Here is a 113,929-nt window from a genome sequence, read left to right on the forward strand (position 1 = left end):
TAACATCTAATATCTTATGATTGCTGGAGCATTGCTGATGTAAGGAGTGGTTTATACTTCTTGTATCAGCGCTAATTTCTATCAGCAAAAATAAATTGCCATATGAATCATTTGCTCGTCTAACTTAATAAAAAGTTAAAAACAAAAAGGATCGAACGACCTTCATAGAAATAAAAAGTTTAGATAAAATCACAATTCAGGAATTATTCATGCTATTTTCATTTCAAGCTTGAACATCTTTTTCGATTTTTTTTATTATAAAAGTTTCGACATCTCTTTGTATTGATTTTTACATTTGAACGAAATTGAGAAAGTTTTTTATTGTAGCAAATATTACTTTTTATTATGTTTATGAAATTATAAAATGTTATTAATAAGTAATTCTATATTGTATGTCTGTCTGTTCCCTGAAGATGAATAAAATAAAACTTGACACACTTTCTAGGAATATGTACACCAAACAAAGAAAACGAAACCCTTGTACATCCCATATCTCTCGTGTCTGTTTATCAGCTTGGAACTCTTTGACTACGGGACGACAGCAAATACTTACAATTTTGATTTATTAACTTCTAGTTTCCGCCTGCGGCTTGATCCACATGCAGTGAGGCAGGTCTACTCTGTGTCCTTTTCTATACCCCTGACAATGTGTATACAAAATTTTATGATGATAAAGTGAGTAGTTAAGCCGTGAAAGCGTAACAAAAAAACAAACTCATTTTTGCATTATATTAATTGATATGGTTATCCTTATTTATTATTACGCAAAAAGTGGAGTGTTTTAAATTTAACGTGTGTAATCGTGTGTATATCTGTGGCATTATAGCTCCTAAACGAATAAACCAATTTTGAATTAATATTTTTGTTTGAAAAGTCGCTTGCCGAGAGTGTTCTTAGTTGTAATTCATGAAAGTCTATTTAACTGTTTATAGATCGTCAGCTCTTTTTAGTTGTTGAAGGGATATGAGCAACTATTACCCTCAATGACTTGAATAATACTATATTAGGTACAAAAACTATCAACATGTTAATAAAATATTGAATAAACTGTTCGGTCTGTATTTAATATTTTATCGTGATAAATTATCACTCACCTCTTAATTATTTAAACAATTAGTTTAATGTAGACAGTTTATTTTTAAATTAGTGAACCGTAAAACCCCTATTTTAAGTATAATTACGAACTACTAATCTGCGTTGGTACTTATAATATTATACTTACTGAAGCAAAGTCAAAATACTATGTCATTAGAGATTTTTATTTCTTTATAAAACAGTTGGTTTTGCGTTTTGATAAGATACACTAGCTTACGCTTTTCATACAAGTAAATTTAATGAGTAGATAAATTATACAAAAGCGGTCGTAACGTAGACATTTAATTTCCGTCGTAAAAGTTAGTTGAATAATGCGACCTCCTTTGAATAAATAACTTCATTTGTGTCTAACTTTCGTGTGATCGTATCTTTGAATCCTGATTAACTTTAGCCCGCGCCCTAACTTACATGAACTTTGTGTAACTTATTCATTTAAAATGTTGTCAAAAGAATTATAATTAATTACAAAAAAACATGTCAATTGTTATTTTTTTTATATTAAATACTGACTATACTTATAATCGTTGTTTGGAGACTGTCTAGTTTAACATTCATTTCACTCTTTCTATCATTATGATTTGACATTCGAAAGAAGAAGAAACAGCATTGTTCACCCGCTAAATAACGTTTATAAGGCCGTTAATGTTTCCCTTTTTTAAATATATTTTTTGTTAAAGTATAAGTATGTTTACTCCCGTTGTTTATATTAGTGAAAACTTTGTTAACATATGTACGTGTTTATTTATTTTCTTGCTTATTGTTTTTGAGTTAAATGAAATGATGTAAATTTTTCCGAATGAAGCGGCATAAAAAAAAAGTTTTTCAAGCCATTTACATTGGTAACTTAGCAGAAAATTCCAGTAATTCAGTCGCCTCAAAATATTGTAGTTCAGACAACGTAGGCTAATTATGAACGTTAGGCTTATTATGAAACAATTTTTTACAGACTATTAATTATTAACGCTTTTTAATCTTACAAATGTCACAAAGCATGTGCTAGTTATTATCTGCGAAATAAACTAAGTAGGTTTTATATAAATGTATATTGGAGTATAAACAAACTTCAGGGCATCTTATTATCACACCTCGTCACCGAGAAACGTGACTTGGTAAAGAGTACCGTGTAATGAAAATATAAGGTTTTAATAACGTTCATTCGTTACTGTCGCGTGTCTAAAAATATAAGAAAAATTACAATTTTTATTATAAATATATTTACTTAAATATTTATATGAATCATATTATCTTTTATAACAACAATCAATTATTATATTTAATATTTATAACAAAAACGGAAGAAGACGGAAATATGGCTTAGATGAAAGCTGAAGCTCGGAGGTGTAAATTTTGAACAATTTGAACCTCTCCAAGTAACGGTGCAACAGTCAGATCAAAAACTATTGGAATGTTCATTAAAGGGACAAAGAATTTAAATGCGAAAAATGAAAAATACTTGTAGAGTATATAAAAAAAATTGTGTTGTTGTTACACATTGTAATAATTTAAACAAGGTAGCAAGTCGTTTGGAAGAATGGCTAATATGTAAAATATATTTCAATAAAATCTTTTATAGTGTCACCACACCTTAAATGTTTGACTATGAATATGAATAATGCACTTATACACTTTTTATCAATTAATAAACTGTTTTTATGTAAGAGCCGGTCCAGAGGCTCACCTGATGGAAAGTGACTACCACCATGGACCCATCGACTACTGCAACGCCGTAGAGTTTGCAGATGCATTGCTGACCTTTAAACTTTTGAATTAATATCTTTTTCAATTTACAATTTGTTTAACTTTATACTATATTTTAAAAAAATTTAGTCGTCAAAAATCTTAATTCTTCCTTACCTTCAAACTCGGAAAGGGTCTAAAACATAAATCAGAATAAATTTTCGGAACTGAGAAATTAAATTTAAGTAATTTTTAATTTTCACAACATCTGATGTTCTGAATTTGTAAAAGCTAATTATAACTTTTGTATTTAATGTTTTGATTTAAAGGATTTGCAATTGTTTTGTTATATTTAATTTAAAAAGTAAATTTAATTTTTATTTTAAAAAGGTTAAAATATAAGTGCATATTTCTATGTGTACATAATAAGTATAATGTAAGTGGGATATATTGTTTTAATACAATGACAGTTGATAGTAAAAATAAAGAAGCAAATATATTATCATGTATATTTCATGATCACGCTGTTATTAATCCTAATATTATACAGCTGAAGAGTTTGTATAGCATAAGTACAGGATAGCATTACGATTTAAAAAATAATTTTAATACAATTACAGTATCTCAATTATATAAAGGAACAAATACGGGACAAACAGAAATATTCATTTTGTACAAAGTATCAGTTCACCCTTATTATTTTTGAACCCGTTTTAATAACTGTTTTTTATTAGAATGGCAAGGTTCCATCTTGTGGGTGGTACCAATTTAATTTGAAGAAAAACATTCTCTAGGTATGGAATAAAGGTACAATTATTTCTCTGTGTATGTTACTCGATATCTAGCCAATTGTGAACAGGTGTCAATTCTACTAACAAATTGTCACTTTATCGCAATCGAATCTTAACTTAATCGTTGTTATTCAACCGTTTTCCTGTTCTACTAACACAACGGTCTAATTGCGTTTCGGTCGAAGTTTTATCGGAATATAATCAGGAACGTATTGACTTCTTTCAACTGCAGTTCATTTCTGTGAGTAATATAATCTCGATTTTAAATCGATTTTATACGATAAGTTTATCGTTACCATTTTAAAGTAGTAGAATTGGTCCCTAGTTTTAATGATTATTTTTTATATTGCTCAAAAAATTTCACCGATTGTAAATTTATTTTAAGGAATCATATTTAATTAATAGTTTAAATTATCAGAAAAAAATACACCCTTAACTTGAAAACTAGGAGGTCACAATGTACATGTACACATCGACACGTTTTTACTAAACCGTATATGTCAATGTATAAATTTCTCGAGCATCGATAATTAAATCTTACCACAGCGAGAAAAAGTAAGGTAGGTGAGGTTGTAAAGGGTCTAATTAATTAAGCAATAAATTATTCTGGCTGTAATAATCAAATCAAAGATGGAAATTTATATAAGTATAAATTGAGATTAAACTTTGAATATGCATGACAAAAGACTCTTCAGTTGAACATTAATAATTATCATAAACGAATCGCTAACTTTTGATTAACATAAAAGTTTCCGATACCGACAGTCTAACTTCTATCTACCGGCTTAATCCAAAGGCTCAGCTCAGGTGTTAAACGGAACATTAATTTTGTAAATTAATTCGAATAATTGTTAATAATAAACAGATAAATTTCAATAAAGTAGTAAAAAGACGTATATTTTCGGCAGCTTCTTTTTCTTTTATTTGTATTAAGTTTTCTAAGGAAAAGATTCACATTAAAAAAAGTTGGATTTTACTATTTAAAAAACACGATAAAGACTAACTACAAAAGCTTATAACAGACAAAAACACAACAAAAGAAAAGAATCATAAAACAATATAAACAACATGAAGAAGTAAAAATGAGCTTCAATCAATCAATCAATCAACAGCCAATCGTTGTCCACTGCTGAACATAGGCCTCTCCCAAGGTGCGCCAAAGCTCCCTGTCCTCCGCCTTCCGCATCCAGTTGGTGCCCGCCACCTTCTTAAGGTCGTCGGTCCACCTGGCTGGAGGGCGCCCTACGCTGCGCTTGTCGATTCGCGGTCTCCACTCTAGGACTCGTCTGCTCCAACGGCCATCGGTCCTACGACATACGTGACCAGCCCACTGCCACTTCAGCCTGCTAATTTTGCAAGCTATGTCGGTGACTCCGGTTCTTTTCCGGATAATCTCATTTCTGATCTTATCCTTCAAAGATACTCCGAGCATAGCTCGCTCCATAGCACGCTGAGCGACTTTGAATTTGTGGACTAGTCCCGCAGTTAGTGTCCACGTTTCGGCACCGTATGTCATGGCAGGTAAGACGCATTGGTTGAAGACTTTCGTCTTCAAACATTGCGGTATAGACGACTTGAGGACTTGACGAAGGTTGCCAAATGCTGCCCATCCCAAGCGAATTCTTCGATCGGCTTCCTTCTCGAAGTTGTTCCTACCGATTTGTATAATCTGTCCTAGGTAGGTATATTCACTAACAACTTCGAGAGGTTTCCCCTCGACGTATATCGGTCCCGGCACGACATGCCTATTGAACATGACCTTGGTCTTGTCCAAGTTCATGCCGAGACCGACACACCGGGAAGACTCGCCTAGGCTACGCAGCATTTCGGTGAGTTGTTCCAGCGACTCTGCTATGATGACGATATCGTCGGCAAATCGAAGGTGTGAGATGTACTCGCCGTTTACATTGACTCCATACCTAGTCCAATCCAGCGTTTTGAAAACGTCTTCCAACGCGTTGGTGAACAGTTTCGGGGATACTGTCCCCCTGTCTCACCCCTCTGCGCAATTGGATCGCCTTCGTCTTACAGTCCTGGATGTGGACAGTCATTGTAGCGGCGTTGTACAGACATCTCAGTACCTCGATATATCTCCAATCGATATGACATCTCTGCAATGAGTCGAGCACTGCCCAGGTTTCGATGGAGTCGAAGGCTTTCTCGTAGTCCACAAATGCCATACACAGCGGCTGATTGTACTCTTCGGTCTTCTGCACAATCTGCCGAACAGTATGGATGTGGTCCACGGTGCTGTAGCCTGATCGAAAGCCGGCTTGCTCTGGGGGCTGGAACTCGTCAAGTCGTCTGGCGAGACGGTTCGTGACGACTCTTGAGAACAGCTTATACACGTGACTCAGGAGGGAGATTGGTCTGTAGTTTTTCAAGAGGGTTTTATCACCTTTCTTGAAAAACAGTACAACCTCACTCCCGCTCCACGTTTCCGGGGTCTTGCCATGTTGGATGACGGAATTAAAGAGGCTTGCTAGCTCTTTCAGGACCGGAGTCCCGCCTGCCTTAAGCAACTCTGTTGTGATTCCGTCATCTCCCGAAGATTTGTTGTTTTTAAGCTGTTCTAGAGCCGCCCTAATCTCTCCTTGGTCAACGACCGGGAGCTCCTCGGAGTAATGGCGCATAAGAGGGGCGCGCTGGTCATCAATACTGATTCCCATGGGTTTATCCGATCTTGAAGAGAACAACTGCCCATAAAACCTCTCTACTTCTCCGATAATCTCAGGCCTAGAGGTAACGACCCCACCATTTTCAGTTTTAAGTTTTGTCAGACGCGGCCTCCCAAACTTGCGAGCGAACACTTTCGATCCCCGATTTTGCTCAATCGCAGCCTTGATGGCACGGGTATTGGAGCGTCGAAGATCGCGTCGCGTCAGCGTTTTTATTGTTCGGTTTAAGGCCTTATCTGACAAAAACGATGGTAGTTCTCGTCGTTTTCTCATGAGCTCGAGTGTCTCAGCAGAGAGTTTTGGTGCGTTGTCTCTTCTCTGTGGCGGAAAACACTTGCGGGATGTGTTTTGCAGTATTTTGACCAGCGTGTCGGTTCTCTCATCAATGCTGCTTATGGTTTCCAACGCGGTGAATTGATTTTGAAGTTCCATTTGGAACTTTTCGGAGCCTTGAGCAGCTTGGAGCATGGTAGGTCGGAGAGTAGACCTCATCATTCTCGATCTTTCGGCTTTTAAGTTGATATTTAGAGTGCCTCGAACCAAGCGGTGATCACTTCCGGTATTAAACCTGTTGATCACTGAAACATCTCTAAATATGTGCCTTTTATTCGAGATGATAAAGTCTATCTCGTTCCTTGTCACGTTATCGGGGCTTCGCCAGGTCCACCTCCTCTGAGGCTTCTTTTGAAAGAAAGAATTCATCAAAAAAAAGCCCCTGCGCTTCGAGAAAGTTTACCAGCATTTGCCCCCTGTGATTTCTGCAGCCCAAGCCGTAAGGTCCGACTTTCGATTCACCGCTATCTTGTACTCCCACTTTAGCATTAAAGTCTCCCATAACAACATTGTAGTGGGCCCTCGAGGTGTCGTTGAGGGCCTTTGCGATGTCCTCGTACATCGCTTCGACCACATCATCAGAGTATGTCGAAGTTGGCGCATATACCTGTACAACCTTCAGGGAGTACCTGTCGGAAAGTTTTAGGACAAGGTACGCTACCCGGTTCGACACACTACTGATTTCCACAATGCTGCTAATGAGATCCTTTTTGACTAGAAAACCGACACCACCCTGGGAGAGGTTATCACCTTCGCGGAAGTAGAGTAAGTTACCGGACTCTAGAGTTATCGTGTCCTCCCCCTGTCTTCGGACTTCAGATAACCCCAGTATATGCCAGTTTATATGACTTAACTCTACTTCTAATTCGGCGAGGTGATGGTCCAGCCTCATCGAGCGTCCATTATACGTTGCCATTTTCAGTCGTTTTATACGGTAGCCTGCCGTGAACCGGTGATTCTTAGCACCCCCTGCCCTGCCGATACCGCGACCGCTACCTTGGTCGGGCCTAGCGGGCTTGCCGGTAACTGGGGGCCTTTTTTGGGCGCATCTGCCATTTAGGGAGGTGGTTTACCCATACTCGCCGCGCTGGGCAGGCGTGTTGGCGAGCGCAGTAGGGGGTAAGATGTTTATGGGAGGGGGGACGCTGCTGCCCATCCCCCCTTTTCCCCGTCCCTCAGTCGCCTCTTACGACACCCACGGGATGAGATTGGGGGAGTACTATTCTAAGCCGGTACTCCACGGAATGAGCTTATTCAACTTTATTAAAAATATATAGTTAATATATAATATTGATTGGTTACGTCAATATACCTTCTGTTATTTATTTAAATCAGTTATTGATGAGTGAGCTGAATACGAAAAGACAATATATGAGTCAAGTAAGTTAGTCATTAAAATAATACCCTCTTCATTTTGCAATGGTTGCGTCAAAAGACCTTCTGTTGTTTTATTTTAACAATTATCGATCAGTCACATATTCTACTTGCTTTCTAAAAAAAGATAGTCTGTCGTTATATCTCTAAAATTTCACTCTGTAACGGCACTCTACTAAATTGCTAGGATACAAAATAAATCCAAACTGTACTAATTCCACAACAATGTCTAATGACAATATTTTGATTTTCGTTCAAAGCTGAAAATATCTTTGAAGAAAATAATTCATTTCCTGAAATAACTTCAATAACTCCGAATGAAGGGTTTAAAGAGATAACTTGAATATTATTTAAGGCAGTTAAAGTTACTTCAAAACAAAACTTTACTTCTTCGACAATGGTTGCTTTAAATTTCGTGCTTAAGGAAATAATACAATTATTATATTTATTCTAAAATACATTTTAAGTGAAACGTTACATACATTCGTATATATTTTATGTTTTAGAAAATAGGAAGCCTAATGCGGTGGCGTTGAATACTCTCCTACGTAAAAATATTATACTAATATAATTCATAAACACAGATTAAATACGTACGAGTGCATTTATATTTATATTTTTATATTTTTTTAAATTATTTAAGAAATTTCGATTTGGATCGGATTTTATTAAATGGTACAGAAAATTTCAGCAATTACATATGATGTTCATGAAGCATTTAAGTAAACAAATTTAACGGCACGCCGATGTAACGACCACTTAAAAGTTTACAGCGGTTTAAATGCGCTTAAAAAAGTCGTTTAAACTTTTACAATGAAAACAAATGGAAGTGTCGTTTAAAGAGTTGCACATTATTTTAATTTTAGAGAAAAAATGGTGGTGTCTCACCCGACCCTCAACACTAAATTAATATTAACTAACGTACACCGCTGTATCACATATTTTTGGATGGAAATCACATTTCTTTGAAATAAATACAGTTACAAGTAATAGGTCCCTGAAATAAATATTTTTGTTAACTAATCTAAATAAATACTAATCAAAAATATGGTAAGAGGAAGAGATTCGTTTAACATATTTTTAAATGCTTTTTTTAATTAAATATTCAACATTTTTCTCGCATGAATGTCCATTCCAATAAGCCATCGAATTATGCAAATACGTTTAATTTAAAAATTACATAAAAGTTCCCAAGTAATTTAAACTTAGGCACTCGTGCTCAGGTGTTGCAAACATCGAATCAGGACATTTTAGACAAATATTCTTCAACTCCTTTTAATTACACAGCGCACTCTTACCATCTAGACAAAATTTTGACGAAATATTTAAAAAATAAATATTGCAGCCGCTATTTCTTTATGGCTATGTCCTATTTGCTACTTATATAGCAAATAGGACATATGTTAAAAAGTGATTACTTTTATGTATAGACTATGTTAGTCTCAGAAGTGTACACTATTCCTAACATTGTGTCAACATGCGTAAATATAGACCTTGTGTAAAATATTTACGTTTATAGTTTAGATGAGTGAGTACAGCTAATTAAAGAGCGAGATCGAAGTTTCGGCATCGCATTGATCTATGTTCTATGATTTATAATCATTGCATTATAGCTTCGGCAAAAAGTCGAAAGTTTAGCCGAAATGGTAGGTTTGTATGTATAAGCGCTGAAAACGAACGAACTAATGTCGTTCCTGTTTTCGAAACGGTAAAACAAAATCCGCTAACACTACGAAGAGTACCTATCGACATTGTCCAGAGTACACCACAATAAAACCTTCGATACTTTTAGATTAGTTCTTTTAGTTTAGTTATATATCTGCAAAAATATTGAATATTTTTATGCTGACACGACTGCTGACATAATCACGAAAAATCAAAACAAACAATAAATACTTAAGGAGTAATAATAATAGTACTAGTAGTATTAGTCGTACAATAAGTTATTATAAGTTAAAAACAATTAAACTTCACTTCTCTTTTTGACGACGACAAAACTAACTATACTTAAATCTCTATATATAATTGATTACTTAATATACAAAATAAAAACGAAAAATATAATCTCTAACTAACCTTAAGGACCTACATTTTCATGTTTGTAAAGTTTTATTTTATAAATAGGACTTCACCATTTCCGTTACGTAAAATTCGCTCATAAATATAGCAACTCAATTGCTCCTAAAACGTTTACTTCGTAATCCTGCGTCCGGAAACGTCCCTAGCGAAAACAAATGAAAGTTCTATGTAAGACCAGAAGCTACGAATATCTATCTGGAATATTTGTGTATTTATAAATGACATAAAGCCGAGATGGCTTATTGGTTAGAATGCGTGAATCTTAACCGACGATCGTGGGTTAAAACCCGGGCAAGCACCACTGAATTTTCATGTGCTTAATTTGTGATTATAATTCATCTCGTGCTTGACGGTGAAGGAAAATATCGTGTGGAAACCTACATGTGTCTAATTTCTTTGAAATTATGCATGTGAATTCTACCAACCCGCATTGGAGCAGCGTGTGCGTTATTCCACAATAAGCTTCAAACCTTCTCCTCAAAAGGGAGAGGAGGCCTCAGCCCAGCAGTAGGACATTCACAGGCTGTTACTGTCATAAATGACTCGCCTACATGTACAATGTAGATATTAATTAAATAAGACAAGTTAAGTTAAGTTGTAACATTATAAAGTTTAGTACAAACTAATTTATATATTAAGCTTAAAGTATTAACTATATTTATTTAGTATAATAGTATATGTTACTTAATATTAATTTCAATAATTCTGTTATTAATCCTTTTTTTAAATATTTAAATAGGATTTAGTGTAAATTTAAACTGTTTAAAGTAATTCCAAGGATTAATATATAAATATTACTGGAAGAAACCAAGTAATATTAAACTCAATCTCGACCTCGGAGTTCTAATCCGGTTTTAATAATAACTATTTCATGTTACAACCTACGGATGCGTTTATATGATTATGGTTCATTTTATAGAGATGTAACCAAGGAGCAGCTTTCATCGAGACAATTGAGTGAAAATGAAAAGGTATGTAAGAAATCATAATTATTTGTAACGTTCAAAAGATAAAACGTAATCAAATTATTTATATTATATAGAGAAACATTTGAAATCATAATTATTTTTATAAATGCAAAAGTGAGTTTGTTTTACGCTCTAACGTTTTAACTACTCAACTTATCATCATGAAATTTTGCTTAAATGTTTTCAGGGGTACAAAAAACGACATACCTAATACTAGGGTACCTAATACTTGCCCCCTCTCCTCACACGAAGTTGAATCCGCAGGCGCAAGCTTTATCAATACAAAAGTTATTACAAACACTTTAAAACTGATAGTTAAATTCATTTCATGCTGCCTTAGAAATCGTCTTAAAAATGATGTACGCTATACTTGCTAATTACAAAAATAATTAAAATCTAATAAATGTAGGTATTCTCGAAGAAGTTGTACAAATAGGCAACTAATATTAAAGGAATATTAACTAAGTTTTTAATATAGTTAAATTAGTTTGTCCAAGTTCGCTACATGAGTCTCCGGAGGTCACGGCGCGTGTCTCGAAGTCGAGATCCAATTAAAGTTAGTTCTCGTGCCAGCGAAGCATTATCGATAAGTGTCAATATGGTCCAGTAATGAGAAGTCTTCATTTTAAATATTGTACGTACAGTATTAGCTATGGCACTTTAAAAAGACATGACTCTAAAATGACTTAAATAATAAAAATAAGTCGATTTTAGAAGTTTCAACATATTGTGATGTCCTCAGGGATTTAATCTGTGTTTTAAGATATTCTACCGTCAGAAAACAATACTTACCATTGTTGTGAACCAGAGCAAATACAGGCACGAAGGACGTAATATCTTATTTCTTAAGGTTGGTGGCGCGTTGATGTAAGGGATGGTTTATATTTCTTAATGTGCCAATTTCTATGGGCTGTGGTGACCCTATACAATTAAGTTGATAATTATCCCTTAAAAAAAATGTCCCTTACGTCAAATATATTTAAAAACCAAAGCTTGGTATAAATTGCAAACAAATTTCATTCAACGCGAAATTACATTAAGTATGTAATTTAAAATAGTTCAGGTTTTATTAATATTTATCGAGCATTTTTTGTTTATAATATACAAACTGCTGCAATGGTCTATTTTTAGCATATTTTTATTTTTGAATTGCATTATATTTATTAACTTAAAAACATTTTATTTTAATGGTTGTATTACGTCGGTCTAGTGTCTACTTAGCTCATAAGTGTTCATACCGAGTCATCCCAATAAGATAAAAATATCGCCATCGTTATATATTACAATTATTATATACTGTTATCTTTTTACCAAACCTATGTTAAGTTTCCTTATTTATTTGGTTATCGTGATTTATAATATATCTAACAACTCACTTTGAAGCGAAATACGTAAATGTATGTAATATGTATTTTTAACGCTGACCCAGATCTCCGTTGTCACCTTAAAGAAAACATTGCGGCCCGTTTGTTAAAGAAACTATGTTAATGTACTTATATGATATTTGTCTAATGCTAAAACCGTATATGATTTTAATAATCTGTCTTGTTGAATGAAATGACACACTATGCTACACGAGAAAATAACAGAATGTAGCTACGCGTTTTAATATGAAAATGACGTAATACAAAATCCTTTCTAAATGCGCATTTATTTACATTACAAAACAATTGTTTTCCCAATTTCAAGTTTCTATTCCGTATAATTTAAGTTTTAAATTTAAATTAAGCGATTTAATTATGAACCAGAATATTGAAAATGTGTTTAGATTTTATACAAAGTATTTCGTGACTAAATGACTGTGACTAATTCCTTTAAGGAACCTATATACAAGCTTATATATAATGCGTAGGAACATGTTAAGTAACAATATGTTTTATAAACGTTTAGCTATTTACATTAATTAACAGCGTTTTCTAGTTATTTTGACTAGTAGTGTTACTTAGTTAACTACCGACAAATTAATTGTTGTTAATAATAATTCAAATCTTCAACAACAAAGATACACAACACAAAATATACTATACACTTGTAAAAACGTTTATTATATAATATTTTAAGTATAATATAGCTTTAACCGAAATAAATCTACTGAAATTTTAATTTTCGCACGGCGACATAATATTAAACTGTCGCATAAAGGTGTTAAACGGGGTACGTTTATTTTGTCGGGTGCTCCCATTAACTTGCGGTGAGTAAATCCTATTGTCCATTGAATAAATGAAGCCAATAATCAGAAAAATGTTATAACCTATGTCTGTTTAATCAAAAAGTAGTTGAAGATTAAAAGTATTTCACTAGAAAGTAATATATATCATAGTAACAACAACGTAAGCGCTGGCGCAGCGCTATGTTGGAAGGATGACTGAGAATTTTGTTTCTACATATATTAAAATTCAGGTACAACCACAGAATCGTTTTAATAAGGGATCCGATGACATAATACGTTTTATTTGTTACAATAAATTATAAAGCGGTGTTTCCATTCCGTAGCCTATCACTTAGAAGAGTATAATTGTTGTGCTTTAATGTATTTTTATAGCATACTAGTTTTCGCCCGCGGCTTGGCTCATGTGTAAGAAAGGGACAGATGTGACTTTTCCTTTTCTGTACCCTGACATTGTAGTAAATTACCATTTGCTTCTTTAATTTTAAATAATACTTAATAATTTAGTAATTGATATATAACTAAATGTTCATATATATGTTTGTTATTAATAGACTTCGATAGTAACTTACATATATTTTTGTTTTTATGGAAAAAGTTTTTATTGTAATATAATACCTGTGTTACAACGGTAACAGTGGACAATTGTAATTTGAAATATAACAAATACACAATACATAATTTTATTATATATGTAATAATACACCCGGATTCGGGATGGGAATCAAACCCCGGCAACCACGGAGCGAAATGCCTTTTTATAGTATCCATTTTTATGTAATTCGCAACTAAGTGGCACTGCAGAAGTCAACTTATATATGTTGAACCGATTGCCGTCATGATTGATATACGTAAGCAGGACAACGTTAGTCGAATTAATGTACCAGTAATATAATATACTAATGTTCGCCTACGAAATTCTCTGGACCATAATAACTTCTATCAACCGCAGTTGAGAACTCAATTCATTACTCACTCAATTGTTGATTACCGACTTAAGTGGCATACTATTTTGATGCGTGTATTCGTAGAATATTATACGAGTAATTATAATGGTCAACGTCGCATATCACTTTTTGACATTTTACGGCCGATTTCTGCGGTAAGTTTCGAGTTTGTTCTTACAAAATCGCCTTACTGCTCTAAACGCTAAGATGAACAATAGTAAATAACTATCTTGCTTCCAATAATATTATTTTTGGTGACATTAAAGCTCTTCAAAATAGCTACTAAAAATAAAAGAAATAGATTGACAAACAGTGGTGAAAACGTAATGAACTCTTTGTTTTGTCTTCACCTATTTAAAATGTACAAATATTTAATTTCAGAATGTAAGGAAGTATAATGAAAATGAGATCGCTTGTTATTTTAATTTATAAGGACATATGTCTTTGTATTGAAAGCCTCAGAACAAGAATATTGCTTTAATAAAGAAGAGATCAAACGTTTCTCACACTTTATGGCACCTGAAAAGGTAAAATAACAATAACAATGTCGGCCTATTGTCTCATCTTATTTTTGGATTTTTTTCTTACGTGTGTGAATAAATTTTGTCTTTTACGAGTACAACCGACAGGAGTGGTTCCGCTGTAGCAATTTGCTCGTATTATGAAAATTCTCTTCACGCTTAAATGCTTACGTCTTGAATTTTGATGTACTCACTGTTGGATTGACAAAAAAAATGAAATGTTTTTTGCTAATTTGAAATATAAATGTATCGAGGGACGATACTATCCCAGCGTGTTGCAATTACTGGACTATAAAATGAAATGTATTTTTAACGCTTTTTAAAGTAAGCTATTGTTAGATATACTTATTTATGCACTTCACATGTTTAACAATTACATATTTTTATATTGTATTTGATTTAATAAAAATATAAGCGGTTTCAGAACGTCATTGGTATTGTTTGGTAAAAAAAGATAAAAAATAGTTTTCCCGCGCATATATAAAAAAGAGGCACTGAACGATTGTCATCGAATTAACAATATATGATATTCGTTTTAATTAAATTTAAAATATCTCGTAAGTTATTATATTAAAGATTGAAATTAACAAATAATAATATAAATAATAATAAAAATTTAGTACTTCTACTAGTGTATTTATTAATATTATAATTTTGATTACTTTTTATGTTTAACAGTTTTATTTGATGTGAAACACTTATTGTACGACAAACGGTACGACGCTCTTTCGCTGTCATGTCAGTCCACTTTCTTCTTCCACCGCCGCTCTGTATTCCCTTGTTTGTATGAGACGCGTATTTACTTCGTTGCTAATTAAAATTATAATAATAATAGTAAGAATATATTTCTTTTATTAACGAAACCCTATTTTTGTTTAATTATTTGATAATTATCGATTACTTTGTTTACCAAGTAATTTCGATGTTTTACATCTTCCACATTTTTTATTACTAATGTCACACTCACGGTATTTAATCACATTGTTTATGATACATAGTATTATAACTGTCAACTAAGAATGTTAATGGCCATTCAGTGAATAAAAAAAAAGAAGAATGACAGGACGCTTGATGAAAAAAAAGGAAGAGAGACTTTTTCAGCGGATCTTGAAAGGACGAGGCATTGGACAAAACCGACACTATATTCAAAACGAAAAACTATATATTCTATTCTGCACGTGGATGAGAAGAAGGGAGTTGCCAATTGCGATAGCTCGTTCGAGTAATATTAAACGTTTTAAGTACTTATTAATATGTTTATTTTGGTGATATTTCATTATTTACTTAGTCACTACGTAAATTAATTATTACGTAATGGAAGAAAGGAATTAATAGTTTACTCCTATTCATCAATTTAATTTAAATACATATTGTTAAGGCCCATTACTAGATATAATGGGTTAGTTGAAGTTAATAAGTGAGAACGTTAATTTATACTAAATTTGTTTTATTATTTTGTGGTTAAATACTTTGAAAAGGCTTGATAAATTTATTTTATGTGTAAAGAAAGAAAATAAAATTAATTTGTACCAATTAATATACTCGTTTAATTAATAAACCTTCCATATTCCTAATGCATGTTTAACAATAGATAGATATACAAGTAGAAGAGTTTACTATGACATATACGGCCTTATTTTAATTCTCGCATTCTGTCGTTATTGATTTGACATTTGAAAGGAGAAGACACGGCGTTGTTTAACTAATTACCCACTTAACAACGTTTTTAATTAATGCCGTTAATCTACAGTACTTTATTAAATTATGATATTTCATCTTTAAATTACTTTATTGATAGCGTATTTAGTTCGTAAATATCTTTGTAAATAACACGAGACTAATACTAATAAAACTAAAGCATATGCATGAAGGTTTCATTAAGGCATCATCACGTCGGGAGATGGAATCCTAACTATGCGAGCGAGGTTAAATACAGCGGCAGGTCGACTTATTAAGCCTACCTCCCATTACCGTGTTTATGTTTGAATCGTTACGTTTTACGATTTTACGCTCTTACTTTACAGCTTTGAATCTCTTGTGTATTTTCAAATTACCTCGCTCAATATTAAAATTTATTGCATTATGTATTAGAAACATAGTTGGTTGTAGTTCAATATTATAACGCATTAATCTTGTCTGGATTCGTTTGAGCATTTACAACTACTAGTTCCGTTGTCGAGCTCACTAGTTCATGTCTCATAAAGTAAATAAACAAATGGGCTGAATATAGAGATGTAAAATGTAAAATATGTACAGGAATATACGGCTATAGGGTCGCAAAGATAAAAACACTTTCATTTTTTAACCAGAACTCTTACCAACTTCAAATATACATAAAACTTTAACGTTCTCGTATTCTTTTCGTATATCCCTCTCGGGACTTACTATTTGTGACACCCCAAAATAACAAATGTATATGGTACGTAAAAATAATTTACATTTTTGAGTGAAACAGCGCGATCAAAACTTGTGGAATCCTTGGTTTTATTTCAGTTGAACTACTGTGACGTCCTTTATGGCCCCTGCCTTTATAATAAGACTGAAAGGAAAATACAGAGGATACAAAATTAAAATAAAAACAGTTTCCTTTTTTAACCAGAACTCCTACGAACTTCAAATATACATAAAACTTTAACGTTCTTGTATTCTATTCGTATATCCCTCTCGGGAGTTACTATTTGTGACACCCCAAAATAACAAATGTCTATGGTATGTAAAAATAACCCTGATATAAAATCTGACATCTAAAAACAAAAAACTTTTTTCATATCTTTGGCAGTTATTTTTAATAATACATTTTTATATGTATCGTAAAAGTAATTTAGAAGTCAATTCAAACGCGGATGCGTTATATTGACACGATCCTGTAGCCTCTCTCCATTCCAGTGGTTTTAGTGGGTATGAATTCCACAAAACCCGGTCTCATCCCCAAATGCCCGGATGCCACTCTGAAGATTTCAACAGCGATAAAAAAAATTTGGGTTGGGATGCATACATACACTAAGTTTTTGTTTGCTTGATAATAAAATAAAAACAGAAGTCCAAGACGTTTGACGTAAAACCGTTGACGTTTTTTATGATATCTTTGAGAATATAAAAACCAACCACGCCTTGTTTCAACGATTTACGCCGATATTCGTGGTTTTAGGTTATATAATTTCCATCTTTTGCAAAAGTATTTGAATTCAAAAAGTTAAAACAATTACGTATATCTAATTTTCAGTTTTTATGTTAACATAATAAACGAGTATGTCTGATACTGGTATGTGTTTATAAGCTATTATATTGTAATTTACAGTAAATTTCATTATTTTAACGATTCTGTATCCTTGAATTTGTCGGTATTTTTTAATTTAATCAATACATAGCAAATTATGTCAATGTCAGTAAAATTATGGAAGTAATTTCACGACTGTGTTAATTTGATTTTTTTCACGACTGTGTTGTTTTGATTTTTGTCACACATGTTTTGTTTTAATTTTGAATATGAATGTTATAGAAATGAAATTTTTAACTTGGATATGCATACGGATATAAGAATAATATTTTACCAGTTTCAGATACAATTACGGATATTAAATTATTATATTTCGGATTATCGGATTTTTTCGGAAAGTTTAAGATACGGATAATAGATTATTTAAGTGTTTGACTTTACTTGTAAGTTATTATTATTTGGTATCACAATCACAGAAAAAAACAAATAATCTTCAAAATTATAAATATAGCTTCTCCCTTTAAGTAAATAATACTCTGTGCAATTTAAAATAAAATTATAATAAACATTATTTTTATCGAATCCGGTTACGGTTTCGGATAAATTTATATGTCGAACATCCGACAGTTTCGTCAATGGTCTACGTCTCTGATTTGTAATTACTTAAATACTTCATATATATTTTATTATAGAATACGTTACTATAAAATGAAATTATTTAATATCTTGATGATTTAGATCTAGATGTTCAATGGGATTAAGGTTATATTATCATCACTGAGTTTCACGTGAATAATTGATGTTTATATTTCATCTCGTTTTTTGCGATGAAGGAACATCTTGAAACCTTCATGTGTCAGATAAAATTCTGTCACCTATCATGTGTAGATAATAAGCTCCACACTATCTTCTAAAGAGTTGTAATTTTATTATATAGGAAGTATTAATATTTTTTGTTTCCAGTGCAATGTTTTTTTTTTTGTAATAAATGAAAGTGTACAAATCATCTAATTCGTGAATCGTCTCCTTGAAACAAATTTCAACAAAATTATTATTTTATTATAAAATAAATATTATCGTGGAATAGTTCAATGCTTTAGTATTACGTGACCCTCGTCATAACGACATTTAAGTTTTCGTTGCGAAAAAAAAAGTCTATGAAAAATGTGGGAATATTCTTTAGTAGTTTCAGCAATATTATCGTTTTATTGGATGTTTTATTAAACTTTGAATATACGTAAAGTAAAGCGTATAAGTGGGTAGTAATGAAAAAAACGTAAAGGTATATTAAGTATCAGTTTTAGTTAGATACCATTAAAATATAATAATAGATACACATAATAAAATAAAAGTTTTACATAAACACACAGAAAAACATTTAATATTTTAAGAAATAATGAAATATATTACGTTTTCTCGATTAAGCAATCGTTAAATTAATACATAGCATTTTTGTATGACTTAACCGAGGATTGCGGGGTCAAACAGAGACAAGCACCACTTTTTCATATTGTGCTTAATTTGTGTTTACAATTCACTTCATGCCCGACGGTAAAGGAAAATATCGCGAGAACAACTGCATGTATCGGGTGAGCCAGTCACATGTCACACTTCTAGTATATAAGAAGAGGAGGCTTTAGCCCAGCAGTGGGACACTCACAGACTTAAGCTTTTGTTTTATTCTTTATCAGTTGTGATGCGAAAAGACATATTCCAGTATATCCAATTTGCTAGAGTAGTAAAACATGCGATCTCTTTTCGCACGAATCAACGTTTTATTCCATCGCTTCCGAACATTTCACTACGTACCATATCTTATATCCTTTGAGATAAAAGAAAGTGTAAGTCTATGTACCAAAATCGTCAATAATTTATATTTAATGTCTACTCACTATTTAGATACATCAAAATCAAGCTAAAACATTAAAAATTATTAAGATACCTACACATTTTTTACCAAAACAATCGGAATTCACTTAAATATAATATTTTTTACTGATTAAGAATTTAATTTAGCTAAGCCGAAAAGTTTAAACTTTAATATTAGTTGCAAAAATGAAACCCTGTTAAACCGTAAATAGAGGCACCCAAATAATATAATTGTCTCAATTTACACCCCAATTTACGTACCGTACGTACAGGGATATATCCCTTAACCGTTCCTTAAGTAAGTTTTATGTTAGTTAAAGTACCAGGTCATGAGAAACAAGGTTTAATTAATCCAGCTAGACCCTAATAAGTTTAAAGAGATTCTCACCCTTTCCATTAGAGTTTGATCCTTTGTTATAGTTGTACATAAAAATCCTGTTATATACTTTTTTAATATATATATATATATTTAAATTATATACTTTTGTTTTTTTATATTATTAAATTATGAATTGTGAGTATTTTAATAAATATTACGCTTGTTTTTGACGAATACAATGCATAGGCACTGCTATACTGAGCATGGACACTCTAAACGTGTGATTATTTAAGACTTCATGTTTAGTTATTGATCAGTTAGCCTGAAAGATGAGGTTGTTGTTTGAAAAATAATTAACTTTATTTTTTTTTTCTTATTAAATAGATAAGAACGAAGGCATATAAACTACGGAAATTATGCTAAAAATAGTTTAACGCGAAATCGCCTCGATTTTATTTTCACCTATGTTGACATTTCTTATTATTTTATAAAATACACAAAATATTAACATAAAATTATGACCTCTCACTTTATTTTGAAATTAATAACATTCTTAATGAAAATTAATGCTTCATCAAATACTTTTCTATTTTTTTATATTAAAGCGACATTAATTAAATACATTTAAGCATTGAAGTATACATTACAAATGTTATTTAAATTTAATATCAGGTAGCGTAAATATCTTAGAGTGATAAGATTAAAAGTTATTTTGGTTTGAGGTGTGTCAGCGTTAAACGCGTCTGGGATTATTGAGAGCTTTAATTAAAACGGCTTGCGGTCTTGCCTTTGTACCTAACAATTTTAATATGCGGGAGGAGTGGGAAATATTATCCTGACACCGTCGTGTTAATGAGAGCACCCAATCTTATGACCGGGTTCACACCTTTGAACAAATTAGAACTTTTTTTTAGTTAGTTCGAGACTGTGGAAGTTTTTATATGTATATATAAACGATTTTTATCTTAATGTACTTCTCGAACAATACCATTCGTTCTGAGATCTGTTATTATGTTATTATTATGTCAGTTATGTTTACATATTGATTATTCTAAATATTGACGGAGAAGGCTCCTGTAGAAGGCACAAGAAAGGGATTTTATCTAGGTAATCTATCAAGTTATTCATGTTCTCCATCAAAATACTTTAACTAAACTTTACTCAAAGAAATTGTTAAACTTTTGAATAATGTGCATACTTTACTTAAACTTAAATCTTCGTGAAGTTCTTAGGAGACTTTAATATGGTTTCAATTTAACGGTATAATCAAATATTCTATGAGTTTTATAAAAATAATAACAATCTGCAAATAATCGGCAGAATTTTATGCTTAAGTTGGCTAATACGGTATATATAAATTTTACCTAATACAATTTAGTAAAATAAATAATATTAATTGTAATATTATTAAAATAGACATTCATGCTACTACACTAAACATTTTACATATAAAAACATATAATTAACAAATAAAATGTAAAATTTTATAAAACAATGAATTTCACCAGGCGTCTTGGTTATGCCACGGTAGCATGCGAAAGCGATCCCGTGGCGCTCCTCGTTAAGACGGAAAGGGTACCGCTGGTTTTTAGTGGGTATCCCGATGTTCGGGGCGCACTCGGCGCCTTGGAAACCGGCGAGTCCCACATACCCCCCCACTGTTCCCGTGGCGGAAACGTAAATCGTTTTTCCAGCGTTAAAAAAAAAGGCGTCTTGGTTATACAAACTACAATAATGTTTTATATCACTTAACATAAATTAATTCTCAAAAGTAGCTAAACGTTGTCAAGTAATAGTTATTTCATTTAAAATATTCTGCGTTGGCTATTTGAACTAACACTTTATTAGCATTTTGCATTTTACACCGGTAATCGCCGCTGGCAGTGTTGTACTACAGATAATGAAAATCTTCAAGACTTTTAAGTTAAGAAGTACAGTTAATATAATATGCGACAGTTTAAATATAATAAATAATATCTGGATAATAATACCTGGACTCAAAATTAGTTATAACTTTTTTTGTGAAAAAATTAAAATCATAAGTACATAATTTAAACAAAATCATTAGAGCCCATTACCAAATATATATATATCAAGAATTGCACATTTTTTATTATAAAAAAAGATTAATGTTTTTTTATTCCCTTCTCACGGTGGAAGTGATATAATCACTGGTATTGATTTTTTTTTTGTAATAAACCAAAGTTTTAGTGTTCGATATTATGCCACTAGCTACACTTATGTATAAGTATCCAGTAACACGTATAAAAATTAAATTGTATATACATACCTACTTAGATAAGCGACAAGTACCTATGTGAGCTTATCCCATAACGAATCTATCAATAATAACATTAAATTTTGTATGTCTAAATCTATTTCTCCTCCAGCTGTTGTTCGTAAAGCGTCTGTAAAAAGAGGATTCGACAAAAGCCCCAAGGGGTCAGAGTCGAACGTACGACTCTCCAATTGCAAGAGGCTCTGTATACATATGATCTATTGAAGCTTTAAATTAAGTGAAATTGGATTAATTAAATTTTTTCCCTTCATTTGATTCTGGGTCCATCATCTTTATGATATGATTGGATCATTCGTTTAGACTTAAAAGGTTATGAACTAAATTGAATTTGGAGATTTATCACCAGTTATTAAATAACTTGTTTCCTTTTAATACCGCTAATATTTAAATAACGTTAAGACCCATGATTTAATCTTCTCAATCACTTTTGTAAGCAGATTAATATTAAATTGAATTTTATCAAATAACGTTTTAACGCTAACCGTGAAAATTTGAGGTTACAAAATAAACGATATTTTTTCTGAAATGTCTGCTCGTTGTTAAGTAAATATTAATCTAAGACTACTAAAAGGAATTAAAATAATTATAAGCTGCGAATGAGTCATTTTTTCCAACTTTTCGGTATATCTTTAACTTCAATCTTGTAGGATTTGTCACATTTGAATAGCTTTAAATTTTGTATCTATTTTATAAATACTACGGGCACTCCGGTTTAAAATACCTCAACATTAGAAATCGTCTTTTTGTATATCTATGATCGCTATTGTAGATCATATATAATTAGATTATATAAAGAATTACCAATTTCATAGAATATTATTTACTCTTTTATTTTCCGTAACTGTTAATTTATCTAAAACAATATGATGTTATGAAGTATGGCAAGAATGGCGTAGGGCGTGTACTACGATTACCGTTGAGCGATAGTTGGACTAGCAGGAAAAATCCTTTAAGATTATTGTGATTGATTATTAAGATTACTTACATTATATATAGATGTACTTACATTATACTAGTTCAAGGATTTGTTTTCAAAAAATATTAGTTTCTATGCGCAATAAATCAAGGACTAACAAACTACATGTAGGTAGGTAGGTACATTTACATTATTAATCAATTACTAAAAGTTTTTTTTTAAATAATTGTAATTATTTTTAGAACGCTATATCGTTAGCTAGCTGTTATCGGCGCGCTTTTTAAAATAATATTTTTTTAGTAAAATTGTATTTATAGTTAAAAAAAAAAATTATCCCAGTAGTTGACTTCTAGACCAAGTATCATAGGCGTACATTTAATCTTTGGATCAATTTATAATAATAGTTATTTATTTTCAAAAGTTCGATCTATTCTCAGAGAAATGTATTAACAATTATAGTAACAATTTGAAATCAAAATGTTTCTAGTCAAAGTTTAAAATACGTCAATTCCATAGCGGGAGTGTGAGAAATCTCATAGGCCTTGATCCTAATGAAAATCTATTTATTTGGGTTTACTATCAAGATAGCGTTGAGTTGCTTTATAATTTATGATTCAGCTTATCCTTGGAGAATTTTACAACATTGTATCGAAACACTTCGAGTCTAAAATGAGTTAATTCCATTGAGAGAGCGTCGCAAATCTCATTCAGGTAGCTCCTATCTTTATACATAGATGTTTCATCAGATCACCCTGGGGAGATTTCCGTTTGTAGGATTACGGAATAAACGCTTTAGAAGTCACTTAGTTTCTATATTTACGAGCATCTTTAAGGTCTCGGATGGTCTCAGTTTGTTCATAATTTAAGATACAATATTAAATACGCATGGGAGGATATGACTTTCTTCATATAAAAGTTTGCAGTCGCTGTAATAGTTTTGGCAGCGCTCGCCAAGAGAGCGTGTAGCGTCTGCCTAGTATTCTTCAATTACGTTGAAGATGTGATTACACAAGTAAATATATAATATGTATTAATGTATTAATGGTACAAGTATATTTTTGCATCATTAATTAAACTTTATATTTTTATAATATCAGCTTTGTATAGGTATGTACTACAAGCAAATAAAATATTTATGTAGCTCAAATAGACATTGATTTTGTAAGAAGTGAAGGCATTCCTTATCAGTTAATATGCTATCAACTATGGGATTTAAGAATAACTTAACAGCTGTGCCACAAGAGATAGACAAAAATAAAAAAACAAAATTACGAGTAATATCTACAATACAATCAAGTCTATAGTACTGTTGAAGATTATATTACAGATTATAAAAGGAAACTTAAATTAAAAATCTAAAAGTATATACACCTATTCATTGTGACCATTAAAAGGAGCTCGAACAATACCTCTCCTGTAAGTTGGTAAGAAGGTAGGTACCCTGTGGTTCGAAAAGATAAACCATATATATATTATAGAATAGGAAGGCGGACGAGCATGGGGACTAAGATGTTATGTCCATTGTTATTCCAGGCAGAATAACACTGGCTCACTCACTCTTCAAACGGGAACACAACAATACCAAGTTCTGCTGTTTTGCGGTAGAATATCTGATGAGTGGGTGGTACGTACCCAGACGAGCTTGCACAAAACTCTACCACCAGTATTATTATTGTATGTATAAAGTCAAAACGTAATTTTTTAACAAGAGATTGTTCGATACAGTCAGTAAGTTTAAAAAAACAACTCATATTCAAATTTACGGTATTTATTACAAGTGACAATCTTGCCGCATCTTTTTTTTGTTATTATTGAATGTTACAATAATTGTAATTACCTCATAAATATTTATACCACTAATTATTAATAACACATTTCGTACATACATATTTCTAACAATTAATACGCATAATAATATGAACGTATATAATGATTCAAATGGTATTATTTAATTATTCATTTGGCACATAAATTAACTATTTACAGCCAGTAAAAGCAATACATTATTATTCAAAAATAAAGCTAGAATAGAATATTTCACAATGCGAACACAGGCAGAGTAAGTAGTCAGAACTATTTTTTTTTTTATATATATATTCGCCGGGAGGGCAAATGACTCTACTCCACCTGATGGTAAGTGGTAGTAGAGTCCAAACGCGACGACGGCCAGTACAGACGGGAAAAACGTTCTGCACTAGCCGCCTTCGCCTTGCCGGCCCGCAAGATGCCTCTTCACGCCTCGTTTGAAGGAACCCGGGTTGTAAGAGGAGGGGAACACGTGAGCTGGTAAGGAATTCCATTTTTTGGAAGTGCGACAAAGAAAGGAGTTGCCAAATTTCTTTGTTCGCGATGGAATTGATGTCACAGTTAGGCGGTGACATCGAGAACTAGCTCGCGTGGACTTAAGAAGGAAGGGGGAAGCAGGAATTAGAGAGAATAATTCCTCAGAGCACTCGCCGTGATACAGTCGATAGAAAGCGCTCAGTGCTGCTATCTCACGACGCAATTGTAAAGGTTCAAGGGTGTTTGTGACCTTTACGTCGCCAATAATGCGTACGGCACGTCGCTGCAACCGGTCCAAGGCCTCAAGTAGGTACTTAGCGGAGCCATCCCAAAGGTGCGAGCAATATTCCACGCAAAACCGTACCTGTGTTGTCCCTTGGACTAAGGTCGCAGCGAACGTCAATCCCCAGCATGGCGATTTTGCTTTGCATCACCAGCGGAGTACCACAGAGGGAGGGAAGAGGGGAAAATGTTGACTTTTTCGCCGTGAGAGCGCATACCTGTGTTGTGTTTACCTAGAGGGCTAGGTATTATATTATACTATATAGGTACTATATTATACTGTATTGGTAAGTTGATTAAAAAAATAAATAAATGGGTTAGTAATTCAGAATAACAAAAATTAAACTAAACCCTACTATTAAGTATGAGAAATTAACTGTTATTTTTTATTTGTTTCTTATGGGATAATAATTAATTATCCATTTACGATTGCTAAAGTAATGAGCTCTTAATAAAAAACTACCAAGTTTCGTGCCGTTTCGTTTAAGTAGAATCTACATTCTGAACCCGTACAGATGATTGCTTTCCATTTACTATTTTATAATAACGGTTAAGTCCAAAAATGCTTGTAAGTCTAATTAAATAAAGAAAGTTTGGGTGCGATGCTATTTTGTCCTTTATTTATGATTAACTTCATCATTAAATTAACATCACATTTGAAGGTGTATAAGTACTGGTAGGTTCCAACATGTGCAGATTTTCTTACGATAAAATTTACTAACGTATGTAACGGAACGTAATGTAAAATATTATTCAATGACGATAATACCAAACATCACAAGGTAAAAGGCAAATGAATTATATAATTGAAAATTATTGGTATTTTTAAAAAAAATAGTGTTTCCGTATCTACATCGAATATTAAATTGACTTAGAATTCATGATTTGTTTCAAAGCTATAGAACAACGCATAATTTAGACGAACAGTGATCATGCTCGAAAGAAAAATTTTCTCTCAAGAGAAATTTAGACAAGGCATAATTATTTCAGACGATAAATTTAGAGCACTCTGTTACACTCGTAAATTAGAGAAAGGATTTATGAAGCATTTTGTTAGCCATCAAATAAGTAAGAGCTTGAATTGTTGACTTTGCAAAATCTACTTATATTTTTTTTTTTATAGAATAGGAAGGCGGACGAGCATATGGGCCACCTGATGGTAAGTGGTCACCAAACGCCCTTAGACATTGGCATTGTAAGAAATGTTAACCATCGCTTACATCACCAATGCGCCACCAACCTTGGGAACTAAGATGTTATGTCCCTTGTGCCTGTAATTACACTGGCTCACTCACCCTTCAAACCGGAACACAACAATACCAAATACTGCTGTTTTGCGGTAGAATATCTGATGAGTGGGATATCCAGATAAAAATACTTCTAATAATCACTTTCATGCATGATACACTTTTATCCATTTTTATCTCTAGACATATCCTCAATTAGTGTTGCACATGGCAATTGTCACACAAAACATCCATCTTCATTGGCCCTTCTTTTGCCTTCTGGATAGCTATATCCAGTGTCTATTTTCGTTATATCTAGGTATCTATCACTGGTGTTATGCTCTTAGATATTTATATTGTATTTCGTATTTTATTAATTCTCGACATCTAGACTATCTCCAATTCAAATATATATAATACAACATAATTCCACTAAACATAAATGTCAATATAATTGTTTAAAATACTTATAATATATTTATGAAAATCACATACTTAAATCCAAACTATTAAATAAATAATTATCTATATATACTTCTATAAAAATAAAACGACCACCATTTACAGTCAATAAAACAATGGAAATTAAAAAACACATATTTTTTTTTATTTATTGATTCTTAAGACAACATATTCAGTTTGTTCTGGAAGCAATTAATACCAATTTCCTTAAACCCAGTACCCAAAAACTTCAATTACCTGTTTAAAAATATTAAGAAGATGCCATTTCGTAGCTATATATAATGAAGCTAGAACCAGAGACAATAAAATGAGTTGGTACAAGGACCAAGGTAATTTTTTCAAAATTTCTATGGTAAAACGAAAGATGCAATCGAGGACAGTTTAAATTTTAAGAATGTTTATAAAAAATAATTTTAAAAAGAACAATAAGTTATGTTGCTTTATTTCTGAGACGTATGTTTTAATTTCTGTTTTTTTTTCTCTTTTCTGGCGTGAATAAATTTGATTATGTTTTAACTTCAAGTAATGTTATAAAATGTTCGTATCCAGAGCATTTAAATAAATTTATAAAATAATTTTGACAGCTGTCAGCTGACATTTTAAATTTCAAAGCAATAGCATGTGGATATCTTTGTAAAACCAAAATATATTAAATAAAACGTAAGGAACGCTTTTCATCAAAAATTAAATTTTATTAAGCTATTCGTTGCAAAGACTATAAACTTCCTAAAAAAGAAGTAGTTATATAGCATTATGAAAATATCAGAGGTGAGTGCGAGATTTGATTCATAATATTATAATTATATTTTTAAATATTGTTTTAAAAATATCATTAATATTTTAGCTTCCTGGTGATGAAGATTCGGGGTTGACCTGTCGCACTTACGTTTTTCAAAATGAAAGTCATACACTAGGAAATGCTTTGAAATGTATCATAAACAAGTAGTAAGTTATTTTCAAATACTAAAATGTTATCAAGTATTTAATATCCAACTTATATTTGAATCTTATATTTAGTTATATAATAATTTTATTAAATAAGATAAATATATATTTTACACTATTTAACAAAAATGTCTTCTTTTGTCATATAAAAACTTAATTTTCTTGCCTGATTTAACACAAACAAAGTTGCCACCTTTTCATATGTAATATGTGTATATTCTACTGAGAAGAATTAGCAAAAATAATTATTAATATTAAATAACTCATGTTGTTAGATCTGCTTGCCGAAGCCGAGATGGCCCTGTGGTAAGAACGCGTGAATCTTAACCGATGATCGTGGGTTCAAACCCGGGCAAGCACCACTGAAATTTCATGTGCTTAATTTGTGATTATAATTCATCTCGTGCTTTACAGTGAAGGAAAACATCGTGAGGAAACCTGCATGTGTCTAATTTCACTGAAATTCTGCCACATGTGAATTCTACCAACCCGCATTGGGACAGCGTGGTGGAATAAGCTCCAAACCTTCTCCTCAAAAAGAGGAGAGGAGGCCTTTAGCCCAGCAGTGGGACATTCACAGGCTGTTACGGTTAGATCTGCTTAATCAAATAGTATGTTATACCTGTTTCAGTGAAGATGTCCAGTTTTGCGGATACACAGTCCCTCATCCAGCTGAATCTAAAATGCATTTCCGAATACAAACCCATGAAACCCCTACTCTTGATGTACTGAAACGAGGTCTTAAAGATTTACAAAAAGTATGTGATCACACAATAGATTTGTTTGAAAAAGAAGTAAAAGACTTTAATAAAGCTTAATTGGATTTTTATTTAAACTAGCTAATTGGGTAGATAAGAAGAGATATGTATTTTAGATAGGAGTCGCATTCATTGTGAGCATCTATGTCCGGGAAGGAGTAACTGTAACAAATTTCAAATCAATTGGATGGGTAGCTTAAGTGATCTTGTGATGAGTTGTATTTCTCATTCATATATACAGGGTTAAAGGGTTATATGTCACGATACTTTTAAAGGGTTATAGTTCAGGACAATAGCTATCAAATGACCCCCAAAATGATTATGCAAAAGTGTATCGTTTTCGAGTTATTAATTTTTTAATATTTTTTTTATTTAAAGGATGTTTAAGATTCTAAAATTCAATAAAAAAAAAATCAACGTATTTTCCCTATTTTTTTTTTGTATTTCTTGCTAGGGTACATCCTAGTTAATAATAACCAGTTATAAAACAAAAACAATCTTCAAGTATTTTTAAATTACAGATCCAAAACTGTACAACTTTTCGATTTTTAATTTTGATTCTTTAAGTTACTCGCAATTTTTTTGTAAAAATCACTATGGCTCTTATCTTGCGGATCATTTTAAAAACATCTGCGTTTCCTTAGCTATCCATCGGTACATAAAAAGTACAGTAACAATCATAAACTCAGGAGAAAATTAGATAACAAAGAGACCAGGTAGGAAATTCTAAGAAATGCTATTGTTAAGAAATTAAATCTGGATCAAAGACAAAAGGACCTCAATGCAAAGTAGTTAAAGATTATTTTTAATAGGGGTAATAGGTAAAAAAGGAGAGATAAACCAGAGCTGTCATTGCAATTTTGAATTTAAATCAAAAACAAAATACTTAATCTTTTTAGTTACTCCATACTTTCGAAATTACACTGTTTATTATTCATAATTCGTGTTCAAAATGAGATCCCCTATTTCGTATACAAATACGCATTCTTTTTCTTAATTCACTTTTTACTACAACACTACTCAAGCTATGTCGAATAGAATTTGCAGCATTCATTATTCTTGTTTTGAGTTCTTCAATTGTTTGTACTGGTGAAACATCATAAACCATTTAGGCTTTTCATATGCCCCCAGACATAATAGTCCATCGGAGTCAAATCTGGACTTGTCGCTGGCCATGGGATTGGTCCTCCTCTGCCAATCCATCTATTACGATAATTGCTGTCTAGCCACTGTCTTACGGACATTCGAAAGTGTGCGGGGCAACCATCATGCTGGAATATCATTCTCTGCCTAAGTTTCAGCGAAACATTTTCGAGTAACTCATGCAGGATTTCTCTAAGCAAGCTTTCATAACTTTCACCATTTAAGTTATCAGGTAGGAAATGTGGCCCAATAAGATTATCATTGATAATCCCCATCCAGACGTTTACCGAGAAACGTCTTTGGGAACCGCTTAATCGCTTTTTGTGAGGGTTTTTTTTTGAGGGTCACAGCATATTATGACACTAACAGTAAAGGCTAAGCTTTTATAATATTAAATTATCTAAACAAAAATATTCTAACAATTTTTCCTTAAACTATTTCATTAAATACTAACTAACTGCCATAATATAAATACAAATAATACATATATTTAACAATTTATATGGAGCTTGGCATTATAAATATTATGCTGCTTGTGTTCATTATCGTTTTGTTAAATGATGTTTTTTCATTTCCAAATTGGTTTTTCACTTCTATCAAAACTCACTTGTTTCTTGCCTATCCTCACCTACGGCGCTAAAATGTGGACGCTTACTAAGCATAGCGTGCACAAAATAAGTAGCACAAAGGGCGATGTGGAGCATGCTATACTAGGCATCTCCCTCGTTGATCGTGTACCAAATGCAGAAATTCGACGTAAGACGAAGGTTGAAGATATTGGGAAGCGTATCTCAAGGTTGAAGTGGAGATAAGTTGGACACTCATTGACAGGTTAAATTAAACTAACACTTCACTTAAATTTAATAGGATCTCTAACAAGGAATAGGTACACAACACAAACTTACATTACACGAGTTAGAATTCTATGTGCTTCCTCAGTTATAGGAATCCACAGCATCCATCTTATAAAACTAAGTAACAGCTAATATTATAAATAATGAAATTTAAATTAAAGGCATTATTTTAATATTAAATATATTTTTAGAGGTCTCTAAACTTACATATTTTTCAATGTAATTTCCAACGAATTAAAAGCATTTTTTATAATGTAAAAATTATGTACCCATACTATTTTCTGTTAAATTTAATTTATAGAATTTTTTGCAATGAAAAATTGTTGTTTGTGGCTGTAACACCCTGTTACTTACTTGAGACTGCTTCATCTCTTTGGTCTGTGTAATAAATACATAACATGATTGATGTGTACCTATCTATTATATGGTGATTTTAATGTGTGCATGTTAAATATTAAGTTATGAAAAAAAATCTATTAATACTTCTCGTAGTTTTTTTTAAATGTCTTCTACAAAATCAAAAATTTGTAAATGAACTGGTCCTGTCCTACGATGTAAATTTTGCATTGATTTACCTCGTTTTTTAATTTTAATTATAAAACTACAATATTACATAGTAAAATCTATATATATAAATGGCATTTTTACGTGTCAATTGCTTTCAAATGATATGCTTCCTTATCCATAGTAGATAAATTAACCTTGATTTAAATAAAAAACTATCATACAATTTGATTCAAAAACTTCATTTACAAGCCAGTTTCCGTTAGGATTATGTAATAAAATGATTGAACTAATTAATTCTGCATATTTGAATTAAAACTAACAAAATGAGTTAATAATGTAAAATAAAACAAAATATTTAAGTAGCCAAAGATATTTATCCATTTATTTATATTTAGACTTTGAATTCAGAGTATGGTGACTTAGTCAATGGGATATCCCTCCACAAATCTGGCGTCAGGTAGGCGTATGTCTTGGCGATAGCCGCATAAGTTGCCTTAGCGAAGTTTCCAAGAGTACCAGTAGAACCACGGGCCGAGGTATAGCAATCTTGTACTCCAGCCATCTGAAGCAGTTTCTTCGGAACTGGAGCAGATACAATACCAGTACCACGAGGAGCTGGGATCAGGCGCACAGTTACTGAACCACATTTGCCGGTAACCTACAAATAAAATACAAAATAATTAACTAGGGCAAATAATTAAAGTAGAATAACAGATATAGTTCGATAATCAGACGCAACTAAGCTTCATAGGCTAGGCCTCAAGAGGATACCACGAATGAAATGATTGTTAAGCTCTCATCATAAAGTGACCTACAAAATGTTAAATATAAATTGATATCAATATTATACCTTGCACGGTACAGTGTGGGGTTTGCCGATTTTGTTGCCCCAATATCCTCTACGCACTGGGAGAACAGAAAGTTTAGCCAAGATGATTGCTCCTCTTATAGCAGTTGCAACTTCCTTGCTGCACTTAACACCAAGGCCAATATGTCCATTGTTGTCTCCAATCGCTACGAAAGCCTTAAAACGTGTACGTTGACCGGCACGAGTTTGCTTCTGAACAGGCATGATTTTAAGCACTTCATCGTTCAAGGATGCACCAAGGAAGAAATCAATGATTTCGAATTCTTTGATGGGCAAAGAGAACAGATAAATGCTCTCCAGTTTATCAATCTTTCCCTCTCTAACGAGGCGACCCAACTTTGTAACGGGCACCCATTCTTTTTGGTCTTCCTTCCCGCGTCCACGGCCACGGCCGCGACCGCGACCACGTCCACGAGGTCCTCCACGTCCTCTATCGCCTCCACGAGATCCAAAGCCACCGCGAAAACCGCCACGTCCACCGGCTGGAGCTGCGTCCGCCATTCTGTAATAAAGTACAAAGCATACTTAGCCAAAAAAATTTAGAAACTATACATCGACTGCTGATTTATATAATCAGACGCGTTAGGGCCATCACCGTGTAAACACTATGGTAGGATACCACGAATGAAATAGTTTAATTTTGGCTTCATCATAAAAATATGTAACTCACCACGTGGTATGAGGTTATATACAATTAAACAACTTCTACAAAAATTAAATATATAGCATTTACAGTATATAGTTTAATTCAATCATTTATATAAACTAAAACGGTTATTCGCAAAATATATAGCGATATTTTACAATTAGGAAAATAATGATAAAGCACTTACGTTGAACCGTGAGCTTGATAAGACGGTCAAATTCAAAATGGACGATGAAGCTTCTTTGTGAACGAGTGTAAAATTTTTTGTTCAAATTATCATTCAGATTGAATGAATGAGTAGTGAGTACGTAAAATATTAAATCAAGACACAGATTATATAATTGTGACACTAATAACTTTTATTTTTATGATATTAAAATATATCAAGCCAGAAAAATAATATATATATATATATATTTAAGGCTTTAATGTAAATAAATAGATATATATACATTCAATAAAGTAAATCGGTTTCATTACAAAATTAAAATATTAAACCTTTTAAAGGGATGATAACGAGATTTTATGATATTTTTCTACTAGTTCTTAAAATCACGAAATTTTTTAAAGATTTGTCGTTCATAAGGACAGGTTATCTTTGGCTGAAAAGTCACGGAGCAGTTATCACAAGACCAGAGTTCTTTTCGGTTACCAAATTAAAAAAAATCTTTCCCGCTTTTAAATGTCTTGAATTTTAATATATGATCACAGTTGCATTGATAAAAAATATATAAATGTTTTTTTTGCTAATTTGACAAATTAATGTATCGAGAAACGATACTATCACAGTGTGTTGCATTTACTTCACGATAAAATGAAATTGTTTATAAAATGTATTTTTTTACGCTTTTTAAAGTAAGCTATTATAATTTTGATTACTTATTTATGTTTAAGTTTTATTTGATATGAAAAAATTGAAAAAAAAAGTCGCGTTTTGGGGATAAAACTAAGTACTTACTGAGCGTATTTCACCCGCGCCCTCCGAGGTGGCGGAACAGCTGTTTTATTTCTAAACTCCGGAGCTCTGTTCGGTTACCAAGAACGTAGTTGTTGCGGTTATCGCCCGTAAACATGGCGGGTGATTATCGCAAGACGAGCAGTTATACAGATTGGCGTCTGATTTCTGTACGCGCGCCGCCCGCCGGCTAATCGCAAAACGCGCGGGCGATGCCCGCAGAAGCTGCGTTTGACCGCAACCCGCGTGATTCTACTAGGGACCCGTAAGCAATCGCACACGTTGCGGGCGTAAACCGCGTCGTGAAATGTATTCAATGTTTTAAATACATATTTAAATTCTACAGAAGCGGCGGGCGCAGGTGAAAACCGCTTCGTGAGATCTTAGCCTTAAAGATCTTCTTTATTGAGATTGAAACTTTATATTAAAATTATTAAGTAATATTTTGGAATGACGGAACTACATTGTTAATGGTTACCCTTACATCCATTTTACAATATTATCTATTTATTTTTAAATTATTTGTGGACTACAAGAAAGCTTTCGACTTAATCGAAACCTGGGCAGTGCTCGAATCATTGCAGAGATGTCATATCGATTGGAGATACATCGAGGTACTGAGATGTCTGTACAACGAAGCTACAATAACTGTCCACATCCAGGACTGTAAGACGAAGGCTATCCAACTGCGCAGAGGTGTGAGATAGGGGGATGTAATATCCCCGAAACTGTTCACCAACGCATTGGAAGACGTTTTCAAGACGCTGGATTGGACCGGGTATGAAGTCAATGTAAACGGCGAGTACATCTCACACCTTTGATTTGCCGATGATATCGTCATCATAGCAGAGTCGTTGGAACAACTCAATGAAATGTTGCGTAGCCTAGGCGAGTCTTCCTGGCGTATCGGTCTCGGTATGAACTTGGACAAGACCAAGGTCATGTTCAATAGGCATTCCGGGACCGAAACCTCTCGAAGTTGTTAGTGAATATACCTACCTAGGACAGGTCATACAAGTCGGTAGGATCAACTTCGAGAAGGAAGCCGATCGAAGATTCGCTTGGGATGGGCAGCAACCTTCGTCAAGTCCTCACGTCGTCTACACCGCAATGCTTGAAGACTTTCGTCTTCAAGCATTGCGGTGTGGACGTATAGACGACGTGACGTGACAAATGCGTCTTACCTGCCATGACATACGGTGCCGAAACGTGGACACTAACTGCGGGGCTAGTCCACAAATTCAAAGTCGCTCAGTGTGCTATGGAGCGAGCTATGCTCGGAGTATCTTTGAAGGATAAGATCGGAAATGAGATTATCCGGAAAGAACCGGAGTCAACGACAAAGTTTGCAAAATTAGCAGGCTGAAGTGGCAGTGGGCTGGTCACGTATGTCGTAGGACCGATGGCCGTTGGAGCAGACGAGTCCTAGAGTAGAGACCGCGGATCGGCAAACGCAGCGTAGGGCGCCCTCCAGCCAGGGGGACCTGGGACCTTAAGAAAGTGGCGGGAACCGACTGGATGCGGAAGGCGGAAGACGGGAGCTTTGACGCACCTTGGGAGAGGCCTATGTTCAGCAGTGGACGATGATTGTCTATTGATTGATTGATTGATTAAAATTATTGACGGGTTTTATTGGCTCGTATTTAACATGTTTTTTAGGATAAAATTGGAGCCTGCCATGTGCAATCTTTCAAATAAACTGTAACTTTAGCATACTTACACTACTTACTTTTAGCATACTTACTATACACGAGATTATTTTCTTATGTTAGAATTTTGAATATTAGGAAATATATAATTATTTTACAAATTGTAATCAGAATGGATCAACGGAATTGAGTAGTATTGCTGTGAGGTGGGTAGAGAGTAAAATTTTGTCTGTTTATCAAATTAAATGTGTTAGCTTGAAAATAAGAAAATAAGAAAAATACAAAAATTAGTTTTTCAAGTTGTATTGTATTAATAGTACTAGTGTTTGTACTTAAAATATAATTGAATGAAACAAGCTTAATTAGAATCGTCACAGAGTAGAAACAGGGTGTTTTAAGTTTGTTAACCATAGATTATATCTATAGAAGTGAACTATACAAAGAATAAACATTACTGCCTAGGTACTTAAAAACTATTTTTAGATAAACAATATGTATTTACATTTTATCACAAATTTTACACTTACATACAGGAACAAAAAACGATAATATTACAACAACATTAAGATCACTAATTTGCTGTAAAATTATAGAATGGCCAGGTACAGTTGATAGTTTCAATTTTATATTTATTCATAGTGATATCTTGAACCACAAATGGAAATAGTTCATCTCCCAAACCATGGCAAGCAGCTCCATACACTCCATCTATGTTCAAAGCAATGACCGCACCCATGAATTCAGGATAATGTGAAGCTATTCTGTTTATAGCAGTCCGAGCAGCTTGTTTTGGAGTTGCACCACGACGCATTTCCTCGACGGCAAGAAAACTAATTATTATGAAAAAAAAATTAGGTTTCACTACTACATACATCCTATTTTTTTTTTTTTATAGAACAGTAAGGCGGACGAGCATATGGGCCACCTGATAGTAAGTGGTCACCAACGCCCATAGACAATGGCGTTCTAAGAAATGTTAACCATCGCTTACATCACCAATGCGCCACCAACCTTGGGAACTAAGATGTTATGTCCCTTGTGCCTGTAATTACACTGGCTCACTCACCCTTCAAACCGGAATACAACAATACCAAGTAGTGCTGTTTTGCGGTAGAACATCTGATGAGTGGGTGGTACCTACCCAGACGAGCTTGCACAAAGCTCTACCACCAGTAAATTTTTGATGTTAATTAAGATATTTAGCAATTCCTTAACTGAAATAAATAATACAAATAATTATATTATTTTAGCATTTGTCTGGTAATCAATGTAGTTTTTGCATGCTGCTTGCTAGATAACAAAATATGAACCTTAATTTTTGTTGTCTACAATCTAAATGATAATATATATTTATGTACCTTGGTAAAAATCTGAGCATTATATCTCCATCTCCAGTAGCAGTAGCACCTCCAACAGAATTATCTGCGTAAGCACCTGCACCTGGGATTGGAGAGTCTCCAATGCGCCTGAAAACATTAACTTAATAAAAAATACTCACAAAACAGTAAAACTAAGTGACATGTAATATTTCAAAAAACATAGTAGGTTAATCATAATATTATGTGACATACTCAGTTTGAATCAAACTAGATAGCTAATAATTAATTAGCTAAAAAATCATTAAATTAATTCAATTCTTTTATAATTTACTGAGCCACCAGTTTATTTGATTATTGTATGAATCTTATAAATATGTAGTTGCAGATTGGAATAACTAACCCAGGAATTTTATACTTTGCCCCATTTGTAGATGTTCCAGCAGCAACATCTCCTTTCCTGTCTATGGCAATCATTCCAATTGTATCATGGTTGAATCTATTTATTTTGGTTGGCAACCAATTGTCACTTTTGCGACCAAAATTATCAATTTTGCTATATGGTCCACAGGATTTAGCTGGATCAGGTGTGACATCCTGCAATTAGATAATACACTTGACCTCATCATCATACTCATCATACTTGAGAATTTATCATGATGCTATTATTGTAAAATTGAATGATAACATTATTTTGTGTATTTTTTTATTCATTTAGTATATTACAAGTACTATTCATTACCACCCAGAAATTAGGCTGACAATGGCTTCTGTAATACCATGTTAACCACTTCCTTTTTGAATCTGGTGTAGTCAAAGATTCTTCGCAAAATCCCATTTGTTCTGCGAATTGTGTTGCTAACTCTCCAACAAGAATGGAATGTTTTGTATGTTCTAAGACATGTCTTGCTACAGAAGCTGCGTTCTTAATCCTACGCAGTGCACCAACTGCACCGACATTCATAGTCCTCCTGATAGTAAAATATCATGATTAAATACAACTTGAAAAATAAGGTAATTTTAATTCGAAATTAATTATACAACTCTACAAATGCTATGTTTTACTATTGCTATTCATTTTTATTATATACAAGATAATTTTATACCCATCCATTATTAAAGCGTCCAATGTTGTTTCACCGTCTTCATCTGGACTTCCTCCGAAACCTACGGTTCCATCACATTGCTGTTCTTCACATACTGAAGTTCCTTTTTCAATTGCATCGAGAGAATAACCACCTTGCTTCAAAATATTCCAAGCTGATGCATAAAAATAATAATAATAAACTGATCTTTGTACAAAAAAAGTAAAAATTATTACCGGTCCCAATTAATATTTACCGGTGATAGTAGAATTCACGAAATTCCATGTTGTTACAACTATAGGTGTATTTTGTTCACTATGAACAAGAATTAGTAACATAAAAATTGTAAAAATGCATATTCTTGACATATTTATAATTTTTATATAGTATTTTGTTTTATTCTATGTACTATATTTTGCTGAGTTTAATGTCATATAATTTATTTTCATCAATAAATTTTCATATTTGACAGAAAGAATAATTCAGAATGAATGATGTCAGAGTAAAAAATGTATCTCCACTGTCCATTCCATTTTATTATAAGCTAAAGCTAGAGCCACAAGTACTTATGAAGTTTTACGGTTGAAAAGGTGTATTTCAGTTATTTCTATTTCTACGGCTTCTTTTGTTGCGAAGAGAATGGAATGATTCTTGATCAAAGATAAACCAATAAGATGTCAATGTTACACCAGTTTAGGCCAGATATATTCAACCAGTGGCCCGTGGGCTACAAGCGGCCCGCTGGACTTTGGTGGTTGTTCCACCTGGTGTTACTTTATTTTCAACTATTTTAATTTTAAACGGTTTTTTAATATCACCCAAATAATTAGTAATAAACAACTGCTTGTGACCACGAACCCTGCGAAGTGTTTGAAACGTCAGAAAATGAAAAAAAAAATGTTAAAATATAGGTGATAAATCGATTCATAGTTGTTTAATTCAATTTATAAAAATCCCAAACCTAATACATCAACAATCAATACTTTTTATTTACGTTCTGCGACACCTTGATTAACACGTTTTTGTAGCCCCCTATATAAAGAAAAATGTGTATGGCTGGTTTAGGCTGTTGCCTGTTAGATAATAATTAACATATTTAGTTAGTTCATTTATGTATTAAAAGTAAATATAAACTCTAGTGTGCAATTATAAAATGCATGAATCATAATATACTGATACTATGTCTTTGAATTTATTGACAACTGACATACCAACATTACCAACGATAACTACCGAGTCAAATGGAAGATCTTCCGTAAGAAAACAGTTTATATACCAACTATACGGAAGAGCGTAAAATTTTAAATTTTGATGAAGTCGTAGAAAAAAAAATACTTCTCATTTATAATTAATTGTCTTAACACAGACGCGAAAATGGATCTTGATACTTTTTGTCATGAAGTTCCGAAAATTGTAAGTAATGAATTTTTGTTAACACAATAACAATAGAAATTATAGGTAATTTAACAAATGCATAACATTTTATTATAGGAATTACATGCTCATTTAAATGGTTCACTAAGCCGTTCTACAATGCTTCAGCTGCAGCGATACCTGGCAGATTTAGGCATGACAGATAAATCTAATGTTTTTCTTGACGAATTTCAAATGAGTTCTGGTGATTCAAAAAATTTATCTGAGTAAGTTTTTTTATAACAAATTAATATGTATAAAATTTAAAACCTTGCAGAAACCTTTAAATCTGTTACAGAGTTTTTCCATTATTTAATATAGCGCATGAACTAACAAGTATTCCTCAAACACTAGCTATGGCAACGGCTCTGACTCTCCAGGAATTTGAAGATGATGGTTGCTGTTATATTGAATTGAGAAGCACACCAAAGGAAACGTCGCACATGACCTATAAACAATATATAGAAGCAATCATTCAAACATTGAAGTAAATCATATACTTACATTAATTATGAACAATGACTATTGATTTTATATTTAACAATTGTGCAACTTGCTCCTATGTATTTTACAGAAATAGCACTTCCTCAATTATAGCATGTCTCATAATATCTATTAATAGAAATAGCCACCAACAAGAAATAGAAGTTATAACAGACTTGGCTATTGAATATCACAAAAAGTATCCAGATTTGGTAGTTGGCATTGAGTTAAGTGGAAATCCCGCTGTTGGCAAATTCCAACATTTTGTGCCTGTCTTAACAAGAGCAAGGGAAGCCGGATTGAAAGTATGAAAAATATTATATTAGTAATTTAAATATTACTTTTATATAATGAGATTACGATCTGTTGTATACTTTACCTATAAATGTTGTTTAGGGGGTAAATACTCAAACCATGCTGAGATTTTGATATGTTACTTGTATATGAATGATAGAAACAAAAATCAGTATTTAACAAAACACCTGCTAAACATGATTTATAAGTAAGGCTGCTACTTAATACATCTTAATAATGGTAGGTAGCTATCCTTAGCCAAGTCTTTCACCTTAAAGTATATCTTAAAATATTCTTATTTAAAATCATTTTTGTATATCTTAAAACCTTCCTATTTAAAATCACTTGATGTTTAAATATGATTAAACTATTGATACATTTTTATTTGTTTTCAACATACATATTTTATATTTCAGATAACATTACATTGCGGTGAAATATGCAATCCCCAAGAAGTTATAGAAATGCTTAAATTTAAGCCAGAACGTATTGGCCATGGAGTCTGTATACATCCACAATATGGTGGCAATGATGAGACATGGAAATTATTGTGCAAATCACAGATACCTGTTGGTTAGTATGTTTTTGTTGTTACTACTAAACTATTACAATATTTTATAATAAATGAAATATATATTTCAGAGGTTTGCTTAACAAGTAATGTGAATACAAAATCAACTCTAGACTACAGTTCACATCACTTTAAAGAACTTTATAATGCGAACATTCCTGTAACTATATGCGTAAGTGATAATTATTTATTATTACGTAATTTCTTATGGATATTAATGAATCGAAGGGGTAATAAAGGGAAAGGAATATTTCTATGTAATGAAGCTTCATATAAAATGAAACAACAACAATGTACCCATATGAAATGTTACTCACTCTCCTCTATTGCCAGGGAGCTAATGAACATTTTGGTATATTATGTACTCATATTACATTTTAATAATGATTAATGGTGACATTAATACAAAACAATTTAGTTCATTAAAGTCTTACATTGCTAAATATTTGTGTTATAGTGCTTCAAATTTGTAAAAATTAAGAAGGGTACTAGGATAAATGCCTCGGGTAAATAATATCGACGAAGAAAATCCATATGACAGATTTCCAGAGCTCTGCATCATCTCAGGACATAGTTGTGATAATATAAAAAAAGACAAGCTCTAGTAAGATTTTGAGCTGTACAGACTTTGAAGAAAGATTTAGATACTAACTTTACTGGTGGTAGGGCTTTGTGCAAGCTCGTCTGGGTAGGTACCACCCACTCATCAGATATTCTACCGCAAAACAGCAATACTTGATATTGTTGTGTTCCGGTTTGAAGGGTGAGTGAGCCAGTGTAATTACAGGCACAAGGGACATAAAATCTTAGTTCCCAAGGCTGGTGGCGCATTGGCTATAAGCGATGGTTGACATTTCTTACAATGCCAATGTCTAAGGGCGTTTGTTGACCACTTACCATCAGGTGGCCCATATGCTCGTCCACCTTCCAATTCTACAAAAAAAAAAAAAAAAATAGTTTAAGCTTGGTCTTATAATCACCTCGAGGCCTCAATGTTTGTCTCATCGATCTCCATCCCTCAAAGAGGCAGACATGAGGCATGAGTAAATGAAATAACACCCACAACTATAAATTGTCATTAATCTAACAATTCAGGTCTGCCAGGTGTGCACCTTATGTACATTTTTTAAAACTACATCTACAAAATGAGAGCCCTGTATGTCTGCATTTTCTATTTCCATTATTTTCAGGATTTTATACAACAGCATCAGAAGCAGATATGAGGAATTAATAAAATATCCACTTTTTTACAAATTCAGAGCCATGGTGGTAGAATGATCCTTAATGTACTTATGGCGTTTATCACTATTAATAATGTCTACTACTAGAGCAAATCATATAGAAATTTTATTCGTTAGCTCCCTAGCCATTTTACTAGTTGTTGATATTGCATACAATATGTATTTTTATGAGTTATAATTATTGTCACTACATTTTATTTATTTATTTTTAATACATATAAATATAGAAATACTTGAATTAAGCCATTACATTTATTTTTTTAGACCGATGATAAAGGAATCTTTGCAACATCGCTTTCACAGGAATATCGTATTTGCGCTGAAACTTTTGGAATAGATCCATCAAAGCTTGCAAGAATAAGCCTTAGATCATGTGACTATATATTTTCCGAAGACAAACGAAAGACCCTTAGTGATAAAATACTTAATTTTATTAATAAAAATGGGTTGTAAAAGACAATATACCAAAACAAAAATATCACTTTTTTTATTTAAAAAAATCTTACGCATCTTCACTTGCTGTTGTTGAATGTCAAATTGCTATGTATTAAGCATTAACTAAACCAAATAAACTACGTAAATTCGTGGCGTATACCATAATGTATATATAATCCTACGACTAACATTCTGGCTCCGTTACCGAATAGTCAATAGTACAAACAATACGACAATATTTAGAATTAGTAGTAAGGTTTATGTTATCAATTAATACTTCCGGTCCTGCATATACGGCTAGTTCGGGTACATCTTGATGATTATTTATAAGTATAGATTAAAACTTCTGTTTAACAATTTAATTAGTAATTTCATAATCAAATAAATAGTTGATTCATATTTGTTTATACTTGGAACATTTTATTATATATTATTCTATTTATTAATGGCGCCTTCTGCTTGTCAGCTTCCGGCGCAATTAATAAATAGTGCTTATTGTTTATTTATATTTTCTCAAATTATGTCGATTAATCAACGCTGTAATAATTTTGTTTTATTATGTATAATGTAAGGATTAAGCTACTAGAATCTTATTTTACTGATCTGGCTAGGTTATCTGCTGCTTATAAACTTCCGGTGTAATATATTAATCTTTAATATTTAATGTTACATAATCCTGTATTATTAAATAATAGTTGTCCGTAAATAATCATTAGAATAATTAAGATAAACAATGTTTAATATTATCTTTTAAGTTTGTAAATTTAGTATTAAATTAGGTCAAGATGTTTTTGTATAAATACCGCCAGTTTAAATATATCGGGCATTGGTATTGTAACCGTTGTAACGAGCATTACAAGTGTTTTCTTATATAACGTATCGTCATTTTCGCCGCCACCCTGGTAATCCACCTTCTATATATAGTACTTTGCTATAAATAATATAAAAAAAAGCTTTTGTTAAAAATTCGATTATGTGAATTTTTAGTTTTTCATTGTATTTGCGGATCTGTTTTTAAATATAGATATACTAGTCTAGTAAATTTTACTGATTTTAGAAAGTAAGATCGGTTAACATACTATTTAAATTATTACAAATTACTATGACAACACTTTTGAAGTATGTCAAATTGATATATGCATTTTTTGAAATCTGAGGTTCTCATTCTAACCTAAATCTTTTCTAGCCCAAGTCTTTTCTTTTTTTAAAAAAAAAGAAAAGTGAACACCTCATAAATATAATATATTTTATATAAAACGTGCAAAATGACTGACTTGTCAGACTTTTCAAGCGGAAAAGATTCTGAACTTCAAGACTTTTTGTTAGTGGAAAAGCAGAAAGCTCAATTCCATGCTCAGGTATGACATTGCTATTGTAATAAGATAAAATTAATTTTAAGTAGTAACTTAAAACAGTATATTTAAAAAAAAGCTAAGTATTTTAATAAAAATTTTAAAAATTTGATACTATTGTGAAATCTACTACATCTCAATTTAAAACGACAAGCATAATCGTATTCAATTTCATTTTAAAATTTGTACTTTTGGCGAAAATTGTCTAAAATTTTAAAGATTCGTAATTTTTTAAATGATTACTACAAATGATGTGAAATGATTACAACTACTATATTAAAATGTCACTCAGTCATGATTTAAATCAATACATCCTATTACTTTTGCATAGACCATATCTTCTATACATAATTATTTTGGAGATTTTACTTCCTGTTGAGTTAATTACATAATTTGTCATCATCCTACTATGTTCCTAATCTTATATTTTTCAGTTTTTTTTTTCTAAATTACATGTTAATAATCCACATTTAAAAACCTTACCACTCTTAAGAAAAAATATTTTGACTATAGTGTTTAATAGTTTTCAAAACTTGAATATGATTTAAACTGAAAGTGTAAATATTTAATAGTGTATACCTCATAAATTCATTTCAATCATTGTTATTTCATATTTATTAATAAAAAGTAAATAGCTTGAGATATTTTATAATTACATTAGTAACAGCCTGTGAACGTGCTGCTGCTGGGCTAAGGCCTCCTCTTCTTTTTTGAGAAGGTTTGGAGATTATTCCATCACACAGCTCCAATGCGGGTTGGTGGAATACACATGTGGAAGAATTTTGTGAAATTAGACACATGCAGGTTTCCTCACTATGTTTTCCTTCACCATCAAGCAAGAGATGAATTATAAACACAAATTGAGCACATGAATATACAGTGGTGCTTGCCCGGTTTTGAACCCATGAGCATCATTTCAGAAGATTCACACACTCTAACCACTAGGCCATCTCGGAGTTTGCATTGCTTAATTTTAAAAATATGCTTAACATAAATGCCTGTAATATATCAGAAATATTTCTTTTAGATCCATGAATTCAATGACTTTTGCTGGGACAAGTGCGTCGACAAGCCTGGTTCAAAGTTGGACTCAAGAACGGAAACATGCCTTACTAATTGTGTTGAGAGATTTATCGACGTGTCTCTACTTATCACAAATAGATTTGCACAGATGCTGGAGAAAGGTGGTGGCATGCACTGAAAATAAAAAACTTGTAATCAAATCCATATTGTTAAAATAGTTATATGAATGTTGGTAAAGTTGTAGTTTGTTAGAATTGGTTAATACAAAATGTTGTTAGAATTGGTTAATACAAAGAATAATTTGAGCATGCTTTTTTCTCACAACTTTTTTTATTATTGTATAAAAATGTTTTGAAATAAAACAAAAAATGTAAAAGCAATACATATGTTGCTTCTATTGCAGACATAAATATAAATCCTATTTTAAGTTTATGTTAAGACTAGAAAGAAATAAACCTTAAATACAATAATTTAGTGTATTTATTATCAAAAAATCATATTATACAATAACATCTTCAGTTTAATATGGCCTGTAAAAATAATAAGAATATGACAAAATTAATATTTCCTGTATATAAAAAGTTAAATTTTGATTATATATATATAATTTATATTTAGGTTATAGAAAAAGTATTTGTTGTAGTTTTTTTTGTCAGTAAAAAATTAAAACAATTACTAGTCTCATATGTAGCATACAAAGATTACATCATTTTCTTTTATTGAAACTTTATACATTTACAACACACATTTATCTTCCAACTTTGCCCAAAGATGTGTCTGTCCGTGGATCAGCAGTGACTGTTTGTACAGCCACCAAAGCTTCATTAATTTTAGTTTGTAATTCCCTTAGATCTTGTATGAAAAGAAGTTTTAACACATCAACTGGCTGCTGTACCATGTTGAATTCATTCTTTGGGAAATCTGGGTGGGGAGCTTTCTTTAAGATTTTAGCTACAGCAGACAAACGAACTTTTGGGTCAGAATGAGGTCCCACTCCAGTTAGGGCACAAATCCTTTCAACACCAGCTTTAAAGGCAGGGCTATCAACTGTAACACAAAATTTTTATATTGTTACTTGTAGTTCAGCTCAAAATGGGCCTTCCATAGTTGGAGTCCCATCTGGTCACTAGTTAGTTAACAATAATAACAACATAGCTTTATATTGCTGTTCCATGATACAAAATAAAAAAACAGTGTAAATAGTGAATGATTAAATATAACAATGCCAATACTAGATAGAAATGAATTTTTACAATTCATCTATTGTATTGTTTACAAAGACAATTTCTCTCTAAAGAGAGAAATTAGTAAATACATTAAATATTTGTTACTCACAGTTTAGATTGTCCAATGGGTTAGAAGATACAACATTTGGAGTAGACTGTTTTGGTTGTTCCACTTTGACATCTTTATATTTTGTAACTAAAATAAACAAATTGCATTATATAACAAAATTTATGTAGTTGTACATGTCATAATTGATTTAAATATAACATCAATTTTCTTTTTTTTACTCCTACATTAATTATAGATTTATAAAGAATAAGATACATTTTATGCAAAAAAAAAGGGAATTGTAATATAAACTATGGGTGAATAATTAATTGATGAATTCAATACAACTAGTTAAATAGGCAATGATTATTGTTGTTCTATTATCTATTAATGCTTTTTTATTAATAATAAGGGAGATATTAAAATATTTTTAAAAGTAATTTTATATAGTTTTTTCAGTATGAATCTGTTAACTAAGTAGAATAAATGATTTTGAATATAAAAAGTTTATAGGATTTCTTAATATTATGATGACATACAAGTTCAGTTTTGCTTACCATTATCAGCATATTCTAATCTCACTGCATATGACAATAACCAATTCAACTGTTCATTAGGCGTTCCTTCAACGACTGGACTAACCAAATCCATTTGATACGTATTGTACGCTTCCTTCCATTTATCAGACTCAATATTTCTTAAGCCCTCCCTTTCTTCAATTTTGTAATGTCTAATTTTTTGATCTTCTAGCCAAAGAACAACACTCCTATACTCTTTTTCATCTGAAATTTAATAAGTTGTAAATGCAACATACAATTTATTCAAATATATAAATAACATCGCTTATGACTTCCATACCTTCAGAATTAAAGCCTACCGGGTTCGGATGGCCGAGAGCTGTGAGTTTAAGTTTATATATATTATTCATTTCGGTTGATTAAAGTAATTCTATTTTTTAATATTTATATATTTTTACTTTTTAAATTACACTAGCGTAATATTTTGCAATATTTTTGCTAACGTTAATAATACCGACAAGACAGACAACAATTGACAGTTAAAATAGGAATTACGGAATGTCAAAATGAAATCACAAATTTGCTTAAAATATTTCTTTTGAATTTCTGCAATTTGCAGCATACCGCCCAACTATGTTTTTCAGCAATTTTACAGTAAATAATAAGTGCAGTATTTGCTATCTTAGTGTAAGTAAATATGAACAATATGAAGAAAATGCACATTCCCATAAGATAAACATATTGGATGTGACTTGTACTCTGTAGAATCTTGCGTTTCTAAAGAATATTTATTCTAAAATACATATTAAAACTATGAATATGCGTAATTTTTAATATAAACTGTATACGTGTGGAGGAAAAGTATTGTTGGAAAGGACTAGGTACTTCGCAGTACCACGGCTATTTACATAAAAAAAATGTGTTCGTCAAATAATTTATAATTAAAAAAAAACTAGTAAATGAATATAAAGTCAAATAAATAAAATCAAATTTTGTTAGGAAAAGTAGTATACCTACATATCTTACATGGCGTACGAAGCGGCAGCGTAGGGCATAGAGGGTACCAGACGGCTTAAGAAAGCGTCACACCGTTTACAGTCACGGTATACGACTTGGCTAAAACTTACTGACAGACCTACCAACAAGCAGGCTTAGGCAAAATGTAATCAGATTAATGATTACAATGACAATGTGCAATCATCAATTACGATTACAGATTAACTTTATTCTGAACAGATTACCCACTAACTTTACTTTTTTGATCACTTTCGTTATACTGTAATTGTAATCGTTAATTATAACTCTTATTATATTTTTGACGAATTGGACATTCTGATTTTTCAAATTAAAATGTACGATTTATGAATGGTGTTACCATATCGTATGTCTTGCTTATGACGTACGATCTAATACATGTATAACTTGACGTGTTAAATTTCCTGGCTGACTGTTAGTGCTGACCTGCTGACCGATAAGCCGGTGACAAAGATACTTGACATTGACATACGTCAGTGATAAGCCGAAAGTTGATAGGTACCTACTGAAAAAGTGAAAAGTAAGCTAACGCAACAGAATTGTTAAATACTAAAGTAAAAAAATTAAAAATTAATTGATATAAAAAACAGAATAGTATTTAAGCTCTTGCTTATACACTATGCTTAGTTTATGTATGTTTATATGTTATTTTAATTACTAATATTTTATGTATATAAAAAACTTGTAAACAAATATTATACTTGCCAATAAAAAACAAGTTCTTCCAGATACCTCAGGTAAATAAAAAACCTTGTATTGTCGTTTTCAAATTATTAAAATAATTTTAGTAAAGATTGATGAAAATTTATTAAAACATAAGATTGTGTATTCTGTTACTGAAATACAAATATTCTTACAAAGTATTTACATTGTTTCAAAAGACAATAATATCCTAGTTTTATTAAATTACAGAGTTTTGAAAGTAAGCATAATGGCGACATGGATAAAACAAAATTGTATATCATTTTTTCAACTATTTTGCATAAAAGTCATTAAGAATGGACGAATACCACAACATTTAGCATTTATAATGGATGGTAACCGTCGTTATGCAAAAAAATTAAGTGTAGACAGTAGTGCTGGTCATGTTAAAGGATTTGATAAGCTTTCGGAAACTTTAAAGGTATGTTACGAAGTAATATTTTTTTGAGTTGTAATTTAAAAGTAATTAATATGAGTTTAATTGTAACTTAAATACTTTCAGTGGTGCTTAGACCTTGGTATTCCTGAAGTGACAGTGTATGCATTTAGTATTGAAAATTATAAGAGAAGCAATGAAGAAGTTGATGCTTTGATGGACTTAGCTCGTGATAAATTCAAGAGCTTCTTGGATGAAATGTACGTTTTGTGGTTTAGATAATAATATCTACCCTATCTGTAATACTATGACCGAAAGGAGCAGCATGTGTGTTTTAATTAAAATTTAATAAAATACTATTATCACTTGTGTCCATTACCACTGTCACTGTTAATATAAATAAGTTTTTACATATAACAATGATTGTTTTTCTGTATACAGTGATCAGATAAATGAATGGGGAGTGAAGTTACATATTGCAGGACGTTTGTCTCTTCTGCCAAATGATTTGCAAGTCATTTTTTCTAAGGCAATGTTGGCTACTAAGAATAATAATAAACTTCGTTTAAATATAGCATATTCCTATACAGGTAATTTATAAATAATTTAAACATTTCTTATGTATATTACCTTTTTATAATATATAATAATATCTTTATAGGTCGCGATGAAATAAGTCGAGCTGCATCACATATTGTAGACAGTGTTCAAAATAATGATCTTTCACCTGATGATATTGATGAAGACTTGATCACACAAACATTGGATCTTGGAGCACCTGAACTATTGGTTAGGACTTCTGGTGAAGTCAGACTTTCAGATTTTATGCTATGGCAGGTAAAGTAAAAATTCATTATTTAAAAACATCACTTATAATAGAAATTCTTATTAGGTTATAATGTTAGGTTAGATTAGGTTCATACAAATATGTAATTTTTTTAAATGTTGTGTAATATTCTATTGAAACTAAATTTTTTTCATGTATTATTAATTTTATTTTTTTTGAAAGGTGAGGAATATTTTAGGTGTTAGGTTAACACACACATATCTTATTAATATATAATATGCAATTACTGTATTGCAAGCCAGTATGGAGTCATACATCCCATTGTTGACATATAAGAAATACATCTGCCTAATACTTTTTTTTTTTTTATAGAATAGGAAGGTGGACGAGCATATGGGCCACCTGATGGTAAGTGGTCACCAAACGCCCTTAGACATTAGCATTGTAAGAAATGTCAACCATCGCTTATAGCCAATGCGCCACCAACCTGACTCCTGAAATAGCATATAAAAACTATATCACTATAAAGAAGAGACAGTGTAATACAGTAGCTACTTAACTGCTTCATCTGTTTTGTTTTTAAATTCATATTAAAGTTAATCTACACAACAAATTTAAAAACAAATTTTATTTATTGTTGATGATTATTTAATTTTCAGGTATCTAATACAGTGCTTTATTTCACTGATGTTTTATGGCCTGAATTTACAATATGGAACCTTTTGGCTGCTATCATACATTTTCAAAGACACGCTCCACCGTTGCCAGAAGAAAAAGAAAGCAGTCCCATTCAACAGGAATTTTTGAGAAAATTAGAAACTAAGAGATGGCAAGAGCTAGAAAAAATTATTAGCTTTTAGATTATATTTATAGATATACTTTTAATTAAGGCGGATTTCTTTATTTATTTAAGATAATATTTTTTGTAGGAAAAAGACACTTGTGACACTAAATTGAGAGGATATTATGGCATAATTGCCGATGTTAAATAGTATGTAGTTATTTTTGTCTAATAAACAAATATTTTATGTTTGTTTTTTAAATTATTTAGTAATTTAAATAAATCTTTGATTTTACATAATTTAATGAAAAATCTATTTAAAATTTTGATGATTTCCCAAGTTTGTATGATCACCAGAATTTGATGCCAAATTCTTTAGGGCAATAACTGTTTTGTTGAATATTGTACAATTGTTCAAGAATGTCTTTCTTGTTGCATCTAGACATCAAAATAATTACGATGATTTAGATTCCTGGGCTAATTTTATCAAACATTAGGATTTAGATTTTTGATGTAAATAAGTATTCTGTGTAAAAAACGGAAACTACAGAAACCTACAGAATTTAAAAATTTCTAATTTATAAATTTATTGAAATTATAAATATTAAAGAAAAATAAATTAATATTAGATGGTATGTTTGATTATTCATAATAAAATAATTTTAGTAAGAGAATTAATTACAACTATTTTAATAATATTATTTTTAACTAAGCTAAGGAAGTGAAACATTCAATATGATGTTAACCTACTGTTTTATTAATAGTAGTTAACCAGAACACATTGTCAACGCACTAGTTTTCTCATATACAAATATTGCTCATGCCTTATTTTCCTTTGATTGTATATTTGGAATATGTCTTAGTAGGGTCATAGGGTTCCCATCTAGATGCAGGAAAGATATGTTTGTTTCTTTCATACCAGGATCTGTAATAATTGAAAAATATATTATACATCTTTTTTAATTTGTCATTTTTTAGATTAGAAAAAATATTGGCCCAGCAGAAATGTTAACCATGGCTTACATCACCAATGCGCCACTAACCTTGGGAACTAAGATGTTATGTCCCTTGTGCCTGTAATTACACTGGCTCACTCACCCTTCAAACTGGAACACAACAATACCAAGTACTGCTGTTTTGTGTTAGAATATCTGATAAGTGGGTAGTACCTACCCAGAAGAGCTTGCACAAAGCTCTACCACCAGTAACTATATAAATGTATATGTATATTAATTCATATTTTAATGTTATAAATTATAACAACAAATATATGGGAGAGAGCAGTAGTTTTATATAACATTCTTCTTGTATTACAATTTAATTTTCAGTAATGTTGAGAAATAATAAATTAATATTTCTTTTATTATAATTTTTTGCCATGAAATATAACTAACTAATTTACTAACCTTAAGAGTACTTTTCCTGCATGTGAATCTTGTTTTTCTTGAGTAGCATCATTTACTAATCTTATATCATCGGAGGCATCAAATTGGAATAGTGGACCACTCTTACCTCTAGCCTATAAAAAAAGAATATACTATTTCAGTTACAATATTTATTTTAACAATAAAATCAATGTTTCTTTTTCTATATAATCTGTTGTATCAAAATATACCTCAATATATAGGATTTTCATTTAAAATACATTTCAAAACCAAAATAATCTAATTCAATATACATTTTTATATAAATAAATCTTCATTATACCTAATGTGCATTATAAGCCATTATTAGTTTTTGAAAATATTGTCCAACGTGTTTAAACAATATTATATACCAGAAATCTTAAAGTGCTAATGATGTGAATAGCAGATTTAAAATAAATTGCATGAGTGCATAGAATACAAACAAATACATGCTTTAATATAATATAAATACATACCTTGGTAACAATAAAGTCGTAAAATGTATAATGATGTGGCAAAATCAGGTCTTCCTTAACATACATAAGTTGATCAGCTGATACTGTTTTAAGTTCACTAAACTCAGGCCTCAGTGTATCCAAACACCTTTGAAGGAATTGATATATAGAATTACCTGAAAAATATTTTAGCATATAGCCTATTCCAACGACAAAAGGAATAAACCCAAATCAACAACTTTGACACTGATATCATTGGTCACCGATATCAATTGACGTAAATATCATTGATCTTGAATAATCTATGATTCGTGAAAAAATGGCATTTTCAATGTCCGCGAAGTTGTAATTGGAACTTCGAAAGTTAAATTAATGTGGTTATAACTAGTTAAGTGTGATAGTGTTGTATTATAAATAAAGGTAAATTAATCAAGAACTGTTTACAGTGCATAATACAGCACAACAATAAGAAAATAGCATGCAATTTGTTAATCTATGGTTTGTTTACCTTTATTCCTACTCCGATTGGAATAGGGTAAAGGAACAATGTATTTAAAATTTACAGTGTTTATGAATGTTTATAGAAGTGTGGATTTATGATAATAAGAAAATTGGTGTCACCTATTTTTGTTTACTTAATAAAACCAAATTGTAAATAAAAAAAGGTTGTTTTTAATGACCTGATTGTATAAAGAAAAAAAAGGAACTTTTTTATTGCCACACACAAAAAAAGTGGTAAAAAAAATATTAAATGCCAATATATTAATAGTTTTAATACCTTTTTTTAATGTGACATTTCTTCTATGGCCAGATCCATCCCAGTAGCTGAATGTAACAGTTATAGGCTCATCTTTAAGGCTCGCCTGAGTCATAACCCACTCTAATCTGAGCTCTTCTCTTAATTTCAAATCAGCTTCCTCTCGTTCTCTGTCAGGTAAAAATGATGTATCTACATCTGGATTTTTTTTTATTTTTTTACATACCTGTAAATGACATGATTGACTTATTTTTTTTTTAATTATGTCTATGTATTGTTTCTTAGTCAAAAATCTAAAGATTAAAAAATTATCAGAAAAAAAATGTTCAAAATAATTAAGGTGATTAAACAATTATGCGAGATATCATACATTATTTAGATATATATTTTCATATTGTATAATATCTATTCCAGCTTATGTATTTGTTGTGTTCATATAATTTATTGTGTTATTATATTGTCTTCTTGCTGAAATATAAATAAATAAATAAAATATTCAAAAAGTTAACATACAGTTTCATCCTTATCTCGCCAAGTAGTTTCTGGTGATTCTTCGTCTTTAACGTCATCATCTTCTTCTTCTTCTTCGTTTAAATCAAACGAAAGAGCTTGAATCTAAAAAAATAACAACAATGTTATTTATAATTATACATAAAATATCACATATTACTACATTCTTGTATTGTTTTAATTTACCTGTCTTTTTTGCTTATTTTTTTGGGCCTGTTTAGCTTCTATTTCTTTTTGCCGTTCTTTCTCTTTTTCAGCTTTCTTTTGTGCTAACTTTTTTTCTCTTTCGCGAACTATGTGTTCTTGTTTCGCTTTCATTTCATCAAGAGTTACTAAGCCGATAGTAGAACTCTTTAATTGTTGTTCCACTGCATCATAATGTGTAGCAAATTTGTTTTCGATATTATCTATCTTTAAATCCTCTTCGATTTTCTTTTTTCGAAGTTCTATTTCTTGCTGTGCTTTTTCTCGTTTCTTCATTAAATGCATGGCTCTGCCTGCTTCTGAAGCTGCTCCTTTATAGTGGGCCATATTTTCAAGCTTAATGTAATTGAAGAATTAAATGTTTATTTCTCGAATATTCAGCACTTGAAGATCTGCTGCACCTCTGTAGTATGTAATCCAACACAATTTGACAGTTCCTCAATCGCAATGTCAAAACAATAGCAATAGTCAAAAAACAGATAATATATTACAAAGTTACGCTAGTATTTGAATTTTATTTTAAGGATCAAATCAATGATTTAAAAGAATTTTTTTTATGTCCTCCAGACCGATTTTGCCCACGGCGACAATCTCATTAAAAGGTTAGCCACCTGCTCAGGACATATTATATATAGTGTACAAGTGTGTGCGCAAACACTGGTGCACTCTTTATTCCAACTTTCATAATCCGATCCGACGGAACGATAATTCGCCACGACCGTCAGTTACAGGACCAACGGCCTTAAGTGCTTTTTAAAAAATGGGAATGTATACATTTCTAACTTCAACACTCCGAGCTGCTATTGAGAATTTTCGACAGAATACCCGATACCTTGTTATTGGCCCGACCTGGGATTTGATTCCAGTTCCTCCGGCCCCTCCGCGTCTGCAGCCCGATATCTAGGACTAGACCAACAAGGTAGTCAAACATGTGTAAAATACACATTTTTAATATACTTTTTTACAGGTATCATGTATCAAATTTTAAAATTGTTTTTTTTTTTTTTAAGTTAATTGAATAATTACAATATACAATGTGAAACTTTAGAAAATACAAATAGTTTTTATATAATATTATTTATTATATTTGATCTTTGATTACTAGTTAGTAGTTATATATTATTCCATGAACGTAACCAATCTTGACATAAGCTACTATAAAAAAACTGTACTGTCATCTGTGGTTTAAACTTTAACTTTGTTCTTTGCTTATACCGGCTTAAATAAAATAAACTGTTATATTTTTAAAAATATGGATGAAACGATATTATTTCCGTCACCTAATTGGTTCCAAGTTTCTGGATTTGCAGTGTCAAAAGATGGTTGGTTAGTTTATGGGGGCCCAACAAGCAACAGCTTGTGTATTGTAAAACCTCAAGAAGGAATTCTACAGAAAAACACATCTTATCAAACTCAATATGTCTGTAAAGCACACAAAGGAAAGTAAGTTTAATCTTCTTGCTTTGTAGAAAATAAGAAGTACTACTTTTTTTGTAATTAGTACATTCAATTCGCATATTTATTTCTCGTTTAATTTTATTTAATAATCGATTGCAGAATAGTAAGCGTGGACATATCAAGGGAATGGCCTGAAAAAAAACTAATATTAACTGGGGGTGTTGATGGCATTGTTAAACAGTGGGATGTTGATCAGTTTGATAAAAATGGCAAAATTAAATCAACTCATTCTCATGCTATTCACAAAAATGAAAAAGAGGTATATTTTCATTTAGTTCTTACTGTTACTGTACTGTTGGATTTTGATAACTAATTATGACAAAAATACTTTAATGCATACCAATAAGATAAATTTTCCAAGATGATGTACAAGAGGCAATCTTATCAGTTTAATAGCAATCTCTTCCAGACAAGGATCATGGGGTATTTTGTATGGACTCCATCCCCATCCTCCATCAGTCATTAGTTTAAGATAAACTATATATACACACTATACTGCAAACTAAGCTTTGTGTATGTAAAAAAATTAAAAAAATGATAAAAAGGTTAAATGTATAAATCCTAAACCTCATACATTTGATTTATGATGCGAGAAATGAATTCTACTAGTGGTCCTACTATGGTTGGTGTGTGTGACAAATCTACCCTCTTTATGTAATTAGATTGTATAAAAGATATATTATATATATATCTTAAGTTAAATGTTTTTCTTTTTAGGAAGTGGTTGGTGTTGCTTACAGTAGTGAACCATTTGCAGTAACTGTTGGTAGTTTTGGGAATGTTGTGAAATGGGATCTTAATACAAATATTGCTAAAAATTATAATAATTTCCTCAAAACTTTTAAACCAAGTTGTGTTGCTTGCTCACCTCACATTCCATTAAATGTAGCCATCGGTACCAAACAAGGAGTCATTTTTGTTTTAGATTTAAATAGTAAGTTCATTTTTGTCATATTATTGAACAATTATTATTAGGCTAAAATACATGCATCACTGAGCTGGCCCAGGGGAAACCTGAATGTTAATCAAAGATTGTCGGTTCAAAATCAGGCAAGCAACACTATATTTATTTATTATAACACTATATTTTATATATTTCATATGATTAATTTTATTTATAAATCATGCTCGGTGAAGGAAAACATTAGAAACAAGTTAAACACTATGGTGAGAAGTCAATTGATCAACAAACCATCCTTAAGGATGTTTGCCTGGCTATTACATTTGACAAGCCCTCTTTCTAGTTGTGTTGTTATATGGGATAACAAATAATAAAAATCTAAAGTCGAAGTAAAAGAAATAATTAATCTATTTGAATTTCTATTTGTACTTAGTAAACATGATTAATATACAGGTAAGCTAAGCTAACAACTAAGAACTCATTAATTTTTAGATCATGGGAAAATCATATACAAAATTAGAGGGCAGGACGATGAAGTTATCAATATATCATGGTGTCCACAATATAAAATCATAATCAGAAGATCTTTCGATGCTTCTTCAATAAAGAAATCTACTGCAACAGAGAGATTAGAAAAGATAAAATCAGAAGTTGAAAAAGCTGATGTAAATTTAAACAATTCAGCTATTGCCAAGAACCTACCAGAAGACAGTTTCGATGACACAATTGTTCAGGAAGATGATATGTTTGATATATACAAAGATCACGAAGCAGATGAGTTTGGTCACAAAAAGTTTGAACCAAAAAATATAATAGTTAAAGTTAAAGAAGAGAAGGAGAGTGAGGACTTTTTAACAGAATGTCTAAAGCTCAAAGAAGATATATTAAAAAAGAAAAGTGAACTGGAACCAACAATAGCTAATCTGGTTGATGCTTTAGATAAAACACATGTAGATAGTGATATTTCAGATTCAGAAGAAAAAGAGAATGATACTAAAGAATCACCTTCAGGGGATGAAAAAGAAACGCAAACAAAACTATTAGGTGATTCTACCATACACACATACAGACATCTTTTAGCAACTATTGGAAAATATGGGTAAGTAAAAAAAAACCTATTTTTTTTTCTTTCCAGTATATGCATATATTACTAATTCAGCAATTATTTTCAGTGGCGTCCGGATATGGTCTAAAACAGGCAAAATTGTGGGTAGCTGTGCTGTACCAAATTCAGTAAATAAGAATCAGAGAAATAAGAGACCGAATCCAAATTCAAACTCCTTATTGTGGTACAAACCTGATGTTCTCCTTATTGCTGATGGAAAGAGTCAGCTATTGCAGTGTAATCCATTAAAAGTTGACTGGTAATAATAAAATTTCCATGTATTTTAATATAACACTCGCTGATATAACAAATTTCTTTGAGATCAAATATTATGAAATGGATTTATAGGAATTGAAGAATTTACATAGTTTTGATATGACAAAACCGTTTTTAACTAAATACAACATAGTTAGTAGTATAAAACAGTATGTTAAATCTTTTACAATAATAAATAAAATTATAACACCAATACCGTATGTTCATGTGAACACAACAATACCAAGTTCTGCTTTATTGCGGTAGAATATCTGATGAGTGGGTTGTACCAACTCAGACAGCTCGCACGAAGCCCTACCACCAGTAAACTTCTTTTGCCATTTCAAAAAGGCTTCCATTGATTAATATATATACCTATTCAGCTATCACCACAGTTGGTGATCACCTTAATTTAGTTGATTTCTACATGCTACTTCGCGATCTTTTTATTGTACTCTTAAATTGTTTTGGGTCTTTTTCAATTAAAAGCAAAAGTTTAAATAGTTTATGACCATACTATGTCAATGTCACGTTCCAAGCCATTTCATATTTTAGGATGTGTCTGAAATATTATTTGTCCGGAGATATTATATACTTGTTACATTCACCGAATACAATATATCTTTCCAGTAAGAACAAACTTGAGTGGAGTGTGCTGCACACTTTCCATAAACGCGGCTTATTTTGTATCGCGACAGATGCTCCGCGCGTTCAGTCGGAGGATCAGCCAAGCGATCGGTCACAGGACGATTGGAAAGTATGGACGGTCGCGCAGGATCGGAATATGGTGTGTTATTCTTTTGAGAAAAAACAAAAACTTGCCACGTACAATACATGTGGAAATTTTATATATACGTTGCAAAGTTGTCCGTATGATGCGAAAAAGTAAGTGTACCCTAATGTAATTCTTTGTTTTTTCAAATTAAGAATCATTATCATTCCATAATAGCCTGTTAATGTCCCACTGCTGGGCTGAAGCCCTCCTCTCTCTTTTTGAGGAGAGGGTTTGGAGCTTATTCCACCACATTGGTCCAGTGCTGGTTGTTAGAATACAAATGTGGCAGAATTTCAGTGAAATAGACACATGCAGGTTTCCCCACGATGTTTTCCTTCACCGTAAAGCATAAGATGAATTATAATCACAAATTAAGCCCATGAAAATTCAGTGGTGCTTGCCTGGGTTTGAACCCACGATCATCGGTTAAGATTCACGGCATTTTAAAAAGTAACTTTTAGTATTGTTTTGTAATAAATTAATTTATTTAATTGTATTTCCAGAATAGCAGTGAGTGTAGGGGATGGCGCTGTACGTGTGTGGGAATCTGATTTATGCGAGGAGGATGGATTAAAACTGTCTTTAGAAAATGTTTTGTTATTTTGGCGGAACGTCCAGGGAAAAGTGTTAACTTCTATGTGGCATCCGACTAAGGAAAACTTATTAGCATTCGCTACAGCTGAATCGAGGGTAACTGTTAAAATTGTAAATGACATATTCATTGTGGATGATTAGTTCACTCAAATCATTCACATTTAAATCAATAATGACAGAAATAGTTACATCTTTGCTATGCTATGTTTAACTAAACGGCAGCTATGAAACGTTTTAAAGTAGGGTCATATATCTTTTGACATGTACACATTATTAAAAAGAGACTTGATGAATTTATTGTCTCTTTATATAATAATATACTGGGAAAATTTTCACACACGGCCATCTGATCTCAAATTAAGCTTGTACTATGGAAACCAGACAACTGATATACTACATATACTATTTTTCTTTTGTAAATACATACTTATATAGATAATTTCTTTCTCGTAGAATTCCACACATCTCAGCTTATATTCTAATGCCAATAGGACGAAAAAAAAAAACACAACAAACCTTAGATTTACATATTCCATGTGATTTGCTATTAGCTCTGCTTTGTTGCACTATGCTGTCTGCTATACTATACTATATTAAACAAGGTCTTGTTTTTCCACTTTACCTATAGCACTTTTCTATTTAACTACTTATAAATTAATAAAATAAAGCCGAGATGGTCGATGCCGATGATGGATGATGATCGTGGGTTCAAACCCGGACAAGCACCACTGAATTTTCATGTGCTTAATTTGTGTTTATAATTCATCTCGTGCTTAACGGTGAAGGAAAACATCGTGAGGAAACCTGCATGTGTCTAATTTCATTGAAATTCTGCCACATGTGTATTCTACCAACCCGCATTGGAGCAGCGTGGTGGAATAAGCTCCACAACCTTCTCCTCAAAAGGGAGAGGAGGCCTTAGCCCAGCAGTGGGACATTAACAGGCTGTTACTGTACATATAAATTTAATTTTACATCAAAGGTTCTGATAAAATTTGAACACACCAATTCAATGACAGTTGTTTATTTCATTTTACAACACTTGGCATATAAATAGATATCACCACCTGTGATAGTGGTGAACTTAACTATATATCATCTCATGTAATGTCCTCGGTGAACTACCTAACAACTTAATATACCTAACAATATAATACATATGTATTATATATACCTAACAATATAATACATATGTATTATATTGTTAGGTATATAACATGTTATATACACAGCATTTGTGCTGTTGATTTATCATGTTTATGTTTTTGGTCGCAATTTTTTTATATATTTATTTTTAATGTGTGATATTTTGTCATAATAACGTTTCTTCATATAATATATCGATACAACTGTCGACTCAGAATATAAACTATTATCATACATTACAACATACATATATAAAGTTTGTTCGTGTTAGCAAGTAAGTTAAAAATATACTCTTTGAATTTAATATAAATAAGAAAAAAATTAACACTTCCAGTCAAGGAATATTCTGTTTGTATCTGGCTTCTTTTTTTTCTAATAAATATAAATCAAGTATTATTAGATTGAATGCATGAATGGAAAATCCACATAGAGGCCCTATGTGGCTTTTCCTGGATCATATCTATGTCATATCAAAATAATAAAAACTTATAATTATATGATCGATTTTGGTTTAATTGCACCTATAGTAAAATATTCTAAACTTAATGCTATAAAACATTAATAATTGTTATTGTTTATTCTAGATTGGTATAATAGATTCAAGTAAATGTGAACGACCTGCCAAAAATTTATTACCGGGTGTTGGCGGGGCAATATATTCTCTAAGTTGGGGAGACGAGTTTGATCTGTATGCTTGTGGTAGCGGTAATTTGGTGTTGTATCACACTGACGAGCCTGAACAAGGTATGTTTAAGTTGTGACATTTCGTATTGAATAAGACTGAGAATACTGGTGGTAGAGCTTTGTGCAAGCTCGTCTGGGTAGGTACCATCCACTCATCAGATGTTCTACCGCAAAACAGCAGTACTTGGTATTGTTGTGTTCCGGTTTGAAGGGTGTGTGAGCCAGTGTAATTACAGGCACAAGGGACATAACAACTTAGTTTTCAAGGTTGGTGGCGCATTGGTGATGTAAGTGATGGTTAAAATTTCTTACAATGCCAATGTCTATGGGCGTTGGTGACCACTTACCATCAGGTGACCCATATGCTCGTCCGCCTTCCTATTCTATTAAAAAAAAAGACGTACAGAACATTTTGGCTATAATTAAGTAAATGATATCATATTAAGTTATTTTCGTTTTTTCGATCTCAAAATATACGATGAAGAAGCTGAATTTGTTTTCTAATTAAAAATATTATAAATCAGACTCCCTATGACCTAAATATGATAAATAAATATACAATAATATTTATATTATATAAGTGTAACTCCCCATTCCAGCTCCAGAAGCAATAGAGGTAGAGTTTGAAGGTAAAAAGTTTCAATTCAGCTCAGTGGTTTGGTATCCGATGGGTCTGGTGTGTGGTAGTTGTAATGGCGCCGTTGCTGTTCTGAACCCGGTAACCCATGAGCTTGTCACTGTGGCCTATGTTTTCAGGTAACTTAAGTTTGTTTTTTTTTTTTTTAATTATTTAATGAAAAAATTTTTTATAGCTCTGTGACCTGACATCTTACTAAGCCCTTTCTTTGGACAGAGTAATTGGACATCTTTTTTGTTAACCCCAATGCCTGATGCAGTCAATCACTCAATAATATATTTAAAACTTTATAAAACGAATAAATCATTTTTTTCAGCAAAATGATTCACATTACCGCTTGGCATCCACAACAGACGTCTAGTTCTAGTGAAGAATCTCCATACAAAAATTTAATAGCTGTTTCATCATTGGATAAGGAAAGCTTTATCGCTGTACTCGAATATACTGACAAAGGAGGTATGAGATATGCTAAAAGCATTACAAATATAATTCCTACTCACGCAATTATTTTGTTATGGCAGAAAGTAAAATTCCTACTTATAATAATTATAGCTAAGCATACTGTTGAAGGCTTAACTTACCATCAATGGAAAACTACAAATTGAGATCAATTATTTGATGTGTAAAATTAAATATTTTTGGGTCTCATATTTAGAGCTGGAACTATTTCCAATGTGGAACATTTACAGGCTGAATATATCGAACATTGAAAGTAGTAAAATATTCTGTAACGATATACTATAATATTAATAGAAATAATTACAAATTAATTTATGTATCATTAGTTACATGAGCATGGAATTTAAAAATGCATTTATTAGTATTTATAAATATTATGTGAGGTGAACATAGCTTGAATATATGTCACACATTCTAGTTTGTGTTGTGTAGGCGGATGTGTTCACAAAACACCAAAATAAATCCCTATGATAAAAAAGTCAATATAAATTAAAAAAAGCTACATTTAAAATGAAGCTAATACTAGAAGCTATAATTTAAAGCTTTGCTTATTCCTGCCAATTTTTTGATCGTACATTATTTTAATTTTCAGATGGTCCTAAACTACATCCTTGGAAAAATCTCAATGGTCACCTGGAACCAGTATGCCAAGTGTCATGGAATCCACACAAGGATGGTCTTCTTTTGTCCACTTCATACGATAGCACAGTCCGAGTGAGTTTCTTTATTTTATCGTATGAATAATGCCAAACTTTTATGTTCTCATTATAGCTCATCGCTGCTCCAAGCTTTTGGCAAATGCTTGGAGCTTATTATGCAACCCTGTTCCAGGTGATTAGCCTGATTTTTATTACTGATAAAAATTATAAATAATGTGTTGTTATTATTAAACAGGGACAAAATATTAATATAGTTTTTTTATGTTATTATTAATTACCAATGTTATCTCTAAAAAAATTTGATTCCATAAATATTTTTTAACGGTTTGTTAATTTTAATTAGAATAAAAAACAATAAAATTATATTACTGTTTGCACTAGGTATGGGATGTACCGGAAGGCAAATGTATCGCCATTTTCAATGGGCACTATAATGCTTCGTTTTGTGCATGCTGGAGTGCGTTTCCACAACTTCCGTCTACTATAATGTCTGGTGGAGCGGATTGCTGTTTAAGACTGTGGAAGTATGAAAACTATCCACCGGAAGCTTATTCAGGTCAGTAGTGTAAAAAATTGGGAAATTACTAATTTTGGCAACCTAATATTCTTAATTTATATATATAAATAAATAGATAAAAAATAATATTAAAAAGAATAAACTTAGGTCGCAGCTACATATTTTCAAGGCCGCTATAACTTCCAAATACATTGTTCAACCTTAGAAATCTTTAGTTTTTAAGTTATATTTTGTTCAGTAGAATGGGCGGTTTAACTATCTAGTCGTCACAGTTATCATTCAACTTGAAATTAATTTAAATTGTTAATTAAGTCAACCTTAAATCATACACGATGAAAGCTTTATTTTAGTGGGTGTGCAAAATGAAAAAAAAAAGATATACACGTATATGTAAATAGCTATGCTATACAAGTACTAAGTATTCTTTGACTAACAATGTGTACTAATTATGTTTAAAGAAATCAACCATGAAATAACGTTAAAAGAGAAAAGGAAAGAGAGGAAAGAGAAAAAAAAAGAAGAAAAGAAATCAGCAGAAATAGCAGCAGAAGAAAAAAGTACTGATGATGAATTAACAGACGGACTAATCGCAACAAATGTGGATGTTAATGCGAGAACAAAAGTGTCAAAACGATTCCTGCTACCAACGATACATCGACAAATGACTCTCTGTACCACAATACAAACTGTTCAAAAGTTTGCGGAAAAATTTATTTTACAATCTGATAATGTACAATCAAATGTTGAATTGCAATCACCCGATCAATGTGAAGGGAAAAGTGAATTGAATGTTGTCAAAGAGGAGAAAGTTGAGGATGTAGATTTCACTAATATGTTTGGTAGCACAAACGATATCAACAATCTGCTTGATATGGAGAGTGAGTGGTTTTTAATACATATTTCTTTAACGTATTTTTTTTTATTATAGAATAAGAAGGCGGCCGAGTATATGGGCCACCTGATGGTAAGTGGTCATCAATGCCCATAGACATTGCATTGTAAGAAATGTTAACCATCGCTTACATCACCAATGCGCCACCAACCTTGGGAACTAAGATGTTATGTCCCTTGTGCCTGTAATTACACTGGCTCACTCACCCTTCAAACCAGAACACAACAATATCAAGTACTGCTGTTTTGCGGTAGAATATCTGATGTGTGGGTGGTACCTACCCAGACGAGCTTGCACAAAGCTCTACCACCAGTGAAAATTACTATTTTATGGTATGAAGTTGCAAATGCAACCCTATGTTATTACAATAAGGATCTTGTTAACAACAATCCCAGAATCCAGATCCCACAATTCTTTACATATATCCTATTATCACAACTTGTGAACATGTTGTTTATTAAATATATATTACTCAGCTCAATCACCAAACAAATTATTATCCTTTTTAATATAAAAGTGTCATATCACTTCACACTTTTTATTAGCTTTATATATACACTCGTATATTGTCCATGTACTTAGTTATCCATAAGTTTCGTTAAATATTTGTTATTATAATATTGTATCTATTACATTATATTATTCTATTTAAAGAAAAATTCTTATTTTTATATATTTTTTGCTAAATAAAAATATTATTATGTTACCTTAAATATGTTGACATAAGTTATTTTGTAATAATTTCAGTGCGAAAACACATTGAGAATGACAGATTCGAGGCAATGATTATGTTATCGATGTTCCGCGGTCATATCGACTCGATGATCCAGTTGGCGACGCAGAGGGACGCACTCTGTCCGTTTCTGGTCAGCCTGTCGCCGTGTGTGTCCTTCAAGTGAGTTCACAAACATCTAAGACAGGACTACGTCTCACGGGACAATAATAAATAAGGGATCGTCCATTTATCACGTGAGGCTTGAAAGGGTTCGGAAAAAAGGGGGACTACCCCCCTTTTTTCTCTAAAACCTTACCACAGAGGGGGTTTAAAATATGCTGAAAATCATCACGTGATTAATAGACGACACCAAACTTGCTGTTCCAAGCAGTATCACCCGTGCTAGATAAAATATACTCTATAACTGATTTATAAAACATTATTATTTTTTATTTTTAAGCTATAAATTGTTAATTCGTTATTATTTTTTATTTCATGTGTGAAATGTTTTTTTTTTCGTACGCAGATATTGGAAAACTGTAACACAGCTGTATTTGGCTCAAATTGAAAGGCTTATAGCTAAATCAGAACAAAAAAAGTTATGGGGTGAGTATAAAATAACTTTGCTTGCTGGTTCAAGTACACAAAAAGAAATGTTTTATAATCGATCATTTTATAAATATTCAATATGCAATGTTTTATTGAAGTTTAATTTATAAAAAAATACTCTAAACGAACCCATACAAGAAATAAAGAAATTATTCGTCAATTTATATTTTATAAAATAAATATTTATTTATTGAGCCAATAATTTGTATAAATATGAAAATGAGATTCATATATTTGTCCTGTATTGTTGTTGTATAAAATATTGTCATTTGTTTTCAATCAAATGAAAGAATCCCCTGTACAATATTGAACATTTCTTTGTCGTTCATTTCCAGAAAATAGGCACTACGGCGGTCAAATTTACCGAAAAGTGGCGCTACTGCTTAGCATACACGACGTGAAGGGTGCTGTTACAGCACTTACGGACGCTAAGCTATACAAGGAGGCCTACATACTTTCTAAGGCTAGGTATTTTATTGCCTTTAAATGTATTTATTAATTAAAATAAAAACACTTTTAAGATACATTTTTGATTTTATCTATAAAGATTCCTTATAAAGTTGTTATTAATTTCATAGTAGTTTACATCACAATATCACATCACATACATTACAATCTGCATTATTGTATAATTATATTGAAAATTTCAATCGTTTCAGGCATATGGATAGTATAGCTGAGGAAACATTAAAAATGTGGACGGCAGAGTGTTCATACTCAGGATATATAAACATGACTGCTATTTGGTAATTACATTTTTAACTGATATAATTAGTATGGTAAATTATATAACATTTTCAATGAATGTGATTTTAAAGCTAAAAACAGACTTCGGTATAAGACACTAAATGTAAATACTCCTAGTCTAGATTCAATATAACGGTTGGAGAACTGGCCACTTAATTTACGGTACTGCTTAATTGACATGAACAGTAGATAATTAAATATCTTATTTCTAAATGTTTCACTCTGAATCGTAATCCACCTAAAGTGATTTCCTTACTGGATCGTCGTACAATGCGAGATCAAAGTTTTTTATTTAAAATAATTCATAACTTGAATGATAGTCCATATCTTTTAAGCAAAATTCACTTTAGATGTAAAAAAGTGAACACACGCAATAGTGCTTTATTCCATTTACCCTCCACTCGAACCAATTATGCTCAAAATGAATTTATATATCGCTCTTGTAAGCGCTACAATAGGAAGTTTATTGACTTTGACATGTTTTCTTGTACGTTCAATACATTTAAAAAAAGAGTTTGTGTGCATTTGTCAACTTAGTCAATGTTTTTATTTTATCTATTTAGTTTTTATTATATATATATATATATATATATATATATATATATATATATATATATATATATATATATATATATATATATATATATATTGTTTTGCTGTTGTTAACTGTTTAAATCTTCATAATTATTATTTATCATTTACAAAATTGCTCGTTTACTACATGAATTAGTTTTAAGTGGAAACTTGATTGGTGTGTGAACGAGTTAATCTGTTGTATAATGTATGTGGTGTATACTGTATGTTTCACAAATATAATAAAAATAATGTTTAAGACGATAGAAATTCAATAGTTTATCTTTCATACATTCTATATTTTATCACATATCACTGTCACGCTGTTCCACTTGTTACACTCTACACTTGTTACACTCACCTCTGTTACATTTACACTCATCCTTAATCAACCTTTTTAAACACGCGATCTAACACTTTCGTAACAATACAATATTCTTTCTTTATTTTCCAGTTACCTTGGCTTAGGAGATGTGTACAATGCAGCTGTGACTTTAGCTAAGTCAAATGATCAAGAGACTCTCAGTTTAGCCGCAAAGCTCGCTAAGGTCGCTGGACAACCGACATACGCTAACCACATTGAAGATAAACGATCTCAAATCCAAAGCGAAACGCAGGAAAAAGAAGCCGAGGATTTAAAAACACTGCCTTTTAAAATAGATCTGTTGATGAAAAATGTCGAAATAACAAATGAAAATGATATTAAGTCCAATGAAGAGTAACAAATTATAACAAGGCGTATGCATGCATGTTAGAAAATTATTTTACTAAAATATTGTTTATTAGTTAATGTGATCTTACTAAATTCTTAATTAAATTAGAATTTTATTTAGAAGATCATTAAACGTTATAAGAGTATTTTTTTAGTTAAATATTCCACATGGATTTGTTTTAAAAACAATTTCACTCAAGTATAAACAAAAACATATATTAATAGGACAAAATGTGTTGTACTTCTATTTAAATACTTCCTACTTTGATGTGTCAAAATTGTTATTTTTTAACTTAAGATTACCAATTGTTACGTGCATTCTTTAACTACTAACCAGTCACTTGTTATTATTTGTATTTAAGAGTATGTTTTTTTTTTAAATAAAAGATGTACGTTTTTTTATTCGTATTTTGCTTACGTTTCGCAATGTTGCGCAACGTTTAACAAACACAAAATTTACTTATTTTTAAGTTGTCTTTAATCTTTATTTATTTAATACAAATATATTTAATATATATATATTTATAAAAAAAATGTTTGGCAGACTGGCAAATAGGCCACCTGATGGTGAGAAGTCATCTCTTTTTTTTGACTCTGGAAAAACGCATATAAACGCCAAACCCGTTATAATTATATTATGTAACTAGCCCGCGGTTTCACCCGCGTGTAACTTAAAGAAATCACTAATAGACTTATAATATTTCAGTATATACAACATTTTTAGTTTTATTTTCGTGAGGATTCGTATTTATTGGTGTACGCCATACCCGGATCTAGATAGGGAAACATACAATTGGCCATGAGAAAAATTCCCTTAAATCTGTTCCGACACACTTGAATGTGTTTTTTTTTTTATATGCCCCGGGATGGCAAATGACTCCACTCCACCTTATGGTAAGTGGTAGTAGAGTCCAAACGCGACGACGGCCAGTACAGTCGGGAAGAATGTTCTGTACTAGCCGTCCCCGCCTTGCCGGCCCGCAAGATGCCTCTTCACGCCTCGTTTGTAGGAACCCGGATTGTAAGAGGAGGGGAACACGTGAGCTGGTAAGGAATTCCATTTTTTGATAGTGTGACAAAGAAAGGAGTTGCCAAATTTCTTTGTGCGCGATGGAACTGATGTCACAGTTAGGCGGTGACATCGAGAACCAGCTCGCGTGGACTTAAGAAGGAAGGGGGAAGCAGGAATTAGAGAGAATAATTCCTCAGAGCACTCGCCGTGAAACAGTCAATTGTAAAGGTTCAAGGGTGTTTGTGACCTTTACGTCGCCAATAATGTTCCCCTGTGCTTTTTTTATTGTGACTGCAAATGATACCTTCACAGAAAATTGTGTCCTTTTAAATCTGAAAGATAAAAATCTGTGTATTTTAAAAACAAGTACTTATTATCAACTAACCGTAAAAGTATAAATTTAACAAAACAATGAGAAAAATATATGCGGCGACAAAACGAAATATCTATCTATGACCTATAAACTTACAAAGATATTTATAAACCGAAAACAAATAAGTATGAGTATTTTCAAACAACCTGTTGAAATATGTCAAAACTATAAAAAGTTATAAAATGTTCATAAAACGACGACGAAAATTTGATTACCATACAAAAGGTTATAGTGAGTCAATCTAAAAAGATAGACCTATGCTATCGCAGACTTTTTTTAGAAATTTTCAAGAGAACCAATTCCGTCATACATGATTGTTGTGTAACTTTAACGCAGCGCACGCAAAGGAAGCTCTGAAGTTATAAATTTTCCCCGTTTTTGCGACATTTTCCATTCAGGACATTTCTTGCTTCTTACTTTAAAATCACAGACTCATATAACATTAATCCTTTACCTATACTTAAGCGCGAGCGAAGCCGTGGGCAAAAGGTAGTTAAACGTATAGTATGGAAAAACAACAGAAATGTGTGTTATATTTATTGTTATACATTTTTAATCAGTTATATTAAAAAAAAATTTTAATAAGCCACTTCCCTAACAACATATATTGCAAACATATACAGACAAAGTTTTACAGATTTTCCCTGTTACCAAGGAGCGCCGTGCGTCTCCGACATAACTGCGTTCGCTTCATATACGCACATATAACGCACTTTTAACTGCAACATAAGCTGAACCCTATTTAATATGATTGATCATCTGAACTCAACTTACATCGCAATAGTCTAAATCTCTGAAACTCAATTTTTTAACTTTGTTTCGTTCCTATAAACTTTTAATCTTCATTATTTTAAAGATTATCATTTATAGGCAACTAAAGTTTTAGCCAATTCAACTGAACAGTTATTTGATAGCATTTTTAAAGATTAAATGTTCGACAGGATTCTTTAAATTGACATAACTTTTTTACTTATACACCGATTAAAATAAAACAAACACTAAATTTTAAGTGAAGTTTGCCATAATACCCCCGGCCCCCGATAATAGTTTTACTCATATATCTTCTATGTGCAGACAAATCAGGTACACTTTTATTATAAATATAGATTACTTATGGCTATTGCAAAATATGGCCAAGAGCGTAGTAGACAAGAGCGTAGTTCGCAAGGCATTTTTTATACTTTATTAAAATATTTTAATAAATTTAGTACAAGTTTTTAAGCAATTTTCGCAACTGTGCCAAATTAAAAAACCAAGTCAGAACTTGAATTAAAAATGTCAATTCTAATTTTCAATGCTTCTCTGAAACATTAACGCCTTTATTAGTGTTTAATATTAAATTAAACAAAATTATTACCAAAATATTTTCATAAAAATTGGCTTGGATCAAATGATTATTATTCAATTTTTATAAAATGTTGTTTTATAAAGTATTCAATTTAAAATATGTCAAAAAAACAAAGGAAAGAAAAGAAATAAAACAAGTTTTCATTCAACAGTCAATCATTATTCATTTAAATCAATCAGCGCAGGCACCATTCATTTAAAACAAATTAATTATATTCTTATTAATAAAAAATGTTAAGGCAAATAATACACGTGCTTTATCTTATTTTGGCATAGCTTTGTGCATGGTTACAGCGTAATAGTTAAATAATATTTAATTTATTAATAATTTTACAACCATTTTTTTAATTATTAAAAAAAAAAAAAATTATTGCCATGATAAAGTAAGAACAGCGTCTAAGATCTTAAACGATTTTCTATAGGTACTTTGTTAGTTATAGTGCTACTAACTAAACTTGGACGTTAGGCTTTGTAAGCTATAAATTTACAATCTAATCAAATATTATACAATTTCGAAAACTTATATTTAGTTATTAATCAGGCACCAGTTTCAATAAGTACATTTCAAAATTATACAAGTATAATCTGTGTTTCAAAATGGCACCCGGGTCATGTAAAAATTGAAATAAAAAAACATATTTAAATCCAGTCACATTTGGATACGTTATTGATGAGTATATTTTAAAACAAACCAAACATTTTAACTGAATATATCCTTGCTTATTTTACAAATATACTGCTACAAATGTGTAATATTACAGTAATTAACTTTTTTACAGATAAGTAGCATAAAGTATCTCATACATAAAATAGTGTCATGTTTTGCTGAAACTGCTTTTTGCACCTAACTTCTCTCTTTGGTTCTCACGAAATGTTAGATAACTCTATATATGAATACTCACCAATATCGACCTTACTACATTAGTAATAAATGCTTATGGAATGTCTTCATAGCATTTCAGTCTTTTATTGAGGATTTAACCTTTCGTATAGAATCAACTTATATAATGCAAAAGTAAATTAAATCTTCAATGGAATTACAAAAATAAACGATCCTTAATAGATCTTTAAAAATTTAAAAACAAAAAAACCAGCTTTTTGTTATTACAAATTTAAACAATGAGATAAAATTGAGTATTAAATTATATTATTAAAAGTTCGTTTCAATTGTTCATGGGATCCTCGTTTTCTCTGTTAGCGTCAATCTTCCCGCGTTTCTTACAAATGGTAACTAATTTCGCGTTTATCTTCTTTAGTTTTTGATTCTCTTTCATAACATCGGTTAATTGTTGGTTCTGTAATACATACATACGACTAATTAGTTTTCGCATTAATTCAAAACAAAGCGTAGATTTGCTGGAGAACTCCCTAACTGTGTGAAGTAAAATTGTTTATTTGTTCGTTTAAACATAAAAACCTGTATAATTGCATGTAACCTTTTAAGCAGATCAAATTGTAAAATCCATTAATCAAATAAAAAAAAACATAATATTATGATAGGTTAAATTAAGAATAGTTGACAACAGCGAGAAAAAAAAAAAAAAGAATAGTTGACAATGTTGATTTAAAACCGACGGATTAAAGTGAAAAAAAAAATAAGTTTTTGTCAGGTTTCTTGTTATGATTATTAATAAGCAATAATAATACGTTATGCTGGTGCTAAGACAATATACGCGCTAGTAGACTAGAATAACGGACAGTTAGAACTGTTCGTTATTCTATTCGACATCCAAAGTGTATTCTTTGTATGGCTGTTTTAGTTTGAAGAGAGTTTTAGGATTGATATATCATGTCAATCTATAATAAGGAGTTACCAGCTATTATAAGGTAGTCAATTTGGGTATATTTCTACTGTAAATAAAAAAAAGACAATAATATAAGAAAGTTTACCTGGATAATCGCACTTCCTGTGGCTACATAAAGCGGATTGGCCGAAGCTGTCAGTAGCTGACGTTCTAATGCAGCTTTCTGTTGGGATAACTTATCCAAAGCCTGTGAAATTAATTATAATCGCAATGAATCATCAAAACATGACACATGAACTTTAATTTTATCGTGTTGATAAAAATATTTGCAAGTGCAGTAATATGTAAATATCTTAACGAGTTATGTAATAATAATTACAGTGCGAAAGTTTTAGTCAAATTTTGTTTACCGATTTAAGACGTCTCATCTCTGCGTGCGTTTCTTCCACCGGCCGTAGTGAAGGAGAATTTTCAACATGGTATCGTAAAAGTAAGTCTGAAAACATATAATTGTGACCTTTAATATATTTTTTTTAATTCTCTCTAAGAGTATGTCCAGAAGTATCGAGCTACATTTTGTACATTATTATGATAATGATATCAAACAAATTAATGAACTAACGATAAATGTTACTTTTCAATATGGCAGCTATCGTATATAAGGCCTACCCTATAGCCATAGTATTTATAGTCTTTATATCTATTTATAAATAATATTTATATTCCTTATCTGATCTTTTCAATATTCCGTAGGCGTCCTAAGGACGTCCTTATCGCCCCCGATGATAAGATTACATCGGCCAATATCATCACGCTAGGTACACACACACCGATCCCGACGGGGTCGACGACCTTCATTCGTTACAACCCGTCGACGCTTAGGCGTATGACGGCGTTTAAAATGCACACGTCCCTCCCCCCTGACTTCAACGGCGTTCTAAGCCGAGGTCCGGCCTCACAAGAGGCGCCCTTAGGACGTCCGTTTCTCTTAAGCCCCTTGTGTGGCTCCTAACATCCTACTTGAGTTCAACTCAAAAAAAAAAAAAAATGATTACCGTCGTCGGTGAGTGTGGCGGCGTCAATAAGCGAAATGCTCGAGGTGCGATTCTTGTCGTGATGATTCTGTCGCTTCTTACGGACGGAATGCGTTATATTACTTAAGTCTTGGTACTCTTGTAATTTCAACTGTAACATAAATACAGAAAATAATTATTATAACAGTTTGTTTCATGACGTGCACCTATTAAAAATGAAATCATCGCATAGAATAAATTCCATTTATTTATCTATATAGGTACAAAACAGAATATAATCAGGACATATATTAAAATTTATATAAAACGTTATAAATAATCTAAGTAAACATTGTTAGTTTTATTATTTTAATAATCGTGTGTCACGTTTTGTACAACATTTGCCTTAAAACCTTGGCATTGTAACTAGTATAGGATGAGATCAGAAAATCGTAAAGTTATTGAAAATATGGTTTTTATGTTTATGGTTATTATATATACATTATGGTTTTTATATATACGTATACATATGTCCAACTGCTGGGCTAAGCGTCTACAAAGTTTGAGGATGAGAAGATTTATAGACTATACTAACTGAAAAAAAAAGTTAAAGTCAATAGGTTAATATACCTCTAAAGCAATTTTCGCTTCCTTCAACTTCCGGCATTGTTCGTCCCTCTCTCGCAAGTACTCCGCGCAGGTTTCACACTCATCGTCGAGCTCCTTGTATTTCACCTTCAACTCTTCCAATTCTTGTTTGCAAGCTGATAGCTCAGCTTTCATAGCTTCCAATTCCTTACTGAAATTATAGAAACAATTTATAAAATTAATCCTGGTATTTATATAAATTAATACTGGTGGTAGAGCTTTGTGCAAGCTTGTCTGGGTAGGTACCACCCACTCATCAGATATTCAGATATCCGCAAAACAGCAGTACTTGGTATTGTTGTGTTCCGGTTTGAAGGGTGAGTGAGCCAGTGTAATTACAGGCACAGGGAACATAGCATCTTAGTTCTCAAGGTTGGTGGCGCATTGGTGATGTAAGCGACGGTTAACATTTCTTACAATGTCTATGGACGTTGGTGACCACTTACCATCAGGTCGCCCATATGCTCGTCCGCCTTACTATTCTATAAAAAAAAAACTTACCAGATTTCTTTACAAGATTTATCAAGTTTAGGAACTGTAACCTGAACTGTTATCATTTTTAACAATTTAAATTTTTTTAATTACTTTACTTGTACAGAGGAAATATATTATACCGACCACATCTTATTTGCGTTATCTAAAGATAAATATTTTACGGTTTATATAAAGCAAAAATAAATATACAAACTGGTATATTTATAATTGAGAAGAATTTTATGTAAGCGAAAATTTTCTGACAACAACAACAATTTCATTTTTGAATTTAGAATCTCATAAAAATTATATCTTTTTGAGAAATATCTTTCTCCCATAAATAATTATCTCATTTTGCGTGTACCTGTCTTTTACGTTATTTTTCTCTAAAGCTTTTTGCATCTTGGCCATGGTTTTCTTCAATTCTTGTTTGTTGAAACGAAGCTCTTCCACGGTTTTCATTAATTTCTTATTCTTTTCTACCTCCATGTTATAAGACATTCTGTCCACGACAATGGAATGAAGATTTACCCAATCTGTGAATTTCACTTTTATTAGTTTTGAAAGCAGATAATATTTTTCATACAATTAAAAAATTGAAAACATTTAAATGAATGACAATGCTTAATTTTTTTTTACATATTTACTTAGATAGTTATATTTTTATTAAGTGTTGAGGTTTTTAATCATTGTTAATCACATAAGCTTTGTTTGGGCTGAATATGCTGAGATATTGGCCTTAAAAATAAACATAATAAACACATCTTATTTCACCGAATCACCAATTGGTGATTATAGTAAAACAAAATTAATAACAAAAAAAAAAAAAAAATTGGAAAATAATGATTCAAATAAGTATAATTTGATCACACTATTACCTTCATCAGTTTTAACTGAGGCATTCACTACATTTTTTTTAATGTTTGTAGTATTATCACTTGGATTGCTATTTGTTAATTTTTCTTTTAATTCAGCGACAGTTTTCTGAAACAAATACAAAAAATTAAAACAATTACAATACTAATAAAATAATTATGTCTTGAGTTCCTTTTTTATTAAATAATACTCATAATAAGTCAACAAAAATACCTCTAGAGCAAGTTTTTCCTTCTTTAACCGTAGACACTGTTCGTCTCGTTCTTTCAAATATTCAGCACATGTCTCGCACTCTTCGTCTAACTCTCTGTATTTATCCTTTAGTTCTTCCAGCTCTTGCTGACAGCTTGAAAGCTGCTTCCTTAGTTGGATTACTTCACTGGAAATTAGTATACTTTTTATATTTGTATTAGGAGAATAGAAATTACATAAATATTATTGTTTATTTGATTACAAAAGTAAGTCAAATTAGGAAAGTATATATAATTGCTTTATCACTTAAGTTGTATAGTTTCAATTTATATTGTTTATATTGTTGAAATACTTACTTATCCATACTGTTGTTTTGCGAAGATTCACGCGAGTTATCTGAAATATAATAAGAATAATGAAAAAAAAAAGTCTATAAAGTATATGTTAATCAACGGTCACAAAAGATTGAACAATTGTCGACGATGTCACTGCATCATGATATAATTGACATTGACATGTCGCATATATATATATATATTGATTTGATGGACAGATAAACAAAGGGTTTATGTGAGTGTGATCCAAATATATATTATAAATTTGGATTACAATAGCAACGATAATTACTTCGCCCTGGCACTTAAACGTAAAAGCGAATATGGTTACAAGTGATTTGTATCTGTATTAGTATCGAGCGTGTGTGCGTGAGGAGAGGAGGCCTCAAAAAGAGGAGAGGAGGCCTTTAGCCCAGCAGTGGGACATTCACAGGCTGTTACGGTTACGGTACGGTGTGTGCGTGAGTGCGCTTACCGTGCGCGGCGCGGCGCAGGTCGTGCGCGCTCTGTCGGCGGCGGCGCGCGGCCTGCACGCTGCTGGGGCGCTCCTCATCTCGCTCGCTCTGCAAGTGCGCGTGCGCAACATTGTATTAAAACATTACATACGATTTAATGCGATTTCATTAGAAATATATTTTAAGTCTATATATGTACGTCATAAGACTATTCGTGTGCATTATTGCAGTGACACGCGTATGATTGTTATCAAGTACAGTATTCAAATATATTTACCTGATCGAGATTCGGTAGGAGACTATCGCGTCTGCAATGTAGAAAATTATCGTATAAGATATAATTGGCGGAAAATAAATACAACTTTTAATACTTAATACCAATAATAATACAATTTATTATTATAAAAGCTAAACCTATGTTTTCCTTTTATGTAGATAAAATTTTAAATCATTCTCATTAAATAATAAACCTTTTTTTGAGATTAAATAATAGCAAATTGCAGAATATCTTACTCAATTACTATAATATATCTTACCCTCTGCTCAACCTAATGGGAGTGCTTCTGTTTGAAGTATTTTCATCAACATCCATAAATAAGTCATCAGCTTTTCCGCAAGATTTGAATACAGCCTCCATTTTAAGGTGTTCTGAAATGTTACATTGTATATAAAAAAAATTTTTTTTAATTATTAGGCGGACCGACAACTAGGCCACCTGATGTGTTGTCAACATCGCTTATTGACTTTGGCGCTGTAAGTAATAGTAAATTCCCTTCCCTTAAAACGTCAATGCGCCACCGACATTGGGAAGTAGTAGTTATCTTGGCTCACTTACTCCTCGAATCGGAACATAGCAATAAGCTTAATTAAAATAATTACTGTTTCGCGGTAGAAGGGGGTGGTACCTGTCCAGACGGATTTAAAATAACTATATTCAGTCTATGCCATTATTATCATAGACAGTAAAAATTCGAAAGTCTCTGGCTGTTATTTTATTTTGGATACATTATCATTCTTTAAATATTCCTTATTCTCAAAATATTCTGTCGAATCTAGTGTCTAATAAAATAAGTTATTTCACTATACTTCTTTTTTTTTTTTTTATAGAATAGGAAGGTGGACGAGCATATGGGCCACCTGATGGTAAGTGGTCACCAAACGCCCTTAGACATTGGCATTGTAAGAAATGTCAACCATCGCTTATAGCCAATGCGCCACCAACCTTGGGAACTAAGATTTTATGTCCCTTGTGCCTTTAATTACACTGGCTCATTCACCCTTCAAACCGGAACACAACAATATCAAGTATTGCTGTTTTGCGGTAGAATATCTGATGAGTGGGTGGTACCTACCCAGACGAGCTTGCACAAAGCCCTACCACCAGTAAAACTATACTATATGTTTATATATTGTTATCTACAAACCTTCGACGTCGTCTGAAAACATTCGTTTAGAGTCATGGATACTCTGGCGTCTTCGTCTCGTTGAATCCGCTAAGGCATCGATGGATAATCGTGGCCTTGTATCGAAATTCGTTTCTAATTCAGAAATACGCGCCTGAAAGACAAAAACGTTTAATAATTTAATAATATTCTAATGTAATTTTCATATTTATATTAATTTATATATAATCGTGTCGTTGGTCTAGCTAGCTTGCTTATCCTCAAATTCAAGTGGCGGATATCGTTTTGTGTCCGGGACGCCAAATCTAAAATACGCCACTGCCTGCAGATCTCGAAGTTTGATCGAGAACTTTTATTGAGTTTAGCTAAATATCGATTATCGATATACGGTAATATATGAATAAGACGTGGATATATCGATGTTATTTAAAACGTTAGTTTTTTATTATTTTTTTAATTTTATAGCTATACAAAAAACGTATAACACGTTACAATTAATTATTCTAAACAATTTATTCAGAAAAGCCTTACGAGCAATATGTCGTATCGAATCAAAAATAGTCGATAAAAATAAATAATATAAATTTAAATATAAAATAAAATATGAAGATTTTAGTCGAAAATCTTCATATTCTATGAAAACTAATATATAATCTATAAGTGTGTGTCTTGTGGCTTCGATATTATCGTTCAGCCGATATAAAGCCTATTGAAAATTTATTGGGTTTTTCCGATAAGAAACTATCACTATCAGCACGAAATCTTAAAGTCAGCAATGCGTAGCGACGGCCTTGCCTCAAGAACACTTGCCACAAAAGTGGTCTTGTCGTATTTGTCCTCCCATCAGGTTATGAGAGTGAGGGAGTGCAGTTGTGTTAGCATATACATATAATAATAAAAAATGTACAAAACCATAAAAAAAGAGTTAACAATATGATATTTGATAATTTGGTGAAAAGGTCGTGGCTGCTTTTCAGTCTACGCCTTGTACATATGCTGCCAACACAAACGCTACATTCAGTGCAGTAAAAGGCAAAAGAAGATAAAATAACTTAAAAAATAAAAGTTAATACAATTTTATAACACGCCCAATAGGCTAAAATATAATACATATATAATACGTGCACAAATGTATATATGTTATATATACATTTGTGCACTATATATTCTGTGCCGCTGGCTAGTTTCAGTTGAGGCTGACCGTGACCCAAATTGGTCAGAAGCGCATTAATATATTTTTTCTTATTATTTTTTTATATTTATTATAAATACAACTGAATGTAACTTTAAGTCATATGCTATAAACGTGTAAAAGTAGGGTGAAGGAACGGAAACGATAGATTCAGCTCGTTGGTCGATATAAATTAATTATTCTAAGCTTGTGGCCGCTGTGATAGTAGTAGAGCAATAAAATATATAAAATACCTCCAATAGTTGTTTGCGCATTAATAACTCCTCTATTTTTTCTTTAGACGACTGTAACTCTTTGGTCAACTCTTGGCTTTGTGTCTCAAGTAATTTGCAATTTTGGGTCAATTTTTCAATTTGATTATTTTTTTCAAGACATAAAGTTTCATCTTCTTCTTTTTGTTTTTTTAGTCTGTAAAGTAATTTGATTTTTAAATTAAGAACGACATTGAATTAAATTTTTGTTATTATTTCTTAGTAGTTATTTAACCTTGAAGTAATTTTAAAGGTAAAAGTGATAAGGAAGGATGTCCTAATTTTAAAATATACACACAAATATTCAAACTATTTTTGTAACAGCTAAAATAAAAAAAAATGAAGGATAATGAATGAATGAACCCTCTTACCTTATTATAATGCCGCTTTGAATTTCTGTAGTTTTCTGGTGTTTTTTTATGTTGTCTTCCATACGAGAATATTCTTTGCATTTTTCTTCCAATTGATTTTGTAGTATTGTATTTTCCTTTAACAATCTCTCCGATTCTAATTTTAAATTTTCAGCAACATTCGAACTTTCCTTAATTGTTTTCTTAAGTAACAGAATATCAGATGTCAATATCTCAAAATCTTTTTTGTTTTGTTTAATTATTGCGCTCGCATTTTCCAATTCTTCTGCATACGTTTTCTTCTCTTTTAGTATTATATCGTTAATAGATTTCAAATTATCTATTTCTTGTTGTAAACTTGCAGATGATTGGAGAAGTTCTTTTACTCTGACTTCGTTTTCAATATTATTATTAACTGCCTCAACTTTTTTTTTTAAGGACGCAATCAAGGCATCTTTATCTGAAATATCTGTTTTTAAAGTAGAAATATCTTCGGTTAATTTCTCTATAATTTTTATATTAGTGTTGCGTTCTTCCTGCTGATCTTTATATGTTTTGTTAAAATCTACAAACTTAGCATTTAAATTTTGTAATTCCTTTTCTTTTACATCTAAAATTTCCATTAATTCATCCATCTTTAAAAAGAGGGCGTGTTTTTCATTTTCTAATTTCTCATGATTACTAAAAATATCTTCAAATAGTAAGTCAATTATTTCCATAGCAGGCAATGTTAAGTCTATATTTTGCTTTATTATTTTACTTTCTAAAAGTATTTCGTAATTTTTAATAACTTGATCCTTTAATTCCTTCTCTCTTTTAACAATGTCCAGAGTAACAGCTGAACTAATTTCATGAATTTTTTCTCTTTGTCTTTGCAACAAATCGAGGTTATTTTCCTTTTCACTAAGTTGTAATTTCATTGCAGATAAATTTTCATGCAGACTTTCAAATTCTTTAGCGTTTTGTTTGAGAGTATTATTTAATTGGTCATTTTCTGTTGCTAGCTTAGTTATTTCGGTTTGTTGTTTTTCATTTATCTGTTGTATTACAAATTTAAATATTTCGCTACTAGTAAAACCAAACTCTTTATCTACTTTCATCAAAACATTATCACTAAAATAAGTGACAATATCCTCAAAATCTACGCTTTTTATACTTGCGATATTATTTCGTATTAGAGAGACTACATTCGCTAACGTTTCAAAGTAAGTGTCTTTTTCTTTCAATTCTATACTGATTCTTGTTTGTTCTACGTTCATTTTGTTTAATTGTATTTGAATTTCGTTTTTAGACTCTTCCATGTCTTTTAATTTATTATTTAAATTTTCGATTTCATTTGCATGTTTATTTTCTAAATTTTCATACAACATTTTCATGACATCTATCATCTTACCGTCACAGTTCAGAGTATTTTTATCCGCAGCAGTTTTTTCAATATAGTAATTAAAACAATCTATTTTATCTATTGTATGGTTATCTAGAGGGCGTTCTTCTGGAATGTCAGGCATATTATACTTGTTAATATTCGCCTTAATATTTTCGAAATCTTCATTAAACGAACATATATGAGAATCACCAATACTGTCATCTAAATCCATAGCATGACCCATTGATAGATTACTACGCTCTAAGTGATTTTTGATTGTAGTAACTTGTTCTTTTAATTCAATGCAGTCTTCTTTGCCGGCATGTAACTCATTTTGTAACGTACAGATTTTGTTATACCGCGATGAACTATCGGAATCGCTATAACTTCTATCTAACTTTTGGTGGGAATTTGTGACATTGTTCTTTAATGTGCTTATGATTTCATTCTTAACTGTACATTCCATACATGTTGTTTGCTTTTCACTTATGTTCTCACATTTTAAACGTTCTATTTCTTTTTCTAAGTTGGAAAATTTATCACTTAGATTATTATTTATTTCTTTTAACGAATCGTGTTCCTTTTTAAGGTCGTCCACCTCTGAAATACTTTCGATTATTTGGTTCGATAAAAGATCATTTTCTTCTTGCAAGGTTTTGAGTTCCGCACATTTTTTGTCTAAAGTAGAATTCAGTTTATCAATCTCATTTTGTTTTTGACAATTATCTTTTTCCAACGTACCCAATTTGCGTACTAATAGTTCGGACGAAGGAAGTTCTAATGAAAGCTGTTGGTACTTTGTCTCAATTTCAACTTTTTGAGATTCGAGATTTGTCATTTTATTTGTAATTAGCACAATTTCTTTTTCGTACGCGTCTTTTTGAATTTTCATTTTTTCTATAATATGCTCGCACTTCTTACACGACTCAAGGTCCTCACTATTGTTAATACGATCATGACAGTTAACAGACATTTTAATCGGACTATGTTGGGCATCTACAAGACATTTGGATTTTTTATTTTGTAAATATTCATCAACAACTTTACGTAACTTCCCATTTTCTACCTTGAGAGATTCTAAGGTCTTTAGTATTGCGGTCTCATCAAGCGACTGTACTTTAATCTGAGGATGTGACAAATTATATTTAGGGATTTCAGTAAGATTAGTTTGACATGCTACCTCATTATACGTACAGACCTGAGTTACATCGAAGCATGTTTGATCATGAGATATTAGAGTATTATCACAAGTGGTTAAAGTAATATTGGTATCTAGCATTAAAAGATCACCATCAATCATCGACTCGTTTTTGAGTGGCGAATGTAACGCAACTGCCTCTAATGCATTTGGAAGTGAATAGCGTTTTAAGCTTTCATTTAGTTTGCCTAAATTTTCCGATTTTAACAAAATTAGTAGTTCCTGCAATTGATTTTTAAAATCTGGTATATCTCTTTGGCACACGATATGGAATCTATTATGATGATGTTGCAAGAACTTTACTTGAGAGCTTAAAGACCTATTTTCGGCATATGTAGTTGCGGTTAAAGTGGACAAATTAGTTCGATGATTGACTATTTTTTTCTGTAATTCGTATATATTTTCAACAAGTAACTGTACCTCTTTTTGTACTTCTTCTCGTTCCTTATTAAGATGTTCGTTTTCATTTTGTAATTGTTTTAAATTTGCCATTAATTCTATATTATTTTCTTTTAAGATATCCAAATCATTTTTACATTGGCATATTTTCATAACGCAAGGTATATTCTTTAATTCATCTGTAGAAGAGCTTGCAGAACTATTTGTTTTGTCATCTTCATTAGTTGAAAAAGCATCAATAATACTTTCACAGCAAATTTTTAATAGACTGGGTGGTGAGTTAATGTTTGTATAAACATTGGACTTCTTTAAGGACTGTTGATTTGATTTTAAGGAGTCAGTAATACTATCTTGCCTATCTTGTAATTGTAATCCCGATAGTTTAGACTTGAGCTCCAAATTTTCGTTTTCTAACAATTCTATTTGTTTTTTCTTTAATACTTCAAGACATCTAAACTTTCCCTTCCATTCTATAGCGTTCGCTTCCACAATTTCAATTTTGCTACACTTTGTCGTCAAGTCTTGTTGCATCTGGTTTAACAGATTATTACTTTTTTGTAAGTCTATTGTTAGGCTCTTACTATCATTCTGAATCCTTTTGATATCACTTGTCAAAGTTTCATTGCTGCTTTCTAAATTTGAAATATCTTGAATTAATTTAATATTTTCTTCTGTCAATTGCATTATTTCATTTTTAGCTTCCAATAATTTACTTTCAATGTTGTCGTATTTTGCTTCACGTTCAGTATTTAATATGGATATATGGTTACCAATTTTATCCAATGTTAAAATTATTTGTTCATACATATGTTCAAGATTGCTGCTAAACTGACACGATACAGTATTTTCGATAGTACATTCAGATGTCAATTTTGTTGTTTTCTGTAGAATATTTTGTAATAAGTTATCTCTTTTATTAGTTAATTCTACAATTTCCTGCATATATTTTGTAACTTTACTGCATTCTTTTTCTAGTTCTAATTCTTTGCTTTCATACTTTGAATTTAACTCATTTATTTCCGTTTCTTTATCATGTAAGGTTTCATTAATGCTTATTTGCGTTAATTTTATAACAGCAATGAGGTTCATTATGTTACTTTTCAAACTTTCGATAGAATTTGTTTCATTATTCTGGAATTCGTTTGAATCTTTGCTGCATGTTCCATTTTTGTGATATATACCGGTTAAGTTTTCATATTCCTCATAAAAACAATCTACAGCATCGCTGAGATCATTTATATGAGATTGTACAATTCCTAATTCTGTTTCTTTTTGCTCTAACAAAGTAACAACTGATGTCTTTTGTGCAATCGTGTCTGATGCGAGAGTTTCCAATGACGTTATATGATCACATAGCATACTAAGGGCTGAAACTAAATCGTTTATTTTTTCTGGAACTTCTAATATATTGCCTTTGAATAAAACCATTATTTTGTTGATTTTGTGTATATTAGATTGAACTCTTTTTAGATTTTCTTCAGTATCATTTTCGTTTTTTTGTAGTGATGTTACAATTTTGTCTTTTACTTTAATATTTTCTTCTAAGTCTATAATTTTTGCTGACAGTGTTCTAATTTCACTGTCTTTAATTTCTTTAATAGACAATATTTCTCTTTCTTTTTCTTCTAAATGAATATTAGATTTATCTTTACAAATTTTCAACTCATTTATTTCTATTTTATATTGTCCAATTGTCTCATCAAGTAATTCCTTTTCTTTTTGTATTTCAATATACTTCATTTGAAGCTGCTGCTCTATATGTAGCAAGTTGTTTTTTTCTTCAAGTAATTTATCGATAATAACAATATTTTTATTCGACTGAGTTTTTAGACTTTCAACTTCTTGTATGAGTAGAGATATTTCTTTTTTCTTGCTTTCAAGTTCTTCCATTTCTTGTGTGTTTCCTTTATCGAGAGATGACTTTAAATTCTTTATCTCTTCATTTCGAGCATTGAGAGCAGCTTTTAGCGTCTGTATAATATTTTTCATGTTTTCGTTATTTGCTATGAACATTTCTTCTTTTGATATCATTTCTTCTAATTCAACATCAATGTTTCCAGTAAAATTTTCTTTTTTAGCTAATTTAATTTGCAACTCTTGAATTACACTATTGTAGGAATCAATGTCCTCATTCATTGTTTCTAAAACAGTTTTTTGGTTTTCAATGTTATTATTTAATTTATCTATGGTTGATATATGTAAAATATTTTCATTTTCTATGCACGTAAGTTTTTCTTTGTAACTAGATATGATTTCCTGTAATTCCTTGTTTATTGTTTCTAAGCTGTCTATTTTTGATTTTTGTGACTGTAAATCTGATTTTAATTCTAAAATTGTTTGATCTTTTATAGACAATTTGCTTTCTATGTTATATTTGGAATGCTGAACTTCAAATGTCTGTCCTTGTTCTATATTTATAATACTGTTTTCATTATCACTATTCACTAAAGATATATCTCTGGACAGGTCCATGAAGTTTGTCAAATCTCTTTCAATTGATTTTGATGCTAATTTACCTGTTCAAAATTGTAAAAATATATTTATTATATTATTTTATGATAAGACTTAAATTTTTGGTGTAAGTTTAATAATATTATTAAAATTCACTATATAGTTAAAAATTAATATTATATTTCTATTTTAATATATAAAAGTGTTTATTTACAAAAGATAAACTTATATAAAAATCTAAATATTCATACCAATTTTTTCATATTTCTGCTTAGCTTCGTGTTCTTTTAAAAGCGAAAGTAGTTCGTCTTCCCTAGTTTTGGCCTTTTTCTTCAATGTCTCGTAACTAACTTCCCAATCTGTTAGTTTAGTGTTATAGTTCTTACAGGCTGCTTCGAGATCTGCCTGAAGTTACAAGTTATACACATTAAACAAGTTTCTAATTGATATTATATCAACTATAGTATTTATAGTTATAAATTTTTTGTTTATAGTTCCATTTTTGAACTATGATATCTGTATTATAAATATAATTAATAATTATGCAGTATGTTATATTATTAATAACTGAACTGAACTCAGTTTCGGAGTTTAGAGATGTTCTCTGAGTACTAAACATCTATGGCTGATAGAAAACTATGACCATATGTATTTGATAATTATGTTTTGTTTCTGTCGTGTTATATTTATCAGGTTCCAATTCTATTATGTACTAACTAAAAATCTCAAATATGCATACATTTTATCACATATTATAATTATTTATTCTGCCACTAGTGACCATTAAACTATGAGATATACTATTGCGGTGGCAGGTTTTAAGTGTTTTCATAAAGCTAATAATTTTTATCAAAAGAAAAAAAAATGTTAGTATAATATTTGAGTATAAGAGATGGCAATATACTAAATATTCTGAAAGATAAGAGAAGAATGAACTATGTAAAATATTCTTTACCTTTGCAGACGTCACATTTTTTATTTCATCTTCCATTTTATTTATATTACATTTAAGCCTTTCCATTTCTAAATCCTTATCATTACTCAATCTACTGAGTTTGTGAATTTCGTCTTCCAATTTTGCTATCGTCGTTGACTTGATTTCTAATTTTTCCATTAGTTCAACCTTAAAATTACATTTTAATTTTATTTATATTATCTTCATTACTCTCGTCACTTTATATATATATATATATATATATATATATATATATATATATATATATAAAATATATATAGTATATAATAGACTCACGATATTAGGTGTATATATCTTTTCCCTCTCTGTCAGTTCAACAATGTCTTTGAAATTCTTCTCTGCTAACTTAGCATTCTTTCTAAGAACACAAGGTGGTGTTTTTGATGACTCTGAAATGTTTATGAATAATTAACTCTATTGCTTGTTAAGTGGAACTAAATTTTTTTGCATTTATCTATGATCATAGGTACACTCAAAAGAAAGATTTATAATTATGGACAGAAAGGAGGCAGTTCATTTATTAAACAATTATAACAGATATCAGTTTTTTTTTTAAATATGTTTTGTATAGTAATATTTATAACAATAGCAAGTAAATTATTTTTGTTTGTTAATCTAATGAAAAAAAGTAAATAAAAAATATGAAAATAGTTCAACTAGACACAAGCAGTCTAAAAGTATATAAAAACCATTGCATTTATTTATAAATATAAGGATGATAAACAAATTTCAAAGTATAATGGTGCATTTTCTATTGAAATAGTTGTCAATTTCTGTGTTTGCAATAAGTCAGGAAGTCACTTACTATCACAAAATAGTAAGAATATTTTGTGACACTTTAAAAATTACTATGGAAGCTTTGGTTAATAATGTGTCGGCAACACAAAAGTTGACAATTTCCCTTTTGTTGAGTGGCAACTTAACATATACTAATAATAAACATGAAATCTATGTTTAAAAAAATAAAAACTAGTGAACTTACGGTAACATTTGTGATATGGCGAACAAGTCTGTATGTCTGTTGAGTTGTCGTCATCGCTATCTAGATATTAATGACTTAATTTTAATCAACAATCTACACAGAAAATACTACACTATTTATATTATCAAATATGTTATTTACCTAATTCAATAATTTCATTATCAAAATAGACCTTCCTTTCAGTTGGTGGGGGTGTAATGAGACGCAGCTCTTCTGACACACTTGGTAGACTTGATACGTTATGAATAGGTACAAAGTCCGATACGCTTGCTATTGACATAGGACTGAAAATAAAAAAGTCATTACTTTTTTTTTTATTATATTATGTTTTCATTAATTTTTGTTATTTAATTAAATTAACATACATCTGTTTATGAGTGAATCTGAATGACTTTGATGTGGAATTAATGATGGTTTGGATATTGAGATTAATTTATTAACTTTCTCTTAATTTTAGATCAAATATTATGCTTATATATTATATAGAGCTTTGCTTTTAACCGGAATGGCGTTTCACTAAAAGATTAATTTTTGTTTGCACTTTTCAATAAACTAATCACAATCATAAATCACTAATCATAATCTTAACCGACGATCGTGGGTTCAAACCCGGGCAAGCACCACTGAATTTTCATGTGCTTAATTTGTGATTATAATTCATCTCGTGCTTGACGGTGAAGGAAAACATCGTGAGGAAACCTGCATGTGTCTAATTTCATTGAAATTATGCCACATGTGTATTCAACCAACCCGCATTGGAGCAGCGTGATGGAATAAGCTCCAAACCTTCTCCTCAAAAGGGAGAGGTGGCCTTAGCCCAGCAGTGGGACATTAACAGGCTGGTACTAGACTTACTAGAATCACAATAAATATTTTTAAAAATTTATTTATGGCAATTGAGAAACACAAAACATACAAACCCATAACAAAAGTGTTTCAAAATAAATGCTTTTAATTGAGGATAATTGTTAAAATGTAGTAAATAAAACTTGACAAATATATTTTTTATGACAGAAGAAAATATTATTTTTTTTCACACAAATGTCATTATTAATGAAACAGTTTGTATTAAGAATTTGGTAAGAAGATATATACTTATTAAAGTCAATATAAAATTTCTAAAGCAAAATTCTCTACAAATTTGATCTCAATGTAATGTTTATGCAATCCACCTCCAAATTTTGACATGACATATGTATTTTTTTTGCAGTTCATTAGACAGGATAACAGTTTTGCTGTTATATATAAATATATTCAACCTATTGAAATTCATTTCTCAAAATTGTCAAGTGAAGGAAGAGAAACATTTTAGTATCTAAATTGTTTCAATCAATGTTACATGTATAATGTTGTGTTTAACAACCTGAATCTCTCATGACTACAGAAGTTTTACTTCAAAAAGCTTAATTAAATATCTTAAGTAAAATTTAATATACTTACTTATATTTTAAGCTGGGAGTACAAAACTTTGGTATAGATGGAACTGGATCTTCTTGTATTGGATGCAATGTGGATATTGTAACACGTCTTGGCTGGTGGAGTTTTCTTCGAGCTCCACCAAGATCTGTACTGCTTCTTTGAGCAAATCCATTTAGGATCAACCTTTGTAAGCCACCAATCTGCTTTTGTAGGTTGTAGTTATCTTGCTGTAAGTATATAATATTTATTTATATTAATCAAATTAGAATTAGTGATTTTGTGCTTGTGATGAAACAGTTTTCTTTTAGGTATAAAAGAAGAATATAATCGTAAGAATTTCTTATGATTATATAGATCATATATTATATAAATATATTCATATATAAACATATACATTATATATATGTATTCTTAATCAGTTGTCGACGCTTAATGTTACTGTGAAAACTTAGCTAGTTTATACATACTAGAATATAGATAAGCACCGATTTTTGCCGATCCTTAAGGATATTCTAAATAACTATCTATTTTTGTATGCATACATTACAATAGTAAATACCAGAAGATTTGAGATTTGTGTTTTAGCGTATTTATAAAATTTAATAACTTAAGAATTTTCGTTTCTAAAGTCAGACTTAATACCATTTAATTCTAATAAAACTGACCTCGACATTCTTTTTGCTCTCGAGCTGAGTCTTCAGCGCTGATAGTTGCTTGGTTAACGTCTGGATCATCGTCACGTTCGTGGCAACGGCATTAACTGCCGGGTTGTTCTTGATTGCTTTAGCTCTGTTTGCAAATCTGAAAATGTATATGTAACAACATTAGTAAGTTAATAATAGAGCACTTAGGAAATTAACTAATCACCTTCAATACATTTCATACACTAAAAATTCATATTAATATTCACTGGATTTTCTCAGGTCCGAGATTTTTGTCCTTGAAATGCGAATAGTGTTCACATTGAATACCAATGAGTCTAATACTGTAGAAATAGTAAAGAATGTTTGTATAGGATGTATTTGTGTTTTTTAAAGCACATGACCGTCACAAATTATAGTATTTAGTGTGACTTACTGTAACGTAGATATTGTTTCCTCAACTGCAGCAGGTGTCACTGCACAAATAATACTTGTTTTAGCATTACCTCCGAGGGAGTTTTGAAGTATTCGTGTTAATTTACTATCACGGTAGTTCACATGCCTATAAGAAAAAAAATTGCAAAAGATATTGATAAAATGTTTATCTGAAATATGCAAAGTGTGTTTTAATTTGAATTATCTAAAATAGTATTAAAATTAGCATAGATAATATTTTACAAGTGATAAGATTCCTATGTGGTTGAGACTTGAAATGAACTTATCTTACTTTTTACTGGACAGAAAATGGCTATTAAACATCGCACCTCGACCCACGGGGCCATTTAATTTAAAAAAAAATAATATCTATGTTTGTAAAAAGATGACTAGTGAAAGAAAAAGTGCAGGTGCAATCTTGTCACCATTTTAAATAAAAAATTTTATAAAAGCAAAGTTGTTAAAATATATAACGTTTTAATACTATAATACTTACTTATTGGGGTCTTCAGATAATTGTTTGATAACTAAAGCTAATGAAGACAGGGACTTGTTGATGTGTGTGCCTTCTTTGAATCGTATGCCGGTTGCACCTGTTTGACCAGATCGTTCAGACCCTGCCAGATCGACAAGGTTTAACTGAGATACATTCACGGAACCCACTTCTTCTTCACCTTCGATATGCTCACGTGATTCTATTGTCTAAAAAAGGTAAATAAAATAATTAAAAAAAAAAAAGTTATCATTAAAATTGTATTATAAATCATTTTTTGGTTTATACTATTTACAGATAAAATATATTTTTACTTACGATTTGAAAGATGGAATGTGATCTACTGCTTTCTTCGTTCATATTTGTGGCACCAGTTTGTCTGTTGGCTTTACCCTAAAAAATTGCATAACAATTTTGTTAGTTAACAAACTATAATTAAACCTATATGTGATGCAAAGTGATCAAGGTTAATGTTAAACTAATTGTGCAAGACGCATAAATTAACATATAAAGTCACATGAATATTGCATATTCTACATTCTACGCTTACATTCAGATTTTGAAAATTAAATAAAAATATATAATTCTACTTCATGCGTATATAATAAAATGAGAATATAAGAAAATTATTACTTTTTGTTACTTTGCCATGTTTGTTTATTGTCTCAAAAATCTTATAGGGGTGGGATAATAAGTATAAATAGTATAAATACTTGTAAATATAATAGAAATACTATTAGAGGTATAATGGCTGCCTTGTTTGTCTAGTACCTAGTACTAGAAACACAATAAATCCAAAGGAATACAAAAATTATACACTTTTTTTTAATTTTTTGGGGAATATATAATCAATTTTTTTTATTTATGCTTAAGCTTTATGTGATAACAATATAATTTCATATATCTTAGATTTATATGATAAATATACATTCAATTTATTTACCACTCTCATAACATCCAACACTTCCTCGGGTGAAGTGGTAAGTTTTTCAGTAGCATCTACTTTTACACCTTGTAACGTCTCCTGGATTTTGATATTCTTCTTCAAATCTAGTAAGTCTGTTAATGTTTCATTATATATCTCAACATAAGATACTCTGGAAATATTTTTTTAATTATTTGATAGTTTATAAAGGTATTATATTGGCTGCGAAATTCATTTAATAAGTATTACCTCACTAAGAAGTCTCTGTCTGGAATATTTTTTATAATATCAAATAAATTCATCACAGCCAGTGGTATTATACCAGGTGCCTCTTTCGTGCCAGCCATGGTGTAGGTTTTGCCCGAGGACGTTTGGCCGTAAGCGAAAATGGTGCCATTGAATCCAGCAGTCGCAGCTTCAACAATAGGCTTTGCGATATCATTATATACATCATCAGTTTTCGTGTCTTTATCGTAAACTTTGTCTGAAATTGGAAAACCAACAAATGTTGTGACCTTCACTCTGACGCAAGTATGTACATATTTGTGCATGGCATTGCCGCATTGCTTAAGTAACAAACATTAGACATTCTACTGAAGATTCACACGCTGTTATAATAACTCGAAGTATACGTACCAAAAGTATAATATTGACCGCAATCTTTTCCATTTTGATCTATTTGATAGAGTGTATTATTGTTTACGCGCCATTGGTAGCCAAGCTTGTCATCTATTTCACGGGAAATAAGAGGCCGGACTTTCACAACAACTTTGATATTATCACTCATTTTCAATTAAATTATTACTTATTCTCAATTATATATATTAAGGTACATTTACTTATCTAAATTAAGGTGTCACAACTATGCCGACTTAACATTCCCATGCTGGCTTTTAGTCTAAATATTTTACGGAGTAACTAGTAAAGTAGAAATGACAGGTCGTCGCCAAAATAAAATAACCAACGGACAATTTCAATTTCATTTCCGATTACTATAGACAACTATACTTTCGATTGTCGCAGATAAAAAAAATATTATGGAATTATTTTTAATCCAATTGTTAAGGATTTTAATTATCGTGTAATTTAAAATATTATCTCTTCGAGTTCTATTTGTTTCATGTTCTGCCTCGTAAAAAAATTAATCGGAGTATATTGTTTTTTGTTTAAAAATGGCAGACTTGTATAAAGTATAATTTTATTTTATTAAATTAATTTTACTTTGTATATACCACACTAAAAAGCCAAAGGCCATGCCATAATGCCAACATATAATATAATGACACGTCTTTATAGACCTCCTAAGTCTCTACCCTTATGTCCCTAATAAACGTCATTGTCATTTGTCACCATTTCACTTGATTACCTACTGACAGTTTTTCGTTTATAACCCATAACACGTGAAGTTTTATGAACATTAATAATTAAAAGTATATATAAACTGGAATCAATTTTAAAGTAAAGATGCAGCACGATGATGTGAGTATTATTAAATCGTGTAACGGCATAAAGTTGTACTTTTTAACTAAACAACATGTTTTTTTTTAGGTTGTGTGGGCAATAATAAACAAAACACATTGTTCTCATAAAGTAACGTACGTATTTTATCATAATTATGACAGTTTGTTCAGCATATGCTTATATTTTGTTAATATTAATAATTTTTCATAATTACAGCACAAAAACTCAACAATTTTGTCGAAATGAATATAACCTCACAGGTTTGTGCAGTCGATCGTCTTGTCCACTCGCGAACAGTAAATATGCTACCATCAGAGAGGAAAATGGTATTATTTATTTGTACATGAGGACTGCTGAAAGGTTTGATTTTTACATATTCTTTTTTCTCATGATTTTTAATAAACTGCAATGTTAATTAACAAATGGTTATATCATGAGGCATAATCATTAATTAATGTAAGTATAAATTATAATAATAACCGGGAGCCTCCACTGGGGTTGACATTTTATAATTTTTTTTCAAATAAGATAAAATGGAAAAAATAATTATGGCACAAAAATATATTGTATAATAGTCAGGGGCTAGACACGACAGAAATGCTTGGGTCGTAGATATTCACTTTTCAGTCATTTAATACCTTTGCAACGTTAGCATGATTACAATTAAGATTAACAAAAATTGTAAAGCCTTTTAATCATTCCTCATAATTATTGATTATAAACTAATGTGTAAAAATTAGTGATTGTAGAGTACATACTGATTTTGAACCAAAGGTTTTATACGCCTGTTAACTGTAGTTCTATCACATATGGTATTTGTTAAATGCTGCAGTTGTTGTTCATTTTGTGTCATTTAAAAATGTGGCGGTTAAATTTTGGTAGAAATAAAGTTATTAAAATAACAAGAAAACATTACTTTTTGTATTTCCTTTGTTTTATTTTTGTATAAGATTAGTTTATATATTGTTTTTTTATAGGGTAATGTTTCCTGCTCAGCAATGGGAGAAAGTCAAGCTGTCAAGAAATTTTGAGAAAGCTATTTATCAGATAAACGAGAATCTACTTTACTGGCCTGCTTTTATAAAAGCAAAATGCAAGCAAAGATTTGTCAAAATAACACAGTATTTGATAAGAATGAGAAAACTCAAATTAAGAAGAGTGTGAGTATGATATTTATTTATAATTAATAGTTTTGTAAATGAGACAAAAATTAAAATAATAAAATACATGGCAGTCACAGATGCCTGGTGGATATTTCATATTGAAATCGATAAATAAATATGTACTATATTATATAAATCAATAAATATATATTATATTTATTTGTACATAAAATAGGTATAAGTAAAATAATATATAGTATACAGACCATGCACCTGAAAGGGAATAGACAGTGCTGCTGGAGAGGCGATAATGGTATAAAGAGTCTCATGTTGTTTGCCGTATCGGCATACAACTTGGTTTGAGCCTCTATGGGGCACCAAAAGATGTGTCATATTAAATAATATATGAGATAATAATTTTAAAAATACCATTAAAACAAACTGAGTTAAGACTAATTGTAACAACTTTAGATAAACTTTTGTCAATATATGAATATTAAAAAAAAAAAATTATTAAGTAATGAAAAAAAATGTAGAGGCATTTTAAATAAGTGTTTGCTTATCTAAATGTTATTATGTACTTTACATATTACTAAACAAAACTACCTCATTTAACCAGTGCATTTAGAGGAATAACTACAACTAATTGAAAAAAATCATTAATTAATTGTAACCTAAACAGATTTGCCTTGTTATGCTTTAACTAGCATCAACTGCAAAAATAACTAGGTGGGTAATAAAAATAACTAGTTAGGTGGGTTTTTATTGTAATTACATGTTGGTAAATTTTATGTTTTTATTTAAAAACTGCTTCAAATGATTAAAAATGTAGATTGATTTTTAAGAACAAATCTTTTGTCTTATTAAGTGTAGTTGCAATATTTAGTCTTAAATCTCTTAAGCATTTTTGATTTTCGTCTGACCCTAGTTTGAAACCAGAAGCTTATTTGCTGTCAATATGACATATTAGTATGTGTTTTGTTATATCCAAATTTTCTTTATTTGTAGTTTATCCATTACGTATAGACTTCAAGGTTTACTTAATACAAAATTTGAATGAATTTATATTTGTTCTAGGAAAGAGTTGGTTCCAATACAACGTAAGATAGAACGACGTGAAAGAAGGAGGGAGGAGAAAGCATTAGTTGCTGCTAGAATAGACAATGCTATAGAGAAGCAATTGTTAGATAGATTAAAGAAAGGAACTGTAAGTGATCTAATACAGCAATAGTTAGTAAGACACACACAATGATATTATAATGTTTTTGATAAGATTAATGTAAACCTGCCTCGTCAGTCTAGTAGTGCATATAAGAGTACAGGTCCTCGATTCAAATGCCGGGTCGGGCCAATAAAAAATTAGTAAGATTTTTATCAAGAAATTCTCAAGTTTGGTAATTGACAATGTTTATAATTTCTTTAGCTGTGCATGCTTTGTGCATACACTTACCTACTATAATATATGTGCAATTGGCTGGTCTCTTTTGGTTCAATATACTTATTATAAAACTAAATATGTAATTACCCAAATTACAACAAGCATTCAATATGTAGTTATATTTCAAAATTTTGTTTACATTTTCTTTTATTTTCGATAGTTATGAATAAAAATTATATATCAAATAAACATTACTAATAAAATTCACAGTACAATGACATTTACAACTTCCCACAAATGGCTTTCGACGCAGCACTTAAAGCCGAGGAAGTTTCCTCGGAAAGTGAGAGTGAGAAATCAGATGAGGAAGATGTAGAAAGGGAAATGGAGCCTGAACTTGAAAAAGAATTGGAGAGAAATATTGAACAAGTTGACGAATTTGTTGAAGCTGACAGCGATATGGAGAGTGATGCGGTTTGTTTATTCAATTAATAACATTGTTCTTATTTAATTTTTTTGTAATTTTGTAATGTAATAAACATTTGTAATGTGTAGATGAAACAAAATTACAAACATTGTAATTACATTATAATTTCGTCGTAATTATAATTTTCTTTTAACTTTATTTTTAGGAAAGTGATTCTGGTAGGAAAGTAAATGCAAATGTTGGAAGTGATTTTGAATCTGAAACATCTGACATTGAGGTGAGGAAAGCAATGTGTTTAGTTCATTAGTAATAGTACATGTCCCACTGTTGGGCAATGGCCTCCAGTTCTCAAGGAGTTTGTGAATACACATGTGGTTATATATTTACTTATATATTTATATGCAATGTTTTAAAACTCAATGGTGGCTTGCTTGTATCCAAACATATGTTCTTCAGTTAAGATTCACTTGTTCTATGTATTGAGTTATTGTGGCTCTTATTTATATGTATTCAGAAATAGTTTCTCAGATATTAAGAATATTAGTTTACTTTGAAAATAAAAGTATTCATGCAGCTAATATTTTAAAAATTCTATTTAAAAAAAAAAAGTTATAAAGTTGTATAAGAAAAATATAAATTTGTTATTTTCGGTTTACAGGATATGCCAGTTAAGCTGCCAATGACTAAGAAGCCTCGTGTAGAAATAGAGTATGAAACTGAGCCGGAGGCTACCGTCTCCAGAAAGAAAATAAAACAATGATGATTTTTAAGTGTGTTATTATTTTAAATTATTGAATTTCCAAAATAAAATCTTAGGATAAGAAAAACAAATACATATGTGCTATGATTTTTATTTGCTTTCAATAACATATTATTAGTAATAGTGATAGATACAGAATGGCTCGCTTTATCTATTAAAGTTAAAAACATTTTTAACTCGGACAATGCTAGCCATTTTGTGACTAAGTTTATAATATACATATTTCTCTATAAAAAAACCTGGTAAAACAGTTAGATGAAAATGGCGAGGCAAAGCGAGTCTTTTTGGAAATTAATATATTATATTTTATTATTATAATTCTAGCAAAACCGGGGTTTGTCCTTACTATTTATATATATTGCTTGAAATGTAAAGAAGTTGATATGCTGTAGTACCACCTGGATTATCATCGGTCAAACAACGGTCAAATTTATTAATCTCGAACACATTATATTATATTGAAACTTACCACTTCTTTTCCGTGCCTGACTTTTTTTTTTTTTTTTTTTTTTTTTTTTTTTTTTTTTTTTTTTTTTTTTAAGTTTACAAAACTGACTTACAACTAGTGCATACAAAATAAAATCTACGCTAAACAGAGTGTTAATAAGTTGCAGTCTTCTGGATGTAAACCTAGCATGCTTTAAAAAAAACATATTTAACAAGAACAGTACTTGTGCAATTACTAACTAGTTAATTATTTAATTATTACATAAACTAATGTGATTTTGTTTTAAGTTTATTCTTAAGAGAACCAACAGATTCACTAAAGACATCTAGGTGTTGACGACTACAATTCGCAAGCGAGCAAATACGGTAAATTGGCGAATGTTGACCAAGATTTGATTTGACATCAGGTAGGCTAAATATTTTACGATTTTGTAAACGGCTACCTTGACGCGGAATGTAGAAACTAATTTTAGCAAGTAGATCAGGTGCATCAATATATCCGTGCAATAATTTGTATAAAAAAAGAAAGTCAGCAGCTTCTCTTCTATATTTAAGAGTTTGCACTTTATAATTAATTAGGCGTGCATCGTAAGAGTTAAAATTCTTAGCATTTAGATCTGTGTACGCTAAGTAATATAGAAAACGTTTTTGTACACGTTCTATTCTATCAGAGTGCACCTCATACCCAGGACTCCAAGCAACTGAACAATATTCTAGGATACTCCTTATTATACTATTGAAAACTAATATTGTCAAGCTTGGATCTTTAAAGATTTTCATTAATCTTAACACCAGACCAGATACTTGCGAGGCTTTTGATATGATGTAATCAATGTGATCTCTAAAGCTTAAGGTGTTATCTATTATCACCCCGAGATCCCTTACACTCGTTGACTCCGTAAGGGGCGTACCGTCGATGTAGTAAGTGTGTTTTAGTGGTTTTCGTTTTCTACAAAATGTAATATGAACACATTTATCCTTATTTAGAGTCATACGATTTGCAAGACACCAACAAACAAGGTTGTCGATGTCACTTTGCAGGATTTCTATATCCTCTGGTGATTTAATTTCCCTGTATATTTTTAAATCATCTGCGTATATTTGATATTTGGATTTAAGTACTTTTCCAACATCATTAATGAAAACAAGGAAAAACAAAGGTCCTAGGTGTGACCCTTGCGGTACACCAGAGGGTATATTACATTCGAGAGATTTAAAACCTTTCATGGCAACTAATTGGGATCGATTCTTTAAGTATGACTCACACCAACGTAACAAGGAACCATGAATACCCATACATTCCAATTTGGTTAAAAGAATGTCGTGGTGGACTAAGTCGAACGCTTTTTTAAAATCTTTTTTAAAACTTTAGCACAATTTTTAATAAATATAGGTGGTATTAGATCGGGTCCCGCCCCTTTATTGCAATTTAAGGATAGAAGCTGTGTTTTAACCTCATGGTCTGTTACAGAACATTTGGCGTATGTGTTATTAGTACATTTAATACTAGTTAAATATTTTGGGTTGAAAGGTGGTAACTTATGTGTGGTATCATAGATCGACTGAAAATTATAGGAAAAAAGATTACATATTTCCTGTCCTCCTGTAGCTTTTCTATCATTTAATATCATTTGATTGGGAATCGACTTAGAATTGCATTTTCTGTCTTTAAAATATTTCCAAAAGTATGTAGGGTTGTTACGAATATGGTCTGATATATTTTTTTTGAAGAAATCATAGCATTCAAATATCATTTCGTTTGAGCGATCTCTTAGGAGATCATAAGTGTATTTATCCATAGGATTTTTATACTTCTTGAATACTTTATGATATTTTGATTTTTCCTTAAGAGTACGTATTAGAGAACGTGAATACCATATGGGATGCTTGCCATCACGGGGTTTGGATTTTGGGGTATTTTTGTAAATAGCATTTAGTAAAGTTTCATAAAAAACTTCTATCATTTCATCTACAGAGCCACAATTTTTCCATAAATGTGCCCAATCAATCTTTGAAAGTTCCTCAATAACAGTATTATAGTCGCAAAAAGCAAAATTATATTTAGGTTCAGTGTTACTTTTAAGATAGTGTTTTTGAGTAGAATACTGTAGGTCTATTAATAAGGCTGGGTGATGACAATCAAGCGGAACTAAGGGTTTTTCTTCAGATACCGTAAGAAAAGATGGATGTGAGCTAAGTACTAGGTCGAGAATTCTATCGTTATTATTAGAAATTGAGTTGCATTGATGTAGGTTGCAAAAAAATATTGTGTCAATAAATAAAGAATCCACATTATTGTTTGTACGTACAGGTATTAGACTACGACTGTAAGTGCTATATTCCCAGACAATATTGCTCAAATTGAAATCCCCAATCACCACGTTTATTGTGCCGTCATCTGTATTAGAGTTAATAACTTGTGCAGTATTTTTAAGAAAGTAATTAAGTTCCAACTCCTTTACTGGAGGTGGAATATAGACACCACAAATATTAATTTGAGTACTTTGACCTATTTTAAATGAAACCCAAAGATCTTCACATACAGATTCCCAAGTGATTTTTCTCAGACTCTCAAACTTTTTGTGTATGGCAATTACAACACCACCACCATCTTTCAAATAAGATGAAGTTGTACTACGATCACGCCTAAATACTGAATATCGAGTGTCAAATAATTCATGATCAAATATTGTATCATTCAGCCAAGTTTCCGTAAGAATAATGACATCATAATCACAACAGAGAACAGATAAATAGAGGTCCTCAGTCTTGGTCCGCAGGCCCCTCACATTTTGATAAAAAAATTTAATATTGAATTTTAAAACTAAAAAACACAATAAATGCTTACTCAGGCAGAAAAAATAAATAAAAAAGAAATAAGCACAATAGTATAACCAAAAAATTACTTTAGACTATTTAAAAAATCGTTATTTCTTATTAAAATTGCAGGTGAATGCATATTTTTACGAATATAAATGCGGCTATTTCGGATCCAGACAAACTCGTATTTCTTCTCTTTTGCGACGAGTCTCGTGGCTGCATGAAGTTTCTTGTTCGTTGGGGACAAATGTTCACTGACGTATATTGATTGCTTATCACCCGCGATGCCTAAATGAGTCGAATTGAGTTTGTTGTTTTCATTCTTTTTGTTGAAAATTTTTACCGCTGCAAGTATAGTATCACGGACGCGCGGGCTGGTTAATTTGACTATGATATTGCGAGAGCGCTTCGAGTCAGAATCAACCTTAGCAACGCGATGGAATTCTTTAATATCACTATCATCTATGACACACGAAACGACTTTAGTGAGTTGTTTCACAATAGTAAGCAGGTTTTCAGACTTATGCTCCGGAACACACTGTATTTCAATATTACAGTCTCGAGCACGTTGCTCAAGCTGTTCCATAAGGCTGGCGACTTTGCTAAGTTGCGCACGTAGAGATGTGCTTTCTGTTTTTAATTGAGAGATATCTGTTTTGTAACGATCGTTAATGAGTTGTTGTTCGTCAAAATTATCAGATAAAAACTGCACTGTATTAGTTACTTGATCTAACTCCTTTCGCATTATAGAAAATTTGGAGTTTAAATCTCGCACTTCACCGCGAATCTCACTTAATTTCGTATTGAAATCGTTTAGGCTTAATTGTTGGTATTCAAATTTTTCATTCATTTCTCTACGAAGATTTCGAATTTCTTGAAGAATAGCATCTTGGGAGTCTATGTTACTTACTAAGGAAACTGGTGAATCTATTTCAGATTCTTTAATACTCTTGCCATGATCGGAAGGAGAGCTTTTATTCCCTGTTTTTGATTTCGGCCCTTGACATATTGGGCAAACCCATTTAGCTCGGCTCGATTGTGCCTCATTGAACTTAATACAGTCCGCATGAAAATGACGGTTACATGATGTATTTGAACATTTAACTCTCTTCTGAGTTACAAGTAAATTATTGTTACATGTGTAGCACACAACCATACTTATAAAAATAAATAAATAGAAGAAAAAAAAAAAAAAAAAGCTCGGTGTATTCAGGATTTGATCTTGGTACCCCTCGATGTCTTTGAATTACAGTCACTTTTACTACCGCGCTGCTATTTGTGCAGATGTTATGGAGGTCGAAAATGTTGATCAGTAGAGTACTTAAGCTTAGCAGCAAATTATTATCAGTGCTAAGTGGGTGGTGTAAAATAACTTTGTTCCACTAGCACTTAATAACAGCAACTTAGGAGTATAGTTTTAGGTAAAAAACTGCACTTTTTGGACACGATTGATATGAATTATGGTTAAACTAATTATAGGCACTATAGTCAATTGCAGATTTTGCACTAAAAGCTATTAGAACTATTTTATTTTATTAATTTTAATCGACACAGGTACAAACTGATGTTTACACAAGTACTACTCCGAACGTTATGATTTATATGAAATAAATAAATATATGATTAATAATAAAAATTACTGAACGTAAACTAACGTCTCCGCGTATATTTCACCATTATCGTTGATTCCCTTGCATCCGTAATATCCTTTGTCTTCTATCAGCACGTTCTTAATGGTCAGATCAGCGACTGTCGCGTTCCCTCTTGAAGATTTGTTGAGTGTTATCCTGTCACCCGGAGGTAAGGTCTGCGCGTTGTACACTGCGACTTACACACAAACTACAAAAGTAAAAACTAATATTTTCATAAAGGGATATTTTCTTAACTCAGGTTTCAAATGATCTAAAAGCAAGTTAAAATACGTCAGTAGACTCGCAAATCGAACACCTGATGTTGAAATGGCACTGTGAGAAATATTAAACCACCCCTTACATTATCAATGCACCACAAACCTTGGGAACTAGATGTGATATCCCTTGTTCATGGTTCACTGGCTAACTCAACCTTCAAATACACACACATACGGAACACAACAATACTAAGTATTGCTATTTAGCGGTAGAATATCACCCTCTGATGAGAGGATGATATCTACCCAGATGGGCTTGCACAAAGCTGTACCACCAAGCTATTAATCATAATACATTATTCGAAAATTTAAACAATAAAACAAAATTCAATAATTTTAGCTAAATGTATACTTAAAATACTTAAAATACTTACCAAAACTGTAGAATATATTATATCAAATTAAATTACGTCTTAAGTAAATTTGAATACGTCGAACGCAATGGGGGCATCGATTCAAGTTCGAGTAGAACAACTTTCTTAATTAACGAGTGAGTGTAATTAAGTCGCGAACAAAGTGTCACCCCTGACTAGCTTCTGATTTCCAATCAAAGGTTGAATATGCATATTCAATAATCAAACTAATTGTTATGAGATAGTTTAATTGCAAAAATATAGAAGTAACTTTAAGGAAACACGAAATGATAAATGCTTTTAATATAGCGATTGTTGTACTGTTCATAGATATATTACTTAATAAATTATTCTATGCTTGCAAATAATTCAATTATTGGTATAAATTTTTCAATTTGATAAATAAATACCTAACATTTAATACCGGCTTGAACTACAGGCACGAGGGACATAACATCTTAGTTCCTTTGACTATGGGCGGTGTTGACCACTTACCATCAGGTGGTCTATTTGCCTGTCCACCTATAAAAATATAAAAATTATAATATTTATATTTAAAAAAAAAATTAAGATGTTTGGTAATTTAAGAAAAAAAAGGATATCTAACTTCATTGCAATAGTAATATTTTTAATATTAAATTTCATTACTAATTTTGAAAGCTTCTCTCACTTTTTTAAGTAAAGTACAAAAGAAGTATAAAACGAATATTTTATTCTTACCACAAGACGTGTTCAAATCCAACGTTTGTTTGTTTCACAGAAACATAAAGCATTCTGAATCGGTGTGTGGTCCTCCGGGGAGACATTAGAGAGGATGGGGCGTATACGTGCAAGTAATATATAATTACAAAACTCGGTATTTATTTTTAAAAGAGCCAACCTAAGAAGAAAAATGGATAGGATATGATTTTTTGAAACATTTTTCAACTTCATGGTGTAAGTATTGTAAATTAGTTTAAGAAAATAATTAATTGATTTTAAAAATTCGAGATGTCTACCTTCTACGTTAAAAAAAATTAACGACCTTATTTGAAGTAAACTGAAGTAGGTTTTTTTTTTAAATAAAATTATAGTTAAATTGATAAACGATATATTAAAAGAAGTATATAAATTAAGTGCCGAAATGGCTCGGTGGCTATAATTCCAGCTCGCATCTGATCTTTTATATGCTTAATTTGTGTTTGTAATTCATCTCGCTCGAAGGAAAACATCGTGTGGAAACCTGCATATGGCGAATGAAAATCTGGCACGTGTATCAACTACAAATCCGCATTGAGCAGCGTGGTGGAGTAAGCTCCAACTCTTCTTTAAAAAAAGGACTGCTGGTCTAAGCCAGCAGTGGGACATTTGCAGGCTGATACTGTTTTAAATATTGTTTTTAGGGAATTATTAACATTCCTATTCCTTTCTCTAGTAAAGGATTTATTAGGAGTGGGTACCACGAAAGCCCAAGGCCCCAAGGGGTCACGTCTATTTGCGACTTTTTTATCTCTAGGTGGATCGTATACGTCGAACAATTCGAGCCTTTGTTAACATTAAACGGCTTAACGGCAAATAAGACAAAATGGAGTTACGAAGTTATAGGTTTTTATTTACTAGTTACGTTATATGTACAAAGAAAAACCCAAACGATATATTTATTAAAGATTCAACTAAATGTTGTCCAAAAATTACAGCCGTAAATGTAACGCTTATGATAATACATCATACTCTGACAGTGTCCGAAGGAAATGCCGTCGTGGCCATCGGAAATTACACTTTTAATCTGCCAGTCCCCGACACATGTTACAGCTCTTATAAATTAAGCTTAGTGAGAAAAATTCGCTGCCATTAAACCATTTTGTCTGGTTTTTTTTTTGATAACTTTTTTTTAAGCTTACCTGTCTTGCTAAATGCTAATAGCGTTATTAGTTTCTAAGAGTTATCAACAGTTACATTCTTCATAAGACAGACAAAATAATAATATTATAATATATTTTTCATATTACAAAACTCTTTTTGTTATAAATTGTATCTCCTATGCTTAGACTTGAAACTGAAATTGTTGCATTACAACAATCATATAAACATCAACATATTTTTTTTTTAATTTATAAACAAATAAAATTTTATATTAAAATTTTACTTTTATGCATGTCTTACACATATTCTAGTCGAGGAGTCTGAATTAAAACATAATGTAATACGAAAGAATTCCTAAGAGACATGTGAGTTGCGTGATAACGGCCACATTGTGCTGGTAACAGCGTAAATCAATGGCTTATATTAATCTTAAGTAACGGCTGCTCAGTTCTAACTTAGAATAAAAAAGTCTTGTGTTAATATACGCAAAATGTATTGAAATAAATATTAATGTAATAAGACTGTTGGTATAACGTTAAAAGATTTTAATTCATGATTTGGAGCGATTTATGGGTAACAATTCGCCATATCAATTTTAGGTCACCATATAGTAAAATATACGTATTACTTATAATAATTATAGGAAAATTACTTGTTAAAAATATATTGTTTTTTTTTATATCATTAGATTCTAGAAAAAAATCTTTGTGATAAAGCAGTTTCGTTTTATAAAATTGTCTTGTTTAATACAATAATTTTCTCGGTTTCTTTATTCCGAGCTAATGAGATTATCTTCAGCGTCAAGCTTGTCATTTCAGAAATTTGATAAAAACGAAAAAATACGTAATGTCGGGAATAATTGATTCAGTAGTGAGTGATGTTCGAAAAATATGTCTAACATTAAGAAATTGGTTTGCTGGAAATATAATATATATTTTGAGTCTTGGAATAATGATTCATTCTAAATAATTTAACAGTTTGTTAGTATTTGAATAATTCGTCAGGAAAAATTTAAAGACCTAGGGATTCTGGCCATGTAAAGTTTTCGGGCGGGCAAATGGCAAATAGCGTAAGAATAATTTCTTACATCGCCAATGCGCCGCTAATCTTGGAAACTTACATATTATACCCCTTGTACCTGCAGATGGATGCGGACTGCCCAAGATCGGGATGGTTGGCGTTCTATGGGGGAGGCTTTCGTCCAGCAGTGGACGGAAAATAGCTGAAAAAAAAAAAAAAAACCTGCAGTTAGACTGGCTCATTCACCCTTCCAACCGGAACATGCTAAGTAGAATAACACAGAAAAATTTTATAGCACAGAAGTTCTTTACATAAATTATATATAATTTACCTTAAAAATATGGTTTAGTACAATGAGTGTACAAAGGCGATTTTATTGCTTTTAGCAATTTCTTCCAGACAACTATTGATTAGATTGTTTTTCAACAAATAAGTTAATCTAAAGATAAATATTTACTAAATTTTAAATGACATTTAAATATAATAATAGATTCCGAACGACGAATGATTATTTGTAATAAATTCCAAAGGTGTACAGTTTTGGCTGTGAAGGATTAATAGTCGCGATAGAATATATGATGAATGTAAGGTATCCTGACATACGGGCCCTACAGCAGTACAAAGCCCTACAACCAAATATAACCTTAACAGTAACCAATTTAAGTAATAAAAGTATTAAAATGAATGACAGATTTTAAAAAAAAGTGCGATAAATTTTTGACGAATGGTTTCATCGTTAATAACTTTAATGTGAAAAACTTAAAAGTAAGTAAGAAATGAAAACCAAAAATAACAATATTTATTATTTTGAAGTCGAAACTGTCGACGTAAAAACAAGGATATTGTAAAATAAATACACACACGCTTACGATACATCCATTCGCTAGAGTAACAAGAAACTGTAGTGGAGCATTGACAGTGCTGGATTAATGAGGTTGTCACCTGCAGGCATTTCAGCGAAGTGTAGGCGAACTCGCGTGTCTTTTGTTTTGTACTTGTGTCGTATGCAATACCCGGTGTTTGTGTTAAAAGTACGTTTAATATCTTGGATTGTTTTAAATTTCAGGTCGGCAGTACAGTGGTAAACCCAGCTGTCATCTGTGTATGTCGATTTACTAACTAAAGGTATTTGCATTCGAAGATTTATAATGTTTCAAAATTAAATTCAAGCATCGTTAAAATATATTTCTATTTTTTAATAAAAAAAGCACTTTCGCTGAAATGTGTTTCTATCGAGAAGACCTGATAAGAAACTCAGTAGTTACTCTTTTCTTCCATTAATAATAATGTCCTCCAGACCGATTTCGGCCACGGCGGCCAATTTTAAGAGAGATTAGCCAACTATATCATATGGCAATCCGACACGACCAGAAAGAGTTCAGGCATAGGACCAACGGCTTTTCGTGCTTTCCGAGGCACGGGAGTGTACACACTGTCAACTTCCAGACTCCGGGCTGCAATTGAGAACTTTCCAACAGAAAAACCTAATAACTTTTTATTGACCCGACCTGGGAATTGAACCCAGGATCCCCGGGTCTGCGGCTTTACATCAAGCCACTAGACCAACGAGGCAGTCTTCCATACATACGTAGGTTAATAAGGAATCAATGAATAGATGCTTCAGTTTTTTTTTCATCTACAAAGTATCTATTTTATTGAGTAATCAATTATAACATGAGATATAAAATTAAGTAAACTTCAAATTAAAAATAACTGTGGCGTCTAATTATAGAAATGAATAAAATGCCCAAGGAAAGTCAATACATTATAATAAGGCCTATCAAATACAATTTGAAACGGTTTCTGTACGTCGACCTCGAAAGTATACCAGTTACTATGTTGTTGTTATAGTAAATGAAGTTTATCTAGCGCATATCACATCATCTCTATAATAAAGCGTTGCTCAGATCTCAGGTGGCGTTATTTACCACCATGAACCTCCGTAAGGGTCTCGTAAAGCGTGCGTGAACTGGCTAATGAGTAATGTGAGAGGTACATTATTTACCGTGTATGTATGTAGGGTTAGTGAGGTGGCAAAGATTTCCTGTGAGATATATCGAATAACTATAACAGTTTGCGGTTTAACGTTCTAATTTTATATAATTTAATAAATATGTCTAAAATCTATCGGATGGTATTTATATCGAAGAAAATGTGCTTATTTATTTATATCGATAACCTGATGAGTGTGTATATGGTTGAAATAAGAATAACGTTGCGTATCCTCCTGATATCTACAAGACAAGCCAACTACGTAGAAGATATTATCATATTGTATATTATCGCTCATACTGAGCGCATATATAATTTTCTATACTCACTGTTACAGTTATTTGGGTAAAACGACACAAACGGGAGAGGGTCAGACTCAGGCCACGGTGGGTTTTATGTTATTTCAAAGGCGTGAGTATAACAATGCAAACTAAGTCGGATGCTACTAACAATTTATTGATAAAAAAAAGACTAAGCTAGCAACTAGATCAATATGACAGTTACGGTTAATTAAAATATCTGAGAAACGTTACAGATAAAAAAAGACGTCTATTGATCATATTAATCAACAAACTGATGGTTGTTGATCTTGTGATTATCGTTTATTGTTGATCTTGTAACGGTAAAAACTGTAGGTGAATCGAAAGTTGCACATTTTCACCTTAACTGTGCTACAATATATCTATCTAAAAATATTTGCTTTCGTTTGCCATAAATAGTCTAAACAAAATAATACAAACTTTATTATTATTTGACATCAAAACAAACTAGTGATTTTTCATTCTCTTTTAACGAAATTTTGGGCAATAAAACTAGTTTATGTTTGAAAGAACCAATTAAATGGCACAAGAACCTAAAAATAGATAAAATTTGCATTTTATTTAATTGAATTGGATGTTATTCGATAGATAGATATATAATAATAAACACAATACTGTATCTATTGATTTTCTCGTCACAAATGATGAATGGGAAGATTTAAATTTAGGACAAACTGCTTAGGAACATAGAGCCAGTGGATGAGGGTCGTCTGTTATCAATTACAGCTCGTACAAACACGGTCTGTTCCTGAATATTTGTATTCAATTACATTAAATTAATGTAGCGGCCCACGATTGATGAAGTGGATTTATTCGAAGTGATTCGGAAGGGCTGCCTGTTAACGCTCTCGTTCGACTAAGATAAATAAAAGGAAGTACGATTTAACGAGGGCGATTAAACGATGATCCACATTTAATTTGATTTGGTTTCCTTTATTGATTTAGGTTTGAATGTATTTGTACTTACTGATAGTTATAATTTAGATACAAGTTGTAAGGTACATAATAAATTAAATAATATATTACTTATCATTACTTCAGATGAAAGAGAAACTTATGACGTCATGGGTGTTTAGACTATGTATATAATATGATTCGTTTTTATCTAATGAGTGCTCTTCGACTAATGCGTACTCTAACACTCATGAATCGTGAATAACAACGAATATGAGTGGCATAAAAACAATGCAAGGACGAATTGTCAAGACTTTTACGTTGTAGAAAATCATGATTCATTTTGTAAATATCAATATCAAAATATCGATAACGCATATTTATGTCTGATATTTTTATGCAAATGGAACTAAAGACCGATATTTATAATGTACTTTTTATAAGTTGTATTGGGACACCATTCGTTCAGAGCGTCACAGTAACATGCGAAAGCGATCCCGTGGCACTCTTCGTTAAGATGGAAATGTTACCGCTGGTTTTTTAGTGGGTATTCCGATGAACGTGGCGCACTCGGTGCCTTGGACACCGGCGAGCCCCATATACCCCCCCACTGTTTCCGTGGGGGAAACGCGTAACACGCCTTTCCAGCGATAAAAAAGGTGCACCAATCGTAAAGTCACATCGCAGGGTACTGGTTATGTTACCTGAGCAATTAAGGGCGGTAGCGAACAGTGGAACTATTGAGCGAATGCCACTGCGTCGGTATTCCGATATTGCGGGATCCCTATCGTTCAAGTCATACGGAAATTTACGGAATATTCGGCATAGCTTTTGCGTCACTGCCTTCGGTTATTTTCCTTGTCTATTCATTAATGCGGTGATTAATCTTTTGCCCACTAAATATATTATTAGATAAAGGCGTTAATACGGTTTATGATTTGGTTTTTAATTTTAGTATTTGTTTTATAATAACATTACTTACATTATCTTATTTACCCCTAGATATGTTTTTATATAGTATATAAATTTTGAACTGGCAGCTGGTTTACGTTTACTCAATTTTACATCATATATAAATATCCGATTGATACGGAACTGCTTTTTTGATATATATATTAATGTGGGATACGTAATTCGATCCCATTTCGTAACCAACGTCGTGATATGGAACGAACACGTAAGGAATGGCTAATGTCTCTTATGATACTAATGTGCACATGTGGTAATAACCACTAGTTATACGATGAGATGTCTGCCTCTCTACTCATAATGAAAATACACCTTCTTGATTATATTTCGAGTCGAAATGTCCTAGTGATTAGAACAGCTAAATCTTAAGAAGTTTAAGCCCGGGCAAGCACTTGTTGATTTCTCGTACTTTATTTTATTTTATTATATTCATCTCGTGTGTGTACTGCGCTGATTTTAATGAAATTCAGTATGAAGTAAGCTTGAACTCTATGGAAGGATAAAGGCTATGTTATTCATACCCGACACTTGTGAAAATTAGTTATTATATAAGTAGCTGTGCTTCGCGGTTTCGATATGTGTGAATTTAATTTGTATATAATAAAAACCGATTCACACGAAATGCCCCGACCGAAAGTCTATCCGTGACTTAACTCGAGAAGGTGTTAATAATATGCTGTTTTTACATTTAACCGTACAATTTGGAATGAGGTTTACTTACCCCATGGTAAGCATCAAAATGGCGCCTAAGTTGGGAGTTATAAAACTTTCTACTATATAGCTATTTGAATTTAAAGGTATTTTTAATTAAGGTTAACGTCGAATTTTATTTCTAAACTCTGTAATTAACTTAAATCTTTATATAATTAAAACATTATTTGCAATTTATAGAAGAAACTCAATTAAGATTACAATTTGCAATCTCATGCTTAATGTACTTTCGGTTATTCTGATAGCCTTTATGCGTTAAATCAGCTTTAAGTATTAAAGAGAAGTTAATTTGTACTCAATTTTATTGCTTTAAAAAGATTGTTCTAATTACTTAATAAATAGGTTATATATAATATAGGACATTAAATGGCAACGTCACGTCGTGAACACGCTAGTCCAGATTTTAGTTTGCGAGTTGAAGTTATGTGCACCATAATCTTCGTTATTATGTAGATATTTCATTTTTTTAATTGTAAACAATAAACTACATTTTTTACATTCACGTGTTTTAACCCTTGAGATATCAATTCCAGACAAGCACTGTTCAGTTTTTATACGCTTGATTTATAATTTTAATTCATCTCTTATTCCGTGCAAAGGAGATATGTTCGCCTTTGCACAAGTCCAGCCGTGTATTTTTTGTACCTAATTGCTTATTACGATCCTACAATCACAACGCCTCCGTTTTGAACTTTTAAGTATTTGATTTTAAATTGTGATAATAATTATTATTAAGATCAAAGTATGAACGAAATAGTATAATTAACATACACACATCTCTTCATTCAACTCACAAGCTTTAATTAACCTTATATAATATTCTAATATTTGTAAGCTGTTGATGATAATTTAAATTTTAAACACAATATTATTATTACATCGAATGAATGAATGGATAATATTTATTGACATTCAAACCTTAAATATAAATAAAAATTAAAAATAGTTACTTTACAAATCATGACCGCACGGTGGCAAGAATGCTAGCAGCATTTCCGTTTTGAATCGTAATCCCGATTCTCTGGGCGAAAAATAAACTCCTGTCACCAGGAAATAAGACGGGGTGTATGAATGAAATGATGTATGATAATTACCTAAAAATAATCGGGACGATCCTTTGATTTGAATATGTCTGGTAAGCTTAGTTGGAACTCGTCTCACGGCGCATCGCGTCACGGCAAATTAATTATTTAACTCGTTAATTGCGACACGAGCGATATATATATATATATAGGAACGAACGATAATGTTTCCTAAAGCAGGAATTATTTTAGTTATGCTCTGCTAAGCTAATCTCTCTAAACAACGATGATGTCTTCATACACAATTAATCTTTCGAAATTACAATACAATAAACCATTTATGAATATGACTGTTTGTCGAAATGACTGAATATAATAACAATATTATACACGTTCATAATTGTTTACATGTTTATAAGATGTACTCTATGGCTCATTCTTCTTTGTCTTTTGAGTTGTAGAGTTAATAATGAAAAGATACTTTTTAAACAAATTATGCAAACTTTATGATAACAGGCAATGCAATCAAACGTATAAAATACGCCAATTAGTTTTTTTTATAAAAAGGATTTTAACGTCTGCAGTCGTATTCGAGGCCAAAAAAAGAAACTGGGTATTAGGTTTAACTTATGCGATTTAAAATCTGGGCAGCCTATGTGACGACGCCGCAAGTGAAGTTGAACCCGCTGCTTTTCATGGCGAAGCAATCGGCGGAGGTTTTTCTTTGGGTTTCTCTGTTTTATGTTACTGGGTGATTGGTGTGCTTACATTGGTGACTTGGGTAGTGTAGCTCTGCATAATGAGCGCGCAAATTAAATAAACAAAAAAAAAAAAAAAACTCCTCAAGGATTTCTTATATTTATAATTATATAAACATAAAAATGAAACTCCTAAAGGATTTCATATATTTATGTCAGTCAAAGAAACATAGTATTTTCCGATTTCCTAAAGAACGGTATGTTATTTATCAAAGAAAAATACTTCTAAATACTTTAAATAATAATCTATCTCAATTTAATACTGTTAATGTAACTACTAAATATACGTAAAAAATATTTGAGTGACGAACCTTCCTCCTTTTTTTTCGGTTAAGAATAACAATACATTAAGCCGAACGTTCATAATATAAGGCCTCGTACTATAGTCTGGTAGTCTTGTCTGTTTGTTAGTATACAAAAAAAATTCTTAAAATATGATTAACGAAATGAAACGAATTTGATAAAAGTACTGAGGGACCGAAAAAAATCTAATTTATGTAAAATTGTAACGACTGATACACGTCTGCAAATTAATTTCGAGGATGTCCCTTAGGAAATCCAATTAAATGAACGTCTCATTTGCTTCGATTCATTAAGGGAATTCTGTGACGCGAGTTTGACTCACGTACTAGAATTCAAATTGAAGATTTTCAATATTAAACCACGACTAATTTTATTCGATGTAATTTTTTACATTGTGTAAATTTGAATGAGGATTAAACTGTTTTAGGTGTTAGACTATTTATATATTGGAATATATGAGTATAAAATCTGATACCAGGCAATCCATAACAGCGTGACTTTTAAGGCATTTTTTTCTTTGTCACAACCAGTCTGCGGAACCAGCTTTAGCCGTTCCCAAACCTTTATTCCTATACATATGCGTGTATAATTGTTTATAATAAATTTGAGTCACGGCAGTGTAAACATCCTAGCTCCAAGCTGTTTTTGGAAATTCATGAATAGAATAGTAACAGCCTGTAAATGTCCCACAGCTGGGCTAAGGCCTCCTCTCCCTTTTTGAGGAGAAGGTTTGGAGCTAATTCTTATATTATGTATAAAATAGATCACGCATAAACCATAATACTCTAATAATTCTGTAAATACTGATCTTGATTTATTTTTTATGCCAATAAAGGAAATAAAATGTAAAATAAATTGTCACCTTGAATAGAATTTGTATATTTATTATTTTTTACAAAATTATTTATGAATTTGGTCATACTCTGTAAAATTTTAAAAATCTTTAATTTTTATTTGTTATTATTCTGTTATGTATTTTTGATTTAATTATTTGTGAAGACTTGATTGCTATATGATTTTTTTTACTGTGATAAATATTTTTATATATGTCATAATTGCTAATCTTCCAAAGATAAAAAAAAAACTTATTATATTTTTTATTGTCTCGAACCGAAATTTGAACCAAGAGCTTGATATCTATTATCATTGTGACAGGACGATTTATTTCAAAATTCTTCGGTAAATTTTTCCGTATTCAAAGACGGATCTATGGAATTAAATTTATCCTATAATCAGATTGCTTTATATTTATAGCATATTGCTTGACATACTTGAAAAAGATTCAAAGATTTATCAATTTTTGCTTCTACAGAATCATAGATATCATACGATATAATATTATTAAAAATGATCTTTTGATTGTATTAAAAATATACATTTTACTTTTATTTATATATATATATATATATATAAAGAAATTCAATGTAATTTTTGTAAGTAAATGGAGCCAACAATCTTTTTTTTTTCCGGGAACTAATTTAACATGAACGAGGCAAATGCAATAGCAAATTATTCTTTTTATCCCCTGGCGATGTTGCGTTATCTTGTTCATTGAACTGGAAAATATCCTGCATAAGTTGCAAGTGGAAAGCTAGAAGTAACCTTGGACTAAAAACTATAATAGAAATGCTACTTATCGTTAATCAAAAATAAATTTAACAGATATATAGATATATTTATAACCTATATATAAAAATGAAATAAAATATACCAATCACTATTGATAGAATATTATTTTAACATCTTCTATTTAATAAATTATCTCAAATTAAAAAATAATAATGAAAATCTATATTCGAAATATTTCAGGTTCAAGTTGAATAGGTAGCAATGTGTGCTCGGCTCGGCAAACATTGCAATGAAACTTGTATGGTGTAGTGTTCGAAATTATATTTGTATCAATCAATAGTCATCGTAGCAGCGTGGTGGAAAAGCTCCAAACCGTTTCAAGAGCAGAGAAAACCTAGCAGTGGGATATTAACTAGATTTTACTTAACATTTTTATTATAAAATATAGTGTAATTGTGTATATAATCATATATGCTTGCCTTAAAAGGGAACCAAAATATGGACCTTCCAAATTCCAGTTCACATAAGTTACTGAACCCAATATATACTAATAATTAGGTTTAAGGTTGATTGATTGGTAAATTAATTATGACAGTAATTATTAGTATTGTTAATCAATTTTTATCTCGAGTCTAATTCATTTAATTCGAGTAATTTATATCTGATTTTATTTCATTAACATTAAACTAATATTAGGGAATAATAAAATGCTTATAACACTATATTCTTATTAAATAAAGTATATATTACATTTTAATTTATTATATCCATAATAAAATATTATTTAATTCATATAATTAAATTCAAATTTACTACTGATTTGGGTGATTTCCACCGAAAGAGCCAGCAAGAAACTCGGTAGTTTGTTACAACGATATAAATACATATCTATAATTCTATATTATCTATTCTAATACTATAAATTAAGCGTGAATAGTTGAAATTCATCGCAGATCATAATCCTGAAATGTCAGACAGTGATATTCAACAATGACTATAATAATTATCAAATTCAAAACATTCTCACATAAAAATATCGTACCGTTAAGTCAACATCACTAGTAACAAGTGAGTTTATCGAACGTTCTCCTACGTAGAATCTACATTCCGAAACGTTTTGTATTACAACCACCCCAAAACATTATTTAATACTGAATCATGTCCATTCAAAATTGTTATTAAGAGCCTACTTGAATAGAGAACATTTTGGGTTGGATTCATCGTTATTTCGAAAATATTTATAGTTCTAAACTGTTGGATCTGAACGTATAACTGGAAGTTTCCCGAGATCAATAAAACGATGTGAAATTTATTAAGACCAATCATTACGAAATCCGACAACTGCCAAACTGTCGAACTTTGTTGCGATTCTTTTATTAATTGAATGAGGTAACTTGTCGAAAGCACTTAATTGGATTTCGATAAGTAGGTAATTGTACTGTCTTTTGAATGACTCCGACCTTTAAGTTTTTATGCGATTAATTTAATGGGGTATTATATACTGAATATATTTTTTGTTGCTTGTAATCTTTATACTAAAACGTTACTAATCTCATTTCGAGTGAAGTATGTTCTTAGGTAAGCTGATAAATAAATGATTTGTATGTGTATTGCTTGCTTGCTTGCAGGTACACA

General features: G+C 31.3%; 12 protein-coding genes across 16 annotated transcripts; 6 read left to right on the top strand and 6 right to left on the bottom strand.

Annotated features, from left to right (window-relative positions):
• Positions 1-28,090: 28,090 nt before the first annotated feature.
• On the top strand, positions 28,091-29,419 carry LOC126781872 (probable DNA-directed RNA polymerases I and III subunit RPAC2). Its single transcript, XM_050506994.1, has 3 exons — positions 28,091-28,271; positions 28,348-28,448; positions 29,080-29,419. Exons 1-3 carry the CDS (start codon positions 28,257-28,259, stop codon positions 29,264-29,266), a joined length of 303 nt encoding a protein of 100 aa, XP_050362951.1. The 5' UTR covers positions 28,091-28,256; the 3' UTR covers positions 29,267-29,419.
• A 2,645-nt stretch (positions 29,420-32,064) lies between these two features.
• LOC126781862 (40S ribosomal protein S2) lies at positions 32,065-33,555 on the bottom strand. Its single transcript, XM_050506975.1, has 3 exons — positions 33,412-33,555; positions 32,561-33,080; positions 32,065-32,368 (listed from the first exon to the last, which is right to left on the bottom strand). The coding sequence occupies exons 2-3, from the start codon at positions 33,077-33,079 to the stop codon at positions 32,102-32,104; spliced, it is 786 nt and encodes a 261-aa protein (XP_050362932.1). The 5' UTR covers position 33,080; positions 33,412-33,555; the 3' UTR covers positions 32,065-32,101.
• Positions 33,556-36,114: 2,559 nt separating this feature from the next.
• Positions 36,115-38,683, bottom strand: LOC126781850 (N(4)-(Beta-N-acetylglucosaminyl)-L-asparaginase-like). Its single transcript, XM_050506959.1, has 6 exons — positions 38,486-38,683; positions 38,251-38,404; positions 37,887-38,115; positions 37,548-37,741; positions 37,187-37,294; positions 36,115-36,658 (listed from the first exon to the last, which is right to left on the bottom strand). The coding sequence occupies exons 1-6, from the start codon at positions 38,595-38,597 to the stop codon at positions 36,400-36,402; spliced, it is 1,056 nt and encodes a 351-aa protein (XP_050362916.1). The 5' UTR covers positions 38,598-38,683; the 3' UTR covers positions 36,115-36,399.
• Positions 38,684-39,523: 840 nt separating this feature from the next.
• LOC126781851 (adenosine deaminase-like protein) lies at positions 39,524-42,686 on the top strand. The gene is made up of 7 exons (XM_050506960.1): positions 39,524-39,642; positions 39,721-39,869; positions 39,941-40,129; positions 40,217-40,430; positions 40,836-40,992; positions 41,062-41,162; positions 42,496-42,686. Exons 1-7 carry the CDS (start codon positions 39,604-39,606, stop codon positions 42,682-42,684), a joined length of 1,038 nt encoding a protein of 345 aa, XP_050362917.1. The 5' UTR covers positions 39,524-39,603; the 3' UTR covers positions 42,685-42,686.
• A 1,109-nt stretch (positions 42,687-43,795) lies between these two features.
• LOC126781873 (mitochondrial import inner membrane translocase subunit Tim8) lies at positions 43,796-45,475 on the top strand. The gene is made up of 2 exons (XM_050506995.1): positions 43,796-44,024; positions 45,046-45,475. The coding sequence occupies exons 1-2, from the start codon at positions 43,932-43,934 to the stop codon at positions 45,217-45,219; spliced, it is 267 nt and encodes an 88-aa protein (XP_050362952.1). The 5' UTR covers positions 43,796-43,931; the 3' UTR covers positions 45,220-45,475.
• An 87-nt stretch (positions 45,476-45,562) lies between these two features.
• On the bottom strand, positions 45,563-47,373 carry LOC126781863 (RNA transcription, translation and transport factor protein). The gene is made up of 4 exons (XM_050506976.1): positions 47,175-47,373; positions 46,874-47,098; positions 46,377-46,463; positions 45,563-46,088 (listed from the first exon to the last, which is right to left on the bottom strand). Exons 1-4 carry the CDS (start codon positions 47,242-47,244, stop codon positions 45,790-45,792), a joined length of 681 nt encoding a protein of 226 aa, XP_050362933.1. The 5' UTR covers positions 47,245-47,373; the 3' UTR covers positions 45,563-45,789.
• A 940-nt stretch (positions 47,374-48,313) lies between these two features.
• On the top strand, positions 48,314-51,170 carry LOC126781860 (dehydrodolichyl diphosphate synthase complex subunit DHDDS). 2 transcript variants are annotated; one of them, XM_050506973.1, is made up of 6 exons: positions 48,314-48,389; positions 48,782-48,992; positions 49,074-49,207; positions 49,389-49,537; positions 49,609-49,784; positions 50,394-51,170. In XM_050506973.1, the coding sequence occupies exons 2-6, from the start codon at positions 48,801-48,803 to the stop codon at positions 50,592-50,594; spliced, it is 852 nt and encodes a 283-aa protein (XP_050362930.1). In that variant the 5' UTR covers positions 48,314-48,389; positions 48,782-48,800; the 3' UTR covers positions 50,595-51,170. The 2 variants fall into 2 exon arrangements, with proteins under 2 accessions (XP_050362930.1, XP_050362929.1); XM_050506972.1 differs by lacking the exon at positions 48,314-48,389 and adding an exon at positions 48,414-48,606.
• Positions 51,171-51,251: 81 nt separating this feature from the next.
• On the bottom strand, positions 51,252-54,273 carry LOC126781852 (protein FAM50 homolog). The gene is made up of 6 exons (XM_050506961.1): positions 53,830-54,273; positions 53,647-53,748; positions 53,155-53,359; positions 52,398-52,552; positions 51,922-52,034; positions 51,252-51,440 (listed from the first exon to the last, which is right to left on the bottom strand). The coding sequence occupies exons 1-6, from the start codon at positions 54,172-54,174 to the stop codon at positions 51,341-51,343; spliced, it is 1,020 nt and encodes a 339-aa protein (XP_050362918.1). The 5' UTR covers positions 54,175-54,273; the 3' UTR covers positions 51,252-51,340.
• A 770-nt stretch (positions 54,274-55,043) lies between these two features.
• On the top strand, positions 55,044-67,554 carry LOC126781821 (gem-associated protein 5-like). Its single transcript, XM_050506885.1, has 18 exons — positions 55,044-55,290; positions 55,405-55,564; positions 56,023-56,239; positions 56,699-57,305; positions 57,379-57,570; positions 58,197-58,451; positions 58,845-59,031; positions 60,666-60,825; positions 61,365-61,521; positions 61,719-61,858; positions 62,454-62,575; positions 62,902-63,076; positions 63,496-63,915; positions 64,677-64,824; positions 65,171-65,250; positions 65,589-65,721; positions 65,913-65,999; positions 67,028-67,554. Exons 1-18 carry the CDS (start codon positions 55,100-55,102, stop codon positions 67,293-67,295), a joined length of 3,699 nt encoding a protein of 1,232 aa, XP_050362842.1. The 5' UTR covers positions 55,044-55,099; the 3' UTR covers positions 67,296-67,554.
• A 2,607-nt stretch (positions 67,555-70,161) lies between these two features.
• On the bottom strand, positions 70,162-91,183 carry LOC126781814 (centromere-associated protein E-like). Of its 3 annotated transcripts, none has more exons than XM_050506871.1 (29): positions 90,873-91,183; positions 90,486-90,720; positions 90,255-90,408; positions 89,630-89,704; positions 89,315-89,520; positions 88,820-88,945; positions 88,408-88,543; positions 87,764-87,969; positions 86,465-86,607; positions 86,324-86,383; positions 85,618-85,730; positions 85,321-85,488; positions 84,617-84,770; positions 81,936-84,430; positions 78,973-81,440; positions 78,584-78,758; positions 77,180-77,312; positions 76,292-76,403; positions 76,033-76,063; positions 75,776-75,863; positions 75,322-75,361; positions 74,987-75,152; positions 74,776-74,881; positions 74,262-74,433; positions 73,406-73,574; positions 72,818-72,947; positions 72,173-72,258; positions 71,908-72,009; positions 70,162-71,312 (listed from the first exon to the last, which is right to left on the bottom strand). In XM_050506871.1, the coding sequence occupies exons 1-29, from the start codon at positions 91,021-91,023 to the stop codon at positions 71,181-71,183; spliced, it is 8,532 nt and encodes a 2,843-aa protein (XP_050362828.1). In that variant the 5' UTR covers positions 91,024-91,183; the 3' UTR covers positions 70,162-71,180. The 3 variants fall into 3 exon arrangements, with proteins under 3 accessions (XP_050362828.1, XP_050362827.1, XP_050362826.1); XM_050506870.1 differs by having other exon boundaries at positions 81,516-84,430; XM_050506869.1 differs by having other exon boundaries at positions 78,973-84,430.
• A 416-nt stretch (positions 91,184-91,599) lies between these two features.
• LOC126781858 (protein MAK16 homolog) lies at positions 91,600-95,375 on the top strand. The gene is made up of 8 exons (XM_050506968.1): positions 91,600-91,715; positions 91,785-91,831; positions 91,914-92,057; positions 92,675-92,857; positions 93,878-94,007; positions 94,449-94,652; positions 94,811-94,882; positions 95,264-95,375. The coding sequence occupies exons 1-8, from the start codon at positions 91,701-91,703 to the stop codon at positions 95,363-95,365; spliced, it is 897 nt and encodes a 298-aa protein (XP_050362925.1). The 5' UTR covers positions 91,600-91,700; the 3' UTR covers positions 95,366-95,375.
• A 3,294-nt stretch (positions 95,376-98,669) lies between these two features.
• Positions 98,670-108,775, bottom strand: LOC126781849 (uncharacterized). 2 transcript variants are annotated; one of them, XM_050506958.1, is made up of 4 exons: positions 108,653-108,775; positions 103,875-103,958; positions 101,615-101,774; positions 98,670-100,471 (listed from the first exon to the last, which is right to left on the bottom strand). In XM_050506958.1, the coding sequence occupies exon 4, from the start codon at positions 99,786-99,788 to the stop codon at positions 98,715-98,717; it is 1,074 nt and encodes a 357-aa protein (XP_050362915.1). In that variant the 5' UTR covers positions 99,789-100,471; positions 101,615-101,774; positions 103,875-103,958; positions 108,653-108,775; the 3' UTR covers positions 98,670-98,714. The 2 variants fall into 2 exon arrangements, with proteins under 2 accessions (XP_050362915.1, XP_050362914.1); XM_050506957.1 differs by having other exon boundaries at positions 103,857-103,958.
• Positions 108,776-113,929: the final 5,154 nt, after the last annotated feature.

Source organism: Nymphalis io, chromosome 4, assembly GCF_905147045.1.
Source record: "Nymphalis io chromosome 4, ilAglIoxx1.1, whole genome shotgun sequence".
Taxonomy (NCBI): Eukaryota; Metazoa; Arthropoda; class Insecta; order Lepidoptera; family Nymphalidae; genus Nymphalis; species Nymphalis io.

What these genes read in the sequence shown, in the direction of transcription:
- LOC126781872 (XM_050506994.1), top strand. An exon ending in AAATGTATCATAAACAAGTA is followed by an intron (nt 28,449 to 29,079) that starts GTAAGTTATTTT and finishes TACCTGTTTCAG; the next exon opens with TGAAGATGTCCAGTTTTGCG.
- LOC126781862 (XM_050506975.1), bottom strand. Translation starts at nt 33,079, where the DNA reads ATGGCGGACGCAGCTCCAGCCGGTGGACGTGGCGGTTTTCGCGGTGGC. An exon ending in CCCACACTGTACCGTGCAAG is followed by an intron (nt 32,369 to 32,560) that starts GTATAATATTGA and finishes TTTTATTTGTAG; the next exon opens with GTTACCGGCAAATGTGGTTC.
- LOC126781850 (XM_050506959.1), bottom strand. Translation starts at nt 38,597, where the DNA reads ATGTCAAGAATATGCATTTTTACAATTTTTATGTTACTAATTCTTGTT. An exon ending in CGTGAATTCTACTATCACCG is followed by an intron (nt 38,405 to 38,485) that starts GTAAATATTAAT and finishes TTTATGCATCAG; the next exon opens with CTTGGAATATTTTGAAGCAA. An exon ending in GTCAGCCTAATTTCTGGGTG is followed by an intron (nt 37,742 to 37,886) that starts GTAATGAATAGT and finishes ATCTAATTGCAG; the next exon opens with GATGTCACACCTGATCCAGC.
- LOC126781851 (XM_050506960.1), top strand. Translation starts at nt 39,604, where the DNA reads ATGGATCTTGATACTTTTTGTCATGAAGTTCCGAAAATT. An exon ending in CAAGGGAAGCCGGATTGAAA is followed by an intron (nt 40,431 to 40,835) that starts GTATGAAAAATA and finishes TTTATATTTCAG; the next exon opens with ATAACATTACATTGCGGTGA. An exon ending in ACATTCCTGTAACTATATGC is followed by an intron (nt 41,163 to 42,495) that starts GTAAGTGATAAT and finishes TTATTTTTTTAG; the next exon opens with ACCGATGATAAAGGAATCTT.
- LOC126781873 (XM_050506995.1), top strand. Translation starts at nt 43,932, where the DNA reads ATGACTGACTTGTCAGACTTTTCAAGCGGAAAAGATTCTGAACTTCAA. An exon ending in AAGCTCAATTCCATGCTCAG is followed by an intron (nt 44,025 to 45,045) that starts GTATGACATTGC and finishes TATTTCTTTTAG; the next exon opens with ATCCATGAATTCAATGACTT.
- LOC126781863 (XM_050506976.1), bottom strand. Translation starts at nt 47,244, where the DNA reads ATGAATAATATATATAAACTTAAACTCACAGCTCTCGGCCATCCGAAC. An exon ending in GGTAGGCTTTAATTCTGAAG is followed by an intron (nt 47,099 to 47,174) that starts GTATGGAAGTCA and finishes ATTAAATTTCAG; the next exon opens with ATGAAAAAGAGTATAGGAGT. An exon ending in CCCATTGGACAATCTAAACT is followed by an intron (nt 46,089 to 46,376) that starts GTGAGTAACAAA and finishes TTTGTGTTACAG; the next exon opens with TTGATAGCCCTGCCTTTAAA.
- LOC126781860 (XM_050506973.1), top strand. Translation starts at nt 48,801, where the DNA reads ATGGCGACATGGATAAAACAAAATTGTATATCATTTTTTCAACTATTT. An exon ending in AAGAGCTTCTTGGATGAAAT is followed by an intron (nt 49,208 to 49,388) that starts GTACGTTTTGTG and finishes TTCTGTATACAG; the next exon opens with TGATCAGATAAATGAATGGG. An exon ending in TATAGCATATTCCTATACAG is followed by an intron (nt 49,538 to 49,608) that starts GTAATTTATAAA and finishes ATATCTTTATAG; the next exon opens with GTCGCGATGAAATAAGTCGA.
- LOC126781852 (XM_050506961.1), bottom strand. Translation starts at nt 54,174, where the DNA reads ATGGCCCACTATAAAGGAGCAGCTTCAGAAGCAGGCAGAGCCATGCAT. An exon ending in AAAATAAGCAAAAAAGACAG is followed by an intron (nt 53,749 to 53,829) that starts GTAAATTAAAAC and finishes TTATTTTTTTAG; the next exon opens with ATTCAAGCTCTTTCGTTTGA. An exon ending in AAATGTCACATTAAAAAAAG is followed by an intron (nt 52,553 to 53,154) that starts GTATTAAAACTA and finishes AATATTTTTCAG; the next exon opens with GTAATTCTATATATCAATTC.
- LOC126781821 (XM_050506885.1), top strand. Translation starts at nt 55,100, where the DNA reads ATGGATGAAACGATATTATTTCCGTCACCTAATTGGTTCCAAGTTTCT. An exon ending in TGTCCGTATGATGCGAAAAA is followed by an intron (nt 58,452 to 58,844) that starts GTAAGTGTACCC and finishes TTGTATTTCCAG; the next exon opens with AATAGCAGTGAGTGTAGGGG. An exon ending in ACTGTGGCCTATGTTTTCAG is followed by an intron (nt 61,522 to 61,718) that starts GTAACTTAAGTT and finishes CATTTTTTTCAG; the next exon opens with CAAAATGATTCACATTACCG.
- LOC126781814 (XM_050506869.1), bottom strand. Translation starts at nt 91,023, where the DNA reads ATGAGTGATAATATCAAAGTTGTTGTGAAAGTCCGGCCTCTTATTTCC. An exon ending in ACTCCCAGCTTAAAATATAA is followed by an intron (nt 86,608 to 87,763) that starts GTAAGTATATTA and finishes TTTTATTTTCAG; the next exon opens with TCCTATGTCAATAGCAAGCG. An exon ending in GCCATATCACAAATGTTACC is followed by an intron (nt 85,731 to 86,323) that starts GTAAGTTCACTA and finishes TAAACATTTCAG; the next exon opens with AGTCATCAAAAACACCACCT.
- LOC126781858 (XM_050506968.1), top strand. An exon ending in AAACTCAAATTAAGAAGAGT is followed by an intron (nt 92,858 to 93,877) that starts GTGAGTATGATA and finishes TATTTGTTCTAG; the next exon opens with GAAAGAGTTGGTTCCAATAC. An exon ending in ATAGATTAAAGAAAGGAACT is followed by an intron (nt 94,008 to 94,448) that starts GTAAGTGATCTA and finishes TAAAATTCACAG; the next exon opens with TACAATGACATTTACAACTT.
- LOC126781849 (XM_050506958.1), bottom strand. Translation starts at nt 99,788, where the DNA reads ATGGTTGTGTGCTACACATGTAACAATAATTTACTTGTAACTCAGAAG.